Here is a 129,005-nt window from a genome sequence, read left to right as displayed (position 1 = left end):
TCTCTGAGTTCCCTGGCTGCCCTTCCATCAGGCACAGAGCCTGGCCTAGCAGCCTCGATCGATCACCTTCATCAATAGTTTGAAACTGGAGGAAACAAAACCACAAATGACAAGACCTTACATCAGAGCCCTTCTGACCCTGTGTGTCCATCCGTCAGCTCTTCCTTAAAGTGACCACGCCCACACCAGCTGCATACCTCCCCCTGCCCGCCGCCGCCCCCCAGCTCCGGCCTGGTCCTGCATCCGGTGATAGTTTCCATTTGCTTCCAAGCTGTGCCCGGTCTGTTCAGGGGGGTGTGCCGATTCCCCATGATCTGTAGGCTTTCTCAGCCCGCAGTTTACTGTGTGCTTTTTTTTCTATGAAAAATGATATATTTTACAACTTCCTATGTACAAAAGTTTATTGTAAGTTTTTGTGCTTCGCATGAACAGGGCCACACTGGTTGTTGCTATGGTTTCAATAAAATGGATTTGATTTCTAACACATCCTGGTAGCACATCTTTTCTTCTTTTCTTGTCTAGACACGCCATTTGTGAACTCCTTTGCCTTGGGTCCCCTACAAGCTCCAAGCAGTTGGGAGGCCCAGGTGGCCTTATGAGGGACCTCGGAGACTCCTGGGAAGCAGGATCAAGAGACTAGTGACATAATGAAGTGTAGGTTCTGGCAAGCAAAGTGAGGATGAGATGTCGTGCCCCTCACAAGCCCAAAGACCGCACTCTAGCAGTGAGAACCACTGGGTCTTTTGTCAGGGACCTGCTGGTGAGAGCTGTAATGAGAAGAGTGAAGACTGGGGAGTGGCTTTGATGACAGAACAGGAGGTGGGCATCCAAAAGCAGGGTGCAGGTAGGGCTGGCTTCCTGGAGGCCTCATGGTTCATGGTTTGTGTCCACTCGCTATGCCATCCATGGCAGGGCCTCTGTATGTGCCCCGGCATCATTTCTGTGAAAACAAGTTGTATCATGACCCCACATCCCAATATGCCCACTTCAAGGGTTAGAAATCCAACATGTGATGAAGTCCCAAACTGGCCTGTTCTTCAAAGCGTTATCCCAGGGACAGCTCTGCCACCTTACTGGGCTTCTCATCCAGGGACCCTTCAACCTAGCATTCTTCCTTCTTAGACACCCATGCTGGGAACTGTTGCATATGGACTGTGCTTACCACTGCGTGCGCATGTACACGCACACACACACACATACACACACACACACACACACCAGGTACTAGGCCAGAATGCCTGCTGGCCTCTCACTCTCTGCTCTCTACCAGAGGACACTGGCCAGATCACCTGAGCCAGAGGCAAAAGGAAGTCGTGGAAGGACCACCCCACCCTCACCCATAACATCTTTGCCAGGGCAGGGAAGAAAAAGTTCCTGGTTGCCCCTTGAGCCTGCTTTGGGGGTTTGCTGTTGTTTAATAGTTATGCATAATTTAATGAGTTTTTTGGTAACTCTGTTGATTGATTCCTTGGTTATTTGGTTGTTTGGTGAGTTTGGCTGATTGGTTAGTTGGTTGTTGGATTGATTGGTTAGTTGATTGTTTGCTTGTTTGTTTGTTTGGTAGGTTTGGTTGACTGGTTAGTTGTTGGCTAGTTGATTGGTTGGTTGGTAACTTGGTTGATTGGTTGGTTGTGTGGTGGGTTTGGTCGATTGGTTAGTTGGTTAGTTGACTGGTTGGTTGGTAGATTGGTAACTTGGTTGATTGGTTGGTTGTGCGGTGTGTTTGGTTGATTGGTTAGTTGGTTGGTTGGTAGATTGGTAACTTGGTTGATTGGTTGGTTGTGCGGTGGGTTTGGTTGATTGGTTAGTTGGTTAGTTGGTGGATTGGTAACTTGGTTGATTGGTTGGTTGTGTGGTGAGTATGTTAGACTGACTAGTCAGTTCAGGGGTTGGTTGTTTAACTGATTGACTGGTTGGATAGATGGCAGGTCTGTAGTGATGGAGATTGAGTCTAGAACTCTGTGCATGCCACGCAAGCTCTTTCCCTCTGAGCTGCATCCAGCCCACAACTTTTATGTCCCCTTATAAATTGGTCACACACCTGTTTCTAAAGCTGTAGCAAAGGATCAGAGGTCAGAGAAGGAGGGCTGAGGGCATTGAAAGTCACTTCTACAGACTTGGGAAGACTTGCCTGAGGTACTGAGGTTAGGAGCTGAAACCCATAGGCCTCACTTTGCAGGCCTGACACTCCTCTTTGCCCACTGTGGGACACTGGGCAAGTATCAGAGCAGACGTCACCTTGCCAGTTAGAGGAAGCAACCATAGTGTCTTGTTGCCAATGGTCTAGTGGGGTTATGAGAGAAGGAGGTTGGCATGAGTGTCACTAGCACATGGCAGGGTGGGGTGTGGCACCAGCTATCACACACAGGGAGAAGCATCGTTCTCATGTGAGTGGCTGCTTCCAGTGGGTGTGTGCTTCAGGGAGACTTCACTAAGCACAGGAAAGAAAGTTCCAATGAGCCACTCAAGTCCCCATCCCCAGCAGAGGGCAGGCCACAGCTAGAGGAGCTTGGGCCTGGTCTGGAGTCCACTCTGTGGCTCCTTTTCTCTCTTGCTGCCTCCTATAGCACATTTGTCAGAGCTGTAGCCAGAACGGCTGGTCTCTGCAGAGAGCCCTGCGTGCCCCGCATGTCTTGGGCCTCCTCACATCTGGCAGAGCATGCTTGTCTTCTCTGTTCCTGCTGTTGATTCATACAGAATACTGGCAGATGGCCTGTAGAATGTCTCTGGTGAGACTGCCAGTGTGCGTTCTCAGGGAGACACAGGGTGTGAATGGTAGGCAGGAGCATCATGGAAGGGACGCTCTGTCCTTCCTGTGTGTCACAGCGGAGGCCCAGTGTGGTCTCTTGCTCTGCTCTGCTCTGCTCACTTGCTAAGAAATCCCAGATGGCAGCCGAGCATCGTGGCACACGCCTTTAATCCCAGCACTTGGGAGGCAGAGGCAGGCGGATTTCTGAGTTCCAGGCCAGCCTGGTCTACAGAGTGAGTTCCAGGACAGCCAGGACTACACAGAGAAACCCTGTCTCGAAAAAACCAAACCAAACCAAACCAAAACAAATCCCAGATAGGAGACTATGTTTCTTGGGGGTGTTTGTTTGTTTGTTTGGTTGGTTGTTTTGTTTTGTTTTGTTTTTATTTTGACAGTAACTCACTTTGTAGACCAGGCTGGCCTCCATCTTGCTCTGTAGCTCAAGTTGGCCTGGAACTTCTGAGGCCAGCCTGCAGACTATGAGACCTACCTCAAAAGAGCAAAATGAAGTAAAATAAAACAAACAAATAAATAGATATTTTATACAGAGAAAGCTTGAGGCTGGGCATCCTGACCTCTAGGAAACCCTCGCTCACTGGTTTCTGTTGCCTCTTCCCTGAGACAGACATCTTGCTGTGACTACAGAACAGTGGCCTTTTTATCAAAGCAGATCATTTCAGTTCACATTTGTTGTTGTTGTAGTATAAGGACTCTCTGTGAAACAAGAACCCTCCATGGCCAGACATGATGGCACGCACCTTTAACCCCAGAATTTAGGAGGTGGAGGTAGGTGGATCTCTGTGAATTTGAAGCCAGCCTGGTCTATATTGTAAGATCCTGTGATAAATAAATAAATAAATAAATAAATGATTTTTAAAACTTGCTCTGTGGTAGCCATAGCTGGAGCCTGGGTGCTCTGTATGGATACTCTGTTGTGGGTTTTCACAGGATGGCTTGTGAGTTCCTGATAGGGAGACTTAGTGAATATAGTCCCTTTCCAGAGGACAGAGGTCAGGTAGCTGAAGCTGGTCTCAATGTGATAGTTGGAGTGAAAATGTCCCTCATAGGCTCATATATTTGAATGTTTAGTCACTAGGACTTGGAACTCTTTGAAAGGATTAGAAGGATTGGGAGGTATGGCCTGATGGAAGGGCATGTACCATTGGAGTATATCATTGGAATGCATCATTGGACTGTATCATTGGAGTATATCATTGGAATGCATCATTGGACTGTATCATTGGAGTATATCATTGGAATGCATCATTGGACTGTATCATTGGAGTGTATCATTGGTGCCAATTGTCCAGCACCTCGTTTGCTTGCCGTGCTCCCCGCTTTGCTCCCTGCCATGATGATAATGAACTAACTCTCTGAAACAGTAAGCCATCCTCCAGTTAACTGCTTTCTTTTGAAAGAGCTGCCTTGGTCTTGGTGTCTCTTCTCAGCAACAGAACAGTGACTAAGACAGTATCCAAGATAGTCTTGGTAAAGTTGCCCAGGATCACTGATAGGTGGCAGTTAACAGTACAGGCCAGCAGCAGTATCTTCTGGGGGCATAGGAGCAAAGATTTTGCCAGGGCCTCTATGCAGTACACCAGCACAGAGATACAGGGCCCATCACCTTGCACAGGATGATGTGGGCCTTGCCAGCCTTACTTCCTGAGCAGCTTCTCTGCACGGGGACAGTGGAAACCTTGGCAAGTGATGGTCTTTTAGATGGCAGAGGCCACCTCCTTGGAACGCTTACCACCCAGGACAGCATGACCCTTGTCCCAAAAGCCTTAAACCTGGTTGGCCCACAGATGCATCACATACTCATTTAAGACACAAGGTTTCTGATTCTGTGCTCCTGACCTTTGAGATCCAGCAAAGACTGGTGAGGCCAGACCGGCCCTACCCTGACCAGGGAGCAGAGTTCCCAGTCTGCCCTTGGCCCCCAAACTGACCATCCTCCAAACTCTAAACTTCCCCCCTTCAAACAGTTATATAAGTGTTCCTTGAGGCCTGGAAACTTCCAGATGGCTTTGAGATCCACCCCACCAGCTGCTCTGGAGATGTGAGTGTTGGCTACTTCCTGAGGACATGGACCAGCTGTCAAAGATGATCAAGCATGCTGAAGGTGGGCCTAGCCCAACCCCGCAACAGTCTTTGTATCTTTGTGGCCCCTGTGGAAGCCACAGAGTCCGAGGACAGAGCCAGGATGACCCCAACATCTGGGCCACAGCCTCCACCGGCTGCCCCTCAGCCTCAGGGGAAGGTGCGTGGGTGACCCCTGTCCGGCCCCAACAATGGGTCTCTTGTCCCTTTCTCTGCTTGAGTACAAGTTCTGGGGAAAGCCGCCATCACCCCTGTGACCATGAGCCACAAGGCTCCCGGGTCCTAGTGAGGCGGTCACTTGGAAAGCTCTCGGAAGTTCCTATCTAGGGACATCATTTATACTGAAGATGTGGCTGGACAGGGGTAGGAATACTTGCCGAGCATATACAAGGCCTAGGATTTGATCCCTAGTCTTAAAAACAAGACAAAAACAAACAAACAAGGGGGGGAGCATTCCATCCAGAAATACCTAAAGGTAGACCAAGAACCTAAAGTCTTGACAAGGGTCCAGACAATTTCACTGTTGCTCTTCACGGCTTTTGGGAAGACCCTCCCCTTCTCTACAAGGTAGGTGAAGATTAAAGGTGAGAACAGAGCTTTCCCCATCCTCTTAGGAATATGGGATTAAAATGGCAGTCTCTCCCAGAAGAGGAGAAGCAAAGATTTTGAGCTCGTTTTTAATAAAGTGGGAAGGGCTGGCGGCACACCAGTTCCCAGAAGGAAACAAATATGAACACCGGGGCTGTGAGATGCAGAACCCAGGGCCCCTCAGCTTTGAGAGCCTCACACCTTCGAAACAGAGCCTGTGTCTAGGTGCCCATGGCTAGGAGGCACAGAGCACCCAGGAGAGTGCATGAGGACCGACAGAGAGGGCAGAAGATACCTCCTTCTGGGCCAGCTCCCTCTCCCTCCTTGCAAGGCATGGCAAGTTCCATCCAGGTGTTAGGATAGAACACCAGGTGAGAGCTCAAGCAACTCCTAGGAAGCAGCGCCCTCAGTTCTGGAAGATAGGGTGCGCTGGCTAATTTCATGTTAACTTGATAGAAGGTAACATCGTCAGAGAGAAAATGCTGGGTTGTAGATACGCCTGTGGGGCCTCATTTTCTTAATGAGTTACTGATGGTGGGTGGGGGAGGGCCCAGCCCACTGTGAGTGGAGTCACCCCTGGGCAGGTGTATAAGAAAGAGCAACCCACGAGGTGCAATCCAGTGAGTAGCACCCCTCCATGGCCTCTGCATCAGCTCCTGCCTCCAGGTTCCTGCCCTGATTCTTTTAGGGAATCACTATGGATGTGGACATGCAAGCCGAATAAACCTTTTCTCCCTAACTGGCTTTGGGTCCTGGCGTCTCATCACAGCAACGGTGACCCAAACTAAAGTAACCAGGAGAGTGGGGTATTGCTTTGATCGCACCAGTCATGTTTTTGTGAGGATTGTGAGTGGACTTTGAATGTTTGGGCTAGAAAAGCCATTGGGTGTTGAGAGGAGCTCGGGAGACAAGAGTGTTGAGCACAGTACAGACGGCAGATCCTGGCTTGTGAGGTTGCAGAGGGAAGCAAGGACTCTGCCGGGGCCATTTGTGTGAAGAATCTGTGTTTCCGGTCAGCTGGGGCGGAAGAATTGGCTGTGATTAACAAGAGACCAGTATCGCTGGGGTGAAATCTTCTGGGAAGTGTTTCCTCGGGATCAGAACACAGAAGATGTGGTCCAGAGGTAGCCAAAGTTGTTCATGATGGCAGCTGGACCAGGGAATGCGTAAGAGTCTCCCAGGTGGTACTGGTTTGAAGCCATCAAGAGGTCACGAAGAGCTGCTGAGGTTTGGCACTGTGAGAGGCCACTCGGTGAAGGTGCGGCTGGAGCCCGAGAACTGAAGTGGTCATGGAGAAAAGCTGAGGTGTTGCACTGTGAAGAGAATCTATGAGAGGCTCTTGGAGGAAGTGCAGGGCCCTCGCAGCAGAAGACCCCAGTCGTTTGGAGATGTTAATACCATGGGATGACCACCAAGAGCAACAGCAGCAGCAGCAGCAGTGGAGTGGAGGCTGCCAGAGCCTAGAAGACAAGCTGTGTGTGCTGCAGAGGTCAGAGCTGGAGAAACGACCCAAGCTCTTTGGAGGAGCCCAGAGGACCCGCAGTGAATCCCAGATACTGGATATTGAGTTATTTACATTGTTGAAAGTTTGCTTTTGTTGTCTTCTGCTTGTGACTGTGCCTAGTTCTTCCTTCTTGAAATGAGAAAGCATCGATTTATTTTGGATTTTACAAGAGCCCTCAGTTGAGAAACTTTACATTTTAAAAAGACACTTGGGATTTTGTTTGTTTGTTTTGTTTTTCGAGACAGGGTTTCTCTGTGTAGCCCTGGCTGTCCTGGAACTCACTCTGTAGACTAGGATGGTCTCAAACTCAGAAATCCGCCTGCATCTGCCTGCCACGTGCTGGGATTGAAGGCGTGCGCCACCACTGCCCAGCCGACACTTTGGATTTTTACAGAGACTGAACTTTTGAAGTGTTCAAACTAGTAATGACCGTGGGACTTTTAAGTTTGTAATAGGTTTTAAATTTCTGATATTTATTAATCTGAGATCTTGAGGATGAACCCAAAAGGGGGGGTATGTCTTAAAAAGTGTTATATGTCAAGCTGATGAGGTGTCAACTGTTAATTTTCCCAAGCTAGACTCACCTGAGAGGAGGGAATCCTAACTGAGAAAATGTCTCCGTAAGATGGGGCTGTAGCCAAGCCTGGAGAACATTTTCTTAATTAGGGATTGAGGAGGGGGCCTAGGCCATTGCAGGTGGGGCATCCCTGGGCTGGGGGTCCTGGGCTCTATAAGAAAGCAGGCTGAGCAAACCACGTGGAGCAAGCCAGCAAGCAGCACCCCTCCATGGCCTCTGCATCAGCTCCTGCCTCCAGGTTCCTGCCCTGTTTGAGTTCCTGTCCTGACTTCCTCCAAGCTGAATAAACCCTTTCCTCCCCAAGTAGCTTTTGGTCATGGTGTTTTATCACAGCAACAGTGACCCAAGTTAAGGTACAGGTGGGCAGTGGGAGGGAGGACCCTGGCTGTCTGTGCTTCCCCCGGGGAGAACCCCACAGCCCCAGCTCAGGCCTCTGTTTCCCCTTTCATTCCTAGATCAGGTTCTTACAGGAGCCGGCCTGTGTTCTCTACAGGGCTGGAGGTTGAGGCCCCAAGGTCTCCCTGGCTAAAGAAGAGCTCAGGGCTGGCCCAGCTTTAGAGCGCAGTCCCTCAGTGGGTGCCTTCTCCAGCTCCCCGGGGCTGCTGACACTCCTCCCCTGAGCTTCCCGGGGCACCTTTGATGATGACTATAGACTATCACTTTGGAGAGGAGCCCCTGGGCGCTTCTGTTTCTAGACCTGGTTAACTGAGGTGGGAAGAGCGGCCCGAATGTGGGCGGCACCACCCCATTAACTAGGGTTCTCAACAGCATCAGAAGAAGGCGAGCTGAGCACCAGCGTCTGCCTCTCTCTGCTTCCTGCCTGTAGGAGCCACGGGACAAGCTGCCTCCTGCTCCAGGCGTCAGGCTGTAGGGAGCGGGTGTGGCGGTAGTCCCAAGATGGAGTCCGGGACTTCAGCCAAGTCTTGCACTGATGGGGCGTGAGGGGGTTATATAAGGGATTGCGATTGGGGGCTAGGAGAGATTCCTGCTTGCACGTTGAAAGGTTCCTGAATAAACTGCTTTGAGAAGAATGCTGTGTCGTCCCTCTTTTCTGCTGGTCAGAGACAGAAGCGACATCAGTCCTTTTCCACTGGACATGATGGACTGGACTGGACACTCAAACTGTGAGGCAAGACAAATCCTTTCTTCCCTGAGTTGTGTCGGGGATGCTGTCACAGTGGCAAGGAACTGACAGATACAGCCATTCCACCATCTTTTACCCCGCCACCATCTGTCACTATGGTCGTTTCTTCCACTCTGATCTGCAATGGCACATAAAGATCCTTTTGAAGACCCTTTCCCTGCCCACCCACAGCCAAGTTCCTCCCCTTCCCCGCCCACCACAACCTAAGCTCCTCCCCCTTCCCTGCCCACACACAGCCCAAGCTCCTTCCCTCTCCTCCCACCACAACCCAAGCTCCTACCCTTCCCCACCCACCCACAGCTCAAGCTCCTCCCCTCCCCACCTACTTACAACACAAGCTACTCCCCTCCCCACCCACCCACAGCCCAGGCTCCTCCCCTTCCTCACCCACCCACAGCCCAGGCTCCTCCCCTTCTCACCCACCCACAGTCCAGGCTCCTCCCCTATCTCAACTTCCTCTCTTGGACCACTGTTCTGTACACCATGCTTCTGTGGTCACATGGGAGTCTGGGCAGGTTAGATCAGGATTCACACAATCTTGGCTTTGAGGTGTGAATCTACAACATCTCTTCCTGCAGCCATCACCAGTGCCTATTCCCTCTGTCATGCAGAATACCTCAGTTATGGAGTATTGATGATTGATGTTATAAATGGAAGCCAGACAAGCAGCCCTGCCTGGCACCTATCTTGCTCAAAACAGCTTGTTAGGGTGTCTTTTTGACACCTGAACCAATATTGTACCATAACTCAGACACATGGCTCCAGGGCTCTCTGCCTTGATTCATGCCTGGGTCTTGTGGAAAGTGCTGAAGCCATTGCCCAGGCTGTGTGCTCCTCAGTCCCCTGGGAACTTATGGACAACAGGAAAGCTTCGTGCCAGCTCAAACCTTCTGTGCCAGAATCTGTGCTCTAGCGAGACCCCTGCCACTGGACCACCTCATACTCAGGCTCCTGCCCTGGTTGCCCCACGCCCCCGGGGAAAACTTGTCCGTCCCCTGAACTGTATGCACCAGGATCCTTGCTCCAGGCTGGGCTTCTGGAAGCCCAGATTGTCACCTTGAGTTGCCTGGCTCCTGAGGGAAGTGTCTGGGATGCTGGAGGGTCCCTGTCCTGAGGTCTACCCAAGCCTGTGTCCAACCCCAACCTTGAGATAGAGCAATCCAGGCACCTCCTCAACGCTTAGCTCAGTCTGCTGTTCTGCCCTGGCCCTGGCCCCCTCCAGCCGAGGTCACGGCCAGGGTGAGCAGCTGTGTCCTCAGGTGTCCTGCTGGGAAGCCCTGGCCTGTGCCCATCCCCTGCCCAATGCCAGGCCCTTCCAAAGCCTGGTCAGCATCTTGGTGCTGGCTCTGCCTGCCTGGCAAGCCTGGCGTGGTCTGGCGTTGCTTGGTTTGGAACCCACGCACCGATCCTGGACGCTGATCCTCGCCTGCACTTGCCCCATGGCTTTGCTTGGCTCTGAGAACACCGACCTCAAATCACTCTCTTGGCCTCCGGCTCCGATCTCTTTCTCTTCTTGCCACAGTGCCCTGACAACGTAATGGACTTACCAGGACAGCCCAGCACCCGGCCCTGAGTTCGGATCTGGCAGAGACCAGAGCTCAGTCATCCAGGCTCAGGTCAGTGTGGACTTCCCTGGCCAGCTGGCCTGTCCCTTGACTGCTCCATGCCAAGCCCAGGGTACCACTGACATTTGAGTCCCAGGGCCCTTGAAGGGTGCAAGGCAGAAGGCAGATGACCCCATCTTACTGCCACATGTGAGACCCACAGACCACCCTGGCCATTGGGAGATGTGTGGCTGTCTGGCTGCCTCCGGCTAACCTGCTCTCTCGGCATTAGCTCCAGCGGGCCTGCCTTCCAGAAACCCCCACTTCCTGTGCCTGAATTTCACCCTGCTGCAGTCCTGACTCATAGAAGGTTCTTTGGTCTATAACTTCCTAGAACTAACAGAAGACATCTGGAGCATGCGGAAATACATAATGGTCTGTGAGAACAAAACACCCCCCCCCGTGTGTGTGTGTGTGTGTGTGTGTGTGTGTGTGTGTGTGTGTAAGCCAGAGATCAACCGTAGGTATTGTTCCACAGACACTGTCACCCTCTTCCCCACCCCCCATTTTCAAGAGACATTCTCTCACTACCCTGGAACTTGCTTCCAGCCCTAGGGACCCTCCTGCCTCTGGGTCCCCACTACGGGGATTACAGGTGTGGGCCACCATGCCTGTTTGAGCCCTGGGGATCCAGCTCCGATCCTAATGCTTGCATGGTGAACACCTTATGGGCTGGTCTGACCTTCCTCTCCAGCCTCAAAGCTGTTTTTCCTGAGGAAGAGCTTCAGTATGCTTCTGAATTAGACAGCAGCCTCGTTCGGAGCTGACAGAACCCTTGATTATATGAAGCACCCCCTCATTTCCAGATAGTCTCGTAGCTCAGGCTAGCCTTGAAGCCACTATGTAGCTGGAGATGACCTTCAACTCCCGAGCCTCTTACCTTTACCCCTAGTGTAGGGATGGCACGTCCTACCTGGTCTGGCTCCTTCTCTGCCCAAGGCTCATCTGTGATGTCTACTCTCCATCCCTTGACCCCACTCTTGTTTGTGGCTCTCCTGCCCTGCAGTTTCCAGTTTGATTGGAGGATCACTGGTGTTATATATAAAGTGTTCATAATGTGTGGAGCCCAACCTCGGCTGACACCTCATCCCTGTGAAGGGAGCAGACCACCGCCCCCACATATAGAGGATGGCCAGGAGCTCACAGCAGGGCCCACACTAGCTCTCTCATGGAGGACAGAGGTGTCCTGGTGACGCACTCAGGAATGTCTGTCTTCTTGTTGGTTTTGTTTTTCCAAATGAGAACCAGTTGTTGTTGTTTGGGGCTGGGCTGGGTGCTGGTGACCTCGAAATGGGGAGCCGGGGCCTTTCCAGAGTACGTGGAAATGTTGATCCTACGTCTCTCAACCGGGCTCACAGGAAATAAATCATATAGAATAACGTTAGAGAGGCTGGCTGGGCTTAACCCCCAAATTGCTTCCAGCCCTTCGGAAAACATTTCTTCCTCATGTTTGTTTATCTCAACATTTTTTCCCCTCTTGTGCAGAATTTTCAGACCTGGATTTAGAGGCTGTTGACTGCGGTACATGAACCTACTCTGTGCTCACAAGGGCCACTGGCTCACAGTCAGCATCCTGCAGGGGACAGGGAGCAGCATCCAAATGTCACACAGATCTTAGGGCCCCGCGTGTGTCCACAGTCATTCTATCATCCTAGGCCCCACAACCCTCCCTGTCAGAGTTGCTAATCCAGCCTTGCAGGGTCAGGTGTCTCTGCTCCCCACCTCGGCTCTCTTAAGGAAATCCTGGATGGGTGGTGTGTCCCTAGGTTCCCATTCTAGTGGACCTCATGTGATTTCACTGCACACCGTTCCTCCAGTAGTGTGTGGCTCCAACAACATGCCCATCACCAGATCAGCGCATCGGATGGCCCTGACAAGCTTGCTGCAGACCTTAGAGGGTTCTAGAACATCAGAGGAGCCAGAAACTGTACAGCCCTAGGTGGGGGCTCCTGGGAAGGAGACCTAGGTGGTCAGATCTCATCTGGGCATGAGGACTTGGTCAGATAGAACATTATGCATATGAAGTGGGGGTCACGGCGGTCAGATTGGTGGGGAGCCCATTAAGCTGGGGCCGTGGACTTTAGCTTAAATGCTCAAATCCCAGAAAGCTATGGTGGGGTTGCAGACAACAGCCACAGCCTAGGGCAAGCCCAGATCTGGAAAGCCCAGCCCCAGAGGCTTCCAGAATAGCCCAGCCATCAAAGGTAGTCAACCTTTCCCCGAAGACTGAGAATTCGTGGGCTGAACATCTCTCTGTTGGTAGCATTCACGGGCTCTCTATGGACCCCCTCATGGCTTCACTGACTCTGACAGACCCCCACTCTCCTTCCACATGGCCAATGTGAGGAATCTGCCCTACCTGACTTAAAAATGGTCAGACTCCTGCCCCAGAGGGACCACCTGTGGATCCTAGAGACTCAAAGAGGCTCAGCATTGTTGTGGCCCACCCTGGTGCGTCCAGACCACAGCTCCTTGTACCCCAAATGCATGGGTCCCAACAGGCAGCCCTACCACCCACAGGCTGTGCTAAAATGCTACTTACAGCCACGCTGGCTCAGCTCTGGGAGGTGGCGAGGCTGGGAAATGTCATATCCCCCCTCATGACTCATATGGGGAAAGAGCTCACATGAGTAATGCCCCCCCTACCCCCTGGGCTGAGGAGACACCAACTCCCCGGCCTGACACACAACAGCTCATTTCTCCTTGCAGAAGCTTCTGGGACGAGCATGACTAACAAAGACATCAGGGATGGAGGGGTGAGCTCATCGGAGCGGGCTCGAGCTGCAGATCAATAAGCACAGCAATAGGATATTTTTAGACTCAAAGCGTCTCCCCACCAATCAGCAGATGGACATGGCTGATCCAGGCTCCATTGGTAACCACACTGATCCCAGGTATTAGGGCAAACCCCCTCTCACAAGACACCTAGGAGGACCCCATGACTCTCTATGCTGGCCTTGTCTGAATACTTAACTCAAAGCTCATCCTGAAAGCTAGACATGGTGGCGTGCACCCCAGCACTTGGGAGGCAGAGGCAGGAGTATCTCTGAATTTGAGGCCAGCCTGGTCTACATAGTAAGTTCCAGGACAGCGAGGGCTACACAGAGAAACCCTGTCCAAAAAAAAAAAAAAAGCTTGAGACATCTCATTCTGAGGACAGACTGCCTTGTCCAAACACCCAGAGCTTAGTATCCCAAAGCCAAGGGTAAGCTGCTTGCTGCCAAGCCTGATGACCTCGTCTGATGACGTGAGTTCAGTTTCTAGGATATGTGTAGTGGAATGGAGGGACTGAACGATTTCCAACATTTGTCCCCAGACCTCTAGAAGCATGCCCAGGACATGCACACATGCACATAAATGAATGTAAAAAAGTAAAATCATTTCAGAAGAGAGACGGCAAGGGCCATGTTATCACTAAGTGCCATGTGTTAGAAAAGGAAACAGCTTTCAGGGCCATTTGAGGCAGTTGTCCACACTTGAGTGTCAAGCAGAGTGACAAGCCTTTGATCCTAACTGCTGCAGTGCTGACCCCCAGTTAGACCTTAAGCTGGGGTTCTGAGAGTGCCTCGCTTCTTGGAGTTGTCCACAGAAGTGCCCGTGTGCAAGAGCGTGTTTGGCTACGACCTGCCATCCAGTGGCTTGAGAAAAATCCATGTATGTGCACATGTATACTTGTGGCCGAAGGACTGTGAGTGATGCAGAGAGGGTCACCATCTAAACCTCCAGTGAGTCTGCGAAAGGCTGACTGGCCGGTTCAACTCATTTTCTGTGGGTTTGAAATTTATCTGCTGCATAGCCTTTTCCTCAGAAGGGAAACAGTCCTTCTGCCACAGAAGATGGAGGCTCCTAAGACTCAATGGCAGAAGCTTAGAAAGTTCCAAGATGCCCATCCACCCCATGCTTATATAAGCAATACACAGTTGCTGGAGGACACTCTTCCACAGAGCTGCCTGCAAGTTGCTCAGGGCCCCAACCCCAACCCAGAATTCAGTTTAGTGGCATCACCCATGCTGAGTTGTTCAGTGTGGCAGCTACCTGAGTCACCCATGCTCCCATGACCCTGGAAATCTCACTGATTCACCGTGCTAGACTTTGGCGAATCTGTTGACAGTGCCATATCTAGGGTGAATGGATATTTGTTCACATTGCCTCAGGAAGTCATACAAAATCAAAATATTAAGCGACTGTTTGGTTTGAACCTAAAATGCTACCTCATTCTGAGTGCTGGGTTCCCAGCTAGTGATACTAATTTGAGGAGGTGGTAGAGCTTTTCGGGGCAAGCTGACCTGGAGAAAGTAGGAGGATGGCCTTAAAAGCACACCACCCTACCGGCCTCCTGTCCTCTTTTCTTCCTGGTCAGTGTGATGTGAAGAGCCTCCCCGTGGCCTCCCACAGCCATGATCCAAGTATGACTTCTCATGTGATGGATGGAAGCCCTTGGAAGCCTCCATGAGTCTAACCAACTGTTTCTCCCTTGATTCAGTCAGGCCCTGGGGTCACAGAGATTAAAAAAATCAACTAATGCAAAAATTACCAAAAAAGGAAGAAAGAAAGGAAAGAAGAGACAGGACACAGGGTCCTTCTGCCTCCTGGTCTGGACAAGGTCTTGAAGCTTCTGTGGCCCAGCCTTGCTGCAGCCCTGTTCTCCTGTGGTTCTATTTGGGTCAGGCTATGTGTAGCCCAGAGTCACTGGCTGGAGACCTGGGCCTCTCTCCAAGTACTGTGTCTTCTTCACCGAGCGGATTTAAGTTCCACTTGGGAAGACATTGTCCAGCCTGGAACAACCCCGAATCAGCTTCCTGCCTGCTGCTCACTCAGCTGTGGCCTGGATCCAACGTCATCCCACACATCTGTCTAAATGAGGTCCTGGCCCCACTGGCTCATTTTAGCTGCCTTTGGCCCCTTGTGATCTGTAAGCAATCCACCACCTGCCACTCTGCTCGTTAACAAGAGGCAAGCAGGAGGCCAGGCTGCAGTCCAGAGGCTGGGAGGGACCTTCCGGCACTGCTGAGCTTGGGCACAGGCTTCTTCTCTGTCTCCAATTCCTCCTCACCCACCTGACCAGAAAGGCATGAGGCTAAAGCGATGCTGCGATGGCCCCAAGCCCACCTGTGCACCCCAGGGCCTCTGTGTCAGGCGGGGGTGTGGAACTGTGCCATCTCCTTCATCTGTAGCACATCTCGCAGGCCAGACTTATGCTCCCGTGACATTTACCAAGGGGAAACTGACGCCACAGAGTCATCCTGTGCTGTGCTGACAGAGGCAGCCAGGTGTTTTCCTCTCCCTTGTCAGGGTGAACTTAAGAAGGTGCTTGTCTGTCTTTTTCTTCTTTCTCAGGCCTCAGACTGGGACTGCAGAGCTCACACGTGCCACACACGTGCTTCACCGGGGAGCCCACCCTTGGTGTAATTGCTTTCCTCTAAAGCATCCGGAGTGAGTAGCACACTCACGGTGGAAGTCAAAAGCCACAGAGATGTCCACAGGTGCCCAGCACCTGTGATGCAACTGCTAGACACTGTTGTCAGCTATGGGGGGATCAGGGCAGAGTCCCAGTGAATGCCTTGGGTTTCAGAGATCAAAATGAGACACTCAGTACCCAGCTTGAAGCCAGTCATGATGAGAGGGGAGTGCTGAGGTGGGAATGCTGGATGGGGATGCTGAGGTGGGGGTATTGAGGTGGGGATGCTGAGGTGGGGGTGCTGAGGTGGGAATGCTGAGGTGGGGGTGCTGAGGTGGGGATGCTGAGGTGGGGGTGTTGAGGTGGGGATGCTGAGGTGAGGATGCTGAGGTGGGTGCTGAGGTTAGCATGCTGAGGTGGGGGTGTTGAGGTGGGGATGCTGAGGTGGGGGTGTTGAGGTGGGGGTGCTGAGGTGGGGGTGCTGAGGTGGGGGTGCTGAGGTGAGGATGCTGAGGTGGATGCTGAGGTGGGAGTGCTGAGGTGGGGATGCTGAGGTGGGTGCTGAGGTTAGGATGCTGAGGTTAGGATGCTGAGGTGGGGGTGCTAAGGTGGGGATGCTGAGGTGAGGATGCTGAGGTGGGTGCTGAGGTTAGGATGCTGAGGTGGGTATGCTGAGGTAGGGGTGCTGGGGGATGCTGAGGGGATGCTGAGGGGATGCTGAGGTTGGGTACTGAGGGGGGATGCTGAGGTGGGGGTTCTGGGGTGGGGTACTGAGGGGCAGGGTGCTGAGATGAGGATGCTGAGGTGGGAATGCTGGATGGGGATGCTGAGGTGGGGGTGTTGAGGTGGGGATGCTGAGGTGGGGGTGCTGAGGTGAGGATGCTGAGGTGGGGATGCTGGGGTGGGGTACTGAGGTGGGGGTTCTGGGGTGGGGATGCTGAGGCTGGGGTGTTGATGTGTGGACACTGAGATGGAGATTGTTGGATAGAGAAATCTGAGTGACCCAGTGCTACTGAAGTCAGTGCAGACCAAGTTCGGTCGTCAACCCGATTCTTATCCCATCATCCTCCCTAAAGGAAGAGCAGACAGTGAAGGGTACAAATGGCAAGCACTTTGATTGTCAGTTCAACCAGACTGGCCATTTTGAATTTAAATAAAACTGTACTGGCTAGTTTTGTGTCAACTTGGCTCAGCTGGAGTTATCACAGAGAAAGGAGCTTCAGTTGAGGAAATGCCTCCATGAGATCCAACTGTAAGGCATTTTCTCAATTAGTGATCAAGGGGGAAAGGCCCCTTGTGGGTGGGACCATCTCTGGGCTGGCAATCTTGGGTTCTATAAGGGAGCAGGCTGAGCAAGCCAGTAAAGAACATCCCTCCATGACTTCTGCATCAGCTCCTGCTTCCTGCCCTGCTTGAGTTCCAGTCCTGACTTCCTTGGTGATGAAGAGCAACGTGAACATGTAAGCCAAATAAACTCTTTCCTCCCCAACTTGCTTCTTGGTCATGATATTTGTGCAGGAATAGAAACCCTGACTAAGACAAAAACCATGTGAACTCTCAGTCTCAGTGGGATGCTAGCCAAGAGCGGTTCCTGGCTGCCTTGCTTATAAACGCTGTAGCTTGGGCAGGTGCAACATCTAAGGTTCATAGGACAACAAACAAAACCAACCCCTCCAGAAACACACACACACAAAAGAAAAGAAAAGAAAAGAAAAGAAAAGAAAAGAAAAGAAAAGAAGGCTGGTGGAAGGCAACAATGGCTACCTTGTAAAACTAGATCTGCCCGCTCACTGGGAGGCATGCAAGTACAGCAAGCTTCTTAGCCTCAGTTTTAAAAAAGAAAAGAAAAGGTCCTTAAGTTTGGTGCACACTGTCCTGTATACCCAGCACAGCTTTCCCTCTGTCCTGTATACCCAGCACAGCTTTCCCTCTGTCCTGTATACCCAGCAAAGCTTTCCCTCTGTCCTGTATACCCAGCATAGCTTTCCCCAGCCTCTCACCTCACTGTCTATCTCCTGACTTCCCTGGCCATCTTCAAATGCCACCGAGGCCCTTAGCAGAGGAGGTACACACCCATTGCCCTTCCTCCATTGCCTCAGTTAGGCCCCTGCTTCTTGTGTCTCCAGGAAAATACAGTGTGCATGAGAGGTCAACTCCAAACCCTTCAATCATCCATTTGTATTTGTTAATTTATTATATTTTGTATATTAAATGATCAATTGATGTAATAAGGTTATTAGTTCTTAGATGAATAAAAATGTTTTCTATAAGTCAGTATCATCTTGCACAGATGGAAACACACACCAGCAGTCTGGCACTTGGGAGGCAGAGGCAGAAGGAACAGGACTTCAAGGCCAGCCTCAGCTACATGAGGGCTACAAGAGATTGTCTCAAAATAACAAAACAGAAAAAACCCCAATAAATCAAAATTATCTTCTTAATGAATATCTAATAGTGGCTTCCCAGACACTGTGCCAAGCATGGTAGGAACACAAACCTGTACAGTGACTGGCGGGCTCTGTCCCCTTGACCTCTGTGGGCCCAACATGAGCTTGGTGTTATAGCAGCTCCAGCTGTCCCTAGACCACGCTACCAAGCAGCCTTCCTCAGCCCAGGCTCCTGGGCCCCATACCTCACTATTCCTGCCTCAGGCAGAAAGTGGGGTGTCACCTGGGAACACCCCCAAACTTGCCTACTCTCTGTGGCTGAGACAGTAAGTATCTGTAGGTCCTGTGTTCTTCTCCAGGTTGGGGACAGGCCAGGAGAGGACATGACACCCGCCCATGTGACTTCACTGGGGGTGTTTTGAGAGACTCCATCTGGGCTGATCTTCAAAGTAAAACCTAAAGGAGACCTGGTGCCCTGTGGGCAAGCAGACACTGTACATAAGAGCACCATGCCTGCTGAAAGCCAGTGTTGCTACCACACAGAACACGGAGGTAGCTGAGGAGAAAAGACTCTAGGTTAGCATTTCTAAATTTCTGCTCCTCCCCCCCAAATTCCCAACCCCAAGCTAGGGAAGGCTTCTCCAAGGGCTGGGACAATGTAGTTTTGAACCCCGCCCTCTGGTGGCTGTATGTGGTAGTGCACCCTCAACGCTTGGCTGTATTGGGCCATAGGAAGGCTGCCTGCATGGGGACTGACTGGCCTTCACCACGATGATACTGTCCTAGAGATGCTGTCACAGGGATGGCAGATGAGCAAGGCTCACAGAGGCAGCCTCTGCACAAAGGCAATACCTGCACCTTACCTGCAGATGTCTGAGAGAACTGCGCCAATCTACTCTCCGGGCAGCCTGTACTCCTCAGCTGCCCTGAGCATTCCCAGACAGACAGAAGGCCTGGCTGCTCCGTAGTCTGCCCTCTGAAGTTGAGCAAGGGATGAGTGGAATGTAATTACCTTCCCAAGCCGTTCTGGAGAGGTTCTGAGCCTCGGACTTTAGACACACATGTGTATGGTTTATGTCCAGACAGACAGGTGAAGAAGCGGTTGAGCTTTCCACCTTACAGGAGGGCAAACCACCAGCCAACCTGCCTCTTGGCCACCCCAGGCCCTGCTGACCCTCCCTCTTATAGGCAGGCCTGGCTCTGTCTGAAGTCGCAAATGCTTATCGCTGCTTGAGAGAGGGAGGCATTAGTCACGCTTTGGCATGTCCTCAAAGCCCAGCTTCAAGCAAAAGATCTCTATCTGCCGCTCTGCTGCCCCAGAGACCTGGAACTGGAACCAGTCCGACCTTCCATAAAGAGAGGCAGGCGGGTTTGGATATAGATCCAAGACCTAGTTCTTTTGATGCCAGGACCTGGTCTACTTCCCCTCCTACACTCAGTGTCCTCTGTGGAGAAGGTTTGAGAGGCTCCACGACTTCCCCTGCATCCCTCCTAGGAGTACAAAAGGGATACACATCCGTCTCCGTGCACAACGGAGCCAGCTCTGAAGCCTGCCGTAAATGGCCACATTCTGGGGGAACTGAAGTCAGACAGACATGCTGGTACTGGATAGGGGGACAAATGGGTTGCTACCACACTGCACTCTCAAGAACAGATGTGCTGGGGGCTGTAGCCAGGACAGGGTGACAGGCTAGGCTCTTTCCCAAGCTGACCCGGATGGTCCTAAACCAGGGTCAAGTCACCCCACCCACCCAGAAGGATACCCAAGGGCCTCTGGGTTTGACAGAAGAAAACAATCCAGAAAAAGGAACATCCTATAAGAGCCATGCTGGTGGGCAGCAGAGGCCTAGGGCTGCCTGGAGTTGAGGAGAGGGAGAGGGCGGGGCCTGTGGAAATTTCCCTGGACTGTGCACTGGGAAGTAGGGGTTTGGCAGGCCTGCCTGTTTCCTCGGCCGCACAAGGTTTCACTGAATAGAATCAGAAACAGCAGGAAGGTGGAAATGGCTGGGAACACTGGCTTTGGTGAGAGCCTCTGCTTCTAGAAGAAATGCCAAAGGCCAGCAGGCTTCCATTCTGCTTACCTGCGGTTGGCAGAGAACAGCAGACCCCAGATGTTCTGACCCTAACTCCTCAAACCTGGGCTTTCAGAACCAACTAAGCCAAGGGGCCTTCACACATGTGATGAGGGGGTGGGAGGGGAGAGCAGCCCAGGCTGCCAAGTGGGTTTCATAAAACACCCAAGGCCTTCCTGTGGGAGAGCCTCTTCACCAGCCGTGGTCAGAGGGTATGGGACGAAGAAAGGCAGAGAGGAGGTAGCTTGCTCGATGGTGGAGGCAGGCAAGACTCAAGGGCCCAGGAATATAGGTACTGTGTGTGCTGGGGCAGGGAAGCACAAGGCTTCCAGCAGAAATGGGCCCTACCCATATCCAGGAAGTCAGCCCTGGGGTGATGTGCTGGACCCTGAGTCTGAGCACTGGTGGTTACATGGCCATGGGCTTTCCCTACAGCTATGACAGCAAACTCAACCACAGCTCCCTGGCGCTGGTCCTGTGATGCCTGCCTCACCCTTGAGAACACCAAGTCTCTGGGAGATGGGCTGATCCATCTAGCAAGCTTGAGGAGGTGGGAGCCCTGAGCCACTGAACCCCACTGCTCTGAGAAAAAGGGGGTTCACTGCCCCGATAGGGCAGAAGTGGGTAAGTGCTGACCTGGAGCATTCGGTCAAGGCTCTTCTGTCCTGTCCTCCTGTCCCAAGCCTCACCTAAGCCTTGGAATGAGGAGGGCTGTGGGTTAATGGCAGCTTTCTGTCACTGTGACAAAATGCCCAAGGAAAACAGTCCACAGGAAGAAAGGTTTATTTTGGCCAGGAATGAGGGTCAGGGTGCCTTTAATTCTAGGGCTTGGGAAGTATTTGGTGGCTCTCTGAGTATGAGGTCAGTTTGGTCTAAACAGTGAGTTCCAGACCATGGAGGGATACCTGACGAGACCCTGTCTGAAAATACATAAGTACAACTGATTTGGACTCCTGATTCAGAGAGTTGGCCTAGCAGCAGCTTGGGCAAAGGGTGAGAAAGTTGAGCACCAGGCCTCGTGGCAGCTCAGGACACACGTGGAAAGACTGGACACAAGGGCACCCCTTCCAACTAAGACCCACTTAAAGGTAATGTGATCCGATTATAGGCACTTCCCCGGAGCCCCAGTCTGAAGGATGTGGTGAAGACCAAGCCTGCAGCGCAGCAGCCTACGGCAGGCATTCCTCGGGCACTGACGGTGTAATTGGGTGTCTTCTCCAGGGGATGACAATGTTTTGTGCTGTCATTTCATCTTTATCTTATGTTTGGATTTTCAAGGCAGGGGTTCTCTGCGCAGCCCTGGCTGTCCTGAAACTCACTCTGTAGACCAGGCTGGACGAGAACTCAGAGATCCACCTGCCTCTGTCTCCTGAGTGCTGGGATTAAAGGTGTGTGCCACCACCGATGGTGGTCATTTTTTTTTTTTTCCTTAAAACTTATTTTTATGTGCATGGGAGTTTTCCTGGCACACGTGCCTGGTGCCTGCAGAGACCAGAAGAGGGCGCTGGATTCCCTGGAACTGAAGTGAGCCTCCGCGTGGGTGCTGGAAATTGAACTTTGGCCTTCGAGAAGAGCATCTAAGAGAGATGGCTCTTAGCTGATGAGCCATCTCTCTAGTCCCTGCTCCCTAGGGTATCACTTTAAAATGGCTGCTCTTATACCATGTGAACTTCACTCCAGTTATTTAAAAAAACAAACATGCTGAGACCCCCCGTCCTGGGAGATTCTGTCCAGGGACAACAGGACAGGGAAGCTATGGTCTAGATCCCTCAACTGCAGATCTTAGTGACCAAGGGGAGGGATTAACACTTTGGGGGCAGATCAGGGTCTCGATCCTCATTGTCCAGCCTGAGCCAGAGGTGACTGGGGTCATGTGGGGACTGCCACGCCTCGTTCCTCGGCTGTGTGAGGATGGGGAGGAAGGTAGAAATGGAAAAGTACCTCTGCTCCCGAGGAGGAGCCGGGCAGGGCTGTGGTTTTAGATCCACAGGGCCATAAACATTAGCCCTGCTGGCATGTGTTGTAAGGGGATTCGGTTTTGTTTAGTTGGTGAAATTTTGATTTACTTTTTAAAAACCCACAAAACCCCCTGACAGATCCATCTTAAAGGAGGACACCAGGCTACCCAGGAAAGCTGAGTTTACAAAGGCTGAGCTGGACCTCAGGTATGGGCTATAGAGAACCCCTCAGCCATCACTGGCTCTGGTTTCTTGAGAGTCGGCTGTGTGCCGGGGTGGGGGGATCCCCTTAATTGTGTGTGCCTTCCTGTTTCTGACCTCCAACCACTGCCAAGGCAGGAGCTCCCTTGTGTCATTTTACAAAGGAAGACATTTTTGGCACAGAGAAGCAGAGGAGCTTTACTCTGAATCACACGGCCAGGGAGCGGCAGATAGGCAGGCAGGTTTGCTCATTTCAGGCTGCAGAGACCTGCTGCCTTGTACCCAGGAACCGCTGGAGCCATTGTTTCTGACCAAATGCGGCTCCTGAAACACAGATCCCAGCCCAGGAGGTCAGGGAGAATGCAGGTACTCGCTGTCTCCCAGCGCCCCCTGGTGGCCACCACTTAGCTCTGTAGAACCCACTTTCTTTTTTTCCTGCTTGTTCCCCAGAGGCTGGGATGGACCCACCCCTTCCTTTAAATGATTGTACATTTACCTATGTCGGAGGGAGGCATGTACATACGTCACAGCACGTGTGTGGAGGTCAGAGGACAATTACCATCGGTTCTATCAGGTAGTTCCGAGGGCTCAAACTCAGGTCATTAGACCTGGGGGCAGGTGTTTTTATCTACAGACCCACCTCTCACGGCTTCATCTTGCTTTTGGAGCAGGGTCCCTCATTGTCCTGAGGCTTACCTGAGTAGATGAGGCTGGCGGGCCAGCAGGCCTCGGGGATCCACCTCCCCAGTGCTGAGACTTCCGCTGGGTACCATTATGGCCAGCGGGACTTTTTTGTTTGTTTTAACACGGGTTCTTTTTTTTTTTTTTTTTTTTTTTAATACCAACTGAGCCATGTTTTCAGTGAGTAGGGAACCCTCCCTCCTGTAGTTTCTGAATGAAGTGGCTCGGGAGGACTTGGTAAGAAGATGTCAGGCACCAGGGCTCTGCTCCTTGACATAGAGGGGGGAGGCAGTTTACTCTGGAAATCGAGGGTCTTCATTGCCCACTGGCCCCTCGGCGTCCTACTCCAGGACTTGAGGAAGACCAGCAGCGGCAGCCAGAAAGTGCAGGACTGAAGGAGGGAACAGAGGACAAGGACAAAGTCAAGGCCACCTCGACGGCGGACCCCAGATGCCCTGTCACTATAAGCTCTGGGGTCTGAAAACTGTCACAAGCCCTAAAAAGACATCTGAAAAGATGTTGCTGACAATGTTAACCCCAGCACCTGAAGGATGGAGGCAGGAGCCTGGGCCACACTGGAATTCTTAGCCGCCTTGGGCTCGTGGTAGTGTACATCTTAATTTCAGCACTGGGAGGCAGAGGCTGGTGGATCTCTGTGAGTTTGGGCCCAGTCTAATCGACAAGTTCTGGCCAGCCAGGGTAACAAAGTAATGCCCTGTCTAAAGACAATTAACAAAGCGCACGAGAAGAGCTGGAAGGCAAAGTTGAGGTGAGTTCTGGAAGATGACAAAAGAAGGTTGCGGAGGAGGGGCGGGCAATGGTGAGTATAGGCGGCCCCAAACAAGCCAGAGGGAAGAAAGCACAGGCAGGTGTGCTCTTAGACATTTCCCAGGACTGAGTCGGGTGGAGAAAGACCCCAGGGGGCCAGCACAGGGCAGGGCAAGCCAAGTTAAAGGTCACTATGTAGGTGGAGCCCTTGGAGAGCTGCAGAGGGGGCTGGTAGGTAAGGGGGCTGAAGATTTGGGGACAACATAGCCCCAAGATGGCTGTTTTACAGCCATCTTTTCTCTTTTGCTTTTTCAAGATCGGTTTCCTCTGTGTAGCCCTGGATACCCTAGAACTCACTCTGTAGACCAGGCTTGCCTCCAGCTCACAGAGATCAGCCTGCCTCTGCCTCCCAAGTGCTGGGATTAAAGGCGTGTGCTGCCACCACCACCACCACCAGTTACGGGGATCTAGATGGTGTGACTCTCAAACAGATTGAATCCAGGAGTCTGGGGACAGCTGGCTGTACCAGAAGAGGTGTCCAGAGGTAAAAAAGGGTGGGGCAGAGGACATGGTGACCTGACCAAGGGAAGCTAGGTCCCACTTAGCCATAGACCTCTCATCTTGAGCAACAAAATATCCACTTCATTGTGTCTAAACTGCACAATGAAGGTGTGTACTACCAAGGAGAGGGTCACAGGTAGCCAGTCCCAAGCCACCAGAAGCAAGGGAATGCAGTCACCTGTGATCTGTGTGGGTGCATGCCTACAGCCTCCTCTATAGCCTCCTAGACTTTCTAGAAAGTCACCTGAGCGGCTAGGAGACTGACCCTTGCTGCCTTTCCCACAGCCCAGACTGCCCGCCCTTCCGATCTAAGCAGCCACAGGGCTGTGGGCTCACCACTGTTCCCCTTAGAGTCTTTGTCCCTGGGCTCAGGCAGGCTCAGAGCTGCACTGGGGCCATGGCACCCCCTCATCCCCCCCCCACACACACACACAAGGTGGCATAGGTACATCTCCCCTCCCCCAACCCCCAAAGGCTGTGCAGATGAAGAGGCCATTTTGGATTCCTTCTCATGCAAAGGTTTTTTTGTTTTTGTTTTTTTTTTTTTTGCTTTTTCTTTTTTAAAATAACGTGTATGTAGGTACTTGTAGAGGCCAGAGAAGGGTGTCCAATCTCCTGGGGCCAGATTTAAGATGGCCATGAGCCACCTTATGTGAATGCTGGGAGGGAAAGGAACGATTGAGGCCAAGGCCAATTTGTTTACTTTAGGGAGAAAACTGGATGCCTGAGGCTCTTCAGGAAGGGTTTGTTTTGTTTTGGAGACAGAATCACTCTATGTAGCTCTTACTGTTCTTGGACTCATTATGTAGACCAGGCTAGCTTCAAGCTCTAAGAGATCCACCTGCCTCTGCCTCCCCAGTACCGATTTGCTCCTGTGTTTGAGACAGACTCCGTCAGTTGACAGGCTAGCTGCCAAGGTGTGACAACACATCCCTGTGTTCTAGCCTCGAGCGCTGAAGGAGGTCGGCAGCTCCTGTGCTTAGAGCCAGTTTTATTTTAAAGCACATTTTTAAAATTCCCTAGTTAATTAAGAGAAAGTTAAGGGGTCTTAGGGCATCATCTACCCAGGTGACACTAGGAATTGTACCCAGATGCCCAGGTCCCCTCACAGGCACACAACAGCTCCAGGAAGAAGAGGGCCGCAGGAGGGTGAGAACTGTGGACGGGTTACTTTATTTCATATAAAATCACACTGAGGAATGGAAACGTCAAGTATACTCAGCCTGGGTTCACCGCACAGACTCCACACTGGAGCGTGAGACCGCCAGAGCCTACATGCCCAGACACGTGTGCAAAGGAACGCAGAGACAATCTGAGGCCTCGATGTCCCTCGGCAGGGACTTGGGCCCCAGAGTTTGCTCGCTGCATGAGGGCTCGGCTCAGGTCCCTGGGGGTCACCTCAGTAGCACAGGAGCCCAGATGAGGGCAGGGCACAAGCAACTGACACCGAAAGAACAGTCATGGTGTCCCAGGGACAGAAAGGCAGCTGGTCCCAGAAGGGAAACACTGGTGTCTGCATGGGAGAAGACTCTCAGGAAGTCCCCAGACTCTGTCAGACTGCTCTCACCCAGCAGCAAAGGAACAACCAGAGTTTAAGGCAAGTCCCCTGAGGGGGAGCTGTTTGTGTACTGACGGGATTCTAAGCCCGCACCAAGGCTCCACTGACTGCGGTGCCATGGGTAGAGAAATAGTCACATGTCACCACTCTGACAGCTCAGGCACCAGGCTGTCTTACCCTGCAGCACCTGCCCCAAGGGGCCCTAGGTGGCTGGCTTCTCACGCTGAGCTCCCCACAGCCCCTGCCCCAAAGCGCTGGGCCTCAGCATGGGCTACCACTCTCCTTGTTGAGAGACTGTTGCAGTTGCTAGTTTGGCTGGAACAACAAAACCTCAGCTCCACGCCCTCAAACACTAAATTTTCAGTGAAATAAAAGCAGGAGGCCGGGCCCATGCACAGGCATGCCTGTTCTTTGGATCTGGACACTGTAGGATACATTCATAGTAGGCCAGCAAGGGCCAGCAGTGCGTCCCACTTCCCTGAAACACTGGAGTCTGAAAGACAGCTTGTCTACCACATACGTGCCTCAACGACACTGCTGATTCTGACACATGCTCACACACACACACACACACACACCACACAGACACACAAGGATGAGCACACACAGACTTGCTGGAAGGGTCAAAGGACGCCCGTTCCGGGGCAGCAGGGAGTGTTCTGGAAGCTGCTTTCACTGTTCAGTGCTGGGTGTCAGAGGCCTCCAAGCCAGAGTCTCTGTGGAACCCCTTCCTTCTGGTAAGGGAGTGTGGGGTGTGCTGGGGATGGGCCAGCAGGACTCCCAACAGCTGCTGTGCTGGCTTTCTTCATGACTGAGAAGCAACTCCACCCGTGGGTGCTCACGGCCCACGGGACATCCCAAGGGTCAGGATGGTGAGAGGATGGCTTCCCGGGACTGCATGCTTCTCCTGGCAGTACACAAGAGAAATGACAAGTGCCTGTGGCCCGTGGTCCATGAAGCTGCTCATGGCCCCGTCAGCTGGCCCGCTCCATCTGCCCACAAGGCTGCTGTGCACGCAGGCCACTGAGCACGGATGTCTGCAGACATTCCCGCCCTGAAGGCTCAGACAGAGAACTCGGGGCCTCCTTTCCTGGTCCTCATCTGCAGCCGCCTGAGTCGGAAGCCAACGAAGGGGTTCATCCAGAGGAGGGAGGGAGGGCCCCCGAAGACAGACTTCATCCCTTCCCACCGCAGCCTGCGCTCCCACGTGGGCTTCTCACTCTTCAGCCTCTCGATCTCCTGGGAGCAGAAGAAGCCAGAGCAGCAATGAGAAGAGATCCACAGTCAGCCTGTGGCTGCACTCGGCTACACATGGCAGGCTCCACTGTGGCTGCACATGGCTACACATGTGTGCTGCAGACAGTCAGCCTGTGGCCGAGGGTCTCCAAAGCCTGTGTCTCTCACACAGTCAGGCTGCAGCCGTCCTCATGGGTCAGCCTCCAAGCCAACCTGGCGTGGCTCTTGTGGCCCGGTGATCTCTGGGGGGAGAGGGGGGACCGACATTGTTTGCGTCCCTACTCATCTGCAGTTAGGCAATGCCTACTCCAGGCCTGCAGGAGTGGGCGCGCCTTCACGGTTCTGAGACCCACTGAGTTGTGACCAGGAGCCTGCCTACTTTACCAACTTAAACCAATCCTGGGCCCAGGAACTATGCTGCCCCAATGGAGAGAGCAGCATACACAGGCCTGTGGGCCCAAGGTCTGAGGTACCACAAGTCCACGTGGGCTGCAGCCGCTGACAGTGCCCCTGTCACCCCCTGCAGACACAAGACAACTCACTGTTTCGTCATTGCATATCGAGTGGATCTGGGTGCCAAACATGACTGCGGTGAAGGTGAAGAACAGGAGGCCCTCAAGGCACAGGAAGACCAACAGGATTACAGTTATGGGAGGAGAGAAGTCGCTGCACTCTGTGGACAGACGAGGGAGGCACTCAATGTGCAACCGCCCTACTCTGCAGGGGCCTGCACACGGTTCCTAGGAGTGAGCTCCTCCTGCGTAAGGAGTTGGCACACAGCCCTGCCTGGCACACAGCCTCCCCATCCCTGCCAGCCGGCAATCTCCCCTCCCCTCAAGTTCCTTACCACACTGGGGACTATACCCCTATACCCAGGGCTTTACAATGGCAGGCAAGCAGCTACCTTCTTCCGCTGTATACCCCAGCCCTCTTTTTGCTTTGATAGGGTCTCACTAAGTGGTTTGGCTAGCTTTGAACTTGTGAGCCTCCTGATTCAGCCATCTGAGCAGCTGTGCATGGGTCCCCTGATGTATGCGATTATCCTGAAAGAGCACTCCTGTGTCTACACTGTGTGGCAACATGGGACACTCTACACTAGAGGCACCGTCACACAAGTTCAGCCCCTCTTGCCTCTCTGTAGCTGCCAACAAGTCCCTGTATAGACTCCACCTGTCTGGATAACCCATCAGGCCACACCAAGGCAGCTGTGCACGGGAATCAACCACGCTAGCCAGAAAGCAAACACAAGGCGCATGGCCACAATGACAACCCTGCCCGCCTCTGTGTCAAAAGTCTGCAAGTAGCTGAAGTGATTTATCACAAGTTAGCCATGGACTGAGGGAGGGAGGCGTCAGCAAATGAGCAGGCTGGCAGGGATGAAGATGCTACATTCTGATCTTAAGAAATGTTAATTCTTTACTGGCACAGTGGCTTCTATACCTGTTAACCCAACACTTGGGAAACTGAGGGAGAAGAATCATCCCTGAGTTCAAAGCCAACCTAGACTACAAAGTGAGACCCTGTTTCAAAAAAAAAACAAAAACAAAAAAACCTAAAACCAAAACAAGCCAACCTCAGGTTGCTGGAGTAAGGCTTTCTGCCATCCAGGAACCCAGCTCTCCATGGGCCTCCCCACACTGCAGTACTCTCAGGAATGACACAGAGTCCTAGTTACCTGTCCACTGCCCTCGGACGCAGGAGATGAACTGAAGCCCACAGAGAATCAGAGCATGAACCGAAGACAGAGCTATGTACATCTAGAAGGAGGGAGACGGGTTAGTCATTTCCAACAAGCTGTCAGCCTAGAAGCAGAGGCTGGCCGAGCTCACACACACCTCCCACCCGCAACGGGCAGAGCTGGCTGGAGGAGTGAACTATAGGCAGCAGCAGCTGATCAGACCGCAGTGGAGCAAGCCCGACAGCCCCCTGGCAAATAAGTAGAGGGGAAATGAGCTGTGTGTGAGGGAGGCCCTGTGTATGACAATGGTGACAGAGGGACAGGCAAACCTACAGCCAACAGGTGATGTAATACAAGTGGCATGGTCGCCCTGAACTGTGCTCTGCATGTGCCAGCACAGGCATTTAGCTGTGGCTAAATATGTCCCCCAACTCCAGCAGGTTCAATTCTCAGAACCTCCAGTTCAGCGCAGTCTCCAGGAAGCGCGTGCACTCACGGTGAAGAGCACGAAGAACCTCTGATTCTTCTCCCCGACACAGTTGTTCACCCACGGGCAGTGATGGTCCATCTTCCGAATGCATCTCTTGCAAATACTGCAAAGGAGAGTACACTCTTCAGAACCTTGTGTTCTGGGGACACCAGTGACACCAATGACATCCAAGGTGGGACAGGCTGGAGACATCTCTGCACAACACCTATGACAAGTCTCTATGCAGCATAGGCTGGCATCAAACTCATGACAGTTCTCCTGCCTCGGCCTCCTCAGTGTTAGGATTGTACGCATGCACTGTACCTTTTTATTCTTCCCTGGTCTTGCCTAGCTTTCCTGCCAGCTGCATTCTGAAACAGTTTCCATTACTGACTGCATCCAGTGAGGACTTGGCCCGGCCAGACTCCATAACTCCACCACTGTGGACCTGTGCATGTCCCCCAGTGCACCTGCCAACCCGAGAGCTTCCAAGCCATTCCTAGCTCACATGCAATGGATCTGAGAAGTAGGCTCCCTGCCACAGCAGACACTTTAAATGCACACTGCAATGACTCCTGCACTTGCAGAGCTGTGAGAATACCCCTCAGGACTCTGGACAGCCAGTCACTCTCCACTGCTACCCCAAGCCCAAGGCTGCTGCTTTACTCTATGCCACCTTGGGCCTCCCTGGGAAGATAGCATCTTCCCACACTTTCTCCGCAGCCACAGGTGACAAGGCCCACCATGTCATTTCTCCTCCCTGTAGAGCCTTGAATGGGCTGCACATCTTCATTTGCTCCTCCTGGAAGTCCAACCCGTCAGGAGGAGGATAACCTCACGGGGAGGTCACACTCAGTCTTTGTGCACACACGGGGACTCAGCCCAAGAGATTTCCAGAATGGACAAGGATCCCAGGTCACCCACACCTCAAGGAACAGCAGCCTGTCTGAAATCCATCCTGGCTCAGCAGGGCAATGGCAGACGGCAGCAAAGGCCAGGAGAGGGAGCCCAGGAGAGGCTGACATTCAAAAGGCACCTGTTTGTGGGCTAGACTGTTGCTCCTCTTTCTCATTACCCAGTGTCAGTCAGAAAGTGTGCCTACAGGAGCCTGCATTTAGTCTGCAGACCCTGTCACACACGAGGGGCAGCAAGCACAGAGGCTTGATTCTCTGGCTACAAAATGCATGTGCCAGGCCAGGAAACCAAGCAGACACCTGTCACTTCCTCTAACTGTTGTCCGGCTTGTCTCCTGCACTGTTGGCAAACTCCCATGGGACTACAGGAACTGCCTGGGCTCTGCTGAGGGCAGAGGCCATACCTGCAGTGGTGGGCACGTTCCGGCTTGATGCAGCAACACTTGGGGCACTTGTAGATCACCTCGCCTGGCTTCAGCTGCAAGCTCTCCATGTACTCCTTCGTGGCGTTGCCTTTGGGGACAGCACCCTGTGCACACAGATTGAGTTCAAGTTGGGTGAAAAGGAGGCAGAAAAACAAAACAAGGCTCAAATTCTAACACTCAAGAGGCAGGAGGCCAGCCTGATTTATCTAGTGAGTTCCAGGCTAGCTAGGGCTACACTGGACTACCCTGTCTCAACTCTCCCACCCACAACAAAAGATCTAAAAAATATGCCCATAATCCCAGCTCTGGGGAGGCAGATGTAGGAGGATGGCTGAGTTTGAGGCCAGCCTGGGCTACACACTGAGACTGTTTTAGTCAAACAAAAGGCCCCCGACGCCTGAGCGTCCTGAGTTTGAGGAAGGAGTTAGTATGATCAAAGGCAACCAGGTCACCGTCAGACAGTGCAACATAGGATGAGGTCTGCCTGTGGCACAGCTTTGGTCCCTTGTCTAGGCTAGCCAAGGCTACCATGAGTCAGGAGAGAAAGCAAAGTTACGCTGTGGATTCTAACACAGCCGGGCAGCCTTGCCTCCATCTTAGAGGGCAACACAAGCTTACAGCAGTGGTCTCGACCTTCCTAATGCTGCGACCCTTACCTGCAGACACGAGCACAGTATGCACAGCCCAGGGACTCACGCCAGGGTCCTAGTTAGTACTGTAAAGAAGCTGAGAGCTTTCTTAGAATCAACACACAGCCTCATAGGCCTGCACTGGCTGCCTGCAGGGACTGCTCTCCTGTGGCCTTGGTTGCCCTTGCCAGAAGCAAGTCCTGGCCATCTCCCCTGGATCTGGGGTAGCCACAAAAAGGGTGTCTCAAACTTCTGAGAAGCAGCTATCCCTGATCTGGAAGCTCTAAATCTGCCTTCATCACCTCAGAAACTGAAGAGCTGAAGTACAGGTCTGCCTCTACTCACAACCCAATGGGAACCTGCTCCAGAGATGAGCCCAGCACACTCTTCACGTGTGCTGCTCCTTCACAGCATCATGACATGCGAATGCTCTAAGCTGGAGAGACTGGGTACCCACCGGGTCAGTGAGCATGGTTCTCAGGTGGGAGGACAGCGCGAGCACCGCCAAGCAGTTGAAGAGGACTCCGTTCACCACGGAGTACCAGAAGTCTTTGGAAGGCAGCAGCATGACAAAGGTCACCACGAAGTCTGCATAGACGACGAGAAGCCACGTCATGACAGCACAGACCATGCCACAGCCATCTCGGATGAACCACACCCTGTCTGCCATGTCAGTCTCAGAGGACGAGGAGGATGCTGAGTCGTAATTGTCATTGTCAGTCAGGAGAGGATGGTGCTCGATGTCCCGGAGCCTGTGTCCCGACGGCTGCATGGTTCCCTGAAACACCCTGCAGAGGTGGTGAGAATGGTAAGGCTCCTGGGCAAAACCATGTATGTATACACACACACACACACAATTTAACATGAGGAGCCACATATGTTAAGTCAGGTCAAAGACACCAAGCAGAAAAGAACCTAAACACCAAACTAGCCAGGGGCTCCGTCTCTGCTCTCCTCACCACTATCCTGCTGTGGGAGACCCAGTGGGTCCCCATGCTGTGGGGTTTGCCTCTGCATGCAAAGCTGTCACCTACCACTAAGAGATAATGAAAGGCACGAGCTGTACCCTAGCACACTGCTGTCCGCAGTGATCTGACCCGTTTGTGCTCTAGACAGGCTCTCCACTCCCTCAACACAGTTGTCACCAAGGCATAGAGAAGAAAGCATGGTCGAAGAACATTGTCTTCCCTCTTTTAGGGGCTCACCAGGCTGAGCTTCCCCCACCCTGTCCTCAGGTTAATGCAGGTGTGTGCCTGCTTCTGTGGAGGGCTTCCTCTTTGTCTCTAGATTCTGCGATCATATGGCAGTTCTAGCACAGCATTTTTGTTTGTTTGTTTTTTTGTTTTTTTCGAGACAGGGTTTCTCTGTGAAGCCCTGGCTGTCCTGGAACTCACTCTGTAGACCAGGCTGGCCTCGAACTCAGAAATTCACCTGCCTCTGCCTCCCAAGTGCTGGGATTAAATGCGTGTGCCACCACGCCCGGCTCTAGCACAGCATTTTTAACCTTTGTAAAGTCTCTCTGTTTATGAATCCATTTTTATTTCCAGGCTTTTCCCATCCTTCCTGTGGTCTTTCACTGCCAAGAAGACAGAGGTCGGAGAAACTCAAGAGCCAGGCTCCTTAGTAGGAGCTGCTCTGCCTGCGGTGCTGGGCCTGCTGGGCTTGTTCTTCTCTTAGCATGTTTGCTAAGGGTGGGAACTCTCAGGACAAGCACAGGGAGGGAGGGAGGCAGAGTCCAGCTGTGTCTTGGCCTTGTTATGTGGAGAGGAAACACTGACAGGCACCAGGGTGAACTGATCATCCAGAGCATCGTTGCGGTGGGCAAGGTGAGGGAGGGGTGGGGGGGGAGGCACCAGGAAGCAACAGGCTTTTAAAGTCTGGACACAACATTTCTTCTTTCTTCTTTCTTCCTTCTTCCTTCTTCCTTCTCCTCCTCCTCCTCCCCCTCCTCCTCATCTTTTTTTTTTTTGTTTTTTTTGAGGCAGAGTTTCTCTGTGTAGCCCTGTAGACTAGGCTGGCCTCAAACTCAGAAATCCGCCTGCCTCTGCCTCCCTAGTGCTCGGATTAAAAGCGTGTGCCACCACCGCCCAGCCACAATATTTCTTCTTAACTGCAGTGGAACACACTTGCCCATGGGAGTCCCCATTTAGAGGGTGAGGAGCTTTGACACAGCAGACCAGGACAGAAAGGCAGGCACGTCATTGTTTCCAGAGCCAGAGAAGAAGCAGAGCAAAAGAACTTGGTGATGATGTTGAGTGCAACAGAGGACAGGAGAAGAGGGACGTTTGCTCGAACAGGCTTCCACGTTCCATGTGCAGCTTTCCCACGCAGGCCCCTGTAAGCCACACAGGCCCTTGCTTGTCTTGTCTGCAAACATTGTGTGCATAGCTCCTCCCTCTTGGACATGGAGACTGGGGTCTCAGAGCCTCAGGGACCATTGGCTGAGCCTGGTTCTGAAGGGCCAACAAGAGGCTGGTGGCTATGCTACATCTGAGCCCTGTCTGTCCACCAGCCAGCCTCACCCACCTCCTATCATACTTGCTCCCTGCCAGACAACAACATGCTGGAGATGCGTCCCCTTTGAAACAGGACAACTGCAAACAGCACGGGCTGTCCACTTAAAGGCGGACGTGACAGAACCCCCTGCCCCCTGGTTAGACAGTCTCCTATGATTCCCAGTATCTTCCCCCCGCCCCTTTTTTCTTTCTAAGGCACAATTGCACAGTGTAGCCCTTGCTGACCTGGAACTGGTTCTGTGGACCATCCTGGCCTCAGTCCCACAGAGACCTGCCTACTTCTGCCTCCAAAGCAGAACTAATAGCATGCACCGCCGCACTTAGCTAACTCCCAGTTCTTTAGGAAAATCGTAACAGGGCCCAGGGAACATCAAGACCCCCAGCCAGGGGGGTCTACAGGCCAGAGCCCTCTGCTCCTTGGCTTCCTTTGCAAGATGTGCACTGTGAGAAACAGCATGGCTGACACAGAGGGGTGAGAGGTTTTGGGCTGGAACTCCACCTTAACAGTCTGAGCTCTCTCCAGGGGACAGGACACTGCAAGTCAGATGGGTCACAGCCACTACTGAGTGGTGCCAGCTCTGCTGCGCTTCCTGGCTCAGGTTCCATGAGAGCTGCCAGAGCATGAAATGCCCTGCTCCTCCATACCGGGGTACTGATAAGGGAATGGCATACCTAACCAGAGCCATGGCGGCTACTCTTGGACACTTGCGTCCTGGAGCAGTGCATCTGCAAAGTCCATGGCCAGCGAGGAGGGAAACAGCCCAAGACCCAGGTATCGCAGCTATCACTGCCTCTTCTTTTTTTTACAAGGTCCCATGTAGCTCAGGCTGTCCTTGAACTCCTGACCCTCCAGCCTCTAACCACCAAGTGCTAGGGTGACAAGCACGTGCTTCCAGGCTTGTCCCAAATCTGTAAGAAGGCAGTCACTGAAGACAGGGGACCGCAGCTGTCTGGAGTGTGCCCCACCCCGAGTCACTGCATTAGTGCGACGGGAAAGGAGAGAATGCGGAAACCACTCCATACACAAAGAGCACATGCCAGCACCCAGAATGTGATGCTGAGCCGCATGACCCACGGAAGGCATGTCCCACAGCAAGCACTAGTGTCTGCTGGTCCACACCTGGAGGAGCCCTGAGAACACTGGCGTATTAGTCAGGGTTCTCTAGAGTCACAGAACACATGGAAGGTCTCTATATAGTAAGAGAAGTTATTGTAATGACTTACAGTCTGCAGTCCAACTAACCCAACAACGGGCAGATGCAAACAGGAACTTAAGAATCTAGTGGCAGCTCAGTCCCGTGAGGCTGGGACTGAGCTGCCTCAGATGCTCTTCTGCGTGAGCTGGATTCCTGAAGAAGTAGGTTCCAACAGCTGTGCTGGCAAGTAAGTGCAAGCAGGCAGAGGGGAAGCCTTCCTTCCTCCACTGTCCTTCTGTAGGGCTCCAGCAGAAGGTGTGGCCCAGATTAAAGGTGTGTGTGTGCCACCAGGCCTGGACCTAACCTGTTCTTTACTTGGGACTTGCTCTGTCCCAGGCTGGCCTTGAACGCAGAGATCTGCTTGCCTCTGTCTCCTGGGATTAAAGGTGTGTATCCCCTTGCCTGGGCCTAAGCTTTTCATGGCCACTATGTTTCAAGATCAAAAGCCTTTATCTTCCCGCCTCAAGATCTGGATCACAGGTGTGCCCCCAGTTCCGGATTGTAGTTCAGTCAAGATGACAACTGGGAACAGCCATCACAACTGGTGTCTGTGAGGGGGCAGAATCTTCCAGGTCCATCAAGTGAGTGCGGGTTACCTGCTCCTGAGCCTGTGCTCTGCACAGAGTAAAGCCCATTGTCCTCACTGGGAGTAAACGCAGACCCTGGGACATTACACGCTCTCCATCTGCCCTGGTGACAGCCACATCTGCAGCCTTCCTCTTCTCTTCTTGTGTGGCCTGTGCTACTGGCCATGGCTGAGGAGTCAATCAGCAGACTCCTTCCTGGGCAGAGCAAGCCAAGCTGACAGGTAGAAAGGGAGGCCTCAGCCTGCAGCTGCCTCTGGGCTTGACCACACACCCCTTACCTGTCCCACACCCCACAGCTGTATCCTAATGAGCTGCTCTGGTGGCTGGTGCCCACAAGCCCAGCACTCAGGAGGCTGTGACACAGAGGATGGTCAGTCTGAGCTAGAGTGCAACCCTGTCACACACACCAGCTACACACACTTACCTTACAAGTTGCTTTTAAGCATCATGGGAGCACTTGTGCCTTTTTTTCAGGACTGTAAGCCACATGCTGTCCTGTGTGATGTGGCCTGCAAGATAAGAAACCCGATGACAGGTTACATGCTGTGTGACAGAGCAGCGTATGGCGTGGAGGCTGGTGAACCCCGGATCACACACACACACACACATACACACACACACACGGCCTACAGCAGCACTGGGACTCTGCACTTGGGACTGTCCACAACAACAAAATCACCGAGCTTCAGAGTTCTTGTCACTAGCAAATTATCAACCCTGGAAACAAAATTATTGATTTTATTATTTATTTTTTATTTTTATTTTATTATTTATTTTTTATCTTTGAGATAAAGTTCAATAGGTTGTCCAGGGTGGCCTCCAACTCATGGACTCAAACTATTAAGCCATAACAGCTAGGACCAGGGCACACACTACTATAGCCAACCATGGCTGAGTGGCATTCGTACACGAACTTACCAAAGTTCACTAAGAAGCCCACTGTGGTGACACCTGGCTGTATCCCCAGTACTCAGGAAGCCAAGACAGGAGGACAAGTTTGAGGTCAGCCTGGGCTACAGAGTGAGACTATGCTTAAAAGGAAATTCATTAGGTTGTGTTAGTAACTATGTGCTTCCTGGGCCCCTTCAGGGCGCCATAAGAAGTGAAGAGGGCTAGCATGCCTGCTGCAGGGACGGGGCAGTGCTGGAGGGAAAAGCTTCAGCAGACGTGCGCTCACGAGCCACGGCTGCCCTCCATCTACCTGACTGTGACTGCCACCTCTGTGGTCATGGGCGCACAGCAGAAGGAACTCAAGTTCAGTATCTTTTGTGATGGGTTCCACTAAGGACCAGGGATGTGACATCTAACCCTGTAATACCCTGACTGGGACCTGGCCTCACACTGAGCTGACTGCAGGGATGCTGTAATCACATAAAACCAGTGCCCTACAGAAACAAAGCAGACCTCTGCAGCAGACAGAGACGCACCTCACCACCTGGGGCTGGCTAGCCAAGTGCCAGCCTCTCTTTAAAAACCCCCAGAGATGGAAGGCTCAAGACCAGAGCTTCATCTGCTCAGATCCCAACAATGTGCGGACTGACTGACTCCAAACCAAGAGCAAAGGGGTCAGGGAGAGACAGTGACAGTTCCTCTGGCTGGGAACCAGTGTGGTCAGGAAAGATGACTGGCCATGTGGTAACCTGACAGGCATCAAGTGGGAAGGGCACAACACACGAGAGGGAGCTGTGACGGAGGACAGGCCTGGGTCCTACTCAGTCCTCAAGTGCCCTGCTCAGGCACCAAAACTCACATAGGGGACAGGTATTTTCAAGAGGTACCAAACAGACATCAAGGCAGGGAGAAGTTGGCAGGGAAGACTGTCACCCAGGAGCCTATTGGCTCCTGTCACCCAAGCAAAGATGAGCAGAGGGCAGGAAGAGTGGGGCCAGGGGGACCACTGTGCAGTCTCGGGTAGCAAGGCAGTGAGGACGGGCAGGGCTCACTGGCCTCTGGGGCGCGGGAACTGCTGGCTGCTGAGGAGATGACATGGGCTCACTGACCATGGGGTGTCAGCAGGACACACCCAAAAAGCTAACCGGCAGCCAACCAAGAGCAAGTGCTCTGACGTAGAGTGAGAGGCCACAGCATAACAGTGTGGGGAGAGCGGAAACAGGTAAGCACACACAGACCCCGGAGGACTGACTGAGAATGTGAGCATTTCAGGGCGGGGAAGGAACCAGGAGGGCTGGAGCAGTTGGCCACCACAAAGCTCACAGGCACCGGGGACTTTGTCCTGGCACTTTCAGTAAACTGCTGAGAGCCTGGGCCACTGACTGCTAAGAAGGTTACAACTCTTTCTTAGGGCCTCATACATGCTAGGCAAGAAAAAAGCAAACTTTCCACTGCTGCCAAAAGAGAGGCAGCTGAAGCTAGAGGGAAAGAGGAAGCTTTGATTTTTAATCTCCCCAGGGTCCCCTCCTTTCATACTAGCGGGAGCACGGAAGGCACTCTTGATCTCCCTACCTTACAGAAGAGCTTCTCTGCACCCACCGCACCGTGCTAGGACCATGCCACATTTCGCCCAAAAAGAACAGATGCCAAGTAAGCCGACTAAGCCACTGGATTGAGCACGAGATAAGGCTTATCCCAGAGGCCCTTTGCTTTTGTCCTTGCTTTGAATTCGTCTTCTGGCCATCAAAGCAGTACAGGCTCACAACAGTGCTATTTCTGAAGGAAGGGAGCCCGTGTGTGCAGGCTCAGGGAATGAAGCCACAGGGAGAGAGAGGACAAGGAAAAGGCAACTGTAGGAGGGTGGAAGGCTTGCCTCGCCCTGAGGAAACCTCACATTCACAGCTTTCAGTGATCCAAAGCAGCAGTCTCACAGATCCCTGCACGGAGCCTGCACAGTGCAGGTTCTCAATGCTCAAGGGCAGAAGTCACCACACACCCTCCAAAAGGTGAGTGAGAGACTGTCTGTCCCTATGCCGCAGCTTGGAAACAGTGCGTTCATGGAGACTCTCGAGAACAGTGTTAAGTGTGCAGAGAGAGAGAGAGAGAAAAGGCTCCTCACTGGACTGCTGTCACAGCCTGAGCCAAGCAGAAAGCCCAGCTAACTCAACAGGTCAGTGGCTGCACGGCCTGGAGGGTGGGTAGTGTCACGGTCCTCCCTCAGACCCAGATGGTGGCATATAGCCACAGAATGCTGGGAACTTGCCAAAACGTACGTTGGAAGTGGCAGTGCATGCCTTAATTCCAGAACCCAGAAACAGAAACAGAGGATCACTCCAAGTTCAAAACCAATCTAGTCTACGTTGTAAGTTTCAGGTCTCACAGTACTGGCTGCAAAGAGACCCTTTCTCAAATAAGCAAGCCCCAATACAACAGCCTTTGGACACTGGAAGAAGGGACTGAGAGATGTAGGGCGAGGAGGGGCTAAAGCAGCTCACTCTTGAAGAGGCGCTGGGAGAACAGGGACAGGGAGGACAGGGACAGCTGTGGAGCCCAGGACGAGGAAGAGCAGGGAGGACAGGGACATCTGTGGAGCCCAGGATGAGGAAGAGCAGAATGCAGAGAACCTACCGTGCTCAGAAAGCACTCACTGTAAAGGGCTGGCCTCTCCGTCCAAAGGACCTGCCAGGGCTCAGGAAGGAGGTGGCAGGCTAGCAAAGAGCTGGTGACAGAAGAGTGGGTATTAAAGGAAAGACTTAGCCTAGAGTTGCAAAACAGAGTCCAGGCGGGAGAGGCAAATGCTTAAAACCTGGGGTCACTGAGAACTTGGACTGCCCGGGTCCCAAGGAGACCCAGCAGCTGAACCAGAGTGAGGGAACATACAGGACTCCTTAAGATGAGGTGGGGATCCTGGACATTCAGAGGGGTATCATCAGGGCAGCAGACTCCTCCCTGTGGTCAAGTAGACCTACGCCTCTAACAAACTTCCTGGGCAGGTCACCAACCAGGCAAGAAGGGCACCTGAGTCAGGATGGGGACAACTTCAAAGGTAGACACATCTCAATGTGTGACCTAGAACAGTGCTTGTGGAAAGTGCTTCCCTCTCGTGTGCCCACAGCCCCTGGTGTGGGGCTGGCCTCCCACACCGTGCTGATCCCCTCTGCACATGAACCTATTATTTCCTCCTCTAATTACTAAGTCTAAAAACCATTAACCTTGAAGAAAACATAGACACAGCCACCCACAGCCAAGTGTCAACACATCTGCAAGGCTGCACACTGCAGGCAGTAAGGTAAGCAGCCCTATTAGCCTTTCTAGAAGTGTCTTTTAAATACGTAGTCACAAGAGAACAGCAGTTGGAACACCAGGCCACAAAGGTCGAAGGTGGAGAACACAGGCACAGAAGCAGGAGGCTAGGAGAGGAGTCACCTCAGGGGTGGGGCGCACCACTGGAAGGAGAGTCACCATGGGGGTGGAGCATTCCACTAGGTTTTCCCCTCAGCAGCCACTCTTGCCCACAGGGCTCCAGTCCAGGAGCACCCAGGATGGGGCCTGACTTCTCTCCCTCTGTGTTCTCTCAAGTATCTTCTTGGGGATGTTGGGACGGAGAACTCAACCTAGTAAATACCCACACTGGTGACATCACTGTCTAGTTAACTGGCTACTAGCAAATCCCACGGCTGGAAGGCGGGAGCAGAGCCTCACTGTTAAGTCTCACCCTCTCCATTTCAATAAGCACCACACCATCACCTCGTCACCAGGTCGACTTCGCTGGCCTCCTCCTCCAGCCCCGACATCTAAGTTGTGATTAAGTTCTGAGTCTTGACCTCCAGGACCATCTTAAATCCGACCATATCTCTGCCAGCCCTGCCCTGCCCTGCCCATGCAGATCCTGGGACTGTGCACTCAGCTTGCCTCCAACCAGCCTCCTATAGACTCAGTGCCTCTATTTACCTAAGCAGCCCACCCCACTTGCATGCAGTACAATCCTTCAGGATTAATCCCGCAGGCCTGTCAATCACCTGCACAGGAAGGTACCTCTCAGGAAAGCTGTCTGCCACAGACACTCCAGTAGCATATCGTGAAGCTTGCCTAAACCTGTGGGTCAGGCAAGACGGGCTCTCCAGTCACTGTCACCCTGCATTTCCCTCCATGATGGTCCCCTGGGCCACTGTCCACTCTCACCCTCGAGAGTGTCCCACACTATGCTGTGTTTCATCTGAATTCTTTCCCCAGGGGTAACAAGGAGCCCGGAGCAAGATTCCAGTATCTAGAGTTATTGTTCAAAACCACAGCTCAGTTCCCCAAATCTCTCAGCACTGTTTTCCTCTCCCCCATTCTGGTCCAGGCTCAGTCCTTCCACCTCTCCTCACAAGGTGCTCATTTGGAAAGCTCCTCCTGGCTTCTGCTTCTTCCAATCAAAATTCACTTTCATTCTCTCTGCCTAGCACAAGAATTCATTCACCAATTTTTAGGCACCCACTATCTTCAAGACTGATTGGATACAGAATGTTTTAAATGATTAGGTGCTGTGCCAATAAGACACAGTACACAATCTGGATTTCATTCAAGAAGTAGCAGAATTCTACGAAATGTGTACAGGAAAGGAACTCAGCAGTAAGCAGGGCTCAGAGCAGCAAGACAAGAAAGGTTTGCAGTGTGGAGATCGAAGAAGCCAGATGAAGACCTACTGTGCTGCTCAGGCCAGCCTCAAACTCCTGGGCCCAAGCGATTCTGTTTTATCCTCTGGAGCCAGGACTACAGACATAGACTACCACAGCCTACCTGCATCAGAGGCTTTTAGACTGAAGGGGACTGGAACTGACACAGCTCTCTCACTGTCTTCGATAGCTTCCCATTGCTGTGAACAGATACCATGACCAAGGCAGCTCTTAGGAGGACAACATTTAACTGGGGCTGGCTTACAGGTTCAGAGGGTCAGTCTATTATCAAGGCAGGAATATGGCAGCACCCAGGCAGGCATGGTGCAGGAGGAGCTGAGGGTTCATCTTGTTCAGAAGGCAAACGGGAGACTAGCTCCTACATGACTAGGAGAAGGATCTCAAAACCTACCCCACAGTGACACCCTTCCTTCAACGAAGCCACACCTCCTAGTAGTGCCACTCCCTGGGCCAAGCATATACAAACCACCACATTCACTGATCTTTATGTCCTCCACAACTTAGAGGTGACAGTGATTAGTCAATGGCAAAGCAAAGACTTCCATCTTCAAGCAGGAAGAGTTGAAAAGACTAACAGTGCATGAGCTGGGAGGCTCTGCGTCACAGAATCCACCTGCATAGAAGGAAGGCCTCCTACTGCGCTGCTAACCAATCACACCTCTGCATCAGAGGACGCCTGAGTTGGCAATACTCCATACACACTGTCACACAGCAATGTCAGGATGGCAGAAGCTGGTATTTGAGACGTCCCTGACTTCCATTCTTCTCCCCTGGCCAAATTTAATTGCCGCCCTTTTTTGTAATAAACCAACCAACTGCCATCCCTTTCAGTGGGCTCTGAATCCTTCCTGTGAATCACGACCAAGCTGGTGGCTTTACCCCACCCCAATTTGCAGTGTGGACAGTGAGGCTGTTCCTCCTAAACTTTACATCTCAGCAATGCTCACAGAGGACGTAAACTCTCAGCTGGTCCAACTGAAGTGTTCAAGGTATCACCTGCCCTGGAGCTCAGTTTAGGGAATCAGAACTTGACTGACAGTTTTGATTGTATGCATTCTGTTCTGTTCTTATGCTTAGAGCATTCTGTAAAAAGTGTATACAAGCTGGAGAAATGGCTCAGTGGCTAAGAACACATGCCATTTTTTCCAGAGCACCTGAATTTCTCAGCTCACAACCACCTGTAGCTCCAGTTCCATGGTATCCAATGGTCTCTTCTGGCCCACATGGGGCAAGTACATACATACATACACACACACACACACACACACACACACACACATTTATAAATAAATAAATAAATTCTTAAGCCACGTTACTGGTTTTTTTTTTAATTTTGTTTTTGTTTTCCAAGACAGGGCTTCTCTTCTGTGTAGCCCTGGCTGTCCTGGAACTCACTCTGTAGACCAGGCTGTCCTTGAACTTAGAGATCTGCCCGCCTCGGTCTCCCAGGTGTTGGAATTAAAGGCGTGAGCCACCACCGCCCAGCACATATGTTACTTTAATAATCAAAACATTACTTTGAAGAAATATTCCTCAAAAGCTGCCTTTAGTAAATCATTACGTGTCACTGCTCAGCAAGTACTGAAGCTGGGAAGTTCTGGGGTGATGCAAAACCACTTCCAATGCACCCAAGATGTCACTTTTGTAGGGACTGACTTCGTCTCCTTTCCGCAGGTGAATAGCCATCATACTGTCTTATATCACTGACACTCAAGTGAGAAAGTAATAATTTCAATGAGAGTATACAATCCTGCCTGTCCTTTCACTTCACATACACTTCTGAACCAAGAACCACCCATTAGCTTGGGTCCTTTCCCATCTTGTTTTGCTTTGCTTGGGGTAGGTCCGAACTTTCAATCCTCTCACCTCTACCTCTAACTCTTGGATGCTGGGGCTATACCTGCCTTCTCTTCCATTCTTAAAAAGGGCTTGATTTTAAGGCATGATGAGCAGCAAAGCCACAGAGTTCTAATTTGTTTGTTTGTTGTTGTTTTGAGACATGGTTTCTCTGTGTAGCCCTGGCTGTCCTGGAACTCACTCTGTAGACCAGGCTGGCCTTGAACTCAGAAATCCTCCTGTCTCTGCCTCCCAAGTGCTGGGATTAAAGGTGTGCACCCATTAAATCCAGCTTAGAGTTTTATTTTTAAATATATCAACCGACTAAGCAAGCCCAGACACTCAAGAGTTAAGTGCTGTTGAACAAATTCTGAGTAAAATTATCTCTTCACTTTTTCCCACTCAGCCCAGAAACCAGTAACTCCTTACCAGTAACTCCACAAAGTACACAACACAGTTTCAACACCCCCCAACCTGTCTATTTTGTGCAACATTCAAAAAATGAAATTAACACTCCCATTAGCCCATTTTGTAAAATACCTCCAAGAACCTTTCTCTTTAGCCACTTCTGCAGGGGCAAGTATCACAAGGTATCTTTTGTTGTTGTTGTTGTTGTTTCTAAATGTAGCATGAAGTAAGTGAAAGTTATAAACAACTTTGGAAAGATCAGAGTCACCGGTGTGCTGGGCAGATTTACCAAGAAATATAAATGACTTCTCTCCCAAGTCAGTAAAATAAACACAAGTGTACTCCCTCACTAAGAGGACTGACTGCAAAGCAGACTGTAGCTTGGATTTGGACAGCGCCACACACAACAGTGAAAGCCGCTATAGTGCAGACTGCTGCAACGCTGACTACTCCAATGTAATTGCCACAATAAACTGGCTGTTCACGAGCTAATAAAATGTGCCTATTTAATAGCTAGAAGGGACTTAGTTCTAGAAATAATGACAGCTCAATAGAGTTGAAGCTTATTGCCCTGAAAGCTGACCTGCTTATCCCAGATGCCCTTCCGGGTAACTACCCTCCTAACACCATGGTCAGGGGCAGGGGGTAAGAGAAGGGAGACCCGCAAAGAACAGAAGAGTCCCGCTAAAGAGAGACAACAGAGGACTGGGGGAAGACAGACCTGCGAGGAAGCATGACCATAAAAAAACTTGACAGCTCGCAGACGGGTGACAGCACTTTATGACAGCCACCCTGACATTAGCTCTGGAGCGCCCAAGGTCAGGCAAAAGGCTGCAGGTGCAAATGGGGCTCGATCCTGCAGGGTCCGCAGAGGAGACAGGAGACCCCCCCCCTCCCGCCCCGAGGGGACTGCAGAGCGGAGGCGGCGGGGAGCGGCCTGGGGTCGCGGCCGCCGCTCTCCCCGCACTCACCCGAGGCCCGGGCGGGGTCGCCCAGTGCTGAGGCTCCTGGCGGCCGGCGGCTGCAACGGCGCGGGCGGCGTCGCATCATGCGGCAGCGCTCATGGCCGGGCCGGGTGGACCCGGATCCGACTCGGTTCCGCGCTGCTCGGGCCGGCCGGGCCGGTGGGCGAGAGGCAGCAGCCCCGACAGAAGCGGGAGCCCGACGCCGAACTGGCACAGCCGAGCCGAACGACCCCGGAACTGGACCAGGCCGAGGTCAAGACGCTGCGCCTGCGTCCTTCCGGTCGCGCCGCCCGGGGCTTCCGGGAGGCGGCTCGCGGGGAGGCTCCGGCGATTTCATCCAAGACCGGGCTTCCAAGAACTCGGCGGTTCTTGGAGGAGAGGCAGCAGCACCTACGTCAAGACTACTAAACGGAGATCCCCCGGGAAGGGTGGCCCGGAAGAGAAATCAATGCCTACGGGGCGCCGCTAGGGCCACGCCGCGTTGCCGTTCGCGAGCGCTCACTCGATAAGGCTTCCCGCCGCACCATACATAGATGAAGTTAGTGGCGACTCCGATTCTCTTTTTAAGGATGGCGGTGCCAGGTGGAGGAGGGAGAACTACGGAGATGAAGGATAGAGGCGCGGGGTGGAAGCAACTGAGCCAGAGGGCGTTTGGGAGCCCGAGGTAGCGCCCTGGACCGGAGATGGGGCTCCTGGGTCCAGGCTTGCACACCTCCATGCCCAGGTCGCTGGAGCGTCGCTGCGACCCCTTCCTGATGACGAGCCAGAGTTTTGCGGAGGTAGAAACGAGTGTTTTTATAACCCTCCCCCCGTCCCCTGCCTCTTGAGTCCTCGGACAGACTTAGCACAATTTGTCCAGGGCAGAGAAGTGTTTGATAGTTAAACTGGCAAACGCAAGGTGTGCTGTGGTACTAAAAAGGGCTATAATGACAGCTCCAGGATCTAACCCATTGGGGTCCGCAGGCCATCTTCGCTGGGTTTCCTGTCCCCGCGCCCAGAAACTGCTATTCGAGCCAGACTTTTGGAAGTAAGGGTGCATTAAATTAACTGCTCCAAAATTACAGCTTTTAAGTTTAGGCATGGAAGTGCACGCCTAAGTCCCAGCACTCAGGAGGCTGAGGCAGGAGGATTCGGAGTTCTAGACCACTCTAGACTATATAGTAATGCCATTTTGGAAAAAAAAATGCATCTTTTGGGTTTGAAAATTATGGTTACATCTTTTTAAGCTTATTCTTATGTCTGTGAGTGTTCTGCCCGCATATATATCTGTGTACCACGTGCATGCTCGAGGAGGGCATTTAGATACCCTGGAACTGGTGTTAGCAGTTTTGAGTTGGTTTATGGGTACTAAGGAACCAAACCTAGGTCTTCTGGAAGGACCACCTCTAAGCAGACTCGAAGGCTCTCTAGCCCCTTTTGTGGTTACGTCTTGTGCATCCATATGCTCACTATGGTACCAACCTTTCAGTCGCCTCTTGTTTGGCCTGCCCTAGGTAGCTATTTCCTCAGGATGGAAAGCGGGGCTCAGGACATCCACAGACCCAGGAGGTCTTGTGGATCATGTAAGGAGTACACTGTTCCTGGTTAGAGGAGACTTTCTGGAGCCTTGCAGGATGTGTCATGAACTCCAGTGAGCATGTTTTCCCATGCTAGGGTGGACTTCTCAGTGTTGGCAATGCCTCAGTTACCCATACACCTCTAAATAGCCATGTACTTGTAGGTAACCCCGATGAGCTTAGCAGTTCACTGAGGCGGACCTGAATGGAATTGAGGCAGAATAGAAAGACAGGGACATCAAGGACCATGGGAACAGAAAGAAGCCCTCACCGTGACCTTTCTTGCTCTCTGAGAGTTAAGAAACCGGCAAGATTGATAAAGGCAGTATTGCCTCCAGAGACAGTGTGTTTTCCTCAAGACAACACAAACAGGATGTTAGAAACAGGAAATAAATTGTGCACACTCACGGTCAGAGTGTTTGTGCGGATCTAGCTTAGGTAAATAATAAAATAATAAAAGCACCCAATTCAGCAAGAGACCCTGCCTTGAAAAATCTTCCATCTCTTGAGGACCTCTGGCCTTGAAGTACCCGGGCAGACATGCAAATGTGCGCGCGCGCGCGTGCGCGCGCGCACACACACACACACACACAAGAATAAAATACAAGCTCGATTTGGAGATGGCTGGAGAGGTGGCTCTGTAATTAATAGCACTTGCTGCTTTTGCAGAGGACCCAGGTATGGTTCCCAATACTCACACAATGGCTCACAACTATCTGTGCTACAGTTCCAGGGACATGATGCCCTCCTCTGACCTTTGAGGCGCATGCTGCACATACATACATACATACATACATACATGTGTGCAAAACACTCATATACATAAAATTTAAAAAAAAATTTTAAGTTACCAGCTCATGTATTTTACTTAACATTCACTTATGTAATTAGTTATTTTGAGGTAGGATCTCATATAGCCCAGGTTAGCCTCAGACTTGCCATGAAAGCCTGGGGTTCCATCCCCTATACTGTATAACCGTGGTGGTGGTCATGATAACTCTTGCTTGTAGTTTCAACACTTGGAAAGTGAAGGTGGGAAGATCAGAAGTTGAAGGCCATCCTCCTTTACAAAGTGTTAGCTTTGATTACTCTCGAAAGCTTATAAACTGCATCTTTTGAAGAACGTGACTTAACAGGCTGTCGGTTGCTATGTGCGGCCATTGTGAAGACAGCTAAGTACGGCTTCCCGGAAAAGCCCACACACCCGTCATGAGACTGTATTATCCTTCTTCTCTGTGACTGTCTCCATACTTAATAAACTCACTAGCTTTGCTTCTGTCCGGTACATCCTGAATTCTTTCCTACAGCCAAGTCTATGATCCTTATGTTGAGATCCCGGAGCAGGAAGGGAATTCCTCAGGCTGCTGCCAGCTGTTGAGCTGTATCCCACAACCGCTCACACGATGTCTTTGGTCTTTCGTTGGTGTGCTATCTAGAGTGAGCAGATACTTGTTCATGTCTCTCCAAGAAAAGCCATGCCAGCAGCCTGCCATCCTGGTAGCTTTGACTCCAGGACCCCTAGCTTGTGGCCAGGCTTTTTTGTTTGTAGTCAGGAAGGAAGGTTTTGTTTCCCTAACGCCAAGGCTGCGTGGCCACTGTAAGCAGAGTGTGTTTTCAAAGAGCAAGGCGAGAAGACCAACACTACAAAGGCAGTGTTGGGTTCTGTACAACGTGATGTGAGCACATGCCAGCGTTCAGGGCGCTCAGAGATGAATCCAGAAGACAGACACAGAAATCCTTAGTCAGGAATGCTGAGATGATTTGCCTTTTATAAATACAAAACTGACTTTCAGGGGAGGGAGAGGTCGGCTAAACTTGTATGTGACAGATCCATCTGCGTGTCTGATGTCTGTGGACAAGAATCATTTGTAACTGGTGGTGTGGCTAATGTAATCCCAGCACTTAGGAGGCTAATGCAGGAAGATCGCTGTTAATTTAAGTCTAGCCTGTGCTACAGAATGAAACCTTATCTCAAAAAAAGCCACAAAACATGAAACAAATGTGATAAGAATCTTTGCACTAGCAATCTGAGAGAGAACTTTACAGAACCACGGACCAAAAAGGTGTTGCAGACAGGCCTGTTGCTTTCTCAAGATACCTCAAAGAGATCAGAACATGTCACCCCAAAATGCACCTAAGGTTGAGTTTACTTTGAGCCAAAGGTCACTGAGAAAGAAGCTTTCTCAGCCTTTCCTACTCCCTGCCTAGTGACAGTGACGTCAGGACTGGAGACTTCAGACTCCTTCACCCAGGAGAGTGCAGAGGAGCCTCCCGTGCATTTCTGGGAGCACAGTTGACCTGTCTGGCCTGCTGCCTTGAACCCCAAAACAGCTTTCCTTTGCCCTGCCCTTCTGCGTGTATTCTTCATTGGCGGTGGTAGAGAAGCCAGATTTGAAGCCCTTCTTAGGTTTCCTGTCAGGGTCAAGGGAGGTACGTGAAGATAAATGGCTGCCTGTTTTTCTCCTGCCAGTCTTTGTCTCAGGACTCCAGCCCAGGCCAGAGGAGGGAGAAGGGAAGGGCTTTCTTCCTCTCCTGTGTCCCCACCCTTTGGACCCATCCCAGCGTTTTCACAAGAAGATGGGGAGTGGAAGGATCCTCCTGGCCTTGTGAATCACACTCTGGGAGCCAGGAACCTCTAAAGTAAAAAGTGTAGGGTCAACAAATGTTCCCTGGATCTAAATTAAACTTTTTTTTTATTTGTTTTTCATTTATTTATTTTGTTTTTCCAGAGGGGACAAGGTGTCTGCGTAGCCCTGGCTGCCCTGGAACTCACTTTATATACCAGGCTGGCCTCAAACTCAGAGATCTGCCTGCCTGTGACTCCCAAGTGCTGGGGTTCAAGGCTCACTAATGTAATCCCAGCCACCATCGCCCAACTATCTTTTGTTACTGAGACAGGGTCTTACTCGCTAGCCTTGGCTGGACTGAACTTGCCATGTACTAACTAATGGCCTGAGTCCAATCCTGGGCCCTACGTGTGGAAGGAGAAAACCAGGACTAGTGTGTCGTTGTCTGACTGTGAACACTGGCATATGCACACACACTCACAGGTTAAAAACCAGCAGCGCTGGGTGTTGAGGATGGAGAGTGAGGGTGGAGAGAGTAGCTATGTAGAAGACCCCGTCGCAAAAAAAACAAAAAACTAAACGTGCCAAACGTGTGTTTTCTGTCTGTGTATCTCTCTCTCTCTCTCTCTCTCTTAGATTGGACTAAGTTAACAAAACAGTTCAGTGTGTCTGTGTGTCTGTGAGTGTGTCTGTGTGTGTGTTTAGGCCAGAAGGACAAACTTGGGTGTCATTCCTCAGGAGCCATCCCCCTTGTTTCTGGAGATAGTGTCTCTCCCTGTCTCCCTGATCTGGAGCTCAATGGCTTGACTGGAGTAGCTGGCTAGTGGAACCCAGGGCTCCTCCTGTCTTTGTCCCCGCACCCCTCCCCCAGCCCTGGAGATCCAGGCATGCCCACACCAGGCTGCAGTTTCCAGGGATGCGGCTCTCATCCTCATCCTTGCACAGCGACCACTTGACCAGCGAAGCCGTCCCGAGCCCAGCCCTCGCTCACCATCTCTAGCAACGGTGTCTGACCTGCCAGGCATGTCCCCTCCCCTAGCCAAGCATTGTAAAGGGGCCAAACAAAGCTCCATCACCAAGGATTGGACTTGATTTCTAAGGTTTCTTCCAGTTTTGTGACTGTGGTCCGTCCGTCTCATTGATTTCTCTGAGGGCCTTGGGGCTGAGGCCCTCTTTTTAATGTGTATGTGTCTGTGTGTTGGTATGCACACACGTACAGTGCTTCCAGGAGCCCCTAACGCTGGAGTTGCAAGCAGCTGTGTCTTACCTGATGTGGGTGCTGGGAACCAAACTTGGGTCTTCTGCAAGAGCAACAAGTGCTCTTAAGGGCTCCCCAGCCCAGCGCCCCATAACGGTGGCGCTGGCAGAAGTGACAAGCAGGGTTTTCTTCCCATAGGTGACTCTTGTTTAATCACTAGACAAACAAGAACTAGTCCCCAGCAGAGCCCTCCTGCGCCCTCCACCGCCCCAGACAGCCCATGGAGGTTCCATTCAGCAGTAGAGGGAGACAAGACTGAGTGCACTATTGGCCAGCATAGACAGAAAGGTTCATGGTGCCCTGTGCTGGCAAGGCAGACTCTTAAAAAGGTTTGTTATCTCTCCAGAGAGAGAATGCTAGCGAGGACTCCCCAGAATGTGAGTGTGCACACCCTTTGACCCAGCCCCTGGGAACTGATGTGTCTAAAGACTTCTGTTTGCTTAAATGTGTGCACCAGAGTGCTGACATACCACCAGCCGCATCCCATGTGCCCGTCAGCATGCTAGCGTGTTCTGCTCCCTCCGGGGTTTAGGCAAGCCTTAAAGGCAGCTGTTGTCATGAGTTGGTATTTATGGTCCTCAGGATACATTAATTCTATGATATAAAAACTGTCTTTGTGTGAAAAGAGATGTGGGATACGCATGCTTATATAATCTTAGACTGCCTATGGGAAAGATGTAAGCAACAAGCCTGAGGCTGGAGAGATGGCTCAGTGAGTAAAGGCATTTGATGCCAAGCCCAGCAACCTGCATTTTGGTCCTCAGAACCCACATGAGCTAATAGAACTGATTCCCTTGGGTTATCCTCTGACCTCTATACTTGCTGTGGTATATGCATAAACACACACAGATTTTTAAAAAGGGAGTAGGCCTGTAATGTCAGCTATATCTATGTATATATGATTTGATGTCTCTATAAAACCTAGGGGCTGGAGAGATGACTCAGTGGTTAAGAGCCACTTGCTGCTCTTGGAGAGGACAAGGGTTTGATTCCCACCACCCACATGATGGTTCACAACCCTCCTTATACCCGCTCCAAAAGATCCAACGCTCTCTCCCGACCTTGAGTTCCAGGAACACAGTGGTACATATTCATTCATTCAGGCAAACACTCATAAACATAATGATTTAACCCTTTTTTAAATCCAGGATCTACAAATGAGAGAAAACATGCAATGTCTACCTTCCTGTGACCGGTGTGACTCACATTTGATGTGACCCCATTGTATGTATCCATGTCTCTGAAAATGGCGTGGCTTTGTTCTTTATGACTGAACGCAATTCCACAGTGTGAACCCACATCATCCTTAGCCATCCTCGGTTCTTGCACACCCAGACGGTCCAGGACAGTGTTGTTAACGGTGCCGCAGTAAACTTGTGTACGTGTGTCTGTGACAGGTTGACGTGGAGTCATTTGAGTAATGAGTGGTGAGGACTTCCACACAGGCTGACAAGCCCTCGTTGCCAGCAGAACATAAGGACTTCCTATTGTCTACATCCTCGCCAGCACTTCTTGTTTTCTTAACGACTGCCATTCTGGCTGGGGTGAGATGAACTTCCACTCTCTGAGTTCCTCAGATGGATAGCGAGGTTGGACATTTTCTTCATGTGCTTATTGGCCTGCTTTTTTTTTTTTTTTTTTTTTTGGTTTTTCGAGACAGGGTTTCTCCGTGTAGCCCTGGCTGTCCTGGCACTCATTTCGTAGACCAGGCTGGCCTCGAACTCAGAAATCCTCCTGCCTCTGCCTCCCGAGTGCTGGGATTAAAGGCGTGCGCCACCACTGCCCAGCTTAATTGTTTTTTGAACCATGACTACGTAGCAGTTTTTACCGGGAGAGGCATGTGGGAGATGGAACCAAGGCCTTTGCCCATGCTAAGCATGAGCTCCGCCAAGCCCTTTTTAAAAAACTTCATTTATCCATATATGTTTGTGTAGACCAGAGTTGGTTCTCTCCTTCCACCATATAGAACCAAAGATCGAACTCACGGGGTCTGGCTTGGTGGGAAGCACCTTTATCTCTAAGCCATCTCACCAGCCCAGAGCCTATTTCAAAATGTATCATTTGATATAAGCAGGAGACCGGACAGAGCGCCTGGCCAAACACTTGAGCAGGTCATCTCAGAAGAGTCATTCCCAGCACACTGCCCCGTACTAGCTTTCATGGGTGCACAGTGAAGCTTTGATCACATCATTCCAGAAAGACCTCAATAAAAACCACAGGGACTAGCCGGCCAGTGGTGGCGCATGCCTTTAATCCCAGTACTTGGGAGGCAGAGGCAGGCGGATTTCTGAGCTCAAGGCCAGTCTGGTCTACAGAGTGAGTTCCAGGACAGCCAGGGCTACACAGAGAAACCTTGTCTCAAAACAAACCAACAAACAAAAACACCACAGGGACAGCAGCAGTCGGAGCTTCTGCTCCCTGCTGGTGTGGACACGACACTGCCCCAAAGTGCCCCACACCTAACATAACCTGAAGTCCACGAAGTGCAGGGCAGATAAATAAACTTCTGTCTGTTGTGCAGTAGACATTATAGGCAGTCATGAACACGCAGAAATGCTCTACAGTAACAAGAAGGTGACAGCATGAATCACCCGATGTGATGTTACGTAGAAGAAACAAAGTGCCAAGAATGCACATGGCATTCCTGTCGAAAACACGCAAAAATGGCCTCAGCAAAGCCAAGGCTGTTCTGGCTCCATTGAAAGGGAAGGTGCAGGAAATAGAGTTACTCTGCCTTGTGGCCTGGGTGCTGGGAGCAGAGTGTTTGATGAGAACCCATCTAGGCACTGGATTTTATAGCCCCCGTAAATAAATGCTGGGGAGACAGCCCTAAAGACAGCACCGTGGGGAAGCAGAGATGTGCTCTGGAAAGCTGCCTGGGTTGTTTGACATTTCCCACTGGGTTGTGGGGGTCAATTTGTCAACAGCCAGATTAGGAAGGCCTGATGACTGAAACTCCACACCCTATAGTGTTGAGCAATGCCCCGGAAGCCAAAACCCGAAGTGGGGCAATGTGTTCCTCAAATCTTTTGTTCTGGGCTCTTCACCTCACCCGTGGGCAGAGGCTGCTGGGAGCAGCCAGCATGGTGGCTTAGGTGCTGGGTGAGATGGATCCTTGGTGGAATGGGTACTTAGAAGGTTAGGTACTTAGGAGGGCAGGTGTTTGGTTGGACTGTGCATGCTTGGGGCTAGAAATGGCTGCTTACTGAAAGTGGGCCTGTTCTTGTCACTCTTCCCTTCATGCCCCACTCACTGGCATGTCCCTTAAGAGTGGACTACAGTGCTCTCCTGCCCGGCCACCTGTAGAATCCCTCCCCCCCCCCAAACATTTCATTCCAATCCCAGAATTCCCTGCCTTTCAGCCCATCATCTCTGGTCACTTCCATTCTTCCACTTTTTACTTTATTCCTCTTCTCCACTACGTAAGCCTCACAGAGGGTAGGGAGGTATGTTGGAACCTTAGCCAGCTCACTGTCCTAGATACCTGTTGCGTGCTCCTCTTTTGCAAGAGCACCCCTGTCTCCTGGAAATCACCTTTCTCTTGCACCAGTCAGCACCATGGGGCTGGCACACACCACTCTCTAGACTCATCCAGTCTGGTTGTCCTAGTGAGCTGGCCTCAGGGACAGGCTCTAAGGATGGCTCATTTCCACCAAATTATGGGCTTTTGCTGGAAGAATCAAAAGAGAAAACCCCTTTGGTCCACTGGGCTACCAAGGTGAGACAATATAAGCCTGGAGCTGCTTGAGGCCAGTGAGTGAAAAGAACCTAATCTGGGAAGGAAGTTGATCTAGGCAGTGTCTTAGTTAGGAACGGTTTCTATTGCTGGGATAAACACCATGACCAAAAGCAACTGCGTTAGCACATCACTGAAGAAAGCCAGCAGGAACCTGGAAGCAGGAACTGAAGCAGAAACCCTGGTGGAGTGCTGGTTACTGGCTTGCTCCTCCTGGCTCACTCAGCCTACCGTTCTGGAGTTCCCAGAACCACCTGCCCAGGGGTGTCACCTCCCACAATAACCTGGGCCCTTGCGAGTTCATCCAAAACTGCCTCACAGGTCAATCTGGTGGGGATGTTTTTTCAACTGAGATTCCTACTTCCCAAATGACTAGCATGAGTCAGGTTGCCATAAAACTAGCTAGCACAGGCAAGACAGGAAGAGATGGGTTTTAGTGCAGTTAGAGCCTGCTGGGCTTTTAAATGATGGGACCCCACAGATGCCTCTTCAAAGGGCACCCCATAGAGTCAAGTGTTTGAATGCTTGGCCAACAGGGAGTGGGACTATTAGGAGGTGTGGCCTTGTTGGAGGAAGAGCATCACTGTGGGGGTGGATTTGAGGTTTCTGTGCTTAAGTTCTGCCCAGTATGGAATTCCAGTCTCCTCCTGGCTGCCTTCAGATCAAGATATAGACATCTTGGCAACTCCAGCATCCAAGTCTGCCTGCACACGGCCCTGCTTCCTACCACAACGATGATGGACTGAACCTCTGAAACTAAGTCAGTTAAATGCTGTTCTTTATAAGAACATTCTGGTCATTCTGTCTCTTCCCAGCGATAACTCCCTAAGACCCGCTTATAGGGCACAAAAGACCCTAGTAACCATCCTTTAAGGGAAAGAACCCTGGCAGATCCCACCTGTCAGTCAGTGTTCTCCAGGGGAGCAGAACAGAATATGGGCTACAGAGGAGGTGTAATAGATCGCCTTACGTGACAGGTGCTGGACAGCCTAACAGCGCCCATCTGTATGCTAGAGAGTCGGAGAACGTGGTGGCTGATTAGTCCTTGAGGCTGGGTGCTTTACCAGTCCCAGTCTGACACTGAAGGCTGCTGGCCTGTAGTCCATGTTTGAAGGCCGGAGAAGCTGGTTTCTGATGTCAGCAAAGGCTGGTGGCAGCAAGAGCACAGATGTGTTCACCAGCAAGGGGCAGAGGCTAAACCAACACCACTTCTCCCCCTGCATCTTATCTGCCCCCCCCCCCATAGAAGGTGCCACCAACCCTGGGAGGAGGGCTTTCCTCCTAAGTTAATCCTTTCAGGAAATACCCTTACACCAGATCAGAAGTTGGTCTCTTAGTCGATCCCAGATCCAAGCAAGCTGGCAGCCAAGGTTAGGCCCCCTGCCTTTGTTTGGAGATGGTGTTCTCACCACAGCCCCTTATCTGCATAGTCACAACAGGAAATAAAGCAAACTAGCCATCAAATAAAGCAAACAAGCTTTGACATTGCTGCTGTTAGCAGGTTCTAGAGAGAGCCTCTTGTCTTCTCAATGGAAAGAATTCAGTCAAGAGACATGGACAGTTTAAGTAAAAATCTATTCAGCAAGTCAAAGCTATACTTCAGAGAAAGATTGGAGTGGGATGGCCAAGTGGGTCCGCATTGTGGTTTTAAGGGAAGATCTTAGGATTATTTACTTTTTTTTTTTTTTTTTTTTGGTTTTACAAGACAGGGATTCTCTGTGTAGCCCTGTATTTACTTATTTTTATTTGGTTTTGGTTTTTCTTTTCAAAGATTTATTTATTTATTTATTTATTATATGAAATTACACTGTAGCTGTCTTCAGACACTCCAGAAGAGGGTGCCGGATCTTGTTATAGGTGGTTATGAGCCACCATGTGGTTGCTGGGATTTGAACTCAGTACCTTCGGAAGAGCAGTCAGTGCTCTTAACCGCTGAGCCATCTCTCCAGCCCCCTGGTTTTGGTTTTTCAAGACAGGGTTTCTTTGTTTAGTATTGGCTGTCCTCAAACTTGACTCAAACTCACAGAGATCCACCTGCCCCTGCCTCCCAAGAGCAGGGATCAAAGGCGTACACCACCTCTGCCGGGCCGATTTTATGATTATAAGGTATGATGTCTCTTTTCCATTCCCAAATCATGATTGGCCGAATCTCCCTTTTAGGATATTCCCATGATCCTCTTGAAGAGCCCACAGAGAGGCACACCACCACAATATAAATGATAGCATGATAAAGTGGGGGGTCTTCTGAAGATGCAGATCTTTGTTAATGCCCACATGTGGCAACTGGGAAAGCCCTGTGGTACCTTAGTCTCTGACAAAATGGACAACCTATCTGCACATTCAAGGATGTTTACCTGCAGAGCAACATCTTGACCACCGGAGAACATAGCTACCAAGACACAGCCCAGCCTCCTCGTTATCTAGCTCCTTGTGTCTCGTGTCTCAGCGCTTCATTTTCAGAGGGGTCACCGATATGATCTGAGTCATCCACCCTGAGTACTTCCTAGGTTGACACCAAGTTCACTTGTCTATGGCTTGCAGAAGGTTCTTCCTCGTTTTTAAATGTCATGTCATCTGCCTCTGTCCAACTTCCTGAGAAGGTCAGAGGCCTGTTAGAAGGCAGGGCAAATGCCACTGAATCTCATGAGGAGAAATGGAGTTTCTCAATATGGAACGGGATCCCTTAGCGAGTACATTTGTTTTCAGTGCTCCCCAACAGCTGTCTAGGTGAGGTCAGGGTTACAGAACTTGGTACCTAGTGCCATCTTCCTTCTCTGAAGCAGGGGAGGGTTCCTTTAGCCCCAGCACTGTCCCCTCACATTCTACAAGTTTTCTGAGCCTTATCTATAGTCTGCTGGACTCTGTGGGGAGCAGCTGTCTTTAGTGTCCACACAAGGATGAAGGCTAGCACCCACCCTTTCCCTCCAGAGCTGGCACCAAGTTCTCACCCGCAGACGTCTAGGTGTGAGACCTTCTCCTGCGGTGGCCACGTGTCCCCAAACTCTCCAAGAACTTTAGCTCCCAGCCTTTCCTAAGGCTCTCTTAAACATTCCCAAGAAGCCTTGGACAGATCTTCCCATCTGTTGTCAGCAAAGGGCAGGTGCTCGGTTACCACCATCTATATCATCTTCCTGATTGGCAGAACTCCAGTCCCCTGCCTAACCCTCAGGACTTCAGAAAAATCCCAGGAGCTCGGCCTTGGTTTTCTTTAGTTTTCCTTTTCCTCCCTGGTGCTGGGCATGGGAGCCAGGACCTTGGCCACTCAGAGGTAGTGACCCGCCCCTGAGCTCCACCCCCAGCCTCTTGGTTATTTCTTTATTAAAGAAATGTGGGAGAAGCTGAATGGCTGGACGTTGTGCTTACTCCTATTTATGAAAAGAGCCAAATCTACTGGCCTCTTAAAGACACGCCTTTCGGAAGACAAACGGGACTCAGCTGGCCACTCGCGCCTTCAAAGGCGTATGGGTCCACGGGACCTACGCTGGGACTCTGCTACCCCAGGCCAGATCAGCTTCGAGGGTCACCTTCCTCTCCCAAACCACTTTTGCGCGCAAAAAGGCCGCGCCCTAGTCATCCTCTGCTGGAACTCTGTTCCTGAGCGAACCCGCGCGGCTGTCGGGAGGCGCAAGGACTAAGGGGCGCTCCCGCGCCTGCGTACAGGAGCTGAGCGAGGCCCGGCGCTCCCAGCAAAAGTGACAGCTCGCGAGTCACGTGGTGCTCTGGAGGCGTGGCTCCCGGCTTGCTCCAGAGAACTCGTACGTCACGCGCGGGAGGAGGGTGGGACTGGGCGTGGCGCCCCCTGTTGACTGACAGCTCTCTCCGCGACACAACCGAAGGGCCCGACTGCTCGCGCGTCACGTGCAGCTAAAGGGGCGGGGCGCTCCCGGCTGACTGACAGCCCGCTCCGCCGCGCCTCAGAAGGACCCGGCACGGCTGGTCGCGCGCGGTGCATCGGCGGCAGCTGCAGACCCGACGGCGTCCGCCCCCCTGCCCGGTCCCGCAGGCCGCCGCGGCGAGAGGACCTCGGGCTGCGGTGCTGCGCTCGCGAGGGGTTGTGCGGCGTGGCTGCGCGGGGACCGGTGAGGAGGGGTCGCTGGCGGCGTGGGCGGGTCGGCTGGACGGCCGGTGCGGCGGGCAGGGCTGTCATTCTGCGGGTCTCAGTGGAGGGCCGCGGGCTGCTCAGAGGCCACGACCGCGCCGGGGCCGGCTGGGAAGGCTCGGACCCCGAGGCCGCTTCTAGGATTTGGGAAGACCGGGACCCAGTCACGCACGGGTCTGCGCTCGCCCCGAGTTGCAGGGTTGATGAGACGTGGGAAGGTGACAAGGGGAGGAGGAAGCAGGCTCGGCGGTCCAGTCCAGTGCCGCACACGGGTGCGACCTACGGAGTGAGCGGGAGCGCGGCTCTGCCGGCGCAGGTGCGCTGGCACGGGCTGGGCCCCCGACGTGGAGCTGTCCCGGTGGTGAGTCAGAGGTAGAGGTGAGCTGGCAGCTGGCAGGCCGGGCTACCCTCGTCCCGGCTGGGATCCAGCCTGTAACCCGATGCTGAGGTTCTGATTCATTCCCTTCGATCTGCCTCCCTCCCAAATCATGAAAGCAGGACAGCGACAGACACAGCATGAACCCCAAGACAGGGCAAAGAGGCTCGGGCATTAGTGAGCCACATCCCTTCCCTCTTTCCCACACTGTGGTCAGAAGTAGGGATGTTTAGGCCTTTGAGGACCAAGATGGCAGATAAGCTGTTTCGACGGGCTCCGAGGAAAAAGTTGACATCTGAGATTTTCTTTTCCTCTCAAACACTGGTGATTTCTGGTTGGTGATGATGAGCTAGCTCAGTCTCTGTTGCAATCCAGAAGTTTCTTGGGATGGTTGTCTTTTGGATGGTCTGTGTCAACTCATGTGGAGTGGACTCCTATCTCTTGAGAATGTCACAAGTATACCCGCATCACAAGTCTTAAAGAAATTGAAGTGAGTTATCTCCGCAGATGCTAAATGCACTTCTATCTTCATGGCAATGTTTGTTTCTTCCAAGGTAAGTGGTTTTAGAATAACCCCAAATGGCGCTGAGGGAGCTTCTTTGAGGACAGCCTCCCAATCCCCTGTGCCCCTAGGGAGCTATTGAGTGGGCAAGTCATGTGAATACCCGGCTTTCTTTCCTTTTCTCCCTTCTTGTCTTCCTTTCACAAACGGAAAGTCATTGAGTTAAAAGGAAATGTCAAGGGGCTAAAGAGACAGTTCAGCCAGCGCTCGAGAGCATGTTCTGATCTTCGAGAGCTCCAGAGTTCAGTTCCCACACCCACATCAGGGGACTCCCAGCCACCTAGCCTCACAGAATCTGATGCTCTCTTCTTGCCTTCTCAAGCACCTAGTCACACACATACAAAAAAAGTTAAACAATAAAAACAACTAAAAAATGAAATTTCAAAAGCCAGATACAATGGTATAGACTTGTACTATTAGTACTCCAGAAGCCGAGAAAAGAGTATCATGGGTTCAAGGCCACCCTGGGCGGTATAACAAGACCACGTCTAAAGAGAGGACTAGAAAGCTGAATGACACCCCACTTCAGGATGACAATAGGAGAATGACTTCTTCTGTCACCGGGCTCTCTTGCTTTGGTAGCTTCCAGAGTACTTTCAACAGGATCTCCTTGTTCATCTCCACCATTAATTTGGGAGTGGCAAGTATCATTCCTCCTGTGACACAGATGAAGAAACCAAGCCTCACTTGTCCAGGGCCACTTAACTGTTGGAGGCAAAGAAAGCTCCACAATACCTTTGTTGCTAAAAGTGCTGGGTATAGTAGCTCGTCACCCAAGAGGACTTGAGATGGGCATGAGCAGACTACGCCTCCTGTTGGGCTGGAGGGCTGAGTGGAGTATCCTCTGCTCTCCTTGCCTCACTGACAGTCAGCGGGGCTGGCCAACCAGCATCACCATACTGTTACCTCTCCCGCTACCCTCTGTGGCAACGCAGATTTGTTTCTAGGCTTTGAGAAAGCCAGTAGGAAGTGTGTTGCAGAGTATCTTTGCTCAAGTGCTTAGTTTCCAAACAGGTCAGGTGTCCTCAGCTGTGAAGCAAGACAGCATGGTCAGTCTAGGGAGACCTGCCCCAATGATTTTCTTTTCCATCTCCTGAACAGAAGAGAAGCATGGTGAAATCCATGGAGCTGCTGCTGGCTCTGCTGCGTTCACCTAGATTTGGGATGTGGCATTGTTTGAGGTTTTGTGGCATTTTTTTTTTCTATTTTTAGCATACACAGCTGCTCTTGTTAGGGAAGAACAAGCTTTTTATCCCATTCTCTAAATCCGGGCAGCACCACGGAACTGCAGGGGGTTACTTTTTGGCTGTCTCTGCAGGTCAGTGGTTCAGGCCAGACCAAAAGCTAAAACAGTTGTGGGTACATGTATCAAAGCCAAGGTCCGACCTGAAAGGTTTCCTTTACTGCATGCCTCCGGGACTTTGTTCTTTTCTGAATAGCACATTTAATGAAGGTCACAGGAAGCCATGCAGAGAACTCATTGTAAGTTGCTACAGAGGTGCAGGTAAGCCAGGAACATCTTGATGGCCAGAATTACAGAACATACAGGGCTGTTACTGGTAAGATCCCAAGAAGCAAAGGACAAACAGTGCGGTTAGAAAGGCTTGTTTGGAGAATGCCATGGTCTCTCGTGATGAAGTTCAGACTTCGTCTCTTAGGCTGCCAGGTGCTGACACGGGTGCTGACTGATCTCATCTGTATCTCCAGTGTCAGCAGCTACCCCAGTCACTCCCAGGAGTCTCTTAAGCAGGCCTAGTTTGCTGTGCCACAGGGCCTGTGCACTGGTTGTTCCTCCTTCCTTGCAGGTACCTCCCTGTCATTCAGGTAACCACTCCTATGTCACATGTTACGTGAGCCCGTCCCTGAGACTCAAAACAATCTTCCTGTTTCCTCTGGTCCCCAGCCCACTCTCTTCAGCACATGGCAGTATTCTTTATCTGTATTAGAAATAACCTTGTTCCTTTGAGAATATTTTTATTATCTGCCCACTGTTCGCTGCTGTATCAACACGTTGGGACCAGTGGCTGTCTTGTAGCAGTGCTCAGTGCATACTTACTGTAGGACCGTTTATGTCAGAGCCTGGCAGGATGGGAGGAGGTGCTACTGAGGTGGACACTGAATCGGCTTCTCTTATGGGAGATAGCAGCTTAGCAGCTGACCAATGGGCAGAAGAGTTCAGGCATGGTGGATGGGAAGAGAAGCCAAGTGATGGGTTATGTCAGTCTCCTGGAGGAGCTAGCTATAACAAAGCTCAATAAACCACGTATCTCAATACAATATAAATGTATTCTCTCAGAGGCTCACATACCAGAAGCCCAAAGTTGAGGGAGGAATAGGGCAGTTTCCTTTTCCTTGGTTCAGACTCCATGTGTCTTTCAGCTGCTGCTGGTTGCTGGTGAGCCCAGGCATCCTTCCCTTATAGCAGACACACTCTAGCCTCTGCCTCTGTGTTCTCACCTTGTCTCTGGGTCTTCTCTTATAAGGGCACCTGTTAGGCTGCATTTGGGGTCCATTTTATCCTATCGTGGTCTCAATCAGCCACATCTATAACTGTCCTTTTCCAGATAAATTCACACTCACATATCTGGGGATAGAACTTCAAATGACATTTGGGGGCGGGGCATGATTCAACTTAACATCTTCCAGCTACAAGATCTCATGATCTCTAAGTTGGATGCAGTGGCGCTCACCTAGCACTCGGGAGGCTGAGGCAGGAGGATTGCACCAAGTTTGAGACCAGTTTCATAGAAGTTTGAAGTCAGGCGTGGCTATAGAGTAAGGCCCTGTTTCAAAACACTAACAAGCAAATAAACAAAAACAAAAACAAGCCAACAAACAAAGCCAACAACATATAGTGACATTTTAACAGGACAAATTGGTGGAAGGTGTTTGGCAGTGCTTAGGATTGGTGACAATGACTTAGATGTTTTCCTGGAAAGCGTCCATGATCCTCCCATCTTCAGGGGAAGGATGCGCTGTGTGCTACACGGAAGGTCCTGGGACAGGGTTTCCTGCTTCTGCTTTTTGCTGGATTATGTCCAATGGAGTAGAAATAGCTTGTCAGCGTCTAGCAGGTAAAGCTATTCCATCCCTATTCTGCTCACTGTGGACTTCACACCTCCGCGTGGAGGAGGTGCTGACACCGGGGAAGCTGTGCCCTTCCTCTATCATCCCAAAGGCAGCTGCTGAGCCTGTAGGGACATGCAGTCAGTCTCTGACCTTGACCTTTGACTACGTGTGAACTCTTCAGGAGCTCCTGCCAGGATGGGTTGTGCTTTCCTGGTGAAGGAACCTTGCCCTTCTCTCACTGGCTCTCTAAATCCTCATCTTGTTTCGCTTAGTTTGCTTTGAGATGGGATCTTGCTGTGTAGCCCAGGCTAGCCTATTGCTCACAATCCCCCCTCAGCCTTCTAACTGCTGGGATCACAATGTCCAGGTTGCTGGGGGGTTTTTGTTGGTTGGTTGGTTGGTTGGTTGGTTGGTTGGTTTTGGTTTTGATTAGGTAACCCATGTGGCTGGTATCAAATTCAAAGGCATACCAAGATGTCAGTGAAAAGCTGCTTCTATCATTCTGCTGCCTTCACCACCTCCACGGGCACCATTACTGTCAGCATCTTGGGGCTCCTTCCAGAGACCTGATGCTCTTTTTATGTTTGCGTTCCCAGTCACCACAGGGCTGTTGTTGTCTCTCCTTCCAGCCTTCTTTCCTCCTGCCGCTTCTGTGCCCAGTGGACTGGCTTGTTCCCATGTGTTCAGAGATGATGACACCATCCCTGCCAGGAGTTCTATATTGGGAAGGAAAGTGCTAGAAGAGATGATTTGGTGGTGCCACATTTGAGACAAAAGTGAGGAAGTGCTTCTCTGGGAGGGGTGGTTTTCAGTGTCCTGTTTCTTCAACCTCATTAGCTAGGTTAGTGCTGGGAGGGGAATGGGACCCAGGGAGCAGGGTCAGCTGATTTTATGTTCCAAGGGTGTGAAATTATCCAGAGCCTTATTCTAGCTGGCGATTATTATAGGGTACATCTGCCGTGACAAGCATCGTGGTCAGCTTTATGGGGTTGTCATGTCAATCCCCACAAAAGCAGTCTGAGTAGTCTCTGGTAATATCCCAGTTTACAGTCGAGACTCTAGGTATAGAAGAGCCAAGAAACTTGCAAATCCAGGTTCCCTGGCTCTGAATCTGGCTCCTCGGCTAGTCTACTCTGCTGCTGCCCTGGGCTGAGCCACCAGTGAGGCCCCTGTTAGTGTGCTTCTGACAGTGCTGGGGACTACACTGGTCCTTTGCTCTCTGTGCCTGGGCATTCCTGGAGCCCTGCCAGCCCTGGGATTTAGTCTCTAGGCCTTATGGACCCCTCCCCATCAAGATCACTGTCTCCGGGGCTGTGTGCCTGCTCAGGTGAGCCTTCACCCACCCCTCCCACTCTTTTGCCTGCCCTCAGCACTTCCTAGCATTTTGGGGATGCAGAAGTGCTGAGGGCAGAAGGCTGAAGACTGCTTGAAAGCCCTGGCCTCTCAGAGCCTGGCTGCCATCTTACTGCCCAGCTCCTTCTGTGAAGGTGCTTAGCTCTCGGCTTCAGACCTGAGAGTTCACTCACTCCTCAAGAGGCTTCTGCCTTCCCTCACCCTCTCTTAGCATGGGCTTTAAATAGCCTCCTCCCTCCCCTCTTTCTTCTCTGTTTCCTCCTTTCTTTAGGAGCTTGTCGAAGTACATTTTACACATTATAGAATCTACCCATTTCACGATTCAGTTATTTTTAGTAACGCTACTGAGTGAGTGGTAAGACCATCGTCATAGTCTAATTTTAGACCATTTCCATCGCCCCCAAAAAAGCAAGTCACTAGTGATAGCAGTTACTCTTTGTCCTGTCCCTCACCCAGGAGCCACTGTTTTATGTCCTCGTCATGGTTTTGCCTATTCTGGGCACTGAGCAGAAGGTGGTCCTTTGTGACAAGTGTTATTTCTAGTTAAACCCTCTTGGAGCATGGTGAAGCATGGGCCAGTCTTTCCTCCCATTCAGCCATTATTTTGTCCTGAGAAAGTGTAGTGCCTTCTGTCCCTCTGTCTTCCAGCACCATCTGCTGTCTTACAGATCTGCCTCCGCTGTGGGAGAGCAGGTGAGTGAGGGCGCCCTTAATGTTATCACTGACTCAGCTGTAGACTTTAATTTGGGGATGGGGATACCATCTATGTATCTCTGACTGGTTTGAACCCACGATCCTCCTGCCTCAGCTTCTCCAGTGCTGGGATCACAGGCAGGTGGCACTAGCCTGGCTCAGACCTTTTTTGAATTGCATAAGCTTGTCCATGAAGTCTTCTTTCTGTCCCAGGATCCTAGTTAGGCTTTCTGTTGCATTTCTGTCATAGTCTCCTATGCTGGAGCCCCTCTCTGGTTTGTACACACACACACACACACACACACACACACACACACACACACCACAGACAGTGACAGAGAAAGACAAAGACAAAGAGACAGAGACACAGACAGAGACACAGAGAGACACAGACATACACATACACACACACGGGGGAGGGGGGGAGAGAAACAAACAAACAAACAAACAGTGGATCTTAGCTATGCAGGCTCCTACCAGAAGCCCTTTCCAGCCTCTAAAGCCAGAGTTGGGTGTTCAAGACCTATTACAGAGCAGGGGTTGTTTTGCTCTTAGTTACTGCCCCTGTCCAGGCTATTGTGCTGTGTGCTGAACATAGGCAGAGGCTCCTACCCAGCCAGGTGTCCTAGAGACATTTCCCTGGCCTTTGCATCTCAGGCATGATTCACAGCAGATGAGTCACAGCTGCAAAATGGCCACTGAGCTCGGGGGGACTGGAGCACAGGAAAGAGCAGATCTAGTGCAGATGGAAAATACCAAAGTAGTGAGGCACAGTGGCTGATTTGATCCAACATGCTTGAGTTGGGAGGGGTGAGCAAAAACTGGGGTGCAGAGCTGGGGTTCCTGAGCAAGGGATGAAGGCTCTGAAAGAACAGGAACCCATTCTGACTAACTATAAATATTAAGGATGAAGACTTAAATGTAATCCAAATAACACCAAATCTGAGGTGTCCTCCCCTGGGATTTTAGTTTGGGGTGATCCAAAGGAGATGGGAAGACAGCTAATAACCAACCAAGCTCAGTGCTGCTTCTACTCTGGGGTCCAGAGCATGCTTATAGCTAGGCAAGGTGGTGCATGCCTGTAACCTTGGCACTCCCAGGGCTCAGGGCTGCAGGACTAGGGCTAGTGCCTCTTCCTGGTAGTCCTAAATTTGTTCTGCTAACATGTAGCCTGCTCCATGAGCCTGGGTCGTTAGTCTAGCTTCCAGGACTAGCCTAAAGCCCTCTCAGCCCCAGTTCCTGCTCCAGGCTTTTGCCTCACTGTTGGCTACACAGGCCAATCCCCTGCCTTCTCATGCTGGGGTCTCCCTGCCCAGCCAGTCCTTCACACTCAGTACAATTCAGCAGAAATTCAAGGTAAGCCACATGGGTAAATTGTTCTAGAAGCCACAGTAAGCATCCAAAAATAATAGTAGTGAAATGAATTTAAGATTTCTATATAGTCAGTATTCTATGTAACCAACATTTCCACATGATATAGTTTTTTAAAGGGCCATTTATTTGTATGTGTATGGGTGCTTGCCTGTATGTATGTATGTGGACCACATGTGGGTCTGGTGCCCACAGAGGCCAAAAAGAGGATATCAGATCCCTTCAAGACTAGAATTACAGGCTGATGTGAACCACTATATATTCAGATGCTAGGACTCAAACCTTGGTTCTCTGGAAGTGCAGCCAGTGCTCTTAATGGCTAAGCCATCTCTCCAGTCCTAGAATATAGTCTTCTGGGGGGTTTGTTGTTTTATTTTTTGTTTTTGTTTTTTTTTTTGTGGGTGCAGTGAACTTTATTGATGGTATTCAAGAGAGTAGGGAGGGCTCCCTAGGCCCCTCCTGTTATTATGGGGGTCTGGGATGGAAATTGTGAGGGAGATACTCAGTGTTGGGGGCCTCAGAGTTGGGATAGGGTCTCTCTCTTGCTCTCAGTGTCCTTGCTGGGGTGGGTGGTCCAGGGTTTCTTACTCCTTGGAGGCCATGTAGGCCATGAGGTCCACCACCCTGTTGCTGTAGCCATATTCATTGTCATACCAGGAAATGAGCTTGACAAAGTTGTCATTGAGAGCAATGCCAGCCCCGGCATCGAAGGTGGAAGAGTGGGAGTTGCTGTTGAAGTCGCAGGAGACAACCTGGTCCTCAGTGTAGCCCAAGATGCCCTTCAGTGGGCCCTCAGATGCCTGCTTCACCACCTTCTTGATGTCATCATACTTGGCAGGTTTCTCCAGGCGGCACGTCAGATCCACGACGGACACATTGGGGGTAGGAACGCGGAAGGCCATGCCAGTGAGCTTCCCGTTCAGCTCTTGGATGACCTTGCCCACAGCCTTGGCAGCACCAGTGGATGCAGGGATGATGTTCTGGGCAGCCCCACGACCATCACGCCACAGCTTTCCAGAGGGGCCATCCACAGTCTTCTGGGTGGCAGTGATGGCATGGACTGTGGTCATGAGCCCTTCCACAATGCCAAAGTTGTCATGGATGACCTTGGCCAGGGGGGCTAAGCAGTTGGTGGTGCAGGATGCATTGCTGACAATCTTGAGTGAGTTGTCATATTTCTCATGGTTCGCACCCATCACAAACATGGGGGCATCGGCAGAAGGGGCGGAGATGATGACCCTTTTGGCTCCACCCTTCAAGTGGGCCCCGGCCTTCTCCATGGTGGTGAAGACACCAGTAGACTCCACGACATACTCAGCACCGGCCTCACCCCATTTGATGTTAGAGGGTCTCGCTCCTGGAAGATGGTGATGGGCTTCCCATTGATGACAAGCTTCCCATTCTCGGCCTTGACTGTGCCGTTGAATTTGCCGTGGGTGGAGTCATACTGGAACATGTAGACCATGTAGTTGAGGTCAATGAAGGGGTCGTTGATGGCAACAATCTCCACTTTGCCTTGTGGAGAGCAGATGGCAGCCCTGGTGACCAGTCGCTCAATGCGGCCAAATCCGTTCACACCGACCTTCACCATTTTGTCTACGGGACGAGGCTGGCACTGCACAAGAAGATGCGGCTGTCTCTGAAAACAGGGAGGAGCAGAGAGCCTTGTTTTTGTTTTTTGAGTTAAGATCTTATTATGTAGTCCAAGTTGGGCTAGAACTCATTATCCTCTTGCTTCAGCCTCTGGAGTACTGGGATTCCAGGTGACTCCATCACAACCACCTTATGATAATAATTACTGAGAGACTTTAAACTCGTTTTTTTTTTTTTTTCTTGTATGAAGTTAGAAATCTGATGGCCAGGACATCTCAGCTTGGACAACCACATGTGGATCGCCACTGTGAGGTTCAGATCTGATCTGTTTACATCCGTATCTCATTGGAAGCACTAACAATGATGCCATGATTTCTGCTTATTCTTTGGGGCCTCTGACTGTCTTGTCCCTTTCAGACAAAGCATGTCCCACTGTATTGCAGAGTGAATTCTGCTTGGTAGCCCAGTGGGCATGTGGCCAAGCACATAAAGAATCCACTAAGCATGTCGGGGCAGCTCAGTAGTCAGTGCCTTTTGGTGACTTTTCTAACAGGGCTGCTTAATGTCCAGGCTTCCTTGCCACCAAAAAAATATTACCCACTTTGTCCAACAGTTGTTTCAAGGACCATCCTGTTTATTCTACTGATGGGGTTTTAGGGAACAGCAAAACAAGGGAAGAATTCAACGTGGAACAACTCAAAGGGCCGGGGTTCTTTGGAGTTTCTGTTGCTTGGGTCTAATGTAGATGAGACATGTGTAGTGTCACAGTGGCTCTGAGCACCCAACACTAGACAGGGAAGTTCTTGCTCTACAGATCTCTAGTGAGAAACCTGGCTGTGATCAAAGGAGAGTGACAGACAGCCTGAAGATCCAACGTGCAGTGGAGAGATGCCCTGCTCTGTTGTAATCCATGGTGCCTGCTCTGTCACCTCTGGTGACATTGGGAAAGTCCTTATCTAGGAGCTTGGCAACTCCATTCAGACCCACACTCTCACTCCCTCTTGTCCCAGGTTGGGGGCTCCCAACCTAATGTTTCTTTCTCTCAGAGGACTGAGCAAATGGGAGCAGCCTCCACTGAGAGCAGCTGAGCTGATAGAAGGGAAGACACCTGTACAGTGAACTAGAGCTCTGCTGCAGGCAGCAGAGGGGCTGCGTCTGTGCACACAGAGTGGTCCTCGCACTGGTTAGGTGTCCTGAGTGCTGGGTTGGAGGGAGCCTTCTTCCCCATTCACTAGCCAGTGGCACATGCAGGCTCTTCACCTCCATGGTTCTGAAGAACATGTGTTTATGTTCCAAAGTAAGAGAAGGCTGGGGACCGAGGGGGTTTACCTCCTATTGTATGTGATTGCCTGTAAGAGAGTTCCAAGCTGATTTTATTATGGTTAAAACAGTCGTCAGTTATATACACGCTGACATGTACAGTTTGGGGAAATACTTGCAAATGTAAACTGAAGCTTTGCTAGGCTTCCAGTGTTCTCTATCCCTCCCAGTTTTCCAGCTAAGTCTGAGTAAGTCTGCATTATTGATATAGGGAACATCAGTCCACTCGATCTTCTTGCCACTTTATGCCATCTGCTTTTGTTGTCTTAAATATTTTCTTGTGTCTGGCATGCTTGGGCTTCTACCAGATTTGACTCTGAAATCAATCAATCAATATCTCTCTCTCTCTCTCTCTCTCTCTCTCTCTCTCTCTCTCTCTCCTTCCCTCCCTCCCTCTCTGAGGTCAGAGGACAGCCTTAGGTGTCAATCTTCACCTTCCACTCTGTTTGAGATGGTTTGTTGTTAGGCAGTGTACATGCCAGGTTAGCTGGCCCGTGAGCTCCCAGGGAGTCTTCCCTCTCCACCTCCCAACTTGCGGTAGAAACATTGAGAGATTTTCTGAGTGTAAACACTGAGATTTTAATTGCATACCACTTCTCATGGCTTTTCATAGGTCTGAGGTCCTCCTGCTTTGAACCGAGTCTCTCTGCTTGTAAGGCAAATGCTTTAGCCACTGAGCCATCTTCCCCAGCACTAGGGAAACAAGGCTCTTAAGATTCCCCAGGCAAAATCAAGCTTCCACTTCTGTGTTGCCATTAGCATCTGCATCTAGAATTGTGGCATTTGGCAGGGGCTAAGATACTTCTGGAATGTCTCTGAGTCCATTTCCCATTTATCTTCACATCCCTGGGGCCAGTAAGGACCTAATCAATTGTTGTCAAACAAATGACCTGATCTCTTCAGAGTAACACCCTGAATCCTCCCACTTATGGAAAGGAAGGGAAGTGACATCAAGGCAGCAGCTATAGAACAGGACTGCTCTGTATCAACCAGAGTTGACTGCCAGTCCAGAGCAGGAACAGTCTTTCCTGTTAGTGTTTCACAGACTGTGGCCACCAGCCCATCCGAGTGCTGTGGCGGATGGACAGGTCCTTGTTTGTGTTCATCAGCTTTCACTACTGAAGCTCAATACCAAAAGCAGCTGGATTAAAGAGGACACAGGTTTAAGTGAGAGGAACATACCATGGCAAAGCCTATGAAAAGGGAATGGTCTCATTTTTAGCCTTAGCAGGATAGGATGAACAGATTCCTGATGACCTAAGTACCTCTCATTATGTCTGCCTCTGGATCATTCCCAACCCCTTCCATATTGTCAGCCTGTGGATCAAGCTTGTAACAAGATGGATGTATGCCTTGGAGGAATACATAGTCTATCTAGCTGTAGTGAATCCACAATCCAGCATAGCAAAGCTGTGGAAGCAGGTGCTGCCGGCTCTATTTGGACTTCTGCAGTAGCTCTTTGGCCCCAGGCAGCTATGTAGCTTTCTAAGCCTTAAGGACTCTATACTCACAGACTGACATAGCAGTGGACCTGGCCAGTGTGGCTCGGTGCCTGGAGCGTTGTGAGAGTGCAGTGTTAGTTGTCATGACGTTTAATAACCAAGAATCCCTTTATAACCGAGAAGCCCTTGCCCCTGCTGGAAAAGCCCAGCTGGGCTGCCCTGACAGGACTGCAAGCAGCACTGGCTGAAGCTGGCTTTGACTCTGGGGAAACTGGTGATCAGTTTACCAGCATGCAGAGGAGTGCCCACGTCTCACAGTCCTGGAAAGGATGCACGAGGGTTTCCTTCAACCCACTCTTCCATTCAAATGCAGATTATCAAAAACGTAAAGAACTATAACTGTTTAAGGTTTCTACACTGAGTGACATAAAATCTTCGAAATGTTTAATAAGGGAAATTTAAAGTGCTGGTACACAGCTGTAGTTTCAGTAACTGAGGAGGCTGAGATATCAGGAACACTAAAATGCTTGAGTTCAAGACACATAGTGAGACCTCTCCCTCCAAAAATCCAGAATTCAATAGTATCTCAGATGCCAAGTACTGGTGTGCAGTAAGGTATCTGCTCTCTGTCTCCTTTTGTGTGTGTGTGTTTCTAACTCTCTCTCTCTCTCTCTCTCTCTCTCTCTCTGTGTGTGTGTGTGTGTGTGTGTGTGTGTGTGTGTGTGTGTGTATGTCATTTCTGAGTCTCAGAATTAACATCTCCATTCATGTTTTATATTGTGTCTTTCCCTCTGTGTTGTGTGACTCTGGTGTCTTCCCCCAACCCAACCTCTTGTGTGTGTGTGTGTGTGTGTCTTTTCTAGCTCCTGGTATGACTGAGCAGTCTAGTCTGATCAGCAGCCCGTGGAGAAATGACACTCCTCCTTTCCTCCACACCTTGTTTCGGGGATTCTGACCCACGAAGCTTATTTAATCTCTTGTGTCAAGCTGTCTGAAGGATCTGGTATGGCATTTTAGGAAGTTGTAAAAGCAAGGTCTACCCCCCCCCACACACACACACCCAGAATCGGTACAGGACACCAAATTCTTAGCAAGGAGATTTATTACCCCAGAGGGGCAGGGGGCTGGGCTGCAAAGGCAGCAGCAGAAGCAACAAACACAAGCAAACAAGAAAGCAAGAGCAAAACAAACAAACACCACTCCTGGAGTGGAGGTTTTAAGAGGAAAGAGCAGGCCATGCTGGGGTGAGTTGGTAAATCCTGATTTGGACATATTTGCCGAATCATGAATTTTGATTGTTGGACCTTGGTGTTTGGTCTCAGGAATGACTAGGTGACTAAATAATCAAATAGACCTTGAAGGCTGGCTTTAGGGATGTAACGGTTTTTAGCAAGGGTGAAAAGGTAGAACCTGTCCATAATGTCTTCTATGCTCGGATCTGCTAGAGTCCCTGCAAGCTGTCTAAATTCAGTATACTCCAGCAAGAGACATCAAACTGGGGTGAATCACTCCAGGAAAAGCTTATAGAAAATGAGACCATTGGGGCAGGAAGGCCAGGCGTGGTCTGTCAGACTCAGGCCTTGCTGAACCCTGCCTGCTGTCACTACTCAGGACCCAGCCCCAGTGTGGAGCAGGTAGTGTCAGTGCATCTCCTCCTGTGCCACATAGATGCCTCCCCTAAAAGATTAGGGTGTGGCTCTGGTGACTTGCCTGGCCGTTCTTGCTCTTTTCTTTGAGTTGCTCTGCCCGACTCCTGTGGGGGTATTTGACCAAGTGGAATGCAGCAGGCAGGCACAAACATTCTCTAACTGTCTCCTCAGTGGAGAGGCAGAGGCGAGTTTTGTGTTGCTTATCGCTATCTGTGGCTCTGACTCTTGGGCAATCAGTGGTGAAGGCTCTGGGTCAGTGGTGTTGGTACAGGGAAGGAAGGGGATGGGTGGACGCCTGGCACAATGCAGGAAATCACGGTGACCTTCTGTGTCAACCAGGAAGGGCCATGGTATTCAGGGAACTGACTGGGAGTGGGGCTCCTCCCAGGAGCCTGCAGCATGCATTGTTGCTCCTGGTGAAGACTGAAGCTCCTATTGTCCCAGTGGCTCTTGAAGCATCTGTTCTCCCACCCTGAGAGTAGCACTCAACCTTGGGGCAGTTCATCCTGTCACACATCCTGTCAACAGTCTGTGGTGCTGGGACTCATCTAGTTTTCTGTGACACAGGAGTCCTGAGGGCTCCTGGCACAGCTTACTGCCCCTGAGCCCTATTCTTGGTGTGGACTTTCTGTGCTGCCCTGGACTCATGGCTGCACCACTGATGCTGAAGGAGAAGACAGCCAGTGTGGGTATACCCTGCAGAGTGTCTAACAGGATTGTCACAGTGGCAGTGTGCAGTGTGGGATCTCAGAATCCAGTTATAGTATTGGCAGTAAAGCGAGAGGGCTGTATTCCTTGTTAGCCCTGGGTCTTTAGCACTTCCTAAAGAAGCCTGGTGGGACTCATCCTTGTGTCCCTGTGAGTTCTGCCCCTCATCCTCTCACTTGGTGTCTTTCTTACTATGCAGTGCTACCTTTCCCATGCGGCCACCTTCTCAGAAGTTGCCTGCCCTGTCCTGTTCAAACCTAGTGTGCTTTTGAGCAGGGATGCCTTTCCCCCGCCCCCACTGGCAGAGGATGAGAAGCCCCAGCTCTCCTCCCTCCCTCCTAATCCAACCTGCATCCCGCCTGGCAGGCAGGGAATTTATAGCTGACCTTCCTGGTTTCCAGCCCCTCCCCAGCTTCCAGACCTTCACTGAGCTTCACTGCTGTCATGGGCAAGTGAGACTGTAGGCGGCAATATCTTTCTTCTTTGTGAGGCTGCTGATGACAGAGCCTGAGGTGACACAGACTCTCAAAGGACCAGTTTCAGGACTGCCTGTCAGGGAGAGCTGTAGCTGAGGTAGCTCGGGACAGGGGAAACCTGGGGAAAGTTGGGTTTGAGTACCAAATCCAGGGCCCATGTGGGTGGGCATGTGGTGGGTGCAGCTAGCTGCTGTGTCTGGGATCTCTAGAGCCCCCTCTTTTTCTTTTCTCATTTTTTTCTTCTAAATTTATTTTGTGATGCCAGGTAAGTGCTCTACCTCTGCTCCAGACTCTAGCCATTTTCCTAAGAAAGGGCAACTGTTGAACCTGGGCTGTGTCTCAGGCACTCAGCTGCCTTTGCTGATTCTCTTCCTTATAATTATCATTTAGTAAAGTAGATGTCTTTTAGAGTAATATTTTAATACACATAGACTCATGCAGTTACTACCAAATTTAACTAGGAAGCCATTTCTATCATCCTAAATACCCATTGGCAATGCCCCTCTCCATCTCTACCCAGTAATGCCACCTGTCTCTCTGCCTTTTGTGAAATGTCTCACAGATAGAATCAGGGGAACTTTCCAGGAGACTCCCTTCACCTCGCTGAGGCTCACTGAGGTGTTTGTGCCCGGAGTCTAGAGTGAGGGCATGCCCAGTTGTCCACCTGGCCACTGGGCAGTAGAACCTTTCAGTTTCTAGCTCTTGGCATGCACACTACTGAGCAGATGTGTGAATGTGATATTCCCCTCAGAGCAGTGCACACCTCAGACCAGAGTGTGCTTACCAGGATCTGCCATCACTGTGTTTAGCTCTGCAAGATAAATAAGCAGGCTTCCCATGCAGAGAAATCCCCAGAGATGTGTACAGATGATTTGTTCTGTGGGGTAAGCACATCCATCATGCTTCTCAGATAGGGCCATGAACAAAACAGAAGAGAGAAAGCATTAATCCTCGTGGCTGTAGAGACAGCTCGGTGGTTAAGAGCATCTGGTGCTTTACAGAGGACTGCGGTTCAGTTCCCAGCTCCCGTGTGGGGTAGCTCACACCCACCTGGAACTCCAGTTCCAAGGACTCTGATGCTCTCTTCTGGTCTCCAAAGGCACCTGCACACACACATAGTACACATGTAGACCACACAGAGAGACAGAGACAGACAGACAGACAGACAGAGTCACACAGAGAGAGGGACAGAGGCAGAATGGATGAATGTAATTCTGCAGAGAAGTCTGGCACAGGGCACAGCAACCTGATGCCCAAGGCCACCATCCATCCAGAGTGGTGAGTGACTTGATGCCCAAGGCAAGCATAGTAAGAGGGAAATGACTTTCTCTAAAGTCTGCTCACTACACACCAGGGCTGTTTCTTTTCCCCTCTTTGGATGCCCTTGAACTTCTGATCTCTCTGCCTGTACCTCCCAAGTGCTAACCATAGGCATGCGCCACTGTATGATTCTTCCATCTGGTTACCTGTGCTTTCATGCTCCTTGACATGACCTCCCTGACTGTTGGATTGTATGCGTGTGATGCGTGTATGGTGTGCGTGTGTGTGTGTGTGTGTGTGTGTGTGTGTGTGTGTGAGGGGGTGTGAAATGGAGTCTCTCAAATTAGTCAGCTTTTGGCTCTATGGGCTTTGTTCTTTGTCGGCCATAGCTTTAGGGTTTTTTCCCTCTCTGTTTCATGCTGTCTTCCCTTGCAGCACACACATATTGGACCCTTTGATGCTGTCCCTTGGCTGCAGGCAGGCTCAGCTCATTTCCTTGTCTTCTCTGTTGCTGGGATCAGGTGCTTGCTGACCTTTTGGTGTTCACTGACTGCTGTGTCGTCCTGTTCTGCTGCCAAGCCTCTCCAGTGAGGTTTTTATTCTCCACTCTACAAGTTCTGTTTGATTTCCCTTTATCTTCTTCTCCCCCTGAGACTTTTAAGTTTTTTCCTTCTGGACCACCCGGCTTTGCTTCCTGGAGTAGTTTTTACTAATCGCCATTCAGAACCCTCTGTCAGCTGATTCCAGTCGTGGGACCTTTCAGGTGGCCCGAGCATTCTCACTCCTAAGGACGTGCCTGGTTCTTTGTGTGCTGGATAATTTTGGATTAACCCTGGGTGTTCCCTGTGTCAATTTATAAGACTCTGAGTGAGTTGTGTTTAAGACTCTCAGGGAGTGTTGGTATCTTGGCTTCAGCAGACATTAGGCCAGCATATGGCCTTTTTCACTTTGAGGCCATTATTAAATAAAATAAAAGCTATTGAGACGCAAGACTGGGTCCTGGCACAGTGGATCTGATAACCAACATGGCTATCAAGTGCTGTTGAATGGGTAGTGGAGACAGTATGTTTATGTTGGATCTCTCAAGCAGATGGAAGAGTATGTCAAACAGGAATTTTACTCCTGACATTTCTAGTTCATGTTTTCAGACTGCGGTTGACTGAGGGCAACAAGGACAGCACCACAGTCAGGGCCTTAGCAGGCTTCCATGTGCTTTCCTGTCTTTGTGTTTCCTTGCTTATCCCAGTAGACCTAGAGGGGAAACAGTGGGGTTTCCACCCATTTAGACTTTTCTTTTCTTTTCTTTTTTTCTGTTTTGTTTTTGTTTTGAGACAGGGTTTCTCTGTATAGCTCTGGCTGTCCTGGACCTCACTCTGTAGACCAGGCTGGCCTTGAACTCAGAAATCTGCCTGCCTCTGCCTCCTGAGTGCTGGGATTAAAGGTATGCACCACCACACGCAGGCCATTTAGACTTTTCTAACTGAAAGGGGGCTTTCCTCCCTCAGGGCTGAGGGACCTGGACACGGGCTGTCTGTGAGGAATGGCCTGGGGACTGGACCACTGGAGAGAAGAAGATAGAGACAAGGCAGCAGGGACACCTTGGGGATCTGGCTCTCAGTCTGGAAAGCAAGCCACCTTACTTCTTCCCCAAGCCAGGACTGGGTGGCTAGACCCTTCTCTCCCTCATGCTTCTTCCAGGTATTGCACTATAATTAGTTCAGGATGAGGACAGCAGGGGCAGAAATGACAGCCTCCTGCCACTCTGGTGGTAGTCACATATTGATCTCTTCTCTCACCTATCGGCCAGCATTAGATTTTCAGAGGTACCAGTCTGCATTCTCTGCGGTTATCAGAGCCGCATCTGTGGTGAGGCAGGTGACCAGGCACTTGCCCAGAAGGACAGGGAGCCTAGAAGCCCCAGACTCACGGCGTGGAGCAGAGAACCTGGGCTGAATAAAGAAAAGGGATGTCACTGCATGTCCGGCCAGGAACTGTATGGCTTGTGTGGGGAAAGAGGAGCAGGGTAGATGGTTGGACAAAGCTAAGTGCTGTGCTGCTGCTCAGGGGCTCTCTGTAGTCCTCTGTGAGACAGCTGGTTTTGTCTTCACTGAGTGAGCAGCCTCCTGGGCTAAGCTAGTGAGTGACAGCAAAGGAGCCTCCTACATGATCTGAAAGTCCTAAGCCCCTCGGCACCAATGAGATACGATGGCAGACCTCATGTGAGGGTCCAAGTCAAGCACGGGCACACAGAAATACTGTGTACAGTTACCTTTGGGCAGTGCATGGAAGGCGCATATGGAACATGTTCATATTCCAAGGCATCACGTATCTCAGGTCAGCCACAGGCAGCCTGCATTAGACAGTTTCAGGAGGAGATGTCGGGAAGGCTTCTGAGAGTGGAGGCTTGAACCCAAGGTGTTGGGTGTTTGCATCCAGATGGTCACTGTGCATGTGGCCTCCTGTGCAGAGGCTAATCTAGCTCTATAAAGAAACCAGTACCTCACCATCACTGGAGAAGTTGAGGCAGGTGGTTTCCAGGCCAACCTAGGCTGCAGAATGAGATCCTGTCTCAACAATAGCAATAATAAAAGTTCTCAGTGTGCTTGTACCTGCCTGTGCTCTTTCATCGTTTGTTTGTTTTTTATTTTTTAATTTTCAAAAAGCAAAGCTAAAGTTGGGTGTGATGATTCACATTTATATTCTCTATGAGGTAAAAGGAAAGATAGTTCCTTTGAGGGTGGCTTGAGCTATGTACTGAGTATCTAGGCCCAGCTTGATTACAAAGTGAAATCTCACTTTAAAACAAAAAATAGTAGACACCCAAGAAACGACCAAAAACAAGGGCTGGGCATGTAGCCCAGTGGGTAGAATGCTTGCCCAGCATGTTCAAAGCCCTGGGTCAGCTCCCAGCACCACATAAACTGAGTGTGGTGGGACATATCTATATTCCCAGTGTTCCAGAGGCAGAGACAGTAAGTTCAAAAGTTCAAGGTCATCCTGGGCTGCATAGTGATCTTAAGTCTAGCCTGAGCTACATGAAACCCTATCTCAAGATGGGGGGCCGAATTTTATTGCAATAATGATTCTCGCTGGATTAAAAAAAATGCTCTGAAGGACTATGTTCAGTCCCTTACGACACCTAGCATTAGCATGCTGCTGAGTAGTAGCTCTTGGACAGGCCGACTCCATCACCCATTTGATCCCTACGGCAACCTGCGAAAGCAGCCAGGCTTCCCAGGGGCTGTAGTCCCCTTTGAGCCCTTTGAGTTCTGGTCTTGTTTTCATTGAACATAAACATTTTCCTCAATGCCCTGCTGTCAGTGTTGCCCTCAGATTTCAGTGAAGTGACAGAATTAATGTAACAATATTTACACAGTATTTTTATTGCACCCTTTGGTTGTTTTCCCATCTTCGTTGCACGTTTAGGTTATTGCCCTAAAATAGACCGAGCAGGCAGGCGCGATGACATGAGGGGGTCAGAGGATACCAGTGACCTGCAGAAAGCCCCCAGGTAGAACACTGTCAGCTTGAGATTTCTGCATGTGGTGGAGCAGGCTTCCACATAGTTAGGGATTTAGCCAGAGGGAGAGGCAAACTAGGAGAGGGAAACAGGCTTGAACATCAGGAGAGGGAGACAGGCTTGAAGGCCAGGGGAGGGAGACAGGCTTGAAGGTCAGGAGAGGGAGACAGGCTTGAAGGCCAGGGGAGGGAGACAGGCTTGAAGATCTGGAGAGGGAGACAGACTTGAAGGTCAGGAGAGGGAGACAGGCTTGAAGGCCAGGGGAGGGAGACAGGCTTGAAGGCCAGGGGAGGGAGACAGGCTCGAAGGCCAGGGGAGGGAGACAGGCTTGAAGGCCAGGGTGTGCAGTACTGAAGTGGTGAAGTTTCAGAGTTGCTCAAGTACCTGCCTGAGGTTGCTTCTGAATCATGACAGCATCTCTGCCTTTGTCCCAGGAGAGCTGTGTGGGCAGCTCTGACAGAGATGACAGGTGTCCTGAGGAGGCGGAGGTGGACACTAGTGGCCTTTCCACAGAGGACATGGGGCAGTCTGCCAGGGCTTCCTGCCTCCAGGACAGTAGCTTGATCTCTCCTCCCACGGGACACAGATGTCCTCTACATGTGCGCAGCTTTATGCTTGGCCCTCCTGTGCCAGAAGACAGCACTGAATGTGAAGAGAAGGAACCATCTCTCACTCCCATCGTGCCCTCCAGTGGGCTTTTTGGGAAGGCATACTTTTATATCCCATGGGAGGAAGCATGTCTCCACCTGGTGATGGCCTGCTCTTTTCTCCATACCAAAAGGCAGACACTGTTCATATATTTTGCCAAGTTAACCCAAAAGCAAGGAAAGTCAAGCCAGTCGGCCTGACTGCATCCAACTGTCCCAGCTGTTGGTTTGTCCTGTTAAAAAACCCTGGCTGGCCAGGCATGGTGCCACACACCTTTAATCCCTGCACTCAGAGAGCAGAGAGAGACAGGGAGATCTGCGTTCAAGGCCATCCTGGTCTACATAGCAAACTCCAGGCTACCTAGAGATACCCAGCAAAAGACCCAGTCTCAAGCCAACAGACCTTGCAGAAGGACTGACCAGTGACTGAGATTGAACTGAAGCATGTGGTTACTGTGGAAACACTGGAGTGAAGGAATGATGACAATCAGAGAACAGTGAACTTGCCTGAGATAATAGAACCATCACCTCGTGAGTTTTGAATGGCACACAGGACCCCGGGGTTCAGCCTTGGAGGAGCTATTGCTTGTAATCATGATTCGCATCCCCCGTTTCATGGCCACTTGGGCTGCTAGCCTTTTAGATCATTCTAGATGTTGGCTGTGGGGTGGTGTTTATTGTAGAACTTTCCATGGTAGCAAAATCAAGGAAGAAGGAGGAAGGAGCCTGTCTCAGTCATGGCTTGCCCCCAGCCTGGTTCATCTAGGTATAGACCAGCTGCTGTTCACGGAGAATATCACCTCTCATTTTCTCCCCCTCAATTAGGGACCAACAGTCAGTCCTTTCTTTCCCATTTCCTTCTTCCCAGAGATGTTAAACTTGGCATCCCTAACATGATGAGGGTTACAAAGGAGAAAAGCTGGGTTGAGTTTCACAGAGAAACATCTCAGAGGGAAACAACAGGCACCCCTCCCTGTTGAAACCTTCCTGTTGGCTTTCCTGGCAAGAAGACCGAATGTTCAGGGCCATACTGCTCAATGGGCCTTACCCTGTTTGAACCCTACAAGCCATGAAGAGCAGTCCAGCCCCTCACAGATGGAAGGCCATGGTCCCATCTCCAAATAGTTGTTCCCAACCATGAAATCCACTTCCTCTCTGATGTTCCTGTGGCAGCTCAGCATGGTGTCATTTCAATGCCTTCTGTTGCCAGTGGCTCTCCACTTTATTCTTTCATCTTTTTTAAAGTCTTGCAAATGTATCAAATTAAGATACCTTTGAGGCCTGGAGAGATGGCTCAGTGATTAAGTGTACTGACTTCTCTTCTGAAGGTCCTGAGTTCAAATCCCACAACCACATGGTGGCTCACAACCATCTGTAATGGGATCTGATGCCCTCTTCTGGCACGTCTGAAGACAGCTACAGTGTACTTGGGTATAATAATAAATAAATCTTTGGGCCAGAGCAAGCAGGGACTGAGCGAGCGGGGCCAACTGGAGTAAGCAGAGGTCCTTTAAAAAAAAAATCAATTCCCAACAACCACCTAAAGGCTCACAACGATCTGTACAGCCACAGTGTACTCATATACATAAAATAAATAAATAAATATTTTTTTAAGATGCCATTGAAAATCCACTGTTCTGTATAAACAGATGGCTCCAGGGTCACTCTGGACTCAGGGTTGAAGTTAACAATGTGTGCAGGGCCAATAGCCAGGGCCATGGCTATCCATAGTATCGCTGTGGAAAGAGCTAGTTGCTCCTTCCAGGGTGTTCTCAGCACAAGCAGCATTGTTACCTGGCTTCCCACCAGAGGTTTGCCAGTGCCTCTCAGGACCACTCTAGCTTGTGTGGCGGTTGCCCCGACACATGGGTTGACAGTAGTTGTGTCATCACACTGAGTACCTTTCAGCACAGCATTTCTTCATGGGAAGACGCATGCCTTGGCTGTTCTGCCCTTGTAGGACTCTCTCGGCAGTGTGGCTAGGATTGGTATGCTTTATTTATTTCTACTCAAGAAATAAGCGGATTCTTGTCACCACACTGTGACAGCCACTTCATGATGGGTCTGTGGTGATGTAATTGCACATTAAAGGAAAGGATGTATCTGTTTCAGAGGTCCTTTTTATGAGAATGAGATATGGTATCGTGACTCTCCTGATCACAGTATTATTTGTTAGTGCTGCTGTCCTATCATGAGTTTGCTATGTTCTAAGCCTGACATGCGTTTCTGTGGTAATGGGCCCTGATGTATGTGTAGACAGCACACTCATACCATCGGCTACCTTTCCCAGATCTTGCTATTACTCCTCCTTTGTACTCACCGCCCATCCTTGATGTGACTTCTTCTGAGATTCTATGCTTCTCCACCCCTTGCCTGAGAGGAAGAGATGCATCATGTGACCCACCAGTGGTCAGCTCTGGCCTCCTGACTAGCTGTGGTCACAGTTCCATGCCAACCTTAACTGGCCTCTGAGAACAGCTCCTATTGCTCTGCAGCCTAGCCCTGCCTGCTCCCCCATCTCTTCCAGCGTGTCCAGCTCTTGTGCTGGTACCACACCCTAGGTGGTCCTGTACATGCTTCCGGTTCATGACCCTCACCCACTTCTAGATGCTCCCTGGAGTTGGGGCCATGTTCCACCTCCAGCCCTGTACTCCGGGACCATGGCTGTGCTGTGGTGAGTGGCATGTCAGTCCTCAGTTCAGATCCAGGACCCTGAATGAAGACCCTGAACTGGCTAACTTCTCACACGGCATGTTGTGGTTCTCTCTCACAAGGCTACTTCTTAGCACTCCCCTGTACAGTCTCTAGTTTTCAGTGTAGCCCAAGACCATGACACGGTTGCTCACAAGGTCACTCTGCAGTGGCAGCACTTGGTAACGCTGTTTCAGGCCCACCTGTGGGCAGTGTCACAGCCTAGATGTTATTCCCTCTCTGTCTTCTCTTACCACAAAGTGACCCAGCCTGTTGATGCTATTCATGGTCTCCCCTGAGATCTTGTCTCCGTGCTCTTGGCCTCTCCTCAGCCTCCCTTCCCCAAGCCCATTCACAGCGACAGCCTCTTTACCGTCTTGCTCCATTATGTAGATCATTGCATTGTCCCCATTACCAGCAGTGTGCCTTTGGAGGCTGGGACTGAGGGAGAGATGCTGAGAGTTGCTTGTCCTATCCTCCTCCACATAGGAGTGTCCCCTACAGATGTGTAAGGTGCTGTTGATGTCTGGGGACATGGCCAAATTTCCACTTACTTTCACAGCCTTGTGGCAGCTCCTTTCCTAGCAACTGCAACACCACTCCTGTTTTGGCTACCACCTTCCTGAGCTGGCACTGGAAACACTCTGAGAATGCCAGCATGAGACATCTGGCACCTGATGAGAGGCTCACAAAATGCCGTGCATGTCTTCGCCTAGCGGCAGTCTCCAGCCAGGCAGATTCCCATTCCAAAGGCGCGGGACTGGGCGCCTGCTGCTTTCTAGACTCATTTAAAGGTGCATTTTTGTCTCTGCCTTGTTAGAGATCTTGTTATTGGGACAACCAGTATCTCTGCACAGGGAGGGAGGGAGGGAAGCAGGGGGCTCAGCAGGTACTTGGAGAAAGTGACTGTGGGTGCCTCTGGCAGGACAAGAGTCTCATAGCACACCATGTGTCACCTTTGGTTTGGCCACCAAGAAACTCAACTCATCTGTCACTTAAGGGCAGTAGTGGGTTTATGTGATTCTACAAGTCGGTAAATTACCCTGGAGCCATATTAACTAGGTTTAACTCTATAAACAGCTACCTGTGCACCACTGCCCCTAAAAGAACACTGATAATATTCTCTATGGCTTGACATACTTACATTCATGGGAAGAACTTCTCTTTCCTAACACAGCTACCACTTGCCACCTCAACTAGGCCTAGGTCCCTACCTGGTTGCATAGTCTCTTATTCTCAGTGAGGAGCAGATTGGTTGGTCAGGATCTTTGGGACTGTTGTTAGGTCTCTCAGGAGAACCAAGGCAGCTGAGGTGCCTATTTAGCATGGCAAAGAAAGTGAAAGCCTACTGCCAGGTTCTCTAAGCATCATCAGTCCCTACTTGTTACATGGCCCTCCTGGCTGGCATACCTGCCTCCTACCCTCCTTCAGCCCAGAGGCTGAGAAGAGCTGCCTTTCCCCATCTGCTCTTCTCTACATAAGCCAACCATTTCTGTTACTCTGTTCTCTTTAGGTCTCCTGGCAGCTGCACCTGGTTCCTGGTTCCTTCTTCTCTCTTCTTCCTTCCCCTCCCCTCTCTCCTCACACAGATCAGGGTCACATCCACTCTGGACTCTCCCAGATGTCCCTGCTTCTGGCTATGCTCTCCCTTTTATCTGCAGTAAACCTTCTCCTCCACCACACCTAGGAGCAGTCATGTCCTTTCCTTTTTCCTTTTTCCTTTTTCTTTCTTTCTTTCTTTTTTTTTTTAAATTAAAGTTGAACTCATCAGCTTGGCAAAGTTGAAGGTCTTCTTTTGGTCTTAAAGTAGGTGGCTTGTTTCTGAACTTCTCCAGTGGCTGCCACCCGGTTGGGGTACTGGCCTCCAGGGCTTTGTCAGGGACTATGTCAGGGCACCATGTCACAGTCTTCTGAGGTTCTTGTTAGGTAAGGGGAGGCTGTGGGAGTATATGTCCAGAAAGCCCAGAGGAAGTCACCGGAAGCAGTGCTGGCAGCAGACCAACCGGGTGGGTGTATGGGTGGGCTGAGGTCTTGTCAGCCTTGTGACAATTTCCACTTTCCTCCACTGTGCTTGCACTGGTGTGCTGCTGCGCAGGGTATCTCAACTGCGTTCTGACATCGTGATAGAATAGCAGACAAAAGCAATGTAAGGGGGGAAAGTCTTAGTGCAGTTACAGCCCATCGCAGCGGGGAAACTGAGGCAACAGGAACTTAAGGCACCTAAGAGACGGAAATGATCGAACGCTGGTTCTCAGCTCACGTCCTGCTTTTCATTTCATCTGACACCTCAGCCCAGGGAATGGTGCTGTCCACTGAGGTTAGCTCTCCATTCTCATTTCTGTTGACCTAATCAAGAAAATCCCTCAAGTCTTGCTAAAGGCTAACCTAGTCTAGATAATCTGTCAGAGGTATAGCAGAGACTTATCTCATGGGTGATTCTAAGTCCTGTTAAGCACCTGTGAAGGAAGTGGGATGTTGGATTCTGTCCCCTGTTGGGTTTCTGTCCCAGGAGGCTGCTCTGCCAACTCCCACATTTGCATCCAGACCACCATAGTCAGTTCCCAGCCAGGCACCATGCAGGGCACCAGAGCACACTGTGCAGACAGGGCCACTGGTGTGTTTGCAGCTGTCATGAGAGAAACAGCCACTAGCTGGAGGCAGAAGATTCAGTTGTCTTCTAGTGTTGAAAAGGGACAGATGATGGGCACAGGCCAGAAGGAACAAGCAGCGGGAGGGGGCAAATGGCCTTCCTGCCTCCCAGGCCCTCTGTAGCGTGTTTAAAGAAGGGAATGGGGTCTTCCGAGTCTCCAGAGCTTGAGTGAGCAATAGGAGGAAGCAGCTTTAACAGGCCACTATAGAAGCCGGTTAGACCCCAGCCCAGTTGGAAAGGGATTTGTGATGGTCCCTGCTGGATGTGGGGCAGTCAGGGCCCAACTTCCACACTGCCTCAGGTCTCAGTAGCCTTTTTTCTGATACCCCGAGGGTACAAGAAATATCCAGATATCTACACCTGACAGGTATTTTATGTAGTAACATTTGTCTTCCTTCCTTATTGCTACCGGAACAAATGACTGTGTACTTAGTGGCTTTAAAACAGCTCACATTTACTGCTTTACTGCTGTGAAGGTTAGAAGTTCTCAGCTGGTTTATTGGGATAGTCAAGGTGCTGGAAAGAGCCCTTCTCACAGGGAAATGCAGGGAAAATGCTCTTCCCTGAGCCCTTCTCAAGGCTGCAGGGAAAATGCACTTCCCTGCTACCCAGCTTCCCCAAGTCCTTGGCTTTCAGTTTTTCTTTATCACCAACCCAGCAGCCCAGTGTCATCTCCTTTTCTGACTCTGACCACCCTTATTCCTAAGGCCCCTGGTGATGACATCATGCTATCTTCATATCCCAGGACCGCGATGTAACCTTGCCAGCCCCATTCTGCCTCCACTTTTGGCAGTTTTGAGACAAGAGACAAAGCAACTGTTGTACTGTGTGTCCTGTTCAGGCAAGGGCTGGGCCACAGGGAAACTAGAGCATGCATGTACACACACAGACACTGCATGCACACATACCTTTTGTGCACACACAGACACTGCATGCACACACAGACACTGCATGCACACACATACACTGCATGCACACACATACACTGCATGCACACACATACACTGCATGCACACACACCTTTTGTGCACACACATACACTGCATGCACACACGTACACTGCATGTACACACACATACACTGCATGCACACACACACACTGCATGCACACACAGACACTGCATGTACACACACATACACTGCATGCACACACATACACTGCATGCACACACACATACACTGCATGCACACACATACACTGCATGCACACACACATACACTGCATGCACACATACCTTTTGTGCACACACAGACACTGCATGCACACACAGACACTGCATGCACACATAGACACTGCATGCACACACAGACACTGCATGTACACACAGACACTGCATGCACACACAGACACTGCATGCACACACAGACACTGCATGCACACACAGACACTGCATGCACACATACCTTTTGTGCACACACAGGCACTGCATGCACACACATACACTGCATGCACACACAGACACTGCATGCACACACACAGACACTGCATACACACACAGACACTGCATGCACACACAGACACTGCATGCACACACACAGACACTGCATACACACACAGACACTGCATGCACACACAGACACTGCATGCACACACAGACACTGCATGCACACACACATTTTGTGCTCAGAGTTGCTTTCTAGGGAAATCCCAGCTCTCACTATTGGAGAAATCAGAGTTTGAGCAAGGCTCAGGGGATGTGGCCAAATGCGATAGCAGGCAATCTTGCCATAGTTCCTCCTAAAGCCTGGCTGGGAAGGCTGAGGCACAGGTGGGGCTGGGAGGGACCCAAGGAGGAGGAAGTTATGGTGCCCTCCCTACCCTCGGAATGGTGATACCATGGCTGCCTACCAGGGCCTACCTGTTCTGCCCTTACCTTTCCCCCAAACTTCCTATGGCCCACGCAAGCCTTCAGTAGATAGGAAAGCTTCTCTGATCTGCTTTTCCAGTGAGCAGCTGCCCAGCGACTACAAGGACCTCCTAGGCCATGGTCACCTTAGCACTTGTGTGTGGTACTGGCTTCTGGGGGCCAGATCTCCTTCCCAGACCTAGCAGAGAACATCTCAGTAGTCTTATATGTGTGTATACCTGTTCATGTTCGTGTGTGTGTGTGTGAAGTCAGAAGTCAATGTCAGATGTCTTCCTCAATTGTCCTATGTTAGGTCCAAAGGATGCTCCATTTCCCTTAGACAAAAGCCAGTGTTTCTCAGGAACTCGTAAAGCCTGTTCCTCTCTACCAAAAGGAGATATTCCCCTTATCACTGGTAGAAGGCACTAATTAAGCATAGCAAACCACAGCTGGCCTCCAGGATCTCTTAGTATCACCAAAAAGTGCCTATTACACATTTCAAATCCTGCCTCCCTTCCTCTCCTCCCTTAAATGTCCCAGCTACTCATTCTTCTTATGACCCTGCTATTTTGGCTGGACCTCCCCTCTCTGACTTCATCGTTCCCTCCCACCCCTCCCTCACTCTCTCTGTCTCTCTACTCTGCTTCCCTCATATCCAGGTCCAGTCTGCTGGCTGTGTTCAGGCTACAGCTTTATCTCTCTGTTCTCGACTCTTTCTCTGGCTAGCCTCTCTCTCATATCTACAATAAAAACCTTCCTCTTATCTATAGCATGGAGCAGTCACATCCTCAGTTTATACAGCCTGTGCCTGCTTTTTTTTAACTAGAATCTCTCACTGAGCCTGGGCCTGCAGATCTGAGTAGGCTGCCTGACCAGGGGGCTACAGGATCCCTCCTATTTTCTTAGTGTTGAGATTGCAGGTGCTCCTTGGTGCACATGGCTGCTTGTTTGTATTAACACAGGGTCAGAGATCAAACACAGCCCTTGTGCTTGTGTGGCAAGCACTTTGCTGACTCTTGTACTTTGTGAGCACACAGAAGCAGACACTCCAGCTCCTGCTCTTGGCTATACCTCCTGCTCCTCGTACAGTAGCTGATTCACGGTGAACAATCAGGGAGTTTGTGGCATGAAGGAATCTCAGCTGAATGAGGAAATCACAGCTACTTGGCAGCACCTTGACCATGAACCATGAAAGTGTAGGGAGGCGGGTAGCTTTCCTGGAAGCCTGAGGATGTCTGCATTGTGGAGTAGAGTCCTGAAACAAAAAGCTGGGGTCTTAGACTGGCTACCACCAGGGCCTCTTGGAGCCTCTTCCTATAGATCCACAGACTTAGGGCCCACAAGGTGCTTTGAAATGAATTTAAATTCATTGCCACCATTGAAAAACTGGAAGATTTCATCATGCCTTGAAATCTCTAAGAACTCTGCTATTACTGGACCTGTGCTTCTGAATAGAAGACCCTGGCTGGCTCAAAGCAGAGACAGTCAGTTCTATGTCCTCAGGCCATCCGAGATCCTCCTCTGAGGTTGTTGTGAGAGCTACAGAGACCAATACTTTGTCTCACTGGGAAATGTATAGCTGTGTTTCCTTCCTGAGGAGGGGACTAGGAGCTCATGCCCAGGCCCTATGCCACCTCACCACAGCATCTCAGTTCTGTAAGGAGGGCTGGTCACCTCACCAGGGCATCCTGGCTCTGTATGCAAGGTTGCCCGGCTGGCCTGTTCCTCTGAGAAAGATTAGGCCATGATACTGAGTATCCTCAGGGGCAAGGACACTAAACAAGCTGCACACTCAAGGCCAAGGACCAGCATCTGGCCCCTTTGTCCCTGGCCTGTGTTTTTGTCACCATCTGTGGTAGTTTGAATGAAAATGGCCACCACAGGCTCATAGGGAGTGGTACTATTTGAAAGGATTAGGACATGTGGCCTTGTTGGAAGAAGTATGTCATTGGGGATGATGGGCTTTGAGATTTCAAATGTTCAAGCTAGGCTCTCAGTGTCTCTCTGCCTGTGGATCAAGATGTAAGACTCTCAGCTCCTCTCCAGCACCGTGGCTCCCTACATGCTGCCATGCTTCCTGTTAGGCTGATAATGGGCTAAACCTCAAGCCCCAATTAAATGCTTTCCTTTTTTAAGAGTTGCTGTGGTCATTGTGCATCTTCACAGCAATAGAAAAATGACTAAGACATCATTCTGAACCCATTGAGACAGAGGCAGTTCTGGGCTTCTTGGAAAGGGTAACTTATTCACCTTGTCAGCCCCACCAGTCCAGGGCTGGATCAGAAAGAGCCTCAAATCAGTCTTGTCTTGCCTTCTGTGATGGCAGGCCCATGCAGCTCTTCTTGTCTCTTAAACTGGCTTCTTCTTTGACTCACAAGTCACTGGTATGATAGTGGACTGAGGGAGGGACCTGAACTTAGTGACATCCTGTTACCAGTGCTGAGTGTGTCTCCAGTCCACTGTTATATCCCAGAGTCCCCAGTGTCCCAGTAGAGATGGTACACAGTAGGACATTTTCTGTGATTATCAACACTGTCCTCACTGCCTCAGACACTGGCTGCTATGATGTCCATGTTATAATTATTTTACTAGCTGTGTGTAGAAGCCTTGTCTGTCAGGGTCACAGTATTTTTTTCTCCTGTGTGTCTTAGTCAGAGTTTCTATTCCTGCACAAACATCATGACCAAGAAGCAAGTTGGGGAGGAAAGGGTTTATTCAGCTTACAATTCCATACTGCTGTTCATCACCAAAGGAAGTCAGGACTGGAACTCAAGGAGGTCAGGAAGCAGGAGCTGATGCAGAGGCCATGGAGGGATGTTCTTTACTGACTTGTCTCCCCTGGCTTGCTCAGCCTGCTCTCTTATAGAACCCAAGAACCAGCCCAGGATGGTCCCACCCACAAGGGGCCTTTCCCCCTTGATCACTAATTGAGAAAATGCCTTACAGTTGGATCTCATGGAGGCATTTCCTCAACTGAAGCTCCTTTCTCTGTGATAACTCCAGCTGTGCCAAGTTGACACAAAACCAGCCAGTATACTGTGTAACTAAATCCTTTTCTTAGAATAAATTTCAAGCATTCAAATTCTTGACAGACATAGAATTTCTGCAGTTGCATCTGCCCTCATTGCCAGTGAACCGGAGAATGTCAGTTTAACTAGACCTTTGGTAAGGTTTGCACTGTAGTAGTTTTTGTTTGTTTGGTTGGTTTGGACAGGGTTTTCCTGTGTAGCCCTGGCTGTCCTGGAAATCACTCTGTAGACCAGACTGACCTAGAACTCAGAGATCCACCTGCCTCTGCCTCCTGAGTGCTGGGATTAACGGCATGCTGGATTGCAGTTTTTAAATGTACCTTGGTGCATAAATGTTCTAATTTGTGTGCTTTAATTATTTTTTTGAGACAGGGTCAAATGTAGTGGCCTCAAACTCACTTTTTAGCTGAGCATGGCCTTGAACTCTGGATCTTTGTATCTCTACCTGGAATTACAGGCATGAGCCACCACACCTGGACATTTTGCATGTTTCTTTGTGGTGATTAGTATGGCTTGAGACTTGTCTAGGCATTTAGTGGCTGGGCTTCTTCTTGTGTGTTCATCTAAGTGGTTTGTGTTTTGTGAGAATTGGGGCTTACACTTCCACATTTACTTAGAGTGTAATGAATCTATAATGTGGTAGGATTAACAGTGTCTCTGACCTAGTCCCTGCAGATGGTTTCCTTGTATGGTCTCCATGGGTAGCTACATGTGGTCATGTGTGTGGCTTTCTGTTCTTTGGAGAGTAGTAATGCGGTGCCACATGGCCCTTCCACACTGAACCCAGTCTCACCGTCTCACACAGGGAGACCTTCCCAGAAAGCAAGGCCGCAGGTAGCAGATGTTACTGGGAGAGGGAATCCTAGTGCCCCCCCTTTACCCTATTCTCTCTGAGCATCCACTCACTGCCTTCTGACCTGTGGGCCCTTGCTACTGTCCTGGCCTAGACAAGATGTCAGAGCCAAGGTTGGTGAACTGCTTCTGCCAGGAGGAAGGCTTTGTGGGCTCTCCTGCACGTGTACCGCTGCCCCTGTGCATGTGCGCCGAGGATGGTGGCCAGAGCCAGCTGTTCTATCTTTCTGACTCAGAGAATCTAAAAATATTTTGGGCTGGGTGTTTGGAGGGAATCTATGATCAACCTGTGAGTGTTAAGCTCTCAGGAGTCAGCGTGTGTGGGTTTGGACTGCACTTCCCCCAGTAGAACAACAGAAGCGGTACAGATGGTGGTCCTGCCCCTGCAGTCGCCTCCTGGGGATCTTCTCTGATAGGCCTGAGGAAGGATGAGGATGCTCCCTCTACCCCCAAGCATGGCTGTCCTGGGTCTTTGCCATTTGGCTGCTGCTCCTTAGTGCTGATAAGCATGGCTTCCAGAATTGCAAATACATTCTGAACTGGTACCAGAGTCTGAGTTTGGAAGCTGGTCTCCATCACAGCCCTGGTCTGTGTGCCCTGCATCCCATGCTCTCTCAGCAGCGTGAGCTTGTTCCCACTGAAGTGTGCTCATTCACACACCAGATGCTCAGTAAGAGTCCGCACTTGCTCATACACGAGTCTAGATGAAAGTCTAGTGCCGGGTCAGCAGGGACCATAATTAATTTTGAATTGCTGTGGAGAGAGGCCTCTCCAGAGGTGGACACGTGAGTGAGCTTGGCCTTCAGGGTGAATAGGATTCTGCAGTGGGGATAGGGAGGGAGGGAAAGGGGGAAGAAAGAGAGGAACAAAGGAGGAGGGACTGCAGTGATCAAGGCACAGGAGGTGACTTCCCATTGATATCCAGGTGGCTGCAGCACAGGGGACCAAGCAGAGACTGAGAAGCAGCAAGAAGCTTGGGTAGGCTCCAGGTCTGGAGGAAGACTGACAAGGAGCTGGAGGGGGGGGGGAGGAAGAGGAGGATGGCTCAGCAAGGTGCCACTTCCTCAGCTACATAGGCCAGCGAGCCAGCAGGAATCTGTAGCTGGTCCTTAGCTCTGCTTCCCTTGGCTGGAGCAGGTAGAGGTATAGTGTGCTGCTTAGCAGGGAGAGACCCTGATGCTGGCGTCCCTGGACTCCTTCAGTTAGTGTGCCCGTGTCATGCTTCTGCATAGCAGCAAAGGGGACGTGGCTGTTGGCATCCCGGACTCTGAGGTACAGAGATTATCATCTGTGTAGGAAAAGTGTGAGTCACGCTTCCCTCAAGTCTATTTGTGCTCAGTGGCTTTCCTCGGGGAACTGTCCTTCTCATAGTGACAGTGTTTATGTCTGTTTCCATTGCAGACGCCACAGGGCCTCTGAGCTGCTAGAGACTTCAGCCGTGGTGGCCAGGCGCTCCCCACACATTGTACACGCTTGCAGCTTCAGGAAGCTGCTCCTTAGGCTGTGCCCATCCTGTTTGGCAGCCCAGCTACCATGGAGGCCCCAGAAGTCCCTGTGGGCTCCCTGATTGACTTTGAGACTGAACCACCTACCTCCCCTCCTTTGGAAGCAGCACCGTCAACACTCCAGGACCCAGATGGCTCCCTGGGTGATGGTGCATCTGAGAGTGAGACCACCGAGTCCGCAGACAGTGAGAACGACATGGGCGAGTCACCTTCACACCCATCCTGGGACCAGGACCGACGCTCTTCCTCCAATGAGTCCTTCTCCTCCAATCAGAGTGCTGATTCCGCCCCAGACGAGGAGACCCTGGCACTTCGAGAGTTTATGCGCAGCTACGTAGAGAAGATCTTCTCTGGAGGGTAGGTCCTCTGTGGGGTGGAGGCTAGGCCCTCTGTGGGATGAATAGACTCTCTGTGAATGGAAGGCAGACCCTTTGTGAGAAGAAGGGTGGGCCCTCTTTGGGATGGGGGTTAAGCCTTCTTTGGGGTGCAGAGTAGGCCTTTTAAGGACACTAGTCTGCTACCTACTATAGACTACAGTGGCTCTTCACTGCCTATAAAGTCACACTGGGAGGTTTTAAAGAGTTCCCACTCCTGGAGAGTAGGGGTTTTAATTCAGTGGTTTGTCTTAGTTAGGGCTTGTATTGCTGTGAAGAGACACCATGACTGCAGCAATTCTTATAAAGAAAAACATGTAAATGGGGCTGGCTTGCAGTTTCAGAGGTTCAGTCCATTATCATCATGGTGAAAACATGGTGGCACACAGGCAGACTTGGTGCTGAAGAAGGAGCTAAGTGTTCTACATCTTTATCTTCAGGTAGCAGAAGGAAGATAGTGAGACATACTGGGCATAGCCACCCCCACAGTCACACACTTCAACTCCTACAAGGCCACACCCACCCAACAAGGCCACACCCACTCCAACAAGGCCACACCCCTTAATAATTGCCTCTCCCTATGGGAGTCCCTATAGAGGTCGTTTTTATTCAAACTACCACTGAAGTGGTAGAGTGCTTCCTTCACAGGCTCAAGGCCCCTTGTTTGGTCCTTAGCTATGGAAAACAACAACAACAACAACAACAAAACCGATAGTTTCCAGTCCTGGACTCCACCTTGGACCAACTAATGTCCCTTACCTGGAGCAGCAGGTCATGTCCCTACAGGCTGTCCAGGACTGTCCGGAAGGCAGCATACTGATAGGTCATAGGTGGGATGCCAGCGCCAAGGGTGGTCACATCCTCTTAGTCTCCTCGCTTGACTCCATTTCATGGCCTCATGGGGACCAAGGAACCAGATGGGCAACTGTCCACCATGGTGTCTTCAGTAACCTATAAGGTATGGCTGCACCCCTGTTCCCACTTAGACAGAGATGCTGTGGAGAAACAAATGATACGTTCTGTAAGGAGCCTACATAGTCATTCCAGAGTTTTCTCTGTGCATTCTTTTTCCCCTGAGAGTGTAGAGGATTGTCTCAGTTGTTTTTCTGTTGTTGTGAAGAGACACCATAGTCAAGACAACTTACAAATCAGAACATTGACTTGGGGCGTAGAGTTTCATGGGATGGCCATCATGGCGGGGAGCATGGCAGCGGTCAGTCAGGCAGGGCATGAGATCACTAGTTGAGCATTTTCATCCTGGTACATAAAAACAAGGCAGAGAGAGCTACCTGAGAATGGTGTGGACTTTTGAACCCAAAGCCCACCACCCCCCAACGACATACCTTCTCTAACACACACGATGCATTTAAATATATTAACCTAAGGGGGCCATAGGGCATCCGTGCTAGGCAGTGCCTTACTGCTGAGCTACACACAGCCCCTCTGCCTTCTTGTGTGTGTGTGTGTGTGGTTTTGTGTGTGTGTGCAGGTGTGTATGCCTATAAGGGTTCACGGGCCAGACGCTAATGTTGACGAGTATCTTTCCTATTCACTCTGCACCTCTGTGAGAGAGGGTCTCTTCTGAGCCTGAGGAAGTCTAGCTGACCAGTGAGCCCTCAAGAGGCTCCTGTCCCTGTCCTCAGCACTGGAGTGACAGGTATATGGTTGCACATCCAGCTTTTATGTCGGTGCTGGAATCTCACCTCACTGTGTGCTTACCGGCTGAGCACCTTCCCAGCCCTGCTCTCTGCACTCTACACTCTGCTGTCTGTGGGCTTGCTACTCCTGCTCTGCACCCCTGGCTCCACTGACATCTGACTTACCTAGTTGCTGCTTTAACTTCCCAGCCACCGGGGGTGTCCAGAGAAGTTCCTCCAACATTCTCAGGTCCTAGCTGGCTGGGAGGCTGCACTCACTGCTGTAACTGAATTCAGGAGGATAGAGGCAACAAAATCTGGTTGCCCAGCCCCGGTGGGGTCTGCAGGCAGCTGATTCCTAAGTAGTGGTTTTCTCTGAGTCTCTCCCAGAACTTCTCTGTGGCCTCTTTACTGTGGTTCTTTTTGTTTTGTTTTGGTTTGGTTTTGGGGTTTTGGTTTGGTTTTTTTTTTTTTTCAAGACAGGGTTTCTCTGTGTAGCCCTGGCTGTCCTGGAACTCACTATGTAGACCAGGCTGGCCTCGAACCCAGAAATCCGCCTGCCTCTGCCTCCCGAGTGCTAGGATTAAAGGTGTCCGCCACCACGACTGGTTGTGGTTCTTTTTTAATTAAGAGTCAGTGGGTTGGTTCATTTGCTCTCTCTCTCTCTCTCTCTCTCTCTCTCTCTCTCTCTCTCTCTGTCTCTGTCTCTCTCTCTGTCTCTCTCTGTCTCTCTGTCTCTCTGTCTCTGTGTGTGTGTGTGTGTGTGTGTGACTTTCAGGGGTCAGTTCTCACTTCTGCCTTGTTGAGGCAGGCTCTCTTGTTATGCTGCTGTGTGGCTCACTACAGACTAGCTGGCCTATCACAGCCAGCTTTTACATGGCTTCCAGGGATCAGCTCAAGTCATCGTGCTTGCATGGTAGAACCTTTAAAGTAGGGGCACCAACAGCAAAGGTCCAGAAAGCAGATGCCTGGAGTTAGACTACAGCCTGAGCAGGGCATCTCTGCTGTAGCTCTGACTGTCCTCGGCACTGTTAAGTGGTACCTCAGCTGGGACAGGGAGGTAGGTGGCAGCCCAGACTCAAAGGGTCCCAGGTCTAGTCACTGATCTGTTAGCAGCTACACAGCTCACCAGAACTTAGATTCATTATGGGCCAGCTACATCAGCATCTCCTGAGCTGGTGGAAGTGCAGAGCTTGAGGCACCGTAGCTCCTCTGGGTGTGCGCCTGGATTCTATCAAGCCTGTTCTTTTTTTTTTTTTTTTTTTTTTTTGGTTTTTCAAGACAGGGTTTCTCTGTGTAGCCCTGGCTGTCCTAGAACTCACTCTGTAGATCAGGCTGGCCTCGAACTCAGAGGTCCGCCTGCCTCTGCCTCCTGAGTGCTGGGATTAAAGGCGTGCACCACCACGCCTGGTATCAAGCCCATTCTTATGGGGACAGTCTGCCCACAGCTATAGTCTTGAGGAACCTGGTTTACAGTGTGACTGTCCACTTTCATTAAAACAAGACAAATGTTGACCTGTTGCTGTGGCTGTGGCTCTTCTGGCCAAGTTACTTGCCTTGTATGCATTTAACCCTGAGCAGTGCAGAAACCAAGCTTGGTGGCATAGAATTGTAATCCCAGCACTTGGGAGGCGGAGGCAGGAGGTTGCAGAGATCAAGGTCACCATTGGCCACATAGCAAATTTAAGACAAAGAAATATATATGTAAATATATTACTATTACATTTTACATATTTATGATATTTTAGACATTATGTTTTATAATACATATAATACGCTATATACTCATATATAATGTATCAATTAGAATATGTTAATGTTTATATATAATATTTCATATATAATTAATATTATTGTCTAGTGACAAACCCATAAATACAAATTATATAAGCTGACTAATCTCAAGCTCTCTGCCTTATTGTCATCTGTAAATTTGAGGGAAATGTTTGCCTATCCACAGAGAAGTAAGGGCTCTTAGGGCCTGTGCCCTCATCAGGGCGCAGATTACCTGAGCAGGAGGCCTGCTGGCAGAGACGAGGGTGGAATTCCCACTGGGTAGGCCCCAATCGACGCTCAAGCCATATCTGGACCTTGAAGTCAGGCTCCTGGTTTCAAAAATAAATGCAAGACACTGTTCCCTGGAAGGTGCTGAGAGTTGGGGACGTACTCCACTGTCCTTCTCCCCCTTCCCACCTCCATCCCCTCCTAGAGGTTTCGTTCTAGGACCTGGGTCCATGTTTTTGTTCTGCCCTTCCTCCAGGGAGGACTTGGACCAGGAAGAGAAAGCCAAGTTTGGGGAGTACTGCAGCGGAGAAGACGGGAAAGGCCGGGAATGGTTCGCACGCTTTGTGAGCGCACAGGTGAGGTGGGGGGGGGGGGGGCGGGGGAGTGGATGGTGGCCAACAACCTGGTCAGCACCACTGTGGTGAAGAGAGAGGAGGGTGCAAGCCAGCAGAAAGAGGTCAAACACAGCTGGGGAAGGATATAAAGACTTTCCCCTGACTGGAAGCTCTCCTTTGAAAGGAGTAGGGACTGTGGCAAGACAGCCCCACAAATTTATTTTCCAAAGGCAAGCATGTGGGCTGTGTCCACGCATGTTTTTATGAAATAACCTCTAGCATTCAATTTTTGCAAAAGATAATATAGTCAGAGTTGTGAAAGCCAGGCAAAACCAAAGGTATGGAGAGACCCGGGGAAAGAATCACACCTTGCATGTTTCTATGTAGGGATGTAGTCTTCAGAAAGAGATTAGAAACTACAGAAAAAAGGGATTAACAGACTCAGGAATAGCCATGCTGTCATTTGGGGTTCTGTCTCTCCATACTTCTCCCCGTGGGGGAGCTGGATGTGAAGTTTCTTATGAAATCCTGTGAGGATGACACAGAGGAGTACCTCTGGGCTCCAGTGCAGAGGGCCCCGGAGAAATCCTGTGCCCTGCCCAGGGTGCTGGTCAAGGGGAGGTGGCCATTGGGGCCCTTCCAAGTGCATGGAGACATGCAGAGTGACAAGTCCCGCCGATACTGACGGGCCTGGTTCTTTCTGCACAGCGCTGCAAGTCCAAGTGTGTGTCGGAGCCGACCTTCTACCGCCTGGTGCAGTCCTTCGCGGTGGTGCTGTTTGAGTGAGTAATGGCCTCTCCACAGCCTCCTGCAGCTGTCCCTTCCACCTTTCCCACCCCTGGCGAGCCAGCTGTGAGTCAGCTGTCACCCACTCAGGGCTGGAATCCGTGACCACCGCCTTCCGGGAGCCGAGTAGCAGGCTCCCTCCTGCCTCAATGGGAGATGACGTCATTCTGTTTGCCCTTCTCATTCACAGTATAGCATCTGTAACTGGACTAGTAGAACTTTTTTTTTTTTCTCTGCATAGCCCTGGCTGTCCTGGAACTCACTCTATAGACCAGGCTGGCCTTGAACTCAGAAATCCGCCTGCCTCTGCCTCCCAAGTGCTGGGATTAAAGGTGTGCACCACCACTCCTGGCTTGAACTTCGTCTTTTTAAAGCATCCTTCTCTCCTTGTGTTTGCTGAGTTGGATGGCTGTGTGAATATCCATTACTATTTGGCTGTAATCTCTAGTGTGCTGCAGGACAGTAAAATGGCCCCTTTCAGACTAAGAGTAAGGCGCTCAGTATGCCAGTCTTGCGTGCACTAGTTTGCTTTGATTTGCAACAAGCGATGTGACTAGGGACAGCAGTGGCCTGGGGTCTTAGGAGTCATACATATTCTTTCCCCACCCCACCAGTCTGAGCCTGGGGTTACCCTGTGGTTCATGTTCTTACAGCCCTCCAGGAGGCTCCAGTGAGGGACAGCACTGAACATCCTGATGAACCCTGAGAAACAGGAGCAATGGCCAATGGTCTGCATCAGTGGTGCAGGACCAAGGCCTGAGATGACTTCTAGTCCTGCCCCGGCTGGGGTACACTGGGCTGAGCTTCCTGGACCTTGATTTGATCTTAATGTGAAAGCGAGCAGGCTGAGGGCCACAAACATCCACCCACACCTAGAGCCAGGCCATGCCCCTGCAGTGGCTCTCCTGACCACTGTTCCGGTCATCGCTGTGTGTGGCAGCATTTGGTACCGAGGCTTCCCAAGCGCTTGGTCCTGCTTCGCTAACCTGCAGGGGTGCTGGGCCGTGGCAGCACATGGGAAGCAGGGGCAGGTGAATCTCTGGGAGTTGGACAGTGGGGCTCTAGCCAGCCAATCTTGTTCATATCCCAGATGCCACCAGATGGACGACTTTGGGCCTGCCAAGAACCTCATGACCATGTGCTTCACTTACTACCATCTGGGTGAGTACAACTGACCAGAGCAGCCACCCTGGGACAGGAGCCGGGAGCCAGGAACACAGCAGGAGGGAAGCTTCCTTTATTAACAGCGGGTGCTGTGTGGCTTCCAGAGAGAAGGAGCTGATATTGGGAGGAGGCAGGAGACTCCCGGTGTGGGATGCACTTGGGGTCAGGGCATGGCTGTCCACACTGCAAAGGAAATGACAGGAGGCAGGAATGCTACATGTGGGGGTCTCAGCTTTCCGCTCCAGCAAAGCACAATTCAGAGCAGGCTATCCTGGGAAGAGTCCGGGGTAGCTGGGGGATAACCGAGCAAAGATACAGAGCCTAGGGGTCTCTTTTGGCTCATGGTGTTGAAAGGACCAGTGTGCAGGACTTATAGGGTGTCTTGTGCTGAGCCCTGCAGCCAGCCAGAAGAGACCAGTTCAACTCTTCAGGGAGGGTGCTGGACCCTCCCTATGGAGGTCTGGGCATGGGTAATCGAGTAGTCCCTAACAGCCCGCTTTGTCTCTATTGCTCCACTCTCATGGTGCAGCCCCTCCCTCTGCACATGCTCCAGGTCTCCTGCTCCCAGCATCCCCAAATGGCCCGATTGCTATAGATCGTGGCAGGCTGTTTGCTTGACTAGCTACCATCAAGTCAAATAGAAAGCTTTATCCTATTCGCTGAGTTGGAGTTCATCGGTGTTTCCTTTGTGGTGTTATTTCCACTCACTGCCCTAAGGAAGGAATTCTGGAGTGCCCCACCCACCTCTCCCCATCCCTTTTCTCCTGTATTTACCTGATAAAGGCCTATTCCAGATGCCTTTAAGACAGGTCTGAGTCTCTGTCCTGTACCCCACCCAGGGCAGCCTCTTCTCTCTGGTTGCCAGTCTCTCAGACCTGCTGTGTGGCTCTCAGTGTAGATTTCTCTTCTTCCCAGATGCCAGCTCCTTCCGGCTACCTCTCCCCTCCCACCTCCCCCATGGTTCTTGTGCACTTCTCTGTGTAGTCTGTGCTTACTGAACACTCCAGAGGGGCCCAGCCTTCCCTTCCGGGGGAGCTTGCTAAGCCAGCTGCTTCTGACCACCTACCCTATTGAGGAGACTGAGGGTAGCACCTCCTGTCCTGCAGACCCTGGGAAGCACCTTCAGGCTCTCTCTCTCTCTCTCTCTCTCTCTCTCTCTCTCTCTCTCTCTCTCTCTCTCTCTTGTCTGAGCTGCAGACTGCTTCTTACTCCATTTCTCCCCACTTTCAAGGCAAGCCCCAGCTGCCCCCGACAGAGCCCAGGGAGAAGCCAGCGGGCAGCATCGACTCCTACCTGAAGTCAGCCAACAGCTGGCTGGCAGAGAAGAAGGACATTGCCGAGCGGCTGCTGAAGAACACAGAGAACATGAAAGGCTTTTTCGGGGGGCTGGAGACCAAGTTGAAAGGACCGCTGGTCAGGAAAAATGAGTGAGTGTGCCCCAGCCTGAGTTTACGGAGATGGATATGGGAGGAGCGTGTGGCTTACCTAGTCCTGGCCCTGCAGCTGTTCTTGAGTCACATAGCTGCCAGCCCAGCACGACTCTGCACCCCAGAGCTTCCACATGCTGTCTGCTCATTGACAGGCGGGGTCCAGGAACCATGACCTGGGCTGCCAGGAGCCTGTGGCTTTGTTGTTTGGCAACAGGAAGTTGAACACTCTGTCCCTCCTTCCTCCTGCCACTGCCGGGCAAGTTTATGTGAGCAAAGCCAGGAAGGCCCTGGGCACAATGCCTCCGAGAGAGGCTGCTCTGGCAGACAGATGATGGTTGTTGCTTTGTTTGAGACAAGGTCTCTATGTGGCTCGGACTGTCCTAGAGTTTTCTCTGTAGACCAGCCTGGCCTTGAGCCTCTGAGTGCTGGGATCAAAGTCATGAGCTGCTAGACCGGGCCCCAGAGAGCTCTTGAGATGGGTGCATTGGTCACAGGGGTGCTGAAGCTAAGACATCTTGAGGAGAGGGCACAACAGTACAAGGACAACCATCCAGGGCCCTGCACCGCTTAAGGCTTGGCTATAGCCAGGGTATGCCACCTGTCCCTCCATGTCCACACAGTAGGCCCACAGAAAATGGTACCAGGCAATCTCAGCACCACAGGCCTCAGTCCCCAGCCTGCCAATTGCCACTGTGTCACTGACCCCCAGCTTCTCCTCAGAGGAGTTGCACAGAGAATGGGGCAGCATCTGCATGTGTGGGGTCTGGGCTCCTTCTTACTGCTGTGGTCTCTCTCTCCAGGGAAGATGAGAACAAACCTAAGGACAGACAGACGAAGACTGGTAAGAACACAGCTCTCTGAGCTGCCTAGGGGGTGGGGCCTGTGGCAAGGGGGAACCTGGGGCTGATGCCTGGGATTAAGGAGTGCCCAAAGGAAGGCAGAGTCTACCTCTCTGGCCTCTTAACCAAGACGCACCATCCAGGCCCCCAACTGGCTCACCACTAGTCAGCAACAAGAACAAGCAAGTTGCAAAAGAAAGGGCTTTGCTGCCTTTCTAAGCAGACTAAGGAAATACTAAATCCCTAATCGCAGGGGAGTTCAACCAGATGTTAGAGGGAGGGTGCCACTTCATGGGTCACACAGGGAAGAAGCCCTAAACTAAGGCTGCAGAAAGCTTCGTGGAGTTTGGACGGTGGAACGTGATGACTTTGTGGAGAAGCAGAGCGCACTGAGGGTCTGTAGGATCTGCCCGTTGGGAGCCCAGCCCAGGCCGCCCTCAGATCTCCTTATTCCTGCAGTGACCATGATCAGCCCTGAGGATGAGCAGAAGGGGGAGAAGGTTTACCTGTACACGCACCTGAGGCAGCAGCCCATCTGGTAAGGCCCATGGACATTCTGCCCATCCCACCCAGTCCCTCAGCTGCCTGTGTCTCCAGCAAGGACGGTGGCCGTCCTCACCTCCAGGGTAGTCACGGCAAGACGATAGATGCCAGCAAGTGTTCGTAGGGATGTGAAGACATCTGACTCTCCATGGGGACCATTGTGGAAATGCCTGGCAGCTCCCCAGGGGCTAACCGAGTGGCCTTGTGAGCAGCCATTCCATTGTGGGTCCATGCATGTAGCACACAGAAGTCAGAATGGAGCTCGTAACACACTGGTCAGAACAGGCCCAAACCGACAAGGCCAGCGGGCTAGCATAAGCATGATGTGGTCTGTTCATGTTGTGAACTGTGGAGCAAGCCTGCATACAGATCACTGCACAGTGGCAAGAGCAGGCAGCCGCAGAGGAGCCCGAGTCCTCCGATCCTGTTTGTGCTGCAGCTGATAAGCAGCAGTGGTGGCTCACTGGCTCCTTACGGGGGCCGCAGAACTGCTCTGGGCTTGACGGTGGGGGAGCTGCACAACTGAATGCACTTAAAAATCACTGGGTCACGATCCATAGTTATTTATTTATTCAACTTTCTAAATTATTATTATCAGTGCATGGAATGTTTTGCCTGAGCACCATATGTGGGCCTGGTGCCCTTGGAGGCCAGACATAAGCACTGGATCCCCTAGAACTGGAGTTACATTACAGAAGGTTGTGGGCTGCCATATGGATGCTGGGAATCACCAGTCAGGCCTTCTGAAAGAGTAGCAAGTGCTCTTAGCTACTAAGACATCTCTCTAGACTCCTACACACCTTATTTAATTCTGTTGGGCCAGGGCTGTCTGCAGTACCATGTTTATATATAGAGATTATGTCTTAATGTTTCTGTGCATGTACACACACACACACACACACACACACACACACATACAAACACATACAAACACACAGTGAGAACCAGCTCTCTGGTATGGTGAATTTAAGATGCAGGGAGCTGCAGGAGTGAGGTCTACTGCAAGGGTCTGCCAGGTACCATCAGGAAAGAATTCAATTGTTACTACACTTTCGAGTTAGTTCTTCAGAATGGGTTGGGAAACAGGGCTACCCTGTGCACCTGGCTTTTCCTCTGCCATCTTGAGGTGCGGCCAGGGAGCTTTTGCAGAACCAGTACAAGTCTGTTTAGACCCTCTCGATGTAAATCTTAAGTCAAATATCTTTATAGATTATTGTGCTAACATCAGCAGGTATTAGCACAAAACAGACCAAGACAGCAGCAGTTAGGAGCCCTGGGTGCCTCCCATTTCACATTCACTCACCAGTGAGGAGCAACTCTAGCGTGGAACAGAACGACCCCTCCCTCAACATCATCACGGCCCCTACTTCAAAGGTCACGGCCCAGTAGGGATGTGTGGCTGAGAAATGTCATGGGCACCCCCAGGGCAGAGGGCTAGGTGGAGGCTGGCAGAGGTCAGCACAGGGAGGCTGGCCCTGAGTCAACTGGAGAAGCTGTGCAGCAGAGGCTCACGGGGTCTGTGTCACCTCAGTTGGTGTAACAAAGGGCCAGATACCACTCTTGTGGCCACTGGACCACATGGTCTCTGTTCTCCCACATGCTATGCAGTGGAATCAAAACTGCCATGTGGAACCTTCACGGTCAGATGTAGGAGGCCATAGGAGGCCCCTGATCTTCTGCAGGGAGACCTGTTACTGACGCCATGTTCCTGTGGCTGTGTTCCTATGACGGCCATGGTGTGTGGCTGCTGGCTTCCTATGTTGCTGAGGAGGTCCTGCAGGAGTCTAGTCATCCACTTTCTCTCGGAACCCGCACTGGCCTCCACTCTGCCCCTCAGTCCACCTGCCTGAGCAACTGAGCCGGGTGTTCTATTCAGTCTCCCCGCGGGCCTTTTCAACTCTTCCATCCCCTGCCAGGTCCCCAGGGCAACACTTTATTCATGACTCAGGCTTCCCAGACTCTCTCCGTTGCTTTTGGTGTGGAGGGGAGAGAGGGCCTGGGTGGATCTTGACCGTGTCTCACCCTGCAGGCACACGCTGAGGTTCTGGAATGCTGCCTTTTTTGATGCTGTCCATTGTGAGAGGCGGAAGCGATCCCCCACCACCAGGTAGGAGCCAAGAGTGTCCCCTCCAACTTTGGGGGAGAGGACCAAGTCTTGGCTCAGTCTCCCAAGTAGTCCTTGGGAGCCAGCAAAATGGCTGCTGTTGATGGTTTCTTCCACCCATGTGTCCCAGAGCTCTGCAAGCTGCCTGAGGGCTCAGCGCTCACAGCTTTGGGGGAGGGGTGCTCAGCTTGCATGGTGCTTCCTGTTCTGGGGCTCTGGCATGATGTGGCCTGATTCTCCTTAACATGCTACCTCTGCCCAAGGGAGACCGCTGGCCTCCACTCCACCTCTCTGTGTACTGTTAGAAGCAGGCCTGGCTGTGCAGCTGCCCTCTGGGCCCATTGCTGAACCTAAGCAGACCTTCCTAGCTGTGCCCAGGCTAGTCCTGTACCTCACACCCTGTGGGACCCTGTTCAGAAAGCATGGGAAGCAGGAAGGGCGCATCCCGGTAACAGAGGCCCTTTTTGTGTGGACTGGGCACAGGTTGCCACCCACTCTGTCAGCCACAAGGCAGCAGTCCCTGTGGAAGCCAGGCCAGCCCTGCTGGACCACCAAGTGTGGGACTTTGTAGCCAGGATTTCAGAGCTTCGGTTGACTGTCACTAGGGAGGCCCTGGGTCTTTTGCTGTGTTTGGGAGGGAGCAGATGAGCACAGCAACATCTGGCCAAGGCGCCTCTGCTGGCAAGCGATTATTTGAGGTAGAACCCTTCGTCAGAGGAGCAGCTGAGGCCAGTGGGAGTGAGCTGGCTTGCCTCAAGTCCTGTGGTTGTCTGGTGGGATCGTTTCCTGGGGAAGCAGAGGGGGCATGGGGTGGGCAAGACCCTAGACTTCCAGAAGACCCTGGGGAGAATTCCACTCTGTCTGGAGGCTGGGCAGCCTCCAGGCACGCCATTGGCTTCTTGCTGACCTCTCCCAGCTCCTAGGGATCCATCTGTTCTGGGTTCCCTGTCTCTCTCTGTCCTCTCTGCTCCCTCCTAGAATAAAGCTCTCTGCTTGTTCTCTCCCATCCACATATCTTGCATGACTTTGACATGTACCTTTGTTTACCTGTTTCTGCTGCCGCTCCAGAGGGGATGCTGGAGAGCAGGAGGAGAAGAGGTGTGTGTCCACATGACTTTGCTCCATTTACAGCTCTGGGTTTCTTCCAAGGCCTCTGTCAGGAGGGGAGGGTACCTCTGGGGAGGTATGGCCTGTGGTAGGTAGGCTGGCGACAGGGCATGGCCCAAGACAGACAGAGCTTGCCAGGACCAAAGCACCCTGAGATGGAAAACAGGACACTGTGAGCTGTTCCAAGAGGCAGCGTGGTACTGTCCGTGGGTCCTTCTCCACCTGGGTCGGTCACAGGAATTCCACTCGTGTGGAAGGGAGTGTCACCTGATCTAAGATCACATGGAAGGACAGCTACCCCCTCTTCTTCAGCCACTGGGTGACCAGAAGAGCTGGGTGGTGGGTCCTCTGAACCTACATGGGGTCTGATCCATGTTTCCCAGAAGCCCCTGCGACACATATTTAGAGTAAAAGCCACACCCACACCTAAAGAGTTGTGAACCCAGGTAGCTTTCCTTGGAGCCTGGGTGTGTGTCGTGTTTCATGGTTCACCGCTGTGCTACTCTGATGGCCCTTGCTGCTATGGCTTTCCAGTAGCCATGAGGAACATTCAGGCCTGGCATCTCCTCACAGTAGCAGGCCCCCACCATCTCTCAGAGAATGCTAAGACAAACCATCTTCCTAGGAACAGCTCAGGCCCATCATAGCCTCCCCAGACAACTGAGCAAGCTCATGATACTGGTCCAGTTTCCTATTCTGAATCCAATCGAAAACACTACCAGCTGCCTGGGCCTCACAAGCCTCCTCACTGGAGCTCAAGTGGCTAACTGGCCAGGACAGTCCTACTAGAGAGTAGCTCAGGCCCCCCAGGCTCCAGCAGCCATCTTCTTCAGTGACTTCTAACTGCAGATTCCTTTCCATCACCCAGTCCCAAAGGTTTCCATCACGTGCTGAACACACACACACACACACACACACAAGCTTAGATTGGTGATCTATGTTCCATATATAGGACATTCATTGACAGGGCCTTAACTCAGCTCTCAGGGAGCAACTAGATAGCAGGTACCAGCCAGGCCAAGTTCTCATGACCTTCCACCCTTTCATCAGAAGTCAGGTGACACCTTAGTTTTAGTCCTTTCCACAGCAAGGAGAGTCACTTCCTCATGGGGTCAGGCATGCAGGATCGGGGCCGGTATGCCACACTCTGAGAGTACTGTACTGTGCACATGTGTGCATGGCCGGTTGCTGGGTGGTACACGGTTGTTTGTACTTAAACAGCCTCACAGCGAGTGATGGAAGGCCGCACTGTCCCTCCAGTGCGTTCTGGGATCTTCTTAGAGGTGCTGCCTGAGCTTGTAGAGGCCGCAGGTGAGCTCCATCCTGGTGAGATGCGGCAGTCAGTGGCCTGGGCCGGGCTTTTGTCCCTTTGCTTTGTTCTTTCTCTCCCTTCCTTCTGCTTCTCCATGACTGAGAGCTCCTCCCTCCATGCTCCGTCTTCTCTCCTTGTGTTCTGATCTTCTCTCAGCCTTACTTTAGTTAGGGTCATCCACGCTGAGGCTTTTCTTTGGAGGCAGTGGGCCACAGTGAGCATCCCCTCCTCTCGGAAGCTGTGTATCTGTCTCTGAGTAGCAGGGTCTGACTTCACGTGGGCAGCGAGCACAGACACAGGGGGCTTCTAGGCCCTCTGAGGAGGTGGCCGCTCCAGGAGCCTCACTGCCCAGTGAGGGGAAAAGCCAGGGTGATGTGTGACATGATGGTCTTTCTGGGGTAGCGGCAGAGGTGTTAGCATAGACACCTTCCTGTCCTGGGCCTTCCCTCTACACAGGGCAGGTGGGTGCTCAAAAGAACACCCCAACATTACCCGAGTCCTCATCCCATGCCACCTGCTCAGTGCAGAGAACAAAAAGAGTTCTTAGAGACTGTTCACCACTCCACTGCCCCACTGGGCTCTAGAGTTTGGGCCGGCTTCATCATGCCCACATGGTCACAGGCCAGTGCCAGGAGGCCTATAGGAAAAATGTGGAGTGTTTCCTCAGTGGTATGTGGGGAAGGGAACAGCGTCTATGTGGAAGGGACACTGTGGCTGTCAGTCTCAGGCTCCCCATTCTTATGTCTCCTGTAGATGTTGCCTTGTGCATCTGGTCCCAGGACACCAGGTCCTAGCCCAAGTTTCCTTGGCCATTGTATAGACCAAGTCCTTGGGAAGGCTGTGGGTGGCCAAGGCTCTCCCAGGTCTCCAGATCAATAGGATGTTGTTAGCTTTGTTTCGGGCAGGGAATAAACACCTAAAAGTGTGTGGGGCTCCCCCAGCAAATAGCAGGCTCTGGTGGAAATGACCTGCCAAAGCAGATCCCTATGCATCCAAGGGCAGTGCAGACTACCAGCTCCACAGAGCAGGGAGGGAGGGTCCCAGGCCATTCTGAAGCCCATCCCATCTTTCCTGTGCCCACAGGGAGAAATGGTGCCACATGACCCAGGAAGAACGGGATGACAGCCTGCGCTTCAACGAGAACATCACCTTCGGGCAGCTGGGGTGAGAGCTATGAAGCCAGCCTGGGCTGCCTGGGGCAGTGTAGTGGGTCTAAGTTCTGAGGAGCACAGGGCTGGGTGCTCGGTCCTCCTCTTGATCCTTGGGGTGGGGGTGGAGGGGTAGGGGTACTTAAGAAGTATGGGTGACATTTTCACCGGATACTGCTCCAGGTGCCAGCCATCCCCATCCTCCCCTGTGTTAGAGCCCAGTATCTTGGCTCCCTCTTCTGGGCTGTCAGGAGGGTAATGGCCATGGGTGTTTTTCCTCCAGCACGTTCACCCACAACATGCTGGCCTTTGGCTTGAACAAGAAGCTATGCAGCGACTTCCTGAAGAAGCAGGCTGTGATTGGCAATCTGGATGAGGGTAAGCTGGCCTGGAGATACTGGGGGTGGGGAGCCAGAGCAAGCCCTCTATAGTGGGACTTCCCACCCTGTCAGAAGGAGGGCATCAGTCACAGAAACCTGTCTCCCTGGCTTGCCTTCTTTCCCGAATCCATGGAACATATTCTCTGGCTGTACAACTGGAAGTTATTTCTGCTGAGGGATGGCAGGTGGCGCATAATGCAGCCAGGTCCGAGATGGGTCTGGCAGTCTGTGTTACTTGTGCAGAGCAAATCCCTGGTCACAGTTGGTGCCTTCTAGAGTGCCACTTGTTTTGCCCCACACTGTCAGGGCAGCATGGCGGACAGTGGGGAATTCTGAGCTTTCCCGGAGTCCTTCTCTGTCTCACCCGAGAGTCTCTGACCTCAGTGCAGTCTGGCACTGCAGCCAGATTTGCCGCTGCTGCTTCCCCTGGGCTGAGGCCTGACACTTACACCTATGCTCTGATGAGCCAGTAACTCGCTCCCGCCCTCATCCCCAGCCAGGCAGAGAGGCTGTGTGAGCACAGGGACATTTGCAGCCATTGAGCAGCCTCAGTGTCTCATCCCTCTCCAGACGGCCGTCAGAGCTCAGCGTGCCTTCTGTCGGCTGCTTGGGGCCACACTCCACACATGACACCATTCCTGTAACACCCATGTTCCTGAGAACAAATGCCTACTTCCACCTGTGTGTTCCTGGAGACACGCAGTGCACTGGTGACATGGCCAGCAGCCTCATCCCTGACCTGCGTACAGACTGAGCCATGCCATTCCTGAATGCCGTCTCCTCTGGAATAATCCTGTTCTCTTTTCCAGAGCAATATAAGCTGCTAAGTGACCACATCGAGCAAATGGCCACAGAGTAGGAGATCAGCACATGCTCTTCTCCTAGGATCTGTCACCCCAGTGATGACCCTGCATGACACCAGCAGCACCCAGAGCCGCTCCTTGCTGCCCTAGAACTAGCAGTTAAAAAACTCCAGAAGCCTGTCTCCCCTGCCTGTGTCTGCTCTCCCTCTATGTCTATGGTGTCCCCTGGGTTACACAGCTAAACGTGAGGGACCATCTACCCCCACCTATCCTTGAGCACCAGGCTTGTGAGATGAGACAGAGGGTGGAGGAAGCCATGAGGGATGGTCCCCACGGTTCCTGCCGAGAGCCACAGACATGTGGTTACGGAGGCGCAGGAGGGGATCCACACAGCTGCGACGTGAGGACAGAATCAGTGCTGTGAATGACAGCCTGCCACTCCCTGCCACAGGACTCCCTGTGAGCTGTACAGAAGGACCATGGAGCCTTCCTGAAAGGCCTCGGCTGTCTGCTCTTCTCCACCTCCTCATGGGATAGGAACTGAAAGAGAACTCAAGGGTTGTCACTTTCCTAGAGGGTGTGAGCGTTCTGCCAGCCACAACCATGTCTCAGACTCAAGAGCTCCGTCAACAGAATCTCGGAACTGGCCACCCAACACAGTCTCTCCCTCAATAGCACAGAATGTCCTTCAGCTCCCAGGCCGCAGCAACACATGCAGTGGGACGCAGGAAGCGTGGGGGAGCCTTCTCCTCGGCAGCTCTGGGGGGACAGAACTAAGAACAGCGGTTCAGCCAGAGCACACAGAATGGATCTGACTGAGGGAGGAGACCACGGGAAAGCAAGGTTGCCTGGTAGCTCCAGCCCACAGTCCTCTCCTTCTGAAGGACCCACAGCGATCTGCCTCCTCAGCATCCAGCGTACTGGCTCCAGAGCTGCTGTTCCCATCCACGCCAGTGGCCTCGGTCCCTTCTGTGCCAGGCATTCTGGTCACCGACCTTGAACTAGGCCTGCAGGCTCTCCTGTCAGCCCGCATCACCTCACCCTTCTCTGTCCCTCAGCCTTCAGTCACATTTATTCATGGTCTGCCTGTGAGCGCAGTGGGTTCTCTCCTGACAGCTGTGAACTCAGCTGGTGTGGGCGAGCCTTTCCTGCGGGAAGAACCTCCCAGGGATGGCCAAAGGAGAGCAGGATAGGCAAAGCTGTGGGATGTACATTTCCTGGATGTCGGGGGTGACCGAGACAGTACATCAATCCCTGAGCTATTCAAGCAAATGCCCCCGATGGCATAGTGTGTGCCAACCGGTACACCTGACTCAGCATTAGGATCCTATAACCATGCCTGTCCCCGCTCTGTGTTTTAGGGAAGTGACATAAAGTGAGGTCGCCCTTGCTAAGTCCTGCTGTCCTCTCGAGGACCTTCCTCAGCTGTGCAAGCATGGGGGCCTCTCCTTGCTCCTCCCAGTCCTGCACTGGCATGAGTTCGGGGGTAGGAGGACATGACTCCAGGGTGCTGGGAGATGCACCAGTCTTGCGCAGCAGCCCCTGTGGTCTGGCCTCTGCCTTGCCCTCATGCAGCCATGAACCGCCTTAAGGGGAAGAGTGCCAATGGTCTTCATGGAGTTCAGAAGTGACTTTGAGACTGTCCCTGCTGACCTTTTGAGATAGTCACTTAAGGAAGGATGGCTCTCTCTCATCTGTCTCTTCTTCCTTATTGTTGCAGATCTAGCTCCACAGAGTCAGAAAGTTCTGACCCACATTAGACCCACGTGCGCTGCTAAGGCCATGGTAACACTCTGGGACAGGGCAGCCATTGATGGGAGCAAAGCTTGCAGGTGCCTGGAGGTGGTCCCACCATTGCCTGCAGATGTCTTTCCTCTGTTCACAGTTAGGTTTAGTGAGCATTTCATGTCAGGGAGCCTCTGGCCAGTGTCTCTGGGAGGTCACTAATCTACCCCTGAGGTACCCTCTCTTTCGGTCGTAGCTTTCTCCGAGGGCCCCAACAAGCAAGCATAAACCGGGCTTGCTGGCCAGCACTCCTTGGCTCCCCTGCCGAGCTCATGAACCACAGACAGACAGTTCAGATTACCTGGATAATCCCAGGCGGTATCTCCAGTCTATGCTGGTAGTGGCCCAGATCTATGCAGGCCCATTAGCACACATTCAAACCTTCCAGGGCTGTGACCTTCAAAGCTGTGTAAATCAGTGTCAAGCACATTATAGTGTTTGCCCTCACAGGAAAAAAAAAAAGTCCCCTGTTCTGACAGCAGGCCAGTGGTGGGCTGTCACTCTGCTGTGATCAGCTCTGTTAGGTTATTGTGGGTTTTAGAGGCCGAGCACGGCGACCTCCAGGCCACCTCTGCAGAGTGACTAGCCACAGGCAGAGCTGCATTGTGGTATATACACTGAGAGATCTGCCTTGTTCACCTGCCAGACTGGGATTTTCCTCTCATCTAAGACACAAAGAGACTGAGGAGCTCAGCGTCTCAGGAGGACTGGAGGACAAGCTCCATCTGCAGAGGAAGGAGGTCTTCCTAGCTGAGCCTACTGTACATCTGCAGTCCCTCACTCAGGAGATGGAAGCAGGAGGATCAAGAGTTCAAGGTCATCCTTGGTTACATAGGGGGTTCAAAGCCAGCCTGGGCCCAATGAAACCTGGTCTCAAGAAAACCAAACCAAACCAATTAAATATAATCCTAAGAATACAGGGTGGGCTTAGAGCCAGTGTCTCCGCTTGAGATGGAATGGCATTCCCAGCCTGCCTTGTCACTCCTCACCTGAGAGGAAGCAGTGGGTGGTCTGACTCTGCAGCTCAGAGATACAGGAGGCTTCAGGGACAGTGCCCTACTCTAGAAACACCTGCCACTCTAGATAGTTAGTGTGAGGGATCCAGGCTTGTGTGAGGGGAAGAATGTGGAAAGCTGAGGTCTAATTGTGGTGACATTAGCCGTCCCAGGCCACAAGCCATACCCAGCCTTGACCTTCCTGGGTCACTCTGACCAGTTTGTTTTTCCATTAGGGAGGGAAGGTCTGGGCCTGCTTAGCAAGAACCGCTTTATTCCGGTTCCCATACCACATTCAGCCGGCCAGGAGATGAGCACTAGAGGAAAGCAGTAGGAAGGGACTCTAGGAGGTGGCACTGGCTCCACAGCCTCTGGGAAGTGACAGAGATGCTTCAGCTCCAGGTTCCTGCCCCTGCTGCTCCCACCTTCCAAGCCAGTTGCTTCCAAGCCTGCTCACTCATCTCAGCTCCAGCCGCACAGCCACAGCCTCAGGTCTGTTTAGCTTGGGAAGCCACAAGTGGATGCCTGTGTTCATGGGCCTCCCCTGGGAGTTAGTGATTTGGGAGACCAGCCTCACTGCAGACTCCAGGCTCTGACAGGTAGTGGCCTGGGCCCAGCTGCAAGCCATGCTCCCCTGAGCTATAACCCCAGAGACTCTGCACTTTATCTAGAAAGGATCCCCTCCCTATGGATTGCCTTGGTTTTGACCCTGAGCTAAGGCTGGCCCTATTCCATCCTTCCTAGATGATGGGTGTGTTAATGGGAGGAAGGAAAGAGAGCCTGCCTGGGGAAGGTTGGCTTACAGCCACCCTTGCAAGAAGTGCTGGTATAGGGTCAGCTGGGGAGAAGAGCCCTGGTCGGTGGCCTTGGATTGTCACTTCTTTCAGGATAAAGATCCCTTGGGGTGGGGGGGGAGTTGGACGTTTGACTGCTAGGAGATCCTAGAGGCTCAGACAGCAGGCATGTATGCCCATGAGGAATATGTGAGGACCTGGACCGCTGGCTGCCTCAGCGTACCTGTAGAGCTATCTGTAGAGACTCTACCTGCAGTCTGCTCTCTCTTGGGGTTCCACACCCATTTCTTGCCAGCAGCTCCCAGTGATGCTGTGTTTTGTATGTTAGTTACACAACTTGGTGTCCTGCCAGGTCATATTCTAAAATTAAGGCTGAGAAAGGTGTGAGGTCGAAGATCTCAGGCAGCGCTGTTTCCTGTGAAGAAAAAAAAAAAGTGTATATACCCATAGATATAGTACTTTGTCTTGTCAGGAGGTGGAAACCGAAATAAATTATCTTTTAAAAAGAAGTCAGATTAACTTCTTTTCATGTATCTGTGAGGACTTCACGGGATACATAGTCACGTCACTGGCCTTACAGAAATAGATACCCCCACCCAACTCTGACTTGCCTGACTAGACAGACTGGAGGCTAGGTTAGGGTTTGCCTGGGGACAGAATGTGGCCTGCTACTTGGACATATGAACCTCCCTGGACCTGATCACCACCTGTCCTATGGGGCCAGAATTGGTGTCTGATACCTGTCACTTCCCAGGTAGGAGAGGGGAGTGTTCTGGCTCAGAGAGGAGGCAGGGTCAGGAGGTGCCTTGATTCCTAGGTGTTGACCAAGACTGATCGCTCATACAAGCTGTCTGTGGAACAAAGTTGCAAAGGACAGAGACATCTCTTCAAAGTCTAGGGCTCTGCCATGCTTACGAAGCCCTCATACTTCCTAGGGAGTAGATCCCCCAGATACCCTGAAAATTGAGCCAAGGGCTCATTCCACATATGCTCCCAATGGCCCCCATCTATCCTTTGTTTATCCCCACGTTGGATCTCTGTGTGTCCATGGCTCCCTAGCCAATGTATATATACATCATGACATGTCTGTGTCATGGCTGAGTTCAGTACACGTCTGCCAACTTCATGAACCAAAGAGTTAAGCCGGGCGTGGTGGCGCACACCTTTAATCCCAGCACTTGGGAGGCAGAGGCAGGCGGATTTCTGAGTTCGAGGCCAGCCTGGTCTACAGAGTGAGTTCCAGGATAGCCAGGGCTACACAGAGAGAAACCCTGTCTCGAAAAACCAAAAAAAAAAAACAAAAACAAAAAAAAAACCAAACAAACATGAACCAAAGAGTTAAGCTCTGGGGACCCCCAGAGAAAAGCCTGCAGACAATCTTTGTGGAGGGCTTGGGAGGCAGCCACTGTAAGGACCCTGATCTTCCAGAGCGGGCATTTGGGCACAGACCTTTGTGCACAGGGAGAGAACATCATATAGAACCAAAAGCAGACACCAGGCATCATGGCCACCGGAATAGTAGCTGATCGTGACTGCACCTGGCCAGAGGCTGGGCAAGGTCTGCATGGCCCTTCCTTCACAGCCTTAGGACCTCTGACACCTGACACAGTTGTGCCTTGCCCTCTCCCACCCGATGTGGCTTATGACTTCCGGGCTGGCAGGTCTAGGCCTCTGCAGCCTTAGCTTCCCAGCTGGCAGTACTTGACCAGGAAGACCTCAGAAACTCATCCACCATGCTTTTAGCATTCACACAAGTGCGTCCACTCCTGGCCGCCAAATGAAATCAGAAAACAGACAAAACATGGATGCAGTTGAGATTCACATATCTTTTACTGACACCAGGAGTATAGGCCTGTAGAGCGGCCTGCTGTGCCAATAAAGAAAGCAAGACCCCAGGGAATCCCTGACCCTGAGAACACAAGCAGAATGCACCAAGGTCCAGGCCAGCCTATGCCTTCCACCTGCCACTGGGATCCTCTTCCTAGTCTCGGAGTCCTTGCTGTTGTCCCTTGAGGTCCTCCAGGGGGATCTCCTCCACAGAATCAACCTCACTGTCCTCTTCACCTCCAGCCTCCTTCCCCTGGCGTGCCATGGTACTCTGAGCACTCTAGATGGCAGAAAGAAAAGTCACAACCGCAACATCCAAACCAGGAGTGACCACGAGTTGGAGAGGTGGCTCTCCTATACCACTATAAAGAGTGACTTCAGCCATAAGCCACCAGGCAGGCGAGGCCAAGAGAGAGTGGGGCTACCAAGCAGGGAAATGGCGTTTGCAGAGAGAGTCCAAATTCTTCACTGGGCGTAGGACCTTCATGAAACTCAGTGACAGACCCTTGCACTGGTCACCTCCCCTCACAAGGGCCACCTCTCTTCACAGTCATTACTTCCCCTCCCTGTGACTCTGAGGCCATGCCTGCCCTGGTCACGTCTTACTTACAGGCACCACCAGTTTCCCTGACATTGTTAGCCTAGGGCTGATGAAAGCAAGCGTCTCCCGAGCCAACAGGTGACATTTGGTGCGTGTGATTTATTCCTAACATCTGAGAAGATCTGAATCTGCCTGTGGCCCAGGTGAAATAAAGTCTGACCTGCCGTGGTGCCAGAGCTCCCCCTCCTGCCTCCATGCCCCACTCCTGTGCACTCCCCTCAGCGTGCCTCTGAGGGGGTGAGCACACCACACAGGTGGACATGGCAGTCCCCCCAAGCAGTGCCACGACTGCTGCAGTTGTCAGGTGTCCATCCACTTCCCTGGCTTCTTCCCTTTGTCCCTGGATTAACTCCAGTGATATGTCCATGCTTACCTGGCTGGCCAGAGGCCAGGGGACAGATGGAGCGGGGTTGGTGTCTGTGAGCGGCCGAGCTTCACCATGCCCGTAAATTCCACGTGTCTTGGCTCTGAAGTCCTGCCAAGGAAAGATCAGGGTGGCTGGATCCAGCTTCAAAGCCCGGGAATGGGGTAGGAAGCAAAGGTGAGAGGGGCTATGCAGCATCTCTGGGCACTTCCTGTTTGCTGTCTCATGGACCCCACAGCGGCCCCCTGAGGAGATGTTCTAATTCTAACCCCTTCAAAGAGATGGGAAAACTGAGGCCCCAAGACCTAGGTAACAGTCACCCAGGACAATGGCTGGCTCAAAATCACTCTCAACCCCTGAAAGAGTATTGTAGAGCTGAGACTTGGGCCGCATGCCTGTAACCCTGGCACTGAGGAGTCTAAGGCAGGGGGATCATGATTAAGGCTATCATGGACCCTAGAGATGAATGAACCTTGGGAGACTATGAGGTTTGTCTATAGCCTTCTGTGTGGTTTTATAGCTTATGTAAAAAGCCTTTGATGGATCTTTCATCTCCCCGGTCTGTTCCCAAGTGCCAGACTTAGTGGGTCACCTGTAGCATCCTGGCAGAAGCATACAGAGTAACTTCCTCGTGCTCCCCTCCCCCAAGGCTTTAATGCTCCTCCCCACCCCCCACCCCCCAAGGCTGCTGGCTGATGTGAACAATGCACCACAGGGAATCTGGGGCCGGGCCAGGCTGTGGGCTGTGTAGGCTCCAATCACCAGGCTCTACACCCATAAAACCCCACACTGCTTCCCAGGGCTCCTTTCCCCTTGCGCAGGCTCTGCCTCTGGAAGACAGCTACTGCCGCCATCCCCCAACCCCCGCCCTCCACCATTTGTAAAATAGCCCTGCTCCAGACTGTGACATGAAGCCACAAGACAAAGCCACAGGCGAGCGGCTCACAGCAGCAGGTTTGGGGCCCCCGAGCTCTGTAGACGAAGCTTGCTGTGAATCTAATCCGTGCGCCTGTGCGGCTGGGGACAGTCAGTCAGTGCTTTGCGCTGAGTGCCAGCCATGGTGGCTTTTATCCCCGCTGTTCCTATTCAGTTCTAAATAGTCCTGTGGTGCTGAGCAGATGACATCCCAGGTCACCAGAGGAAGATTCCCCAGCAGGGGTGGCACCCGAACCGGGTGTTTGAAACAGCTCAGCCGCAGAGCAAGCCAGATAGAAACCACTGAGGTGAGACCCACCTGCAGGTCCTTCTCCAGGTCATAGTTCTCCAAGGTCTGGAAAGCGCTGGAATACACCTCCACCGCCTTCGCGTGGAAAACCATCTCGATGGTCACAAAGTCAGAGAAGATTCTCTGCGGGAGAGAAGCCCATGTCAGCGGAACAGTGTAACAGCACCATACAAGGTCACACCATGCCCCCCCCCAGCCTTTTAAAGTTTTGGGGCATAGCCCCGTATCTAGAGGCAAGAAGACCCCAAAGGTGCCAAATCCCTTTCACATTACAAAACAGTGGTTGTTTAAAATACCTCTCATCTAAGCCTGCACCAGTTCCTAGCTTCATTCATATAGATACTCATTCATTCATTCATTCCACCAATAATTCCCCAATTCCCCAATAATTCACTAATAATACCCACCACATATCCCAAGCCCTGGATCTAGAGGCCAAGTGGTCTAGGGTCTAGTTGATCTTCTGAACCACAGAGATGAGAGAGATAAACCCAATACAGGGGGCCTGATCCAGGGCAAAGCCTAAGTCTCTGAGTAGAGTCTGTCACAGGAGACAGAAAGGCAATTCTCTTGGGAGGAATTATTCTTTGTTCTTAGGCCAAGGTAAGCCACCCAGAGGTGTGAATCACAAGAGTGACTGACCCATCTGTTGGTCAAGAGGTTCATGAGGTCGAAGAGTGGACAAGAGTGAACTGGAGAATGAGGTAGGCAAGGATATCCATGGTCAGTCAGCCCTGCAAGAGCAAATTCCTTGAGACCTCTTGCAAGACCTGGGGCTTGACCTAGTCTTCCGTGGCATTGGGGGCAGGGTGGTCTGGTGGAGATTAAGGGGACTCTGTTGGCCTCACAGCTTGTCAGCATGGCTGCTTTCTAAAGAGTGTTTAGAGTCTGAGGGGGCAGCTAGGACTTCTTGTGGACACAGGTGAGAAAGAAGAGCAGGCACAGGAGAGGATGATGGGACAGAGCTCTACCTCAGCGCTCTCCTGGTTGGGGGCCATGTCCAGAGCACCGAACAGCTGGGTGAGGAAGGATGGCCTGCCCTGAGCAGATAGCCTCTCAGCTGCGCCTGAATCAACTCTCCCCACAGCCCTGGCCACAGAAGGGCAGGCGGTCACAACACTGCACACGCATATACTGTCAAACACAGGCATGCGCATGCACCCACACAGGGGCACACAGTCGCCCAAAGCTGCCACTGCCTACCCGGAGGTCCTTCAGTTTCTGTTCCTGGAAGGCATCCACAGTCTCCACTAGATGGTGGGTAGAACGGTTGGTGTCCACTGAGGCCCTCTGTGCACTGGTCTCCGCCTGGCCTCAGGGTCACAATAGGTACAAAGTGTTACAGGGTGGTCCCGGCCCCTCGATACTCTCTATTCTGGGTTGTTCTAGGTCTTCTTTGGGGAATTTTCTCCTGCCTCGTGGGGTCTCTGAATTTGGTCACTGAAGAAATGGTCAGGCGGGACCATGGTAAAAGGTTGGTCACGAGTTGAATAGACCTACTTCATAGCTATGTGACCTCAGATGTCACTTAACTTCTCTGAACTTCAGTTTCCTTGCCTAAAACTGGGTGTTGGTAAGGAGACCTGGGAGAATCAGATGCAAGAGGTGCGAAGTCACTTCACAGTGTAGCCCAAGCTTTGCTTGTGAGAAGCCTTGAGGGCCCCGCACCCATCCCCAGCACCGCTAACAATTATCATTCCACAATTATCATTCCGAGGTGGGCACTTGTGGGTCTGGGCTTTATTCCATGGGGTCTTCATATTCTTGGTAACTGATTCTACTCAGGGCCGGTTGTGCATGAATGGCTTGCTCCCTCCTTGTAGAGTAAAGCTGCCTGTAGGCTAAGCCTGAGCACGTTCACTGGAACTGAGTTCTGAGTTTGGCATTTAAGGCCACGTGTGACACTGAGGAAGCCACCTCCATGGCCCTCACTTTCCTCTTCTTTAGAATATGGCCCTAACACTAACTAAATGCTTATGAAATGGTGGGACAGGGGAGTGAGGGGCTGGCATTCAAAAGGTTCCCAATAGAGGAGGAGACCCGGCCTCTAAACAGATGGGTGACCAGGAGGGAGGGCTCTGGCAGAGCCTAGGATAAAATTTGGAGGTGCTCACTCCAGGCTGAAAGCCATGCCTGACCCCCTTGCTTCCTCATGTTACAGAATGGACTCTAGGATGGTGGATCCAAAGATGCCTGCCTCCTAAGCCCTGTGCCAGTCCACAGGTCACCAGACATCGTAAGGCATACTGCAGGCTCCATCATCCCGTGCACTGCTGACCTGACCTGAGCCTTTGTGATCCTGAATTCTCTGATAAACCAACAGGAGTGAGCTGGAGGGGAACTGGAGAAAGGCTGACAGCAGAGGAAAGGTGGCAGGTGGGGACAAGGACTGAGGAGCCCAGAGGGGGTGTGGCCTAGATTCTGGGAGGAGTGGAGCCAATCCCCTAGATTCCTAGAGGAGTAGCCTGCCTACACATGAAGAGGTCAGAGGGCCCCACAGTGGATTCTGACCCTAATCTGTGAGGAATGTGTGTGTGTGTGTGTGTGGTGTGTTTGTGGTGTGTGTGGTGTGTCTCTGTGTGTGTGTCTCTGTGGTGTTTGTGTGTGTGTGGTGTGTGTGTGTGTGTGTGTGTGTGTGTGTAAGCCAGCTAGACTGTGACTATCACGGCAACACCCTCCCACATGACAATCCAAAATATCCCCAGGGATCAAAGCAAAACAATGACTTGGGTCCACGAAGAGCCACTCTGAATGAAGCCTATTCTAGTGACAAGCAGGGCAGAGGTGACAAGCCCTCACAATCTTGCACCCAGTTCTTAGGCAGATGGAGCTATGCAGAGATGGTAGTGGCCACCTTCTTACTGGGACTGGCACTCATACCCAAGCCTCTCTGAGCTTGCTTGGCCAGCAGACTGCGGATGGCAGTAGCTACCCTGTCATCAGGATGCAGACGACCCCACAACTGGGTGGCTTGCTGGACAGAGCCCAAATCCCCTGGCCTCAGCATCCACCCTCCCTTTGCCTCACCCTGCTGTGCTGTTCCCATGTGTCCGCTGGCCTCACCTGGTAACTCTGGCTTGATCTTCCATGAGGTTATTTTTGCCTGTCTAAAATGCCCAAAGGCTGCCTGCCTGAGGCGAAATGTGACGCCTGACACTCACCTGGGACTGAGGAAGACTGTTAAGGATTCAGGTGAAGCCAGGTGGCCTGCAGGTGGGACTACTTAACAGCCCCAGCCCCGTGGGTCTGGATCCCCAAACCCTTCAGTGCACTGCGTGGAATGGCCACCCTGCCCAGCAGGAAGGATACGATCATTTGTCGATCTGAGGGTGACTTCTGCCTCAGTTTCTCCAGCTTTTCCAGTTGTTTAATCTCGTTATTTTGGACACGTTTACATTTCTTTATATCTGCCTACACAGAAAAAGAGATACATTTCCTGGGGATGCCAAGGGGGCCAGGCCCCCCACCCCTGCACACCTTGAGGTGCACCCAGCTCACCCGGGTCTGCTTTATTTGGGCGCCATAGAGCTTCAGAGGGCTGATGACCTTGGCCTCCAGCCTCTCAACCTTCAGGGCACAGGTGGCAGCATAAGAGAAGCAGAGAAGGCATGAGCAGCGCCCGCACTCCGGGGGACACACAGGGCCCTGGGACACCCAGCATCAGGCCTGGCTCTGCCCTTCAAGGGCTCTGGCTATGTGCATAGGCTCTCTCAGTTGGTGTTCTCATCTGTGAGCTGGGACAGTGACCATGCCCCAGGGTGTCCCAGCAGGTCAGTGGGACATGTACAGAAACTAGGACAGCACCAGGCACAGAACTTCGGGGAGTGTGGCATGTTCTGGGAACGGTTTGGGTGGAGCATCCCAGAATGGCAGAACGATGACTTCAGACCCTTCTCTTTGCAGCTCTGGGTCCCAGGCTGCCCCAAGGTGCACGCATGCTTGCAAACATGGTTGGAGGTTGCAGAAAGTAAAGACTGGAGTAGAACTCAGAGCTGGTCACTCTTTCTGACCTCTAGTGGTGGGGCCAGGGGGTGCAGGAGGAAATGCAAGACCCTCAGACCTCCTGCACACCACACTACCCCCCTCCCCCCCACCGCAGGCTTCAGATTCCAGGTCCCCTTAGCAGCTGACAGCTCAGGAAGGAGAGAGAAAGGACAAGGTCCCCTTCTAGCCCACGGTGGTTTATGTTGATTATCAACTTGACACGATTACCTAGAATTACCTAGGAGATAAACTCTGGCCACATCTGTGGGGGCAGTTGCTAGACTGGATTATATTGAGATGGGAAGACCCACCCAATCGGTAGGTGCCCCCATTTCACTGGCTGGAGAGTGGAACTGAAAAAAGAGGAGAAACTGAGATGAGCAACAGCCCCTGCCACTCTGCTTCCAGACTTCAGAGACTATGTGACCAGCTGTGTCACATTAGCCACTATGACTTGACTTTCCTACCACGTAAGCCTGATAAACCCTCCTTCCTTAGATGTGAGGTGTCTGACCTCAGCAGTCACAAGCTAGCATACCTCCAGGACCTCCTAGAATCATAAGGGGTCTTGGGGTTGCACCAGCAGCAAAGGCGTTCTGGGTTGGATGGAGAAGGCCTGGATGCCAGTGTCTGGGCATGGCAGCAAGAGAGGTCTGTCTGCCTGTCATGGCTCCTGGCATCTTGGGGGGTTGGGCTTGCCAAAGAAGCAGGAGTGACAGGACCACTAGGCCACTGGTTTCCAGCTCCCTAACCCTTGAAAGGGATGATGTCGTGCTAAAGGATCATGGGAGGGGCATCCCCACCCACTCCTTGAGTTCAGAAAACTCAGTAGCAATTCCTTTTGTTGTCCCTTTAATGTTCTAAAAGTTTTAGAACAGAATGTCCTTCTTGGTGGCTGCATAAGCTCTTTCTCAGGCTCAGGGCCAGTTCTCAGCATGGAAGGCGGGGTAGAAGCCAGGCCCTGAGGCTGAATGGAGATGCTGGGTGGGGATGCTGAGGTGGGGATGCTGGGGGGGTGTGTGGACGGGGGTACTGGATGGGGATGCTGAGGTGGGGATGCTGAGGTGGGGATGCTAGGTAAAGATGCTGGGTGGTGCTCAACTGCCCAGCACAGAGCTGGAAGCTTCAATTTTCCCACTGGTTAGACCAAGAAAGGGTGCCTCATACTCGAAATTCTGGCACCCAGGAGGCTGAGGCAGGGGGCTGGCCTTGAGATCCAGGCCAGACTGTGCTACAGACTGATCTTGTCCCTAAGAAAAGGACAGCGAGCAGAGGCAGCCACCCAGGTGATCATGTGACATCTCCATGCACCATGCACCGTAAGAGAAGCTTAGCTGTCTCTTTCAAGGACAGTCACCCTCTGTCCCAAGAGCTCACACCTCCTGGCTATGTGTAGGTGTAGCAGGATCTGTCTGTCACACAACCTGTGCCATGTGTACCCCTCTGTAATGCTTAGCCATAGGAGACCTGAGCATTCATCTCTGCCAGTCATACAGGGTGTTTCTAAAAAGACATCGATCGCTCCACCGCCATCTCCTTTATCCTCTGGATTGCACAGGAATCTATGGCCCTCATGGGACTCCCAATAGGGGCTTCCAGGTCCCCTTGACTCCAGCAGCCCTCACCCAACCCCACGAAGCCCTCTAGCTCTCTACCCTGTCACCAGCATGACCACGAGGGGAGGGGATGTCCCCTGCTCGCCCTCCCGCCCAGAGCTATGATCACCTCTGCCTGCCGATAATCCTGCACTTTGGCAAGGTCCTCGGCGAAGTCTCGAATGGTGGCCCGCAGCTCAGGGTTCTCCGTGTTGGCAAAGTCTATCAGCTGCTTCACCAGCTGGTCAGCCTTGTCACGAAGCCGGGCCGTCTTGCACGTGTAGGAGGCTAGCAGTGAGCAGAACTGACCGAAATACCTCTCAGCATTTGTCACCGTGTTCTCCATGGCCCTCACCTGGCTGTCCCTGGGTGGGGGTGGGAGTGGGGGGATAGCACTAAGTGCAGAAAGGCCACGGTCACTGGAACCACCATACCCACCTCTCCAGTGGGCAAGCACCATCCAAGCACCCGGTCCTTGGGCAGTTCGGAGGAATATCGTGAGCCCAGTGAGGCAGGAGACAAGACCTGCCTGTGCCCCGTGGTTGAGCAAGAGTTGATCGATCAGGTGGGCCCTTTGTTCCCTGGGGCCTGTGAAGGGCTGCAGCACCCCACAGTCTCGTGCACACCACTGTACCAGCCACAGAAGTCTCTCTCCTCAGCCCCCTCCACACCCATGGGCCTTTTCCTGTTAGTTCCTCTTTCTCCCTTCTTAGAAGCTTTTGGGTTAAATAAATGGCCCTTTGGGAATCTATTTGAGGCTGACAGATAGTTCAAGGGTCCGGAGAAACGGCAGGTGGGGGGAGCGGGGAGGGGGACGGGACACACCATACAAGCATGGAGACCGGAGTTCAGATCCCCAGCCCCTGTGTTAAATGGGGGGGGGGAAGAGCTGAAGAGATGGCTCAGTGGTTAAGCCGGTCTATTGTTCTTGTAGAAACACCCAAATTCAGTTCTCAGACTCACAACCACCTGTAGCTGCAGCTCAGGCAATCTGTCCTCCACAGACACCTGTACTCCTGTGCACAAATCCATCTCTATATATACCTAAATGCATTACTGGTAATCTAAAAACATGAACTGGGTGTGGTTAGGCATGCCTTGAATCCCAGCACTGGTGAGGCAGAGACAGGCTGATCTCTGTGATTTTGAGACCAGCCTGGTCTACACAGAGAGCTCTAGGACAGCTAAGGACTACATAAAGAAACCCTGCCTCAAAAAACAAAACAATGCAAAATACATACACACACACACACAAAATCTTAAACAAGACAAAAGGTCAGGAGTGGCCCCCACATGCACCTGTAACTCCAGCATTGTGGGGCGCGGAGACAGAAGAATGCCTGAGTTTTTATCTGCCAGCCCAGCTCCTGATTCAGTGAGAGATCCTGTCTCAATAAATAAGGCAGAGAGCAATCGGGGGGACACCCAGTGTCTTCCTCTGTCCTCTGCACAGTGTGCACAGTGTTAGAGACACACACATACATAATTAATTTATACTCATAATTAAATTTATGCTTAATTTATACTCCCTTCCCAGTGTCTTGCATCTCGCAGTCCATTTGGTACCAAGGATGCTCTGATAGGGAGGTGATAGGGAGTTGTGGACAGCTGTGATGGCTCTCACTGGATGCTACACGATGCCATTCGACCCCACCAAGCTCCCTGCGGGATACTTGGGCTCTCTATCACCCTTACTCCTCTGCCTGGTCCCTTCTCCCTCCCACCAGTCCTGGGCTCCTCCACAGAGCTCCTTGCAGACCACTGACCACCGCATGCCACACGCTTGCCCTCTCTGACACACCTCCAGGGCACATGCCGCCTCCCACACCCCGCATCCTGCCCACAGCCAGCGTTCAGTGACAACCTGTGTGCTCAGTCTTCATAAGGGTACAGGAGGCTCCTGAGGCTTCCTGTCACTGTCCCCTCCCCTCAACCCCAGGCCGTTCCTGTCCCTTGCTGCCCTCCCTTCTCTAGAATCTAAGCCCCTCTTGTGCCCTCTAGTGGTGGCCCCTTGGCGGACCCCATAAGGAGCACTGTCTCATGCCTGCTAATGAGCTTCAACTGTAGTTTGCAAATGCCTCTGCTCACACTTCCCTAGAAGAGGTTGCTGTTGACATTTTTTTTTTTTAAATCAAGTAAACAGAAGCCCAGAGACGCAAAGCGTCCCGCCCAAGGGCATACAGCAGGCCAGACTCCAGGATGGCTGTCACTCATACACAGTTAGACAGGCAAGCCTCAGGCTCTGCGAAGCAGGCCCCATGGGTAAGGCTGGAAGCCAGCTTTTAAGGAGCATTCTGGGTGCACCCAGGACACTGGAAGTCTGAGTCCTAGGGAGACTCAAAGGCAATCAAGGAGGGCAGGTGACTGGGAGTCTGGGGCCATTAGAGGGAGCAGTGTCAAAGTCTGGGGCCTGGATTTTTGAAGGGGTTCCTAGCGGGCAAGCGAAAGCAGGGAACAGACCAGCGAGTGGCTACACTTGGTCTTCAGGCAGCACAGATTGCATTCCGGTAACCTCTATGCTTCAAGCCCTCCCTCCACTTTGAGAAGGGATGGCAGGGGGCTCACCTGCCCTCCTCCCCGATGTGGCAGAACGTGAGGATCCCACCTGCATACCCCTCCCAGCAGCGCAGGCTGCTCACCTGGAGAGGACGACGTTCATTGTGGACAGAGAGAGGCACCTGCTGCCAGGATCTTGGGGAATAAGGACAGGGCCCCAGGGGTCCCCTAGTCAGAGAGAAGGCAGCTAGTACTGGGCCCAGCTGTGTGGTCTGGCTAAGCTCAAGGGACTCTGCTGCCTGGTTGCCAGGCAACGGGCCATCCCCAGGCAAGCCCTGGGAGGAGCCCAGCTGGTTGCTGGGCAACCAGGGCCTCCCCTGCGGGGTGAGGAGGGCCAGCTTTGCCTTGGGGCTTAACCACTCTCTGAAATGAATTGGAAGTGGGACACAGAACCTTCACATGCCTTTGAATATGGTGTTCTTGGGGGTTCAAAGTGCTTGTAACCAGCAGGAACAGACAGGGAGATCCCTGAAGGGACCTTGCCTGGGACTTCACCCTGGACCCTGTTGTGTAGAGTCTCCTCCACCCTCAAGGCAGAAGGCCCGGTGGGCGGGGCATGGGAGCCAGTGTCACTGAGGGTGGGGGGAGTAGACGGTAAAGGGAAGCGAAGAAGGTGAACCGAAGGAGTGGGGGGGGGGGGAAGGCAGCAGCTCAGAGGAGTGCCTAGCGAATCAGGCAGTCCTGAGCCTCCCAGAGTATGCGACTCCCACTGTTAGACTTGGGGAAGGTGACTCCAGGTCAGAGCACTAAAAAACCCCACTGACCCGACTATATTTTACTCATGGTGAGAGGTCTGTGGGTCACAGCCCCCGTCCCGCCCCACCCCCCTTTTCACTTAAGGTGCAAAGCAGGCCTGGTGGTAGAGGCAGAGAACCCAAGGCAAGATATTGATAGTTCCACGGGACGCCTGTCACACTGGGTCGTTTTTTTTTGTGTGTGTGCGTCCCAGCTCCATCATGCTGGGATATATTTTAAACACTTAGTAAGACAGAGACGTTAAGGTCAGCTGCTCCAGATTCAAACCCCACGCCTCAGCTCTGCTGTGTGGCCTGAAAAGCAAAGCGCTGATCTCTCTAGTCTCCTAGACAATCGCCCAATAGGAACTGGAGCCCCTGCCGCAGGGATGAGGAGATAGGTGGGCTGGGCACTGGGAGCCGGTTCCCCTGTACAGTGAGCCCTCAGAGCACACCTGAGTGCTGGGTCTCTGTGGCACATGTGTTATGCCCCCCCTTTGGGGGGCAGGGACAGGTTTCCCCAGACAACACACTGGCAAATCTCTGTGTGTCCTTTACAGTACTGTGCCCTCTGTTTAGGGGCAGCCATGGCCCTGAACTCCTACAGGAGCTGTGCCAGTCCTGTGATTTTTATCTCTGAATGATGCTCTGTGTCTCCTGGCCCGTAATCCCTCCCCTCTGAGGTGTTGGCTGAATTGAAAAGTATCTCCCCAAAGTACATGTCCACCCTGGGCCTCAGAGCATCCTTACTGGAAATGGGGTCTGTGCAGACTGGCTGAGCAGATGAGTCACTCCGGCATGGGAGATGGGGCTCATTCGGAGGCTGCTGTTCCAATATGCAGAGAATCTGCCTCCTGTACCCATTGGCGGACTGTGGCTTTCTGTCTGTGGGTGAGGGGTGCCAATGCCCCAAGAATATGGCCAGCTCCTGGAGTGCAGAAATGGCTGAATCCTACCTCTGATAGCCAGTGGTGGACGACTACATCCCTGCCTCAGGCTGTCTGGGGTCTTCTCTATCTTAAGGAATCGGTTTCCTCCAGACCCCAGCTCTTCCAGCTCTTCCAGTAAATCAGCTTCGTCCCTGTCTGCCCTGTACTATAGCATGTGACCACCAGAGGGCGACAGAGACCACACTCCAGTCCTCCTGCTTAGGGTGGAGGGATTGCAGAGGGGACACAGGAGACTGGAGACACAGGTATGGCATAGGTGTGGAGGACAGACTGTGCGAGATCTCGTCATTGGCTCTCTTGGAATCCTTGAAAACCTTATGAATTTGTAAAAATGAAAACTGTCTTGGGCTATGGGCGGCGGGGGGCGAAGGTTGGTTTTCCAGTCGCCAACCCGCATTGTCCAGGGTGGCCACTGGAGGGCGCATGTTCTCTGTCCTTGTGTGGTTCTCTGTAGTCCCTTTCCTGTCTGTCTCTGTGACTCTGTGTTTCTCCTTGTTTCTTTTGCTGAATCTCTCCGTTTCTCTCTACCTGTGTCTGTCTCTGCCTCTCTCTGTCTCTCTCTATCTCTATCTCCCCTCTCACAACAGATGCACATCTTGCTGAGCCATGTGGGTCAGGTACACATAGCATGAGGCCCAGCTTGTATCTCAGGAAGGCAAGGACACACATCCTGGTCACTCCCCACCCAAGAAAGGAGCCCAGCTACCATCTGGCAGTCGCCATGTTCACAGTCATGTGTGTTACATGGGATCCCATCATACCGGTAGAAAGTTTTCCCTCCAGTCCCGGGGGCATGTCAACTGGCAGTCCAGTTGTCCCCTCTTGCTCCTGGGTCCCCGTGGTATCTGTGAGGCAGTCTCTGGCAGCTACATTCTTGAACAACTAGGAAAAAAGAGGGGGAAAACTCAAGTTGAAAACCCAATGCCAACTCCCAGCCGCCGTCCACAAACAGAAAACCCAGGAAGACTCTGAAGCGAGCCTGAAGGCTCAGGTGCCTCTCTTAGGCTTTGGCCTTGGGTGTGCTGTGTGACCTGGGCAGTCACTGTCCCTCTCTGGGAAGCTCTGTGAGGCTCTGGAGTAGGAGCCATGGTCTAGGATCTGACCCTGGAGATATGGGCTATGAGAGGTCACCTCCCCTACCACCATCTTTTTACTGATCCACAGATTCCTAAAGCCTAAATACTGTGCCTGCTACATGACCTCTTGCCCTCTGTCAGGTGATCTTGCTGTCACACTCACCTCCTATTAAGAAGGATTTAAATAGACAGGTCAAGAGAAACAAGGCTGGACTGGAGAGATGGCTCAGTGGTTAAGAGCACTGTCTGCTCTTCCAGAGGTCCTGAGTTCAATTCTCAACAACTACATGGTGGCTCACAACCATCTGTAATGAGATCTGGTGCATATAGACAGGCAGGATGCTGTATACATTATATATATATATATATATATATATATATATATATATATATATATATATATGAATGAGAGAGAGAGCAGGCTGTGTGATGTACACACCTGCCATCTGGATCCTTGTGAATGACAGCTGAATACTGGTCCATCCCAGACCATATGCTCGGATGTGATCTGTCACTGGAGGAATATAAACTAAGTGCCTACTGTGTGCACAGCCGTCACCAGGCACTTGGGCCATGTCTGTGAGAGAACAACAGACACGTGGCACTGTGTTCCCTCCGAGAACATTCTGTCTGGGAAAGCAGGAGGCCAGCAGGCAAGATGCTCCAAACAGTCACACAGGCTCCAATCTTTCTCCAGAGGCGCCATAAAGGGGGAAGGTCTCCATGGCAACTCCCTGATCATATGCTGGGACCAATTTCTCAGAATGAAGTCAGAGGGCCAGAGCCACGACTGTATACACTGCCCAGTGTCAGGGCATTCCTCCACAGCCAGGGGCAGGGCAGGAAAGAGGTGGAATATACAGAACTCCCCACACAGGAGGCCCTACTGTGTGAGCTCACAGTGTCTTCCCTGGTGCTGGTATGTATTAGACAGGGTCTTCCTCTGTAGCCCAGGCTGACCCTGGAACCTGAGATCCTCTTGCCTCAGTTTCCAAGTGCTGCATGGAAACACACCAGGCTCTTGCTTGGTTCAGGTTGGCCCCGTGGCTCTCCCCTGCTGGCAGGGCGTGGTGGCTGTGGAGCTTTCTCAGGTATGCCAGGCTGATCTCGAACTCACTATGTAGCTAAGGATGACCTGGAACCCCTGATCCTCTCACCTTTAAATATACAACGACAAGCTGTGTGCAATGTATAAACATGACCTGTGGCTCAGAAGTAGAACTCGCTCTCACGGGACACACAGAAGGCTGGGGTTCTGTCATTGTCCAGTAGTGAAACAAACAGGGGCTCCACTTGCTACCACACAAAATCAGCACCCTTCTGTGAGTCCCAGAACTGGGCAGGGGAAAGCCTCTACCCAGGCTGTACCTGAAAGCTGGCCATGACTATTGGGCAAGCAAGCCACCATAGCTCTGGGATGACAGAGCATCCACGAGGTCAAGGCTGAAGCTCACAGGACACATGGCAACCTTCGAGTCTATCCTGGAGCTCAGTTGCCACCTGCCCACTTGAGGACCTCACAGACAAACTGCTTGGTCTTAATTCCAGCTCTGGAGCTAATGAGATGGCTCAGTGCACAGAGGAGCTTGCAGCCAAGCACAGTGACCTGAGCTCTGATCTGTAGCCCTAACCAATATGGAAGGAGAGAACCAAATCCCACAAGTTATATCCTGTGGTGTGTATGCAACCCAACACACATACAATGAATAAATGTAATTTAAAAAAATTAAATTCCAGCTCTATTGCCTCACAACTGGAGACTGTGGCCAGGACTGTCTATGGGCCTCAGTTTTGCCATCTGTGAAATGGGACTGATCAGATGCCTCTCTTCTCTCAGAGAAATGGACAGTGCACGGCACTCAGATAGGCCTGGGGACAGCCCCTGCTCTGTCCATGACACTGCATGGTGACATCTTTGATCCCTCTCCCTGTGTCCCGAAGCTGGAGCTGGAGTGTAGCCAGCTTGGGCAGGAAACATGGGACAGTGCTCAAGACAAGGTCCACTGACTCAGGTGGCTGCTGCAGAGGCTACTGTCCAAGCCACCTGTTCAGAGGGAACAAAGTGTGACCTCAGGCCTGGCTGCACAGGGAACATCTCCCATCCTGTGGCTTTAGACATGTTTATCCTTTGAACTGCAAATGCCCTGTGGCTGGGTCTCTTCCTCACTGGCCGGGTTGGCTAGTCCACTAGGGGAGCAATTCACCCTGCTAGGTTCAATGACACCTAGGACCTGGAACCGGGGCCACAGCCAGGCCACCACAGTACATCAGTGTCCTGACCTTATTCTGTGTATCCCAGGGCCAATTCTTATCTCAGAGGATGGAGCCCAGACAGCAGCCTAATAACTGATTGTCAGAGCTTAGAAATGTCCCTGGCTATAGGACTTGGGGTGGTACTGGAATGTCAGGTAGCAAAGGGTCTTTAGCTCTTCAAGCAGTGAAGGGCAGCTGTGGCCGACGCGATAACACATTGGGAAGCTTCCCCCTTCATCCTGCAGTGCGTTGCTGTTGAGCAGAGCCCTGCCCTCGGCCTGGAACAGCAACACGCAGGGAGGGCACCTGTGTGCCTGCCTTTCCCCGGGCACTGTGTAGGACTGGTCTCAAATACTCTATAGCCCAGACTAGCCCAGAACTCGAAATCCTCCTGCTTCAGCTTCCCTAGTGCTGGGCTCTCAGGCCTGCGCCCCAGGCCTAGCTGCCTTCAGGCTCCAACGACCTCTGTGCTCACCATCCCATGACAGTTATAGCTGCAACTGATGCTCTGTTTGTTTGTGTGTTTATGTGTTGTGTATCTGTGTGCATGTGCAAAAAGAGGCCAGAGGAAGGGACTGAGTATCCTGTTCTATGTATCTGTGTATCTATCTTTGTATCTATGTATCTAAGTATGTATGTATGTATGTATGTTTGTATGTATGTATGTATGTATCTATCTATCTATCTATCTATCTTTCTATGTATCTATCATCTATTTGCCTTGTTCTATTGAGGCAGGGTTTCTCACTGAACCTGGGATTCATCACTTTTTGGCTAAGCTGGCTGCCTACACCCCCCCACCCCACACACACACACACAGTGCTGTGGTTATAAACATGCAGTGCCACACCCACCTTTTACAGGGATGCTGAAGATCTGAACTCAGGTCCTCATGTTTTAGTAGTGAGTGCCCTTACCTGTCAACATGTCCTGTAGCCCCTTTGCTCTGCCTCTGTAGAAAGAATATCTTGTCTCTGTATGGATATGACATCTGTCAATATTAAATTTGATAGCCTATGATTTAGGCAGAAATAGAAGGTGGGGCATCCAAGAAACTGAAAGGATTCTGGGAGAGTCCTAGGTGGGAGATTTCCCTGGGAAGATGCAACAAGATTGACTTGTGGTCCCTGAGCACAGGTAACCAACCACAGGCAGATTGTAGCTTCGAATAAATAGATTAAGTTATGATCCAGTCAGAGAAGGGTCTAGCTATATGGCCAAAGTATTCATAAATATATTTTGAGTCTTAGTCTTATTTCTGGGAGCATGGGGCTGGGAGGAAGAAAGGCCAAACTTCTAAATGTCTCTGCACTTGGCAGTTGTGGCTCCAACGAGCCGCAAATTTAAAAAGAAAATTTGAATAAGGACAGGTTCTTATGTGCTGAGGCTATTCTTAAACCCTCTGTGTAGCCAAGGATAACCTTGACATCTGATCCCCCCATACCCACCACCTGAGTGCTGGGATGACAGGCATTTGTCACCATGCCCAATTCAGAGCTCTGTGCATGCCAGGTGAGCACGTCACCCACCGAGCCGCATCCCAAGCCCAGACTGTATTTTTAATGGCCTCCATCGCAAACACGAAGGCTTTTACTAAAAGGAAACTGGAAAGTACCTGCAGGTTGCTTGCTGTGTAAGTGGTAGTGACTGACTACCTACTGTGTGCCAAGACACATGCTGAGCACTTTGCCCACAATGGGCCACGAATGCTTTCCCACCCTTTATCAAGAATGTTCCACATGTCTCTCAGGCAGGCTGGGGAGTCACCCTGTCAGTTGCTCTGAGCATCCCCGGTCCTGGCTACAGCCAAGGCTCTGTGTTCCATTGCTGCTCCATGTGCAGAACAGTTGTTTCTCCACCTGCCCAGAGACCAGGGACCTGTCACGATCTGCCTCCCTGTTTCTACAGTCCCCAGGACCTGGAAGTGACCAGCGTGCTACAACAGAAGTATCTTTGCAGACATGCACGAATGAGTAGTTGAGTGTGCCTTAGTGCCAGACCTTAGAAGCATCCTTGGGAAGCCCGAAGGCCCCTCCCGCAGGTGGAAGCTCGGTATTAGCTATATAGGGTCAGCATCTCCTTGGGAGGCCTGTCCCGAGGTTGGGTGGCAAACAGCCCAGAAGGGGCCTCAGGGTGGGGACGGCCCCTCCCACTCGGCCGCCTTGGCGCCTAGGCTTTCCCCAGCTGGTCCC

The 129,005-nt window shown here is 51.6% G+C and overlaps 3 protein-coding genes and 1 pseudogene across 6 annotated transcripts; 1 reads left to right on the top strand and 3 right to left on the bottom strand.

Annotated features, from left to right (window-relative positions):
* Window positions 1–25,442: 25,442 nt before the first annotated feature.
* Zdhhc7 (zDHHC palmitoyltransferase 7) lies at window positions 25,443–44,559 on the bottom strand. Its single transcript, XM_021170705.3, has 8 exons — window positions 44,286–44,559; window positions 35,925–36,009; window positions 31,659–31,989; window positions 30,552–30,676; window positions 29,261–29,357; window positions 28,762–28,843; window positions 27,629–27,759; window positions 25,443–27,089 (listed from the first exon to the last, which is right to left on the bottom strand). The coding sequence occupies exons 3-8, from the start codon at window positions 31,971–31,973 to the stop codon at window positions 26,913–26,915; spliced, it is 927 nt and encodes a 308-aa protein (XP_021026364.1). The 5' UTR covers window positions 31,974–31,989; window positions 35,925–36,009; window positions 44,286–44,559; the 3' UTR covers window positions 25,443–26,912.
* A 149-nt stretch (window positions 44,560–44,708) lies between these two features.
* Kiaa0513 (KIAA0513 ortholog) lies at window positions 44,709–110,141 on the top strand. 4 transcript variants are annotated; one of them, XM_029480493.2, is made up of 13 exons: window positions 44,709–44,817; window positions 90,005–90,465; window positions 94,380–94,479; window positions 95,167–95,240; window positions 96,335–96,405; window positions 97,640–97,835; window positions 98,639–98,679; window positions 99,137–99,215; window positions 101,250–101,327; window positions 102,393–102,422; window positions 104,827–104,907; window positions 105,175–105,269; window positions 106,081–110,141. In XM_029480493.2, the coding sequence occupies exons 2-13, from the start codon at window positions 90,137–90,139 to the stop codon at window positions 106,128–106,130; spliced, it is 1,224 nt and encodes a 407-aa protein (XP_029336353.1). In that variant the 5' UTR covers window positions 44,709–44,817; window positions 90,005–90,136; the 3' UTR covers window positions 106,131–110,141. The 4 variants fall into 4 exon arrangements, with proteins under 4 accessions (XP_029336353.1, XP_085699673.1, XP_021025562.1 ...); XM_085843547.1 differs by having other exon boundaries at window positions 44,709–45,058; XM_021169903.3 differs by lacking the exon at window positions 44,709–44,817 and adding an exon at window positions 57,284–57,475.
* Window positions 65,336–66,577, bottom strand: LOC147002334 (glyceraldehyde-3-phosphate dehydrogenase pseudogene; annotated as a pseudogene).
* Window positions 110,142–111,454: 1,313 nt separating the features above from the next.
* Window positions 111,455–122,038, bottom strand: Cibar2 (CBY1 interacting BAR domain containing 2). Its single transcript, XM_085844257.1, has 9 exons — window positions 121,884–122,038; window positions 119,375–119,609; window positions 117,164–117,232; window positions 116,975–117,076; window position 116,737; window positions 114,869–114,978; window positions 113,675–113,788; window positions 112,450–112,551; window positions 111,455–111,755 (listed from the first exon to the last, which is right to left on the bottom strand). The coding sequence occupies exons 1-9, from the start codon at window positions 121,901–121,903 to the stop codon at window positions 111,630–111,632; spliced, it is 879 nt and encodes a 292-aa protein (XP_085700383.1). The 5' UTR covers window positions 121,904–122,038; the 3' UTR covers window positions 111,455–111,629.
* Window positions 122,039–129,005: the final 6,967 nt, after the last annotated feature.

The sequence above is a fragment of the Mus caroli genome, unplaced genomic scaffold (genome assembly GCF_978045245.1).
Source record: "Mus caroli unplaced genomic scaffold, Mus_caroli_1 scaffold_10, whole genome shotgun sequence".
Taxonomy (NCBI): Eukaryota; Metazoa; Chordata; class Mammalia; order Rodentia; family Muridae; genus Mus; species Mus caroli.
The sequence above is the reverse complement of the archived record's forward strand: the minus strand, read 5'-3'. Positions and strand labels throughout refer to the sequence as shown.

Bases quoted from the DNA above. Each gene is read 5' to 3' on its own strand.
- Zdhhc7 (XM_021170705.3), bottom strand. From the start codon at position 31,973: ATGCAGCCGTCGGGACACAGGCTCCGGGACATCGAGCACCATCCTCTC. The intron at 29,358-30,551 runs GTATGGCCTCTG...TCTCCTTTGCAG, and splicing joins GAACGTGCCCACCACTGCAG to TATTTGCAAGAGATGCATTC. The intron at 27,760-28,761 runs GTAACTAGGACT...GTCTGTCCACAG, and splicing joins CGTCCGAGGGCAGTGGACAG to AGTGCAGCGACTTCTCTCCT.
- Kiaa0513 (XM_029480493.2), top strand. From the start codon at position 90,137: ATGGAGGCCCCAGAAGTCCCTGTGGGCTCCCTGATTGACTTTGAGACT. The intron at 94,480-95,166 runs GTGAGGTGGGGG...CTTTCTGCACAG, and splicing joins CACGCTTTGTGAGCGCACAG to CGCTGCAAGTCCAAGTGTGT. The intron at 97,836-98,638 runs GTGAGTGTGCCC...CTCTCTCTCCAG, and splicing joins CCGCTGGTCAGGAAAAATGA to GGAAGATGAGAACAAACCTA.
- Cibar2 (XM_085844257.1), bottom strand. From the start codon at position 121,903: ATGAACGTCGTCCTCTCCAG. The intron at 117,077-117,163 runs GTGAGCTGGGTG...TTTTCTGTGTAG, and splicing joins CCCAAATAAAGCAGACCCGG to GCAGATATAAAGAAATGTAA. The intron at 112,552-113,674 runs GTGGGTCTCACC...TTTCCTTGGCAG, and splicing joins ACCTGGAGAAGGACCTGCAG to GACTTCAGAGCCAAGACACG.